At 36.4% G+C, this 127,700-nt stretch overlaps 2 protein-coding genes across 2 annotated transcripts; one reads left to right on the plus strand and one right to left on the minus strand.

The window, feature by feature from the left end:
- The first annotated feature begins 3,758 nt into the window (after window positions 1–3,758).
- On the plus strand, window positions 3,759–4,352 carry LOC149565884 (uncharacterized). Its single transcript, XM_089816398.1, has one exon. It carries the CDS (start codon window positions 3,759–3,761, stop codon window positions 4,350–4,352), a length of 594 nt encoding a protein of 197 aa, XP_089672524.1.
- Window positions 4,353–24,071: 19,719 nt separating this feature from the next.
- On the minus strand, window positions 24,072–121,681 carry HEME2 (Uroporphyrinogen decarboxylase). The gene is made up of 7 exons (XM_089819356.1): window positions 121,521–121,681; window positions 117,556–117,677; window positions 87,025–87,135; window positions 84,303–84,491; window positions 44,737–44,862; window positions 24,696–25,315; window positions 24,072–24,468 (listed from the first exon to the last, which is right to left on the minus strand). Exons 1-6 carry the CDS (start codon window positions 121,636–121,638, stop codon window positions 24,800–24,802), a joined length of 1,182 nt encoding a protein of 393 aa, XP_089675482.1. The 5' UTR covers window positions 121,639–121,681; the 3' UTR covers window positions 24,072–24,468; window positions 24,696–24,799.
- Window positions 121,682–127,700: the final 6,019 nt, after the last annotated feature.

Below are 127,700 nucleotides of genomic sequence, written 5' to 3' on the forward strand. Positions count from 1 at the left end.
ATATGGATCCAAGGTCACAACCTGAGGAGCTTGAGAATTTGACCCAAGTTGAGGAAATGCTAATTGCACCTATCAACCCCATACTTCAAGTTACACATGCAATAGGTGATCAATATAAATATAAAGGGCATACAATAATTTTCTCACAAAATATAGAACATGTTTCCAATATATTGCCACACACAATAGACAATTTGCCAATTATTATTGTTGAACGAAGAGATCAATGTGGAACAAACTATAACATTACTGTGAATAGGGATTGTGTCTACAAAGCACTCAAATACAAAGTATAGCATGATAAATTTTATTCAGATGTCCAAATTAATGAAAATGCTCTCAATGATCTACCTAGAAATGCAGATGAAAATATCTTTGCTAGATTAAAGACAGTCAATATGGAATTTGATTCAGATGCAAATGAGATTGTTTTTGTTGGTCCAATCATGGAGTCAGATGAAGGAAATATAATAGATCATACAACATCAATGACTTCAAGGCCACCTAATGCCCAAAAAGAAATGGAACTTAGTCGTGCATAGGTCAATAACCCTGATGTGAATCCAACATCATTGATAGATTGGCCGAGTATAGGTGTATCTCCCATTAATGAATATGTCACATTAGGATTACTTGATATGGCATTTCAACACTATTTCCTGATGGAAGCTATGATTGGTTAGAGCCACGGTTGTGGCAGGTTTATCTTTATGAATTTGTGAAACATTTGATGCGTTATAGGGATCGTCGTTTTGGAAAACATCCCAGATTTAGATATTTTGTGTTGAACATGATAATGAGACATCGTGCACAAAACTCATTGTCGATATTTGTGAAAAGAAGCTTTAAAGACATGCCCATTACCATCCATGAGTTGCAACAACATATGGAAAACACACCCCACTCCAATCTGGCAAATAAATTGATGTGGTTTGGGACATCATTAAGGGGAACATGGTCATATTGGACTAAATCTTGTGTAGAATTGATAGATTTGCTTCATCAAATTGGTACTCCTACAATATTTTTCACATTAAGTGCAGTAGATATGTATTGGCCTGATTTGCATGCACTTATGCCAGGAACAATGCCAACTGATCCACGAGAAGCTCAGAATTGGAGAAGACAAAATATTATTGACTATCCTCACATAGTCGAACGCTATATGCACTTAAGAAACTCAATGTTTAGAAAAGAGATTCTAGAAAAGGGAATGAATGTCAAGGACTTTTGGTGTAGATATGAATGGCAACATAGGGGGTCCTTGCACGTACATGGATCCATATGGATCGAAGGAGCAACTGATGTGGATAAAATTGACTAGTCAAATGAGGAGGAAAGAAGAAGTGCTTAAAGATATTTTCACTCCATTGTTCATGCATGGAACCCTAGAAATGATCCTCGTCAACGAAATATTCAGGCATGTTAATAAATATTTATATATATTCATGTAATGTGATATTAATTAGTGTACTTATTTTTTCTTACCTTGAATTGTAGGCATTGGTCAATTTTCAACAACATCCATGTCTTAAAAACACAAGACAACTTGCAGAGGTGGATTTGGACCGTGACTATGACGAAATATTAAACTGTGTGGAGTGACACACAATTTGTAAGGAGGGTGCATGCCTACAAAAAAAAAGGGAAAGATGGTTTGCAAGTAATTATTTCATCCAAATGAATATTTATTAAATATATATAAATAATTACGACAAAATGATAGGGCTTAATATAATATTTCTTACATGAAGTGTAGGTATAATGCTCCCTGGCCATTAAACCTAGGGGGATCAAAATTATATGAAGACATGGAAATGGGGGAAAAGAAATTTGAACCAATGAGAAATGATGATAGAGTCAATTCACATAATTGCCACATACTAGAATTATGGAGAGCAAATATAGATTGGAAACCTATTCTTTCCAAACATTCTATCATAAAATATATCGCCAAGTATGCAGCAAAAGTAGAGAAAAGCTCATAAACGTACCACCAAATGTTGATGCGCCTATCCAATATGGAAAATCTAGATGATTTAGCAGCACGAGCATATAGGAGGCTTCTAATTGAGACACTTGTAGAGAGAGACATTGGTGCTCAAGAAACTTGACATATGTTATTAGAGCTTCCATTGGTGGAGTGTAGTAGAAGATTTGTCAATCTAAATGTCTCACTTGAGATGTTCAAACCTGTAACTTTAAATAATGAAAATGAAAACGATGAAGAGAACAATGAAGAACAAACAAAATCTTTCATTGATGGTTATAAAAAAAGGCTATTATGTATGGAAGGTGTTAAATTAATTAATGCAACTAGATCATGGACATATAATCCTAAGAGAAAAAGAGACAACAAATGGGAGCCTAGGGAAAAATCTGCAATTGTTAGAGTATTTCCTAGGTTTGTATATATCCCTTCATGTGAGTCAGGTAAATGGATTGAGTTTTGTTTATCAGAATTACTTCTCTACAAGCCATACCATGATATTGAATGGGATAGTGGTCATGATGATGCCTCTATCATACAAAATTGGGAGACACTCAATTACAACCCTAGGCATGTTCAATGTACAATGTTTGCAAAAAATGTTGAAAACCCAAATGATTCTGAAACTGAAGACAATGAAGATGTTCATAGAAATACTGCAAAACATGAATGGGAGATTATATATAGGTTGCACCAAGGTCAAATTATACATTTCTCATAAATAAACATGTTGGGGAGAAGAGACGTTGATAGACAAACAAATTGTTCTATTGATTATGAAGGAGAAGAATACACTGCCAGAGCAATCAATTTCATAACTAACATGAAGAATCATGGGTGCCTTATCTACGATGAATTTCCATAATGCATAAACTACATGACCCTTGGTGAGAAACAAAAAAAGGTGGTCAACATAATCATGACACACTACCACAGAAATCAAAATACAGAACCATTGTTTATGATAATTCAAGGAACAGTAGGAACAGGAAAATCATATCTAATTGGTGTCATTAGTCAATCTCTTCAAAATGCGACAATGCCCTCCCATTCTCCACTTCTATTACTTGCACCAACAAGAGTTACAGCATTCAATATAGGAGCTTCTACAATTCATTCAAAATTGAGGATACCAATAAGAGTTTTTTCTTAGCTGGAAGGAGCAAGACTCACAAGTTTTCAAGAAGAAATGTCACATATAAAATATATTTTGATTGATGAAATGAGCTTCATTGGTCAAAACATGTTGGAAAATATAGATTCACGACTATGCCAAGCATCCCCACAATCTGCAAATATAAGCTTTGGAGTTAAAGATTCTATTTTTGTATCATGAATAGCTAACTCATGTGTGAAATATATTGTATTTCAATCAAATACATGAATTAATACATAGTTTTTAAAATAATTATTTTCCCCAATTGTATTTCAGCTGTATCTATAATATTGGTGGGAGATTTGGGCCAATTGCCTGCAATCAATGATAGAGCAGCATATGGTAGTAATAAGCATGCAAAATTGCTATGGAAAGAATTCAAGACTATTGTCACATTAGATAAGATATTCAGACAAGATGGGGAAGATATTGAACAACAAATATTTTGACAACTTTTGACAAATCTAAGAGATGCAAACCCACAAATTGATGATTGGAGGTTGCTAATGTCAAGGACCCCTATCAACATAGATGTTGCAACAAGTTTTGAATTTGATAATGATGTTCATTTGTTCTCAACAAATGAAAATGTTCGTGCTCATAATAATAAAAATGCTACATTCATTGAAGCATCCTGTTGCACATTATGTTGCATCAAAAGCAGGTACTATTAATACAATAGATGATTGTTCAAATGATGAGCTTGATCTAGAGTTGTTAATCTGTAAGGATTCAAGGGTCATGCTAACTTCAAATCTATGGATAGAGGCTGGTCTTGTAAATGGGGCTCTTGGATACATTCAAAAAATTGTCTACAAGCAAGGCAGTGCTCCACCTGAGCCTCCAACATATGTGATGGTTGAGTTTGATAGTTATTCAGGACTACCATTCAAAGATCGTAATCGAAAGATAATTCCAATACCACCAATACAGAAGGGTACAACACTTCAATTTCCATTGAGGTTGGCATGGGCATTAACTATTCACAAATCTCAGGGATTGACTCTTCCCAAAGCAACAATTGATATAGGACCAAGAGAAAGAGTAGGATTGACATTTGTGGCAGTTTCACATGCAAAATCTCTCCAGTGTTTGAGAATAATGTCTCCTTTCACATATGATCATTATGAGAAAATGAAAAAGGTTAGACAAATTTCCAAGCGCAACGATGAAGAAAATAGACTTAAGCGTCTTGAAGATAGTTGATGTGATATGTTATTCTTTAATGTTATGTCTGTAAAAGTCTTTTTGGACACATTAGTATTTTGTTTGTAACACTTCCTACTATATTCCATGTTTTAAAAATGTCTCTATCATATTGTGATAAATGACTAAAAAAAAATTCTTCATTTTAATTTATTCTATTTTGAGAAACCCTATCTTTTTTTATAATATTTTATTTTTATAGATCTTAATTAATTGTAGTGATGTATTAAGTATAATTATATCTTAACTAATTGTAAGATGATTTAAGTAATAATTGTATTGATTCATTCAATAATATCAGTTTATGCTTACAAATTATGTTTACTTTTTTGTCAATGTCTATCACAATTTTTGATGACAATATTATGGATAATTGTTCTTTATTTAAACTATTAAATTAAAAGATTCATTATATAATTTCAAACAAAAAATCAATGAATATAATATACTTATTCTAATTATCCTCAAATATTAATCTGATTTTGATTCATATTTTTAAAATTAGTGAACTTAACTTTATTTCTATTGACTTTATTTGGTCTATATTTAAGTATAAGTGCTAAATTTAAGTATAAGGTCACAACACCATAATTTCAGTAATATCAGTTTATGCTTACAAATTATATTTACTTTTTCCTCAATGTCTCTTAATATTTGATGACAATATTATGGATAATTGTTCTTTATTTACAATATTATGGATAATTGTTCTTTATTTACAATATTATGGATAATTGTTCTTTATGGATTTTTTTTCACCTATGTGAGTTTTATGAACAAAAAAATAAATAAATAAATTCCACTCTTCAAATGATGTTTAAAGGTACACTTATGATATTTGATCTTTCATTTTATATGCATAATCAACAACACTAATAATAATATTTATAAAATTGATGCTAAAATTGATATGTATATTATATATAAAATTTATGCTCTCATTGATATGTTAGATGCCATATTATCTATGCACAATCATCAAAATTAACAATAAAATGTATAAAAATATAAAATTCATAGTGACCCTTTAAAAATTTGGCATTTTTATTAAGTTGTTCAAAATTAATTAATAATTAAAATTATTTATTCTAATAATTAAATAAACTTAAGAAATGAAAATAATATTTTTAAAAACAAAAAATAATAATAAAATAAACAAATATAGTATACTTAAACAAATAGCATTATTAATTGTGCTTATTAATTGTGTGTCGCGTCTGCTACTAGCTTATATATATATATATATAAAAGCCGAGAGTTATCCTTCTCGAGGCGCCTATTTTCATAAATTGCCTGAGTGCAATAGGCGCCTCGAGAAGGATAACTCTTGGCTTTTCTATATATATAAATATATATATAAGCTAGTTTAATAGTCAAAGTCATTTTAATTAATAAAAGATAGACAAACATTATATATATATAATGTTTGTTTATTAATTTTAAAAAATTAGTAAAATTCAAATTTATAAATGATAGAATTTAAAATATATATAAAAATTGTATTTTCATAATAATTATTAGTTTACTCTTTAAAAAACTATTAAAATCAAACTAGTTCAATTACTAATTAATACAATTATTAATTATCTATATTACATTTTAATAACTATCTCACTTATTTACAAAAATTGTTAGTCAGTTAATATGTTGTCTATATTTTTAAAATCAAGAAAAAAATAAACTATAAGAAGAAATAAACTAAATAAAAGTTATAAAATTAAAAAGAGTTATTTATATGAATAATACACTTTTTATTTTTATTTTTTTTAAATAATTTATTTATACTAAACTTTTATTTCTCACTTAAATTCATTATCATAAAAATAATAAAACTTAAATTTAATTTTATATAATATTAAAAGTTTACAATATCTTAAAAGAGATTTATATATTTAATATAAAAAAATTCAATATAGATTTACATAAAAGAATCTTGTTTATAATATAAAATATTAAAAATAACTATTATATTAAAAACATTAAGGATAAGAAATGATTGTGGAGAAGCGATGAGCAGCGCTGGCTGCTGGCTAGGCTAGGGCTCTTTCCCTAGCCTATTATTGTTGTTTGATCTCTACTATTTTTTTCCTGTTCTGTTTGGATTGCCGGCTGCTCGACATAGTTTGTGTGGGTGTTTTTGGTAATCTTCTGCAGTCGATTTTGGATTGGAGTTTTTATTGTTTGCATGGCAGGGCGTGGGATTTCTTCTACATTGGTGAGAACAAATGGTTCTTCTCCAACTGTGCATGCAATGAAATCTGAATCATTTTATTCAGGGGAGAGCTCCAAGTTGAAAAAAGTTAATGGTTGTTTTCCACGTAGCCATGATCGCCCTGTTCTGGTTATTCCTCCAACAGCTGTAATGGAGGACATTGAATATTGGACAAAGCATGCTTTGATATGCAAATTTCTTGGCATCTGGATTTCCCTATCCACTCTTGAGGCATGGATCTGTCACTCATGGCAAGTGGAAGGCGATATGGAGATTATGTTGGCAGGGAATAGTTACTTTTTTGTTCTATTCTCTTGCATGTCTGATCGTGATTGTGTTTTTGAAGGAGGCCCTTATTTCTAAAACCATGTGAGGTTATTTGTCAAACCCTGGCATTCAAGATTTAATTCTACTGAGGATCTCCCTTCAACAGTGCCAGTTTGGGTTCGCTTGCCTTGCCTTCCCTTGGAATTTTGGTGTGAAGACATCCTCCAAAAAATTGCTACTTTTTTGGGGAAGCCGATTGCAATCGCACATCAATCCCTTGATAAAAAGGTTATTTCTTATGCTAGAATTTGTGCTGAAATTAATTTGAATAACCCATTACCAAATTCTTTGGAAATTTGTCTTGGGGCTTCTGCTTGGGTGTAGCAGTTAGATTATGAATCCCTCCCTTTTCGCTATCGGATTCGTCATGAGTATGGTCATTTACAGCATCAGTGCCCCCATAACTTGACCTCCAAAGGAGTGGATGGTTCTACAGCTGGAAATGGTGGTTTGGCAGATACTACAGGGAAAGGACAATCTCAGATGGCTAATACTACCAAGGGGATGAATCTGCAAGATCCTACAAGTAAGGGTAAGGCTCAAATGCAGGATAAGAATGGATTTACCCCTGCTCGCCCACGAGCTAAGGGGCGTGGTCAGAAGAGGCCTTTGAAAGAAAGATTATCTAATTAAGGTTTTAATCACTTTGAGGTGCTAGATAGTATGGTTCTAGAGGAGGGTATTCCTCCTCCTATCTCTTCTGAACCAGTTTTCCCAGATGAGGGATTTGTTCCTAATGATGCTTGTGGGGCATCCCAAGTTGTCGTATACCAAAATTGTGAGGTCCTTGTAGCTCCTATGACAGAGGCTCTGGTGACTCTTGCGGTGTTGGAGGATAATGATGTTGTTCTGGCTGACTTGGTTAAGGATGTGCTACCATCAAGTAAGGGCAAGGGATCTGCTCTCCCCTTGGGGTTGATGCCTAGACCCTTTAAGCGGGTTTCTTTTACTCCCCCTCTAAGAAGTGGGCGCAAAACAGACCAAGAGAAGATTAAACTCACAGGAGATATATTGATTGAGTTTGGTTCAATGAAACCTTTGGATGCTCATTTTCCCAATTCTACCCAATGATGATTATTCTCTAATGGAATGTTAGGGGGTTGAATAGCATCCCTAGACAAAAGGCTATTCATAACTTGGTGGTTGATCATAGTCCTGATGTTTTTTGTATCCAAGAGACTAAGCTCTCTGTGGAGTCTATGGTCCAACATGCCTCTAGTATTTGGTATCGTGGCAATGCCAGTGTGTTGGGGCAATAGATAGTGCTAGTTGTTTAGCTATATTTTGGGATCCATGAAAAATTTCTCCCCTTGGTTGGGTGTCTTCTTGCTCAACTCTCTCTATGGTAGCTTCTACTCTAGACTCAGGAGAGGTAATCATGGTTACTAATGTGTATGCACCTGTTGATCTTGTGGGAAAGGAGGAACTTTGGAGCCATATTCAATATGTTAGAAATTGTCACCCTTATGATCCTTCAGTGTTAGCAGGGGACTTCAATTCAGTTTTAAGTCTAGAGGAGAAGCAAGGTGGTTTGGCCAGACTGGGGCCTTCTTCTGCTCTTCTTCAGCAACACATATCTCTTTTGCATCTCTCTGATGTTAAGCCTTCTAATGGTCTATATACTTGGAATAATCAAAGGACTGGAGTTTTTGCTATCTCAGAATGTCTGGACAGATTTCTTGTTTCTTGCTTCTGGGTTAGTGGCACTCTTACTCTCTCTTCAAAAATCCTTGATTGGAGGGGTTCTAATCATTGGCCAATCAATTTTTTTGCTATTGGGGCTTGTGTTCCAAAGCATCCTCCTTTTAAGTTCTAGTTGATGTGGCTTTGTGACTCCTCTCTTCATGATTTTATTTTATGTTGGTGAAAAGATGGTGCTCCTACATATGGTATTGCAATGTACTCATTTTCTAAAAGGCTTCAATATGTTAAAAGGCAACTCAGGATATGGAATAGGCAATGCTTTGGGAACCTTGACTCTATGAAGAGGCTTGCTCAAGAAGATCTTGATGTCATCACAAGGGAGATTAGAGATCAAGGTTTCTCAAAGGATCTTGGAAGGGTTGAATCCCTTGCTTCTAGAGCTCTAGAAGAATGGGAACTTTGAGAGGAAATTTTTTGGAAGCAAAAGGCTAGAGTTGATTGGCTCCAGGAAGGTGATCGAAACACTGCCTTTTTTCATAAAACAATGCAATCTCGTCGGAATCAGAGCAATATCTCTTCTTTGGTTAATTCTCAAGGTATCCATCTAAATTCCTTGCCAACTTTGTTCCAAGAGGCTACTCAATACTTTTCTACCCTCTTCTCTAAGGACTGTCCTCCTGTTGATAATGAAGAAAATATTCTTTTGTCTTGTATTCCTTCCCTTATCACTTAGGAAATGAATGATTATTTCATGCATTCAATATCTTTGGAAGAGCTGGAGGAGGTGGTCTTTGGCATGCCTAAGGGAAAGGCTCCTGGTCCTGATGGCTTTCCAGTTGAGTTCTTTCAGGAATTTCGGGACATCATTAATCATGATTTTTTGGAGGTGGTTAAGGAATCCTATTCTAGCAAGCAGATGCTTCAAGCTTTGAATTCTACATTCTTGACTCTTATTCCTAAGAGAGAGGGTGCTAATCAATTGGAGTTTTTTAGACCAATTGCCTTATGTAATGTGGTTTACAAATTTATTACTAAGTTGATTGTTGAGAGAATTAAAAAGTGGCTTCCCATTATTATCTCAGAAGAACAAGGTGGTTTTGTTGTTGGAAGACAAATTTTGGATGGGGTGGTTATTGCTACTGAGGCTATTCACTCTATGGCTACTTCAAGGGAGAGAGCAATGTTTGTTAATCTGGATATGGCTAAGGCCTACGATAGAGTTAAATGGAGTTTCCTAAGGAGTATTCTTCTTTCTTTTGGATTTAGCTCTGACTGGGTGAGTTGGACTATGAGTTGTGTTACTTCTACCTCTTTTTCTGTTCTTATTAATGGTCAACCTTCTCAGCTATTTGGTGCCTCTAGAGGCCTCCACCAGGGTGACCCTCTCTCCCCATATCTATTCATCATCATGGCTAAAGGCTTGGGTAGATTCATTAAGTATCAGGTGTCCCAGAATTCTATTCAGGGGTGGCGATGGGGTAATGGCTTACCTTCTCTTTCCCATCTTCAATTTGTTGATGATTCTGCTCTTGCGGGTCTTACTAGGATCAAGGAAGCTGAAGTCTTTCGACATGCTTTGGAAATTTATTTGGCAGCTTCAAGCAAAAAAGTTAATGAGCACAAATCTTCCATTTACTTTTTTAACACTCATGGTTCTATTCAACATAGGATTGTTGGTATCCTATGGTTTTAGATTGGGTCACTTCCTTTGACTTATCTTGGCATTCCTATTGTTGTTTCTAGGAACCCACGTGTCTTTTGGAAAAAATTGATTAACAAACTTCAAGATAAGGTTAATCATTGGACTCATAGATGGCTTTCTACTGCTACCCGGGTTACTCTTCTTCAAGCTTTTATCCAAGCTCTTCCTACTTATAGAAGCATGGTTCAAGCTGCTCCTATTTACTTTCTCAAGGAGTTTGATGCTCTTTCTTGGCAATTCCTTTGGAGTGGTAATTTGCGTAGTACTAAATGGAGCTTGATTAGTTGGGCACCTGTTTGTAGGCCTAAAAAGGAGGGTGGTGTTGGTCTTCGATCTGCTCTCTTGAGTAGTCTAGCTTTGGTCCTAAACTTTATTAGTGATGGTGCTCTGGACAACATCAACTTTGGGCTCATATTATCACTCATAAATATTTTCATGGTGCTAACCCTTGCTCTATTTCTACACTTCCTCTTGAAGTTCATGGCTCAATGGTTTGACATACTTTGAAGATAGGTGCGGTGTTAGTCAAGAGTGGTCTATTCTGGATATGTAAAGGTGGTTCTCAGGCTTTGTTTTGGTTTGATGCTTGGGATGGATTCCTTGCCATTTTATCCATGTACCCTCATCTTAAGTTTCTTTGTGACTCTTTTCATGCCACTAGATAGGATAAAGTGGCTCATTACAAGACTCCTTTTCATTTGGGACCTGTTGTTGATTACAGATGGAAGCATTCTTTTGATTGGTCTCCTAGAGGTACAGACATGGATCATCAGGAGCTTTCATAGATTCTGGCCTCTAGAGAGTGTTCCTCTTTTCTAGGCCCTGATGTTTTGGCTTGGGGAGGCACCTTGTCTAGTAAATATCATGTCTTTGTTGGGTATCAGGAGATAACTAGACAATTATTTGGGGATGCTAAGGTCCCTTGGTGGAAGCAAGTTTGGAATAAATTTTCTTGGTCCAAGTGCAATTTTTTCATGTGGCTAGTGGCTCACAATCGCTATCTTACATGGGATAATCTTTGTAAACATGGATGTTAGGGCCCCTCTTATTGTGTTTTGTGTGGTAATGGGGAGGAGTTTGTCTCCCATCTGTTCTTCCATTGCTCATATTCTGTTCAGCTATGGCACCTTTGGTGGATTGCTTGGGGTTGCTCTTGTAGGCATGCTTCCTCTTTGCCTAAGTTTTGGGCCCGCTTGGGAAGTGCTCCCTCCAAGTCTTCTCCTCTCCATGCTACTTGGATTGTTGGCCCTTCATTCATGCTTTGGCATATCTGGTTGGAGAGGAATCGTCGAATATTCCATGATGTTTGGCTAGATATTTTGCATCTTTGGTGGAAGATCTCACATTCTCTTCAAGAAACTATTCATGTGAAGTATGAGCTAGATGGGGGTATGGATCCAGTTGATCTTTCTATATGCAATCGCCTTAATTTTCATCTTCAAGATGGGGCTGCAGCTCAAAGGTTTCCTTCTATGTCTAGGCAGCTTCAACATCAGAGGAAGGGTCAGGTAATTCAGGATAGGCAGTGGACTCCTCTTCCCTATGGAGTTCTGAAAATTAACACTAATGGTTCTTCCCGAGGGAATACAGGCCCTGTTGGTATTGGGGGAGTGGCTCGTTCTAGTTCTGGTGATGTTAAATTCTTTTTCTCAATTCATAAGGGTGATTTCACTAACAATCTCGTGGCAGCTTAGGCTATTTTATATGTTGTGGAACAATGTTGCTTGCGGGGATGGAGTAAGATTATCTGTGAGTTTGATTCCCAAGTGGTGGTGAACTTGCTTTCTTCACAGGAGCTTGAGGATGTTAGTTAGCAGCTGGCCACTATTGTTAATTAGATTATTCTCTTCTCTACCTCTTTTCAATTCATTAGGTTCACGTATATTCCTCGTGAATGGAACAGAGCTGCTGATTGTTTAGCCAAATGGGCTTCTAGTCATGATCCAAGTTGGAATATTATGGATAGGAGGCAACTTTCCTTTAAGATGGTGCAAGAATTTGATGATCTTGTTGCTCAGGATCGAGCTCCTTGTTGAGCTCTCCTTGTTGTATTCCTTTATGTCTTAATAAATTTTTACCCCTCTTTTTCAATAACATTAAAATTTAAAGCTATGTCAAAATTAAAAATGTTTTGTGTACTACTATATAATATAAAAAATCTCCAATTTTGTTAAAGAAGACATTATTACATTATGAATAAATTTATAGAGGTGTATTTAAAATTGAGAGCAGACAGATATAAAAAGAAGTGTCAGTAAGTACTATAAGTACTGTCAGCGGTACATGCAAAAGGGATGGCATTCGAGCAGGGCAGGAATGGCAACGGCTACCCAGCCAGTTATTTCGACTGGCTGGGTATGTCATTCGTCTTCCTTCTGTCTCTCCATCCTGACATTCTTGCCTCTTGACGTACCACAACAATCAATGCATGGACCCTGCGGTAGAGTAGACCCTGACTCAAACCACTTGAGATTGGCATTCATTGCACTTTGTAACTCTCTCCCTTTAGTATATTATGTCAATCTATTCTTCTTGTCTAAGGTTATTGCAACACCACTTTTTTTTTTCCTAATCATTTCTTGATTCTGTAGATGCAATGTAAACTTCTAATATAGTTGTGACTCTATATGAATGAGTTTTAAATATAATCTACAAAGCAAAAATATTCATAACTCTTGATCCTTTTCAATTAACTGATATATAAGACGATCAAATTATGATTCCAGTGATGGCTTGATTTGATTAGTGTTTATTTTGATACTTATTTCTCCAGCTTATGCAATGAATATGGTAAATTTGTGATCCTTAATGTAATCACTGACAAAATCAATCACTATAGTGATCTTCCCTAAGCACAAATTTTGTAGAAATTTTTTAATTCAAAACCCAATATGAAGTCAAGATTATAGTAAGAATTCACTATTATTATTCCTAATGAAGCTTTTTATTGGGTGCACTACATATCAGATCCACTTTATAAATTCTAGATTCTAAAATTGAGTGATACAACACTTGGTTTAGATAACGGATATTAAATTCTAGATTCAGATAAGTGCGTGCTTCTTGAAGTGTCTTGAAAAGAACAATGTAATTTTCCTACAAATGATAGAATAATCTATTGATAGAATGAGTAAATCAAGCCTTCATGTGAAGCATAGTTTGAAGTATTATATTATATTATCAAATACAATCACGAATTTTTATTATTAAACTTTATATAATTAATTAAAAAATTTCATTTAATTTTATATGTTCAACATTTAATATTTTGGTTAAGTTTTTCTATAAGAAATTAAAATAAATTTAAATTTTCATTATCACACATATTTATACACTTTTCTTTACGTGATTGTTAGTCATTTGGATATTATGGTTTGCCTATATTAAGATAAACCAAAAATTGTGAAGTTCTTCCTTTCTTTTAAAAAATTCAAATTCAACTTTCAAATACCTAGCTTCATCAACCTTTTTGTTTTCAATTGATTAAACACTCTTTTTTCACAAATTTGATGTTTTCTTATTGTATTTCAAGACAGTTTAACTATAACCATAAGTACAAGCAAGGAATCATTTGAAATTATTCCAATCTAGACATTAAAAAGTAATTAATATTAGCACATCTCAATTTTTCACACTAAAAGGGATACAAAATATGCATATGAGAGCTCTTCTATTTGTTTTAAATTTTGAGTTTACATTTATAAGGATTGACCAAGGAGAAACATGTGTCTATAGGGCCCATAGAATGCACCAATGCCATGGTATTATTTAGAAAGATCTTTGTAAATAACACTATAGAACTGACCCCATAGTCCAAAGTGAACTATATCTAGCAACTTGAAAAGTAGAATCTCACTATTATAGGAATGTAACCATAATTTAATCCTAGACATGTAAAAAAAAAATTGTAAAATACATATCTAACATAGATTCTAAGACATTTTACTGATTAAAATGATTGAAAAATACTTTACTACTCATACACAATCTAATTCCACTTATTGAAAGACACTTTGCTCCTCATACACAATCTAATTAAGTTTATAGGCTTTGTGTTGGAGCTTTGCTCCCAGAAATTGTATTATTGATGGAAATTTTTGAAGACTTGGTCCGTTTTTTATTTTCCAATTGATTTTTTGATGATTCATTGAAAATTTTCATAATTTCTAAAATTTCTAAAAATCCAACTTTATTCTTAGCAATCTCATTTTTAATTTGTAAAGAAGTTTCTAATTTTTGTTTTATATCTTTTTAGTAAATTTTTTATCATTGATTTATGTAAATGCAACCTTTAAATTCTTAGGATATGGTTACCCATTGTTCATCTCTCTGTTTTGGTTCTATTGAATTTATTGATTGAAACACTTTGATTTGAATTTATGTCAGCAAATTTATCATTGATCTTTTGGTTAGTTTTGGATTTTCTAATCTAAAATGTTGATTTCTATTGTGTTCAAAGGCTTTGTATTTTCCTTTTATTTTTTATTTTTTCACAATATAGACTTGGAGGGTCTTGAATGCAAAAGAAAAGAAGTTGCTTCCTCTCATGAGAAAATTGTTATCCATGTACTTGTTTTGGAATGTCATGTTCCTAATGATAAAAATTACAATTTCATGTTGATGTTTAAAACAATATTAACACTGATGGTTCTTCCTATGGGAATCCTGGTCCGGCTGGTATTAGCGGAGTGGCTCGTTGTAGTTCTGGAGATGTTAAATTTTTCTTCTCAGTTCATAAGGGTGATTATACTAACAATCTCATGGAAGCTCAGGCTATTTTATATGTTGTGGAACAGTGTTGCTTGTGGGGATGGAGTAAGATTATCTGTGAGTCTGATTCCCAAGTGGTGGTGAACATGCTTTCTTCGCAAGAGCTTGAGGATGTTAGTTGGCAGCTAGCCACTATTGTTAAGCAAATTCTTTTCTTCTCTTCGTCTTTTCAGTTCATTAGGTTCACGTATATTCCTCGTGAATGGAATAGAACTACTGATTGTTTAGCCAAATGGGCATCTAGTCATGATCCAGGTTGGAATATTAGGGATAGGAGGCAACTGTCCTTTGAGATGGTGCAAGAATTTGATAATCTTGTTGCTCAGGATCGAGCTCCTTGTTGAGCTCTCCTTGTTGTATTTCTTTCTGTCTTAATAAATTTTTATCCCTCTTTTTGCTAAAACAATATTAATTTTTGTGCTAATCTTATCCCATATCAATATAAAAGAGAAAGGATACTTATTTTTTCACATCTTTTAATAAAGCTTTCAAGGTATTAAATTTTAATTTTTTAGTTAGATTTTAATTAAATTTTAATTTTTTAGTTAGATTTATTATTTTTAAAATTGTATTTAATTTTCTAATTAATCATATTTAGTTAAATAGTTAATTTTTTAACATTTCAATTGCATACTTTTAATTGGAGAGTAATTTCTCTTTAGATTTGATACAATTGAGAATAGTCATCTTGCACCAAATCAAAATCAATAGAAGTAAAATATGTAGTTTCAATCTTCAAAAAAAAATTTCTATGTTATAATTTATGTGATTATTGTTTGTCTAATAAAAATGAGGAAGGGTAAACAATATTATAAATTACTTCTAGCAAAGACACCATAAAATGTTAGCATTAAAATATTTTCTTTAGACAAATAATAACAATAGATATAAACTACATCTCAATTAATTCAATCTAAAAGTTATTATTATTATTTTTAAATGTAATAATAATATTAATATAAATCTAAATTTATTTATTTATATTTTTAATAAATTTTAAATTATTTAACAAATACTTATTATTATGTTTAGTAGGATGTGTTTTTGAATTTTATTCTAAGTACTTATGTATAAATTTTAGAATTTAGAGTAGTATTATTTATGACAATTAAAATTATTTTTGTTGTGAAATGAATAGTATTTAAAATGCAACATTTGATATGTGAACATAAATAATTCTAATTTTAAGATTATAGAAGCAAATCACTTCTATCAATCTTGGTTAAAAGAAGAGTTCCTGAATTTATTTATTATAAAAGATTGATGACTCATATTTTAATTTTTCAATTTTTAGAAATTTTAATTAAGAATTATAAAATCCCTTCCTCTTTATAGTAGTAGTAATTCTCTTCTTTTCCATTCATATGAACATGACTCCTATTCCCGAATTGCACGTACATACTCCTAATTCTAAAACATTTTTAATCAACTAAAGTACACCCTTTTATCACATTAATCATCAATCTTAACAACCAAATACTCACTTATCAAGTCCTTGTTCTCTTTATGATTTAATCTAGGTAGACTCATGTGTATGGGTTATACTGGAAGGACTTAGAATAAGATAACAAAGTTACACAATGGCATTGATTGGAATTACATAATAAATGAAAGGGCAAAATTTTACTTATTCTAATGATTTTGATTGTATGCTAATTCCTTGAACATGCTGAAATTGATACGTAGATTAGTGTGTTTCATGATTAATTAGAAATAAAGAGTTAATCGTTAATGTACAGTCACATATATACACGCAGTTATCATTGCATCGTAAATGTTCTATTAGTTGTACATGCATTTATTTCTTTGGTTTGTGCATCCATATTTTATATGGATAAGTTGTTTGGGTTACTGTCCATTCTCAAAATCTGCCATTGTATTTCTTGTTACATTTACAATATATTTTCAGCACTATGTTAAATTCTCTTATATTTTGCTTTTGTGTGGTATTTTGTCTTGTATGTACTTGAATAGTTACCCTTGAATAGAATGTGATGGGATTTTCATAATTCTTTGGTAATACCATTTCTCCAGCTTCTATAGAATACAAATTCGCTCAATAATATAATTCAACTTTTATGGTGAGTTGTGGGTGAATACTCTAGAAACCTTGGCATTACATGAAGCATGTTTTCCAATGAGACAGTCATCAACATAATGTTCTGTACATTTGATTTTTTCTCAAGAAATTTTGCCAAACATAACATATGCATTACTTGTTTGGTGTAGGCATTTCGTCAAACAATTTATCTGCATTTCTTCTTTCCTAGATGTTGATGATTGAACCTTAAAACTAGTTGTGATAAAAGTTCTTTTAGATGGATTTTGCTGAGTAAAGTCCTAATTTAATTTTTAATAATATTTATTTCACTGATTGATAATAATGATTAATTAGTGTTTAGTTAAATTTGTGTACATAAATGAAGATTATTCTTAGTATCATATTTTTATTGATTTGAACTTATTATTTTCAATTAGAAGGTTTCCATTTATGTAATAATGAGATATTCCTTTAACAAATTCATAAAGTCTTATTAAGGTTTTCTTTTTTTATTAGATTATTAACAAAAACAATCATGATTTCATTGCATAACATGAAGACCAACAAAAAGTAGTGAAGGAAAATCTTAGATTACAACCAAACAAGATAAAACTCTATGGCAATGAAGGGAAACCTAAGATTGCAATCAAACAAGACACAAACTATACTAAAATTATAGGTCCCACCATTTTAAACATATATATCCAAGTTACAAGAATAATAAAATAAGTTGGCTATACTTAACCATATTAAACTTATAAGAATCAATAAACGTAGCTAAGAAACTATGATTAAGTTCATAATGTAAGAGCCACTAAGGTACACAAAACTAAGGACATCTAACTATTGTTGATTGGAACAACAATAAGACTCTAATTTTCATTTGCATTACCTTATATACTTCTTACTTGATGTGATTTCTAATTGAAACATCACAACAAATATTTGAACAGATTTAAATGATAGATTTAATATTTTCCAAATGGAAATAGGTTTCGGGGTTGCTTCATCCTAGAAATTGATCTCTTCAATGTCTCTTTTTTAAAAATCTATAGGATGGAGTTCTACCTTAAATATGTTAATTCCCTCTCTTTCTTGTGCCACTAGAGCCCTTACTAATATATTTTCAATTGAATAATGAGATTCTTATACAAGATTTCTTGTGTATTCATACTTTTTATTGTTCGTAATCATTTTATCAACAACTCGTGATATTCATTTGTATAGTTTGAAAGTTATAAATTGGATCACTATCATTAAATACTTGTCAAATATAGCTATTTTCTAGAACATTTTTTTTATTGAACAAAGTTGAATTACATTAAATGATAGCAATCCAATAGAGTAGACTGTAGATTTAAATAATAAAAGATGCAATGAGATATAGAAGTCTCTGAATCATCTTCCTAACTAGCTTACAACATATACACCATTCTCAATTCTTACATCTAGAATCTCGAGAGCTTACTTGATTCCCTTTTGCTTTGGCATAATATGTCTTCAGTTGAAAGCACAAAAAGTCAATTGTAACGTAATGTCATAGTAAAATTGTAACATTTCTACTTCCTCATGCATAATATAGTTAGAAAACTAAACATCTACTTTTCCAAATAAGTAGCAAAATAGCATATCTCATAGAATCAATAACAACATTTTATGTGAAAGAAATTAAATCACTTAACAAAATTAAGCGCTAGATTTGGGCAAAATTAAAGGGTTATGGGGTTATGGGGAAATGAAGTGGAGGGCATTATTTGATCAAGTCCCATTTTGGTGGTGCTTTGATTAGAAGGAAGTTTAAATTTGATAAATTATATTTTAAGATAATTTATTAGCACAAATGAATATAAGTATTTTTAGTAGAAAAAATAATTGTGGTCAAATACATTATCTAGCTCAATATATTATAATTAGGTCACAAATTTTCAACTCAAAATATATGTTAACAATGACTTTAACAATAATTTATTAAAAAGAATTATTCAAGTATGATGTTGTCACAACTTTTACTCATGTAAACAATTTTAAAAAGTTCTAGTAATACTAGCTTGTAGATCTATTTAAGTGTAATTTTCTTTTAAAATTTTATATTTAAAATATCTTTCTTATATTTTGTAATCCTCAACACAAAATATAAGAATAATTCTACTAAAATATTAAAATATATGACAAACTATCAAAGAATTTTCATATAATAATAAAATTAGAATTAATTTAAAAATTGCATTTATCAAAATAAGAAAAAACTATATAATATACTAATGTCTCAAGTTATGAATTAAAAAATGCATATGTTAAATAAAATTTTACTTTTTTAAAGAACAACTTCCTAATTGACCTCAGTTTTTATATCTTATGAACATCTAAATTATAATTTTATTTTATTAACAATAAATATTAGTTTTTTGATTTTCTAATTTCTTTCCACACAATACCACAAATGACTTTTTTTATTTGGAACATTCAACCCCTTAAAATACATTTGACCTTATTTTCTAGTTTCTTTCCATGCAATTCCACCAAATTTTTAAAGTTATATTGAAATTAGTGAGAGGAACCATAGTGAGGAATTTGAACTCCACATTAGTCATTCTTCCCACAACATCTCCCATTAAGGGTGCATAGTTTGACTTACCACATCATGTGCCTTTATTAAAATAAATAATAATAATAATAGCAATATAATACCTTGTAATATAAACCAAACATTTATCCATAACACAATTGCACTTTGATTATCAATTATATCCTCAATTCCAACTTGAGTCACATGTTCCTCATACACTTGACTCCTACAACCATTGGTCAACGAAAATATTAAAAAACTTTAAACTAAGGAGAATATTTAAATGCAAGTATTCTTATGTTTTTTTAAAAAAATTAACAAGTTTAACAGAGATAATGGTCCTCTAAATTGTATATTGAAAATAAACTTAAGATTTATAGTGTTATAATTTAAAATGGAGTTGTACTTATAGAGATATTTTAGGAAAAATAAGATGAACATACATGTGAATTTTATTTAGGGAAAACATTAGATTAAATTATTATTTTTTGTCAATGTTTGAATCTCACCTCACTTTCATCCACTCAAATTATGACCTAAAAAATGGGGTTTCTATTTTAAAAGAAAATATTCTAATTAGTTTTGTAGCCCAAAAAAAATCATGAGACCTCATCTACTTAAAAAATAGACCTTTAATCTCCCTAACAGTTTATTAAAATCTTTTCATACCAAATAGAAGCTCCTACTTTTTAGGTCTTTAGATCTCAGGGTTAGACATAGCTCCACTAACTTAAAACAATATTTATTTTTAAAAATTTTAGTTTTTAAATATAATTTAAAGGAATGTTATGGATTTTACTTTTAAATTTATAATGATATGGATTTTAGACAAAAAATAATTAATTCAAGGCATGTGGTATATGGATCCTAAAAAGCCATCTTTGTAATACAATTATGACACATGAATTTAAAATCTCTTAGTTAATCTTCAAATTTAAAATTAATAAAACTGCACTTCCCTAAATTTAGGAGCTAGAATTTTTAAGCCTGGACTAGTATATTTTTAATGAAGCCCCCCTCCATGGGACCCAACCTTAGAAGCTCAAGAATATACGTCTTAAAAAATAATTATTGATTGGTATTTAGTGCTTGTATTTTGGATAGGAAAATATAGTTAGGAAATATATTAGAAGGTGAGGAAAAATATTTGAATAATATAACAGATAGGTCATGCTAAAAGGGTTCCAAACATTTAATTTTAACTCAATGTAAAAGGACAAATAATTTAAGTCTTATGACACGTGTAAATCATTAACCCCATACATTGGATATGTATAATACATTTGTTGGTGGTCATTGTTGATGTTTGTTTGATATTTATCACGATGTTATAGAAGTCATCGTGTTTATTGGGTTTGACTCATCCTATCTCCACCCATAACATTGCAAACTAAAGCAGAAATATTATAGGGATGTGAAAAACCCAAATTGAAATCAATAGAAAGAAAATGCTCTTGAATCCAAACTAAATAAAGAAAATGAATTTGTTATAATAGATTATAGAATATAGCAAGAATGCAACCTATATTTCATGTTATTTCCAAGGCTTGAACTTCAAAAGCCACTTTTTACTAGCACTCTCTTATATCACCTTCACTGTGAATTTAATTAAGATTATAGAAAGAGTTCAATTTCACATAATGCTAAATATTCACAAAATTCCACATCTAGTAGATTAATATTGATTTTGATTCAAATTATTTGCAAGTATTTTACTTGGTTATTTTGGATCTACAATCTATTATTCATTATCAAAATAACAAAAAAGCTAAAAGAGGCTAAACAAATTTTAACTCAAAGTAAAACTCAAATTTAAAATTGTCTCTGTTGGAATTCTCTCTATAATGCATATAGAACTAGTGCTCTTGAAAGAGAGGTCACAAATTCAAATCCCATTGCAGGGTAGGGTATGTACGCCTCATTTGTAGTGCAATTAAGTACCTCCCAAAAAGGAGGTAATCCCATATCATTGTCACCATATGTCAACCCAAAAACTATAGCTGGTGTGGTGGACTATAAAAAACCCCTTTCCTTTCCTCTTCCTTATCTGGATCTTGAAGTTTTAAAACATTTTCAAAATATAAGAAGAAATATTAAATTGAAAAAAGAAAAATATTATTTAAATTGAATTGCATATTTATTTTCCTTTAGATTACAATCCACAATTCACCATTTAGTGAATTGTACAAAATCCAATGATGATGAAATTTTTACAACTCTCTTGTAATGATGAATCATGACATATAATTATGAATATGAAAATCTAGAAACACAATACAGACCCCGGTAATCTAATGTCTCAAAAAAACCCATGATTAAAAAACGCAATACTCACATTATTAACAACTGGTGTAGGTTATTCAGCAGGGGAAGTAGAGGAAGATCCAGCTTGGAGATTAAGTTCTCCTAGACTATTTTTGTTGGCCTCAGCAAAACCATGGATGCTAGGAATCATGTTGCTGACAGAGCTACCCACTTGCCACGCCTAATTAACACTCTCCAAGTTGGGATCAAGTTCCAAGGAGGCAAAAATTGTTATTTTCCCACTACTACTCTCATACGCAACACTTTATAAATTCTAGATTCTAAAATTGAGTGATACGACACTTGGTTTAGATAACGGATATTAAATTCTAGATTCAAATAAGGAAGTGCTTGTTGAAGTGTCTTGAAAAGAACAATGTAATTTTCCTACAAATGATAGAATAATCTATTGATAGAATGAGTAAATCAAGCCTTCATGTGAAACATAGTTTGAAGTATTATATTATATTATCAAATACAATCATGATTTTTTTAATTAAATTTTATATAATTAATTAAAAGTTTTCATTTAATTTTATATGTTCAACATTTAATATTTTGGTTAAGTTTTTCTATAAGAAATTAAAATAAATTTAAATTTTCATTATTTATTTAATAGAGAAGTAAAAAAAAGTATTATTTATCTTTATTATATTATAACAACGAATGGATAAAGATAAAAAGAATGGATTGAAATAGAAGTAAACAATGAATAAGTGAACTATTTTGGTTAGTTGTAGCGTTGGTTCTTGTTATGATAATTTTTTGTTTTTTTAACAAATAAAAGTGAACCAATAAAAAGCTTCATTAAGAATAATAATAGTGAATTCTTACTATAATCTTGACTTCATATTGGGTTTTGAATTTAAAAAAATTTACAAAATTTGTGCTTAAGGAAGATCACTATAGTGATTGATTTTGTCAGTGATTACATTAAGGATCACAAATTTACCATATTCATTGCATAAGCTGGAGAAATAAGTATCAAAAGAAACACTAATCAAATCAAGCCATCACTGGAATCATAATTTGATCGTCTTATATATCAGTTAATTGAAAAGGATCAAGAGTTATGAATATTTTTACTTTGTAGATTATATTTAAAACTCATTCATATAGAGTCACAACTATATTAGAACTTTACATTGCATCTACACAATCAAGAAATGATCACGAGAAAAACAAAAGTGGTGTTGCAATAACCTTAAACAAGAAAAATAGATTGACATAATATACTAAAAGGAGAGAGTTACAAAATGCAATGAATGCCAGTCTCAAGTGGTTTGAGTCAGACTGTACTCTGCCGCGGGGTCCATGCGTTGATAGTTGTAGAAAAAAAAAGTGGCGTTGCAATAACCTTAGACAAGAAGAATAGTTTGACATAATATACTAAAGGGAGAGAGTTACAAAATGCAATGAATGCCAGTCTCAAGTGGTTTGCGTCAGACTGTACTCTGCCGCAGGGTCCGTGCGTTGATAGTTGTGATACGTCAAGAAGCAGGAATGTCAGGATGGAGAGAGGGAAGGAAGACGGATGGCATACCCAGCCAGTCGAAATAACTGGCCGGGCAGGAACGGCCCCCGTAGCCGGTGCCAATTAAACAGAAGCCCCAATGTACCCCCATACTACGAACACGTCCCATCATTCTCAATTGTCATTGTTCTGAAAACTACGGGGAGCATAGGTGATTTGTTCTTTAAGAGGGATTTTGAACACAAATTTATTATATTATCATAAACAACCCCTCCTGAGAATGTGTCCCAAAATGGTTAACAATTTTCACCATGAGTTCTGAATATAGAAAGTTCATTTTTAGAGGCAACTGCTGGAGGAATTTTTATGGAATATTGGATGCGTAAATGTTCCCTCTTCAACTAGATTGTCCAAATTTAAGTCCACTCCCAAATTATCAAAAGCTTTCACAAAAACATGTGACTTTCATTAGTGAAAAAGATTTTACTCGATGTCTATTTAGTCATTTTCAGCACAAAATATATATAGAAAATTCATTTGTTCCTTAGCTTGGCTCAACTTCTGCCAAAACTGGAATGCTTTCTAATGACTTGTGAATGCAAATCGACTACTTTGTTAGCATCATTATACAGTAAATGTCCAAAGAGATGTAGAAATATGCTATTCTTCGGTCACGAGATTAAAACATGGTGAATGCGATTTTTATCAAGACCTTAACATATTACAAAATTAGTCTACCCATATCATGAGTAGCAAACTTTAACCAACTCTGAGATAACAAAATTACAAGCATTGGACTACTCGTGCATGTCAGGTTTCTACATTACCGATCGAAAATAAAAGCTAAAGTGGGTGCAGTATAAAGCCCTGGTCCTCTGGAACTGTAAGGTGAAAGGAAGAAAATGTTTATAAAATCCATCACTAGAGAAATCCTGAGTTATGATGAAGATTGGAATGACACTGCTGTCAATGCCACCGAACATCAATGTCAATTGTAGCTTTGAATTGTGCGGTAACCCGGCCACTTTCTTCTTTCTCCAATCCCCACAGTATTGGGCCTCTGCTTAAAAAGAAAGCTGAAACGACCACCAGAATTGTACAATAATCACATAGTCTATTAGATTAGCAAAGAGTAATAGAAACTGGTACAAAATCAAAGAAATATGATGAAGTTGCCTTCTTAAAGTTTACCTATACAAATGCTTTATTTCCAAAACTTTATTTCTCTACAGTGCAATGTTTTTTTCCCCAATTAATGTTCTCAAAAAAAGCACTAATGGCACGATGATTTTGCAAAAAATACCTGTGCGAAAGGATTTGGATTGTCTTGTCTTAGGCATAGAATGGAATTGGATGAAAATAGCATGAAATATTATTGATTTTGATAAGATATGATTCTTCCAATGGCTAATATGTTATTTCTTTCGCTACTTCAAAAAAATGTGCAACATTCTCCTCTGGGGTGCCAACTAATACGCCGTGTCCCAGATTAAGGATATGTTTGTTTCTGCCAGCTTTGGCCACTGTGTCATAAATTCGTTTTCTTATAAAATCTTTTGATCCAAAAAGTGCACCAGGATCCACATTTCCTTGAACTGCAACATTTTCTCCCAATCTTTTCCTAGCTTCTGCCATATCAACCTTCCAATCTAGACTAATAACATCGACACCAGATAAGTAAAGCCTTTCCAGTAATCCTCCAGATCCACTGGCATACAGAATTAAAGGCAAGCTTGGGTGGGTTCTTTTCACAGAATCCACAATGTGTTTCAAGTAAGGAAGACTGAATTCTTCAAAATCCACTGGACTAAGCTCTGTTGCCCAGGAATCAAAAATCTGAACTACTTGAGCTCCACTGTCAGCTTGATATTGAATATATTTTACCATAGATTCTGCAAATATTTTCAGCAATGCATGGAGAACCTGCATGTGAAAGGTACAGCATATCAATTTTTAACAAAACAATGTTATTAGGAAACAATGTCGGTTTTATAGTTGGAGTTCCAACAAAAATATAATTTTATGTACATCGGCGTCATATCAAAGCAAGACATAGTGGCATTCTTAATTGAACTTCATGGTGTAGTAGTTATGTCACAGAAGTTTACTCAGTTTGACAATTTACTACACAACATACATTCAGTCAAGGCAGATATTACAAAACCCTTTGTATGTATATATTAATACAATGCTCTAGAAACTAGTGTTGGAAGCTCAAACTGGGTTTGCAAAGTTAGGTTGGAAGATTTGAAACCCCACCCAAAAAATAAAGTCTGATAGCATAGGATTCCAATTTAGCACCAAATAATTTTTTGATCGATGCAAGGCATATTTCAATCAAGAGATTATAATTAAACTTGCTAGTATATTAAGTAAATAAATGCTTGCTCAACCAGTACAACACAACAGAAAATAAGATGTCCCAAATATCAATCTATGAAAACACATATCAAGCAACCTGCATGTAAATGCATGAGAAAACTCACCAAGTAAAATGAATGTTAATTCTTCTGTAGATAGAGACTTTAATTAAACGAAATGCTGATAAAATGAACCTTGAGTAATAAAGCAATTTGACTCAACCATGATAGTAGAAAATTGCATGATCTTTAATTCTTAGGAAGAACAAGGTACCAGGGACAAAAACAGGCTAGGTTTTTCCAATTAACACTTAATTACTTCAGGATATTACAACATTCAACAGTGGAATATTCACCTGTTTCTCATGGTAAATGGGACTCGATTATTGGAAAAACTGGAAATGAAATTTTATAAACTGCAATGTGTCCAAAAATGTCTGAAATATTCAAATCAGTCATTTAGAGTAGAAAGGATATTCAAGAAATGTAATATTATATATATAATCTTCAATACAAAAGATAGGCATGACTAGCGTGTTTACTGAAGCGTCACTCACATTACAAATGAAGTAACCAAACCAAATGAAAATGAAATAAAACATTACCAGAATGGGTTCAGGTCCAGGCTCAGATTTGGGTTTGCAGGTTTGCTTCAGGGAGTCAGCCAAAAAGATTGAGGTTGAGTTCATTTTGAATTCATTACCCAAGCTACTATTATATTGTGGATGCTTCTACAGTTAAATTATAAAATAAACATATCCATATTTTAATCCCTTTATATTTAAATTTCTGTTTGCCATAAAACATTTAAATGTCAAGTTCATTGTTTGTTAAAATTTAAAAAGACGTTTCTACATTTACAGGGCTGAAATGTGTTAATAAAGTGTCTTAAGACTACCGTAAACACTTTGTACTTCCCCGAGGGCCCAGCTATACTAATTTAGTAATTGCTAAGTCATGAGTGGACAGAGTCGAACAATAATAACAATTGTGTGACACTGTAAGCAAACAAGCAGAGCATTCTCAAAAGATTTATAGTGTTTTAATGTTTCAGCATACTAGCATAGTATATGATTGACAACCTTTCTTGAATTAACAGGAAATGACCTTCACCCCTGCCATTCCTTAGAGTCAACTAGAGATGATTCTGGCCAATTGAACTGAAAAAATAAAAAATAACCCACCTTCCTGGTTTGCCCAACCATACCCAGTCCACGTCCACATGTGCCATTTGGCTTCAAAGGTGAGCAAAATTAAAAAGGACCGTGGCCAAAAACAAGCTAGGTCCTCAATATGGCTGAATCCATGAACCAAACCTGCAAACCCATATCTGAGCCTGGACCTGAGGCCATACTGGTAATGTTGTATTTTGTTTCCATTTGGTTTGGTCATTTCATTTAAAATTTGAGTTGTTGATTTTTAGAATCGCTGCAAATGTATTAACATTTCCTCTTCGGTATGTGTTTTCCAAGAGCAACGATCTCTCTTATATTGTGGAAAACACATGGAGAGAAGGGACATGTCTATTCATTATTATTTAATTAATATAACAATTGATTATTTAACTATATATATAAATAATAACAATTGATTACATATATATATATATATAACAATTGATTATATCTCTCTTATATTGTGGAAAACAAATAGAGAGAAGGGACATGTCTATTCATTATTATTCAATTAATATAACAATTGATTATTTAACTATATATATAAATAATAACAATTGATTATATATATATATATATATATATAAATAATAACAATTGATTATTGTATATATATAATCAATTGTTATTATTTATATATATATATATATATATATATATATATATATAATCAATTGTTATTATTTATATATATAGTTAAATAATCAATTGTTATATTAATTGAATAATAATGAATAGACATGTCCCTTCTCTCTATGTGTTTTCCACAATATAAGAGAGATAATCTTTAGTTTCGTCTCATGGGTTTTTAACTTTTTATCCAACTTAAGCTACCAAACATTAACACTCCCTTTTACCTAGGGAGGATAAACACGGGATAGATATCACACCATTGGTAATATTAAGAATGGCATTTGATATCATGAGTATTGGCTTCCAAAATATCAATCTATGATATTCCCCAAATACTCTAAGTAATGCCCTGCAAAATATCAACACATGATATTCACCAAGCACTCAATAAGGTAATAGCCTGCAAAATATCAACATATGATATTCACCAAATACCTATCATATATCTATACAAACAACTCATAAACGGTAAGTGAATGACATCCAACACTTAGTTGTTGATTTACAAGATATAATTTATCATGATTTAAGTTATTGTAAGATCGTCACTTTCCAATAACTTCTACAAATACAAGTGACAATCATTTGGAAGTCATCGCTTCCTCATGATGTACACAGAGGGTACGCCCATTAAAATCATACGATCACACATATGGACTTTCGAACTCCCTTTGAATATCAATCATCTAAGCTCTACATCCAATGATACTTTTGATGGAGCGTTAAACGTCCTCTAAATCTGATACCAATCCTCCTTTTCCTACAAGAGCATCCTCAAAAAAGAGCAAGGCAAATAGCTCTTATAATACATATCGAAATAAAAAATAAGAAAGAGACTAATATAATATTCAAGGATAATAAATAGTTATTTGTAGATCAACATCCTTGATGCAAGTTGCTCCAATGAAGGTTTATATGAATCAAGTATGAAAATGTCTTCATATAAGCATTTGTCAAACAATGGGAATGGAACATTAATTTTATTCCCACCCCCCACAAGTTGCTCCAATGAAGGTTTATACGAATCAAGTATGAAAATGACTTCATATAAGTATTTGTCAAACAATGGGAACAGAACATCAATTTTATTTCCGCCCCGCCACCCAATGTAGAGTTTCCACTCTTAAAATTTCACTGTAATGTCTCTAGTAAGGTGGTTACTTGATTTTCCTTAAAAATTCCCAACAAATATCTGGATTGTATGTGTGAATGTCATTTTATAAATTCTCTTTGCAATATAAGTAACTCAGTTTGCATGTCCACTTGTGAAGAGTTTCCAATTTTACTTATAATCTCTTTGCTTCTACTGCTCCCAGATTTTTTGACAAATAATTAATATATTTATATTGTATATATCTATCAATATGTTTATATTGAATGATATACATATTAATATGTTTATATTCATGTTTCATCTTTTTCCAATTGAGTATAGAGAGAAGTCATTCCATAATTATTCATCTTGCTTCCTCGTTAAATAATCAAATTTACTATCTTTATATACTTATATATTGTTTTTATTAGAAATATTCGCGAGTCTAGCCAGATTCTCCTTCACGTAATCGGTCTCATACCCTCATATCGACCATAATTGTTCTATTAGTCGATCATCTGAACCTCTGATGCAATGTCTCCAGATGATAATTCTTTGTTTCTAAGTCAATCACCTAATCTCCTTTTGCAAGTTCTCCCAAGAATTATTCTCGTTGGTTAAGGAAAAATATTATCAATTCGTCTCATTTTCTTTGTCCTTGCGATTATCTCATCCATACTGATTAAACCATTCCACCTCCCGATCAATGGTCATGCACGTCTCGGTTCTTTACATCTACATGTATTTCTAGATATGGTCCCGAAACTAGAGCTTATTGGGGCTGAATTTCTCCACCGCGGACTTCCCCTTGAGAGTTTGTTCACCATAGGGAAGAAAATAAAGAAAAGGTGTCATTTTTCCTCGATCCATACCCTTTTCGCAGGTATCATTCGGAAGTACTGATATTGTCATTTGTTAACACCAAGGAGTCCCCATTGTGAGGCCCGATGCTATCCAGCTTGGGATAAGATTCCAAAGGGGGGTTGTTGCAATAGGGAAAGGAGAGGTCATGGGATAGAAAGCCGTCAGAATTTTCCTTGAATTCAGTTTCATCTCGAGCCGGGAAGAACATCTGAGTTGTAGGGATGTTTCAGGCTCCACGCCAGCACTATAGACGTTGAACCCTCGCTTTCTTTGAACCCAGTCTGCTTCCATCCTAAGCTTAGCTTTTCATTTACAACTCCTTTGCTCTAAGTCCAACGCAGCTTGCTCCATGGATTTAGATATTTGCATAGATGGGCATTATTTACAATGTGGGCTGCAACAAGAAATTTCTCTCCTCAGCCTATCCATTTGGCCCTCTTGCCTATCATATACAATTGCTGACCCCATGGGAGGTTTTTTAATTCCTTCATCTTATATTTGCAGCCTGGCACTCTGATACCATGTTGATTTTCAGAATCGCTGTAAGTGTATTAAAGTTTCCTGGGCGGTATATGTGTGTATGTTTTCCAAGAGCAGCGATCTCTCTTATAATGCGGAAAACACATGGAGAAACATGTCCCTTCATGGAACATCTCTATTCATTATTATTTAATTAATATAACAATTGATTATTTAACTATATATATATCTTCAGTTTAGTCTCTTGAATTTATTCAACTGACACTAACAAAAATTAACACGAGTGAATGCCCTATTCATGCCTTTCTTTTCTATTGAAGATAATATATATAATGTTACATTCCTCACATGTTCTTTCTAGTTCCACTCACTTATATTTCAGTCACTTTTGGATATACTGAAGTTTGTAAAGTTTCATTTCCAATTTTTCCAATAATTAAGTCTCCTTTTATCATGAGAAACAGGTGAATTTTCCACTGTTCACTCTTGTAAAATCCTTAAGTGTTAGTAGAAAAAAAAAACTAGCCTGTTTTTGTCCATGGTAATTCTTTTGTAGATAAAGAATTCAATTAAACAGACATGCTGATAAAATGACCCAGTGAGAAATAAATCAATTTGACTCAACCATGACAGTAGAAAATTGCACAATCTTTAAATCTTAGGAAGAACAAGGTACCATGGACAAAGACAAGCTAGGTTTTCTCCAATTAACACTAAATTACTTCAGGATGTTACAAGAGTGAACAGTGGAAAATTCACCTGTTTCTCATGGTAGAATGGAACTCAATTACTGAAAAAATTAGAAATGAAATTTTTATAAACAACAATATTTCCAAAAGTGACTGAAATAAGTCAATGTACATATATAACTAACTTCAACAGAAAAGAAAGGTATGAATAGGGCAATTACTGAAGCATCACTCACATTACAAATGAAGTGACCAGACCAAATGAAAATAAAATACAACATTACCAGTTTGGGCTCAGGCCGAGGCTCGGATTTGGTTTTGCAGGGTTCACGGATTCAGCCAAAAAAATTGAGGTTGAGTTCATTTTGAATTTATTATCCAGATTCCAAACTACTATTAAATTGTGGAAGCATCTACAATTAACTTACTTATTAAATAAACAAATCCATATTTTAATCCTTTTAATTTTAAATTTATTTGTACAATTGAACGTTTAAAAGTTGAGTTCATTGTTTGTTAAAAACAAAAAAGACATTTCTACATTTACAGGGCTGAAATGTTTCAATAAAGTGTCTTGATACTACTGTAAACACTTTGTACTTCCCTGAGGGCCCAGCTATACTAATTTAGTAATTGCAAAATCATGAGCGAACAGAGTCAAACAATCATAACAATTGTGGGACACTGTAAGAAAACAAACAGGACATTCTCAAAACTTTGGTTGTTTTAAATTTTAATGTTTTAGCATAGTAGCATAGTATATGATGGACAACCTTTCTTGAATTAACAGGAAATGACCTTCCCCCCTGCCATTCCTTAGACCCAACTGGAGATGATGCTGGCTAGTTGAACAGGGAAAATTTAAAAATAACCCACCTTGCTGGTTTTCCCAGCCATTCCCAGTCCACACTCACATCCAGGGCCTGGGTATGAACCAGTGACAATGCCAAAAAATGTAAATCAGTTAATTCAAAATTTTACAAAAAATACAAAGAAATAGTAAAAAAGAATATCATTCTATGAGATATGATAAATGAGATATCTAGCTGCAACCTGCGGCAGAAAGAGTAGCTCTGTAGGAAAAATCCAGTCTTCACAGTCACCAATGCAGTGTCTAACAGAGCTGTTAAAGAATTGATTATGGCGGGAAAGATCTATTTTAAAATTCCTAGAGATAATAGATTAGTATCGAGCATTGGCTAGTATCAAGCACTTTTGGATTAAACTGTGTAATTTTTTCCCTCATCAAAATTACTCTGTTTAATCCAGAAATGCTTGAGACTGATAGCAGACTCACTCAATTCACTAAGATGATTTTACTACAAAAGCTTTATCTTCTAATAATCATTTAATATTATTTTAATAACCCTGTTAAGCCTTACTGCACCAAAACAAAACAAACAAACATAATGCATATCAAACTAAAAAAAATACCTAAACCGTGAATTTGCCATTCTTCAAAAGCTTTACTTTGAAAACAAACCATACACTAAGCCACAACCCTCATAAGGTTATGCTACTCAAGATCCATACACTCCCAACCTACCTGGGCAACCGTCCATTCTAAATTTTGTCTCACTGGATTCCTACCTATCTTCAAGATGTGGTCTCCTTTAAAATGCAAATTCTCCACCATTGTCAACATCCAAAGAATCTTCAACATGGTGACAAAGTATCTTTAACATCTGAACCATCAACATTACCACTTCCTAGTGCCTACTCATCTTTAGCACGTGCAAACTTTCCAGGGCATCTACAGTTCCAATGTTCGTACTCGATGATTGCCAAATCCAGATATTCTCTAGATGGACGTGTGGACCACGAATTTATAACAGCATTAACTTCTAAAATACAACCCAACATTCAGTGAGGACTAACATTAGGCACAAAAGAAGCGATGGTAGCCATCATTCTAAGAATGTCACCAAAACTTGAACTTTGAGGAAAACCTTCAATAATACAACTTGAAACATATAGCCCCGAGTAGATAAGATAAGATAAATTTATTAATGTCTAACAAAAGACCAACAAGAGGATCCAAGGGACTGCCAAAACAAAGCAGAAAGATAGCCCTAAACAGTAGCACCAAATAGTGTCCAGGGAAATAAAATAGAACAAAAGTAAGAGGAAACTAGCAAACCAAACCAAACAAATCAACTAGTTGCTCCAAGCAACTCGCAAAAGTTCAGAACCGACAAACAAGCCTTGGGGCAAGAAGGGACCCCAAGTCGTCTGTAAGGGCCTCTAGAAGAGTTGTAAGTGTAGGATTTGCAAGGTTCCACAACCTTGGGAGATTGAAAAGGGAGATCAAGTGGCCACTTGATACCTTACGTGGGAGAGACTACCATAAAGAATGAGGTGATGAGTTGTCTGAGTGCGGTCTAAGGCAAAACAACTGCTGCAAAGTGAGGTCCCAAAGCTTTGTGCCTCCTAAGGATAAAGCATGAGGCACCTTTGATCCATGTATCTGAAAAAGGATGGGAGAGTTTGAGTCTCCCTCAACAAATAGTAGAATCTCCCTCTAATCTCGTAGTAGATGGTGTTGTAGAATCTCCCTCTAATCTCCTAGTACATGGATTTAGTAGAAAGGTGCCGGCAACAAGGAAAACAAATCGTATGGTCTGCAAAGGAAACAAAGAGGAAGGGCTTAATAAAAACTACAGTTGTATGGAGTGAAGGTTCTAGAATCAAGAATACAATTATTGACAACAAGGACTGGCAACTGATGAAATTCATGGTACCAAGTTCGAGGATTGCGATCAAAAACAAGCTTGGAGATATGGAAAGTCTAAGGGAGGGATGGTATAATTTAAATAAACTTGATGAGCGACGATTGCAGACACAATGGGCCACGAAAGTTATACAAAACAAGCATAAGGCATGGCACGACAAGCACTTGAAGTTGAACAAATTTCAATCAGGACAACTAGTGCTGAAGTATAATGGGCGCAATGAGATCAGACCAGGGAAATTTAAAATAAAGTGGGTCGAGTCATATAAAATCCGCTAAGTGAGCAATAACAAAGCAATAAAATTATGGACGCTTGATGGGAAGGAAGTAGCCGATGTAGTGAATGGGTCGAAGCTAGAAGTCTATCATGAAAGAAATAATGCACCTCCGTGGACGAGCAACTACGAGACAGTCTAAAAATAATAAATATTGGTGTATATATGTAAAATAAAGTGTAAAATAAAATATTAATTTTTTTAGAAGCTAAAGAAAAGAGATAAATATTAATGTGTAATGAGGAAATATGGACTTCAAGCATACGGTCTTGAGAACTTTTAAAGCATAGAAGGCATATAAGCTCACCGTATGGACAATTAAGATTGTGAAGAGGTATTGTAGGACCAACTAAGAACATGGATAGGAGAACAGCACTGTATGACACTTGGAGCAAGTTGACAACAAGAGAAGACACACTGGAGTACATTGCAAAAGATACCCTGATACTGTACGGCCTTCTATACAACAAAAAGACAAGTAAAAGGAGAGGCTTAGCTATATGGCCGTGTGTAGGGAAGAGGCTTAAATGTATGGCCGTACGGCAAAAGGAAGTACGGTTATCATCAATAAATGGCTAAATGTGTATGAAAGCAATCATTGCCAGCAAAGGGAAAAGGACTGTACAGCCTTGGAGATCCTGAAAAGTAACCGTCGTATGGCCATGTGTGGAGGAGAATAGAAGGGGGTACGGTCACTACAAAACAAAGTCGTACAGCCTAGCAAGAGGTAAATTACTGAAATAATCATTGTACGATACATGAGAGTAGTATCTAGAGGAAAGTCAATTATGTACAGCGAGCAAGAAGGAAAGGAATGAAACACCGTACCAGCTAGTGAATTGGGTCATATGGCCTTGCAATCGATGCCCAACAAAGAGTATTTTGAACAATAAACACTTGGAAGACATCGTATAGCCGTACGGGCATACTTAGAGGGAGAAAGTACAGAGAAACACAAAAAATATACCATACGGTCAGGGAATCACCGTACAATAGCAGGGAAGGAAGTATTGTATGACAAGTTGAAAGCAAAGACAATTGTCATACGGCTATAGGTGACGTAGTAATTGGTCACCGTACGACATTCATAAAGAAGGAATTGGTCACCATACAGACAATAGTAGAACATCAAGAGTGATTCCGTATGGTCGTATGAAGATAGAGATTAGAAGCATGCAAGCCAAGTCCATCATACGGCTCATACAGGAGTTATAGGTGGTTGTACAGCCACTACTATAGGTAAGGCAGAACACTTAGCAAATGAGACAATACCGTACGGCCTTCGAAATGAGAAAAGGGTATAGGCAAGGTATGGAGAAATTATAAAACATCATTGCACGGTCGTATGACATAAGTTGATACAAGGGTCGACAAAAAAGAAGGGTGATAGGAGGTTCTAAAAAAAAAAGACAAATCAAAACAGTTGACAATGGAAAACGTATGGTACCGGAGGGACAGACATAAACAGGTAATGAAGAAAACATAAGCGGTTGGCAAAAAGAATATGGGATAGGAAGAAAATCACAAAAATGGTGTGTTCCATGGACTTTTGTGTGAGTTTGAGGGTGTTAATTTGGTCTTGGCAACGGGGGCGTTGCCCCTTGACCCCGCCCTATATCGCGACAAGGATCGTGCCTGGGGCTTTGCCCCAGGACCCTACGGGGGCACTACCCCTCGACCCCGCTGGGGGCGATGCCCCCTAGACCCCCAGTCAATTCAATTATCAGTCATGGGAATTGTGACCAGTTGATGAGACTGGGAGCAGCTACAAGCATGGAGTGTTTGTATGCCAGAGGTGGAGAGGGCACTGGAGCAAGCCTTTCGAGAGGGGTGCTACGCTTTGAGGTACTTGGAGTAGGTGTTGGACGTGAGGCTGTCTTGGTGGATGCATAGAGAGCTCAGGAGGAGCTGATCATCCAGTTGGAGGCAGTAGAGCGACACTTGGCTCAGCGTACCACGAGTTGGAAGTAGAGTCAAAAGCAGAGAAGGCAACACAGGTAGCTATCAAGGTCAGATTGGCTAAGGAGATAGTATTGTGTTAGCAGAGGTTACAGATGCAACATGTTTTAGAGACCAGATTGGTGTAGGCACAAGAGGAATGTGAATGTGATGTGACGGAAAAAGATCTATTCCATTTTGTTAATTTGTCTTGGTAATTTTGTAATTGTCGTCTGGAGACAACTTTACTTTTTGGGGGGGATGATGTTGTCAGTAAAATCTATATTGTAACCGACGAGTAGAAGTGTATCTGAAAGGGCACGTGACGGTTGCGTCACCCCTTCGGGAAAGTATATGTACATCGTTCGGAAGGGACTTTGGATCATCATCATTTGTAATCATTATCATCATTGTAATTAGATTGTAAGCATTGAGTGCATATATGAATAAAGTATCTGTTTTGTGTTATAACTTACTATACTACATGCGTTAAGTATCCTTTTACCTTGTACGGTAAACAGATGGGGTAGGGAAGAATAAACAGATGGGGTAGGGAAGAATGAAGTGTCTTTGTGTCCACCATCTCTATATCACAAAGCTGGCAGATCTTGTCATTCCTAGCTAACTAATGATTGATCTAAATGTGAAGCCTATGAGAGCCCACTCCGAATTAACCAAGAGAAAAATACAAAGCGCATGTGAACAACCATGAGACAGGTATGAGGGGCAAACAATGATCCCAACCTATAACTCGAGAAAGTGCTTTGCATAGAAAGTCATTATCAAGAAAAGCTCCCCAAGCGGACTTGCCCACGTAGTGAGAATATATTGTCTGCAAATGTCTATCCTAATATGCATGTTCATCTCTTGTCGGGGTGGCATAAGATGAGAGGGGGCATCCAAGGAATACTGGAAAAGGGGAAGGCAATCAATATCAATCCCAACTGAACCCAAAAGAGCCAAGCCTTGAGCGAACCAACATTGAGCCTCCCAAGTGGGATTAGAGCATGCAATAGCCTCCACAGAATAGTAGGAAATGTATGAATATCTGTAACATCTGTCAGAGGAGACTACAAAGCACCGTAGGCGATGTAAGAACCAAACCAAGTCAAAGATAGTACCAAGTTTGAAAGGATGGGCCCCAAACTTAGCAGGGACACTATTGTGTTGAGTAGGTTGTCTAAATCCGATGATGCGCTAGAAGAAAAGAGTCTAGACCCACTCCATAGAGGACTAGTCCGATTTCAATAAAGACAACCCCCAAATGACAAACCCATAGAGCATTGTTGGTCTAATCAAAGTGTCCAAAAGAGTCAGCCTTGGACATGGTGTTCTAGAAGTGATGCCTAAAACACCACTTCTCAACAAGGGCCAAAGAGCCATAACCCTTATTAATACAAGGTTGAAGTGTCGGTCTCATGCCCAAGCGAGGAAAAGAGAACCTGACCCTTGGATGTGTAGGAAGAAGAAATCTCAACCTCCATGTCGTGAAAAAAGAAATGAAGGTGAGAGGTCTTGAGACAATTCAAGACTGTTACCTTGGCCTTATACAAGTTCACCGTCAACTGCAGTGAGTCATCAAAAGAACCAAGGCCGTCAAGGAGTCTTTGTAAACCATCTGAAGATAAGACCGAGAGGAGCACATCGTCTACAAAAGCAAAATAGAATCGACCTAGTGTAAGGAATTACCATCCCCTGAGAACTTTAGCTCATCAATGTGGAGGCCAAACAATGTAGGAGACAAAGGGCAACCTTGCTTAACGTCAATGGTGCTTCGAATAAAGTCTGACATCCCCTAAGGGGTCATGATGACATCCCCTAAGGGGTCATGATGCAACCAACCACAGTCTCGTTGAGTCTCATGATGTTAGTCGAGAGATTCTATAAGATACCAATGTCACATAATCTTTCGAAGAGGGTTGTCCTAGGAACTGAATCAAACGCTTTGCAAAAATCCACAAAAGCAACAATGTATCTTCACAAATGGATGACACACTTCCTCAATAATAGCCCTGAGAGTCAAGATGTAGTCTATGGTCTGAAAATCCAAAAGCCAGATTTCCCTATAGCTCAAATATGTCTTTGATCCAGATCCTAGGAAAGAATAGCATGTAAAATTGTAGCATATAGCTTAGAGAAAGTGAGCCCAACCATGATGGTCCTATAATTGTTGGGATTTGAATCTAGCCTAGCCTTACAAATCGAATGGATGATACGTTGTAACCAAGATGGGGGCAACCTCATACAAGCCACCCTATTGAAGAATTTTGTGAGGAACAAGCCCAAAACCATGATGTCATTCTTGAAGAGTTCTGCCTAAAAGCTTTCCTCATCAGTACCCCTACTACTATTCATGGACCTAACCATCTCACTGATGTTGGTGAAGGTGAAAAGTGCAAGTGGTGAGGCGTGACAATGAAGGAAGGTTGGCCAAGGATATCATAAAGGGTGGAGGGGTGGGAGACCAATGAGTTGTGATCCAAGGTGGGGGCAGACCCACAAAAAAGGTGTGTCATAAGGCCTTGGGGGACTAAAGGAGTTATGCCCGAAGAGACCAACTACAATACGAGATGAAAGTACACTTGTAGTGGAGTAAGGGGTCGTAGGGGTATTTCAACAACACGTAGGCATTCATAAAGTGTGGTGGAAGGACTTGCAATCATCGTCATACCATTGGTTGATAGAGAAAGAGATCTTAGTGTGGAGATCCAACAACTGGTGCGGTGGGGGAATGAGAGGAGGGAAGCCTCTCATATAGATGGAAAAAGGCGGCCAAAATAGGTGGCAGCACTCTCAAGGGTGGAGATAAGATAAATTAGGAATCCGAAGGAAGAAGCACCCTAAGGTGTGTGGTGAAGAGGTCCTAGTCTCCACTATCAAAACTAAGGGAGATGCAGGGAGTAGGGGGCAGAGAAAGGGAGGGGGGTTGCGGTAGTGGGAAGGGGAAGGAAGAAGCCCCCTAAGGTGCATGGTGAAGAGGTCTTGGTGTCCATGTCAAAACTAAGGGAGATGAGAGGTGTAGGGGGCAAAGAAAGGGAGGGGCGTTGCGGGAGTGGGAAGGGGCGGATAGGGGAAGGGACGGATAGGGATGGGGAGGCTTGAATGGTAAGGATGAGGAGGGCATGGTCGGTGAGAGGAAGGTAGGTGATGGTAAAATGTTTGACTAGAGAAATGAGAGAGGAACAAGAGAGGGTTTAGTCCACCACGCTTGTACCCCCACAGTAATGCCAAGTGAACAAATTGGAGCAAGGGAGGCAAAGAACATCATTTGGGATCACCAAGACCGAAGACTTGCACAACTATAGAAAATGATGGTAGTGCCTCATAAGAGGGCCCAAAGAATCCTCAGAAGGCCTGTAAAGACCAAGGGGGTCGGATCCAACATAGAGGAACAAATCAAATCTAACACCCGATCGTGGAGGGAAATCTGCAAGCCCTAGTTTGTGCATTGAAGTTACCAACAATAATGATGTCCCCCAATATAGAGGACCTAGTAATGTTGTTATATAAGTTTGTGAATGGGTCCCTCTCTGACCCATTGTGTATTGCATTGAGAGAGGATGTCAATGGAGAAACACACAACGATGAATAAATCTTTGAGGCGTGAAGCCACCTAGAAAACATGGACCAACATAAATCTAGTATAACTATCGGAGTGAACCACAAAAGTCACACTATGTAATATCCCAACCCTCAGAACTGTAGAAAATTTAGAACTAGTGACATTGTTACGAATAGTTTGCATGCAACCTCGAAGATGAAAGTTTTGATGTCCCTGAGATACTCTAGCTGGGACTGTTATTAAACCGATGATATATTGACCAAAACAATTGATACACAGATGGTCCAAGATAATTATACCATTGGCAGCCAAGAATGACAATGCTATTTCATTGATATATATATATATATATATATATATATATATATATATATATATATATATATATATATATATATATATATTTCTAATACAAGAACTGGCAGATACAATCAACTGAAATGTGAGCTTAAATGAAATACTTCTTTGACTACCACAAATTACAGTCCTAATATGCCGGAATAAAATACAATAGAGGGCACCTGGAATGATGTATGCAGACCTGAAATGAGCTAGGACTGCAGTTTGAGACTGATCCTTGTTACCTATATTGACCCAACCCGTCGATACCTCTTTAGACCAATGCTATCTTGCATGCTAACCCTAATACCTGCTTACCACAGTGGATGTTGTCTATGTGGAGGAATAAACTTACTTGACTCTTGGAGGATAGACGTATGCACTATTGCCGCGATATAGCCTGATACTACCTTGCAGATTCACACAAGCCTCTCTCCCTGTTGCATTCAGCTCCTACTTGTCCCATCGAACTTGCTATTGCTGCTTCAACACTGCCAGTGAATGCTACGCAATGTATTACAGAACTCGTTTAATGCAGGGATCTCCAACTCCAACACATTTATGAGGGGACTATCCACTCTATTGTCCAACCTTCTCCCACTCTCACGTGAAGTTCCACCATTCCCTCCTTGGCTGTGAGTAACTACTCTTACTGGTGTCGTCCAAGCATGGACTGTCTGTTGAGGTGCTATTATATAACCGACTCTCTTCTGCTATACTCATTCATGAATCCATGTTCCTGTCGTGTTGATACCATACAAAGTGTCGATATTATCTGAGCCACTTAACACCTGTAGATGGGCTTCCGCAAGGTGCTCTTTCTATTCCCTTAGCTATGGATTTTTACTAACTTCTATTTCTACCATCAAAACACAAAATGCCAGTACTAACCTGTACGTACCATCTCCTTGAAATGACTTCAAACACCTATACTTTCTCTCATGCCATTGAACTTCCACTCCTCGTAAAACTTCAATGCATCAACTTGGAATCATAGTTCTGAAGCGCAAATGTGAGATACTAGGTTTGCATCTAGTCTCATTGTTTTCCTTAAGGGGTTCCGTCCTTAGGAAATATCTAGTCACATTTAAGCAACTCTTAGGATTTTAGAAAAATAACATATATTCGTGGTGTCAATCCCAATGTAGCTCCATGCTTTTATAACCACGATATGAGGGAAGATACAAACAACTAGGCAATGTGGGATTAAATGCCAATTTCGTCTTTTAGTCACTTAAGTTACTTTACAACTTTATAACATTAAAATATTTAAATAAATCACTTAAGTCACTTGAACTTTAATATCTCTTAAAATACTTGTCTGATTGCCATGCCGTCTAAAATAGGAGTCTCTCCTCATAATTCCCCATGTGACCAAATACACTTTCTAAAAATAGAAAGGGTCCATCTCTATTACCCCTAACTTACTATACATAGTAAGTACGGCAAATGGAGTCCAAATGATATCGAACAAAGGCCAAATCCATGAATCGTTGAATGTTGGAGATGAATCGATCTTCAAAAGACCCTCTAACCATCCTCATTAGCCTACAAGGATCCAATATTAGGCTAATCCTTGAAATTCTGATGCTAGCAACCAATGGGGACATTGCACACTATGAAGCCAACTATTGACCAAGCAAGCCACCCACACTCCCTCGGAACCCCTGACACCCCCAAAATTCCAAACCTCATCCCTTTAAACCGATAACCAATGAAACCCAGTGATGTCAGGGAGTGGTCAAGCGAGGCTCTAATGGATCTCGGTGACAAGAAGATCAATTGAGCCAACTACATCACAAAGCAAACCCGATATGGACAAAAAGATCCAATTGTTGTTCAAGTAGTTCACATTCAAGGAACCAACACAACATTCCTTCATGCCCATCCACACCTATGATCGTCATTTATAAGCGACTCCTGGATGGTTTTCCAATCATAGAGGAAAGGAATCTCTAATCATTGCCTTCAGGTTCATGATAACTGCCCATTTTTCATTGTGTTTCATTGTTGCCACAAGTTCCCAGGATTGCTTCATTTCTATCATCTGTGATGACAAAAGAAAAGAGTAGCCCATCATGAGTGATTAGAAGAGGAAGGCCACAAACGTTCAAGTTTAGTTCATGAACCCTCCTAGTGCGCTCCTTGGCTAATTTGGCATGAACCATTTCCTTAACACCAAACAAAGGTGTGGCATTGTTACTATTGCTACATACTAAGGCACAAGATTATAGTTATTTCTCGATTTAGCATTTGAGTGCCTCTTGCAAGGAAACTAGTTCGGATTACTTAGTTTGGAGTTCCAAAAGGTTTGAGCCTATAGCTAAAACTTGTTCAAAATTTGAAAGTCACTTATTGAGTTTGACACTCTCGGTAGAGACACATTTGAGGCTGCTAGAAACCAATTGCAAATATTTTTTGGGAGAGAATTGTGTCCACCTCTTATTTCTATACCCTTTCTGCAAGTTCTCGCAACACAACACATCCAAGGTTAACTTACACTAATAAGTAAGCCTAGGAGAAGATGGTTAATCCAAATGATCATCCTCAGGACCCTCCATGGCAGCTTAATAAAGACCAAGAGGAAAACCTAGCAAAACACAAGGAAGCTGACAACAGCATGCAACAAGAAGACCACCCAACACTAAGCACAGCAAGCAAGGAAGGCAACATCACAAAAGCCACCAAAAATTGTAGGACCCATAGCCAAGCAGTTTGACAAAGGAAGACGGAGGCCGCAAGTGAAAATGGCCACCAAAAGCTAGGCAATTGATCTCTATGATAACATAGTGGAGACTCCAAAGACCTAGCTTGAGTCTTCCAAGCAAGGAGGAAAGCAAAGGTAGTTTAGTACTACCAATGAAGTGTCGGGCAATGTGAGTCCAAAGTGTTGAGAGACGAAGCAACAATAGGAATAACTTGTGAACAAGGAGAAACCAGTGAACAAGGATCCTGTACTAACCCCAACAGGTTATAACTTCTAACACAAAAAACAAAATTATACTTTAGTTGTTTGACATTTCATCAAACACTTTGCAAGCAAGCTCTGATACCACTTTAATGACCTTGCTCAAATCTGACCTTAAAATGCTGATTGAAGGCTCAAAGAATCCTGAAATTCTGAAAATTGGATCAGACTTGTAGCAAAAACGAACCAGCAGCTATAAATCTTTCCTCCACCACAATTAAGCCTTGTAAAGATGTCCTGCAATCAATCCATGACTGAAAATGAATAGTCCTCAGAAAATGGCTTCCTATAATTTCGGGTCTGCTGAAAGAAGCCTCCTAAAATTTCGGATCTGCTAAAAATGGCTTCCTATAATTTCGGACCTGCTAAAAACGGCCTCCTATAATTTCCGCCCTACTAAAAATGCCTTCTGAAATGTTGAAATGCTGAAAATGGCCTTAGGCCCAATGATGCCCTAGCTGAAGTCACTGTAGTATCACCTCCAAATGTGCAACCCTTCAGAAGATATTCCACTTCCTCAGTTATGCAAATCTAAGGGAGACTCCGTTCCCAAAGACCAATAGACTATCTGAAGACCAACTTGGCTCTACAATAGATTATGTGACTGAATCACAATCTGATGTCAAGAGAGAAATACAAACTGGATGATCAAATGCAAGACTCATAGGGCCTATATATTCATTTTTCAGTAGCTTCCTCTAGAAGTCACTCAAACATTCTAGAAGCATCCAAATATTCTTATGAAATAAAGTGCATTTTTATAAAATGTTACTTTATAATAAAAAGTGCATCTCAACATCAAATTATAAAAATGGGCCCAAATAAAGTAACTTTACTTTATAACAAACGTAAGCCCAAACACTAATCAACTGTAAGGACAAAATACTGCCAAATAGTCGCTGGTCGACTCTCTCCACATCTTCACTAGCCTACGAGAGCCTGTGATAGACTGATCCGACATGCTAAACGATGTCAGCCAAAATGGGGACATGACAGATCCTACAGATGAACCACGACAACAATGCCAAGCAACACCACAAAAGATTGAGAACACTTGACACAAACAACGTGCAACAAGCTACACAACAAAGTTCATGCGAAAGCACTGCGGACAAAAGTAAGCTAGGGTGAGAACAAACAAAATTGCAATAATGATTGCAAAGGCATATAAAATCAATCAGTTATAAACACTCATGAAGACGATCATCACCAAAGAGATGAATGGCCTATCACAGCAAGCAATGACTACCAGACAACCTAAAAATAGTAAATTAGTCATTTTGTTGGCAAAATATTTTGAACCGTTAGACAAGGACCAGTATTCTAAGCAAAGATGCCCCAATTATGCTCTTTATGACTTGAATCCAACTGAGGTCATATAGAGTTTATCAAATATACAAAGAATATCATTAGGACATTTCAGAATATCATGTAAGCAGAAAAAAATCATTGCATACCACATGAAAATCAACTCACTAGTCTGTGAGAATATAGAAGCTAATAATAGGAATGATCAAAAAGACAAGAAAAAACCAATGCAATAATAATTTTGATGTTGAAACTTGGAAATTAACCACCTAAAATCTTAAGAGGCTAGCAATAAAATTGATTGGATAGCATAAAAGAAACATATTTAAGTTACTTCAGTAACTCCATCATGAGTAAAACTCAAAAAGGTATAACTGTTGAGCGAATAAATTTTTGTTCGCTATCAAGAGCCTGACATTAAAAGTTCTTTGACAAAACCCTTTCCAGCAGTGGCAACCCCAAAATTTTAAGCAAAACGACTTGCTATTTTTCCTAGGAATTTGAGTTGCAGAGTAACGAAATGCAAGTGATGTACAAAGACTGATTGTACTGACAATAATGTATAAATGGTTTATAGCTCTGTAGGTTCCTCTGTATTTGCACACCATTGGAATGTTCTGTATTTGTGCCTTAAGGAATATTCACATGGTATAATCAATATCAACACATAAAATTAGTGAGATAGATGCACATCATGAATTTAATTAATAACTGAGATATTTCCCCTGATGCCGAATCAGAAAGAAGCAAACCAAAGATTTTATCTTATTAAAATCTGTTTTCAACACTCACAAACTATGTAAAAAAATAGGAGCATCCATTAGTCAGTGAAGAAGAGTTGTATGAAATTAGTGCGCTTATGCATACTTGTAGATGCCATTTCACTTTTTCTAATAGCGTCCAAAATTAGAATGAAAAATAAAGTATACCTTGGGTGTTTGAAATGCCATTTGCTTTATTTTTGCAAAATTTTTAGAAGAGCCACCTTCTATGACATATGAAGCCAGTGTAAATGGAGCTCCTACAAATCCAAGAACTGCAGCTTCATTTTTTACCTGGAGATGCCATGAAAAGCCATCTTTACAAATCACATAGCTCAAATTATTTTGATGCTATAACAAAGCCAAAACAATGATGAGTTTACTGCACAGTTAATCATTAGCATAAAGAGAAGAGAATGTGCTTTAAAGTTTAAACAACGACCTGCACATCCAGCTGATTTAAAAGAGTTCATAAATTGAACTCTTGCATTAATATGGACAGATATGCAAAAAATTGTTAAAATATAATACAAATAGGTTTATGAATTCAAACATATAAACAACATCCCTCTGATACACGAATTGTTAAATTGAACTCTTGAATTAATATGGGTAAATACAAAAAAAATGTTAAAATGTTAAAAGTCAAAATTATGCATGAATGGAAAATTGGAAATGCAACCTATTCAGCATCATATTTAACATGATATTCTCACATAAAGAATTTAGACTCTTTTCAATGAAATTTAATATGTATGTAGCGACTCCTTTGAATGTTGCCATGACATCTCTCCTTCACTCTTTGGGAAGACTCATTGCCATCAATAGCTCCTGATTCTCTTGTGATGGTCATAAATTTCAGAACAACCTCTTCAATTCGTTTGTTTCTTATTTTATTGTTCTTTCCTGTGGATTGTTAGGATGTCATTGAAGAATAATGTCACAACAACAATGTTTTCTTTAGCCAGAAAGGATACGCAGATAATTAGGTGTCCTTTGATATGCGACTGTGCTTGTACTGCTAGGCTACAACTTCTTGTTTGCATTTATAGAAAAATATCTGCATTATATTGCTTGCACAACATCCCATGGGTGCTGACCTTTTTAATTTGACTCTAAGATAGATTTTGCCAGCAGCATTAAATGATCTTGGGTCAAGATATGGATCTCATTATAGCTTTGTTTTCCATTGTTATCTCTTTTCTATTTTCTGTTCTAAAGTTCACAAAGAGATATAAGTTTTCAGTAAAATTTTGAAGATAACCAATTATTCGTGCATGAAATTATTATAGAAGATCAAAGACGATCAGCTATGGATCGGAGTTGATCCAACTAGATCATAATACTTTTCTTAATGATACAAAATCTATTTAAAGGACACAATGATTGCCAAGAGGAACACAACAGTAAACCAACCAATTTCTATAACTACGTGAACCCTATACTACACCAATGCCTATAACTACCCAAAGCCAACAATAACATACTACAAACAATTAATAGATTATTGAATAACCAATATCACCAAAACATAATAATAGACATTAGTACATTGACATCATCCCTCCCAAAAGAAAAAAGTTGCCTTATTGACAACAACTAATATTAAAGAAGACTCATGACATTATTGTAGATGAAGACTTGTAAATGAACATTGAAGTGTACCTTGCAAACTCAAACCATAAGAGTATTTGGCAAATGAAATAAGTGGAGATTTGGGGGCAATGCTTCCAATGGGGTTCGTTGGTTCCCAAAATTGCAGATTGGAAATCCAAGAGCTTGCCACTTCTCCGATAGGATCTCTCAATCAGTTCAGGCCAACGAACGATAATCGTCTTGATTAATGTGCACTTTAGGCTCCGCTACACCCAAGCGGGTAGACCTTCACCTTAAACGTTGACTGCCTAGTTCAAGGCTTTTCTATAGCAAATTTAAGCTTTGGGAGTTCTCCAGCTGACAAGGCCCTCAAAATTGATTAAAATGAAACTAAATGCTGAGTGTTTGAATTGAATGAATTGTATAAGGTTTTAACAATGGATTTGAGGTTTGTAAGAAGGAAGGCATAGATTTTCTGACTTCAAATACGAATCCAATACTTCAATGATAAAAAGACTAGTGTTTTAACTTATTTGGGCAACAGAGTCAACTACAATGAAGATTAGAATGTACAACTTCATAATGTTCTATGCACATAAACTATGAACAGTTCAATAATCAAGACGCAACGAATCAAATATATATATATATATACGCAATTCTAAACTAGTCCATATTAGCGACAAGGTCAAATCTACCAAGCTTGGAGGGTTGGCAAACCACACGCTGAGAGAAATAGGCCAATCAAGGTAGTCATGCCCAGTATTAGCGACAAACAAAATCTACTTAACAAAAAACAACTCTTGAGGGGTTCTCGCTTCTTTTTAGAGGAGGATCTAACTATGAGACAGCAAGAAGAAAGAAGGATGGAAATGGAAAAAATCAGAACAGTTAGAAATGAAGGCAAAAGAGCTTGGATGTTCAAGGGAAAAGCAATTATTGCTCATTTTGGCCACCGCCCCAATGAAGGGCAGCAAGAAGGCAACAAAGGTGCGACAGGTGCAACAGGTGCGACAACAAACACTTTAGCATGCAGGGATACAACAAGATCAACAATCACGCTTAGTGACAATAACTCAACTCCGAGTCTTCCACATCAAAACAAATAGCAATCAAGCTCAACCCAGGCGTCCTTAAGTTTAGTTTGTTGGAATTGCAGAGGTTATCTGTGGAAACGTGGGCCTGGGTTAGGACCTATTGCAGAAGACAAAGACATCATTTGTCTCATAGAGACACATGAGCATGAGGGATGTAAGACCCCATTGTTTGAAGGCTACTGGAAGCTGGCAGTGTGGAATGAGGCAGCAGGAACTGGTAAAGGTCATGGAGGTATAATGGTTCTAGTAAAGGAAAGAGAAGGTCGTGCCATTCAGTTGGAAAAGACTGATTCTAATAAACAATTTATATGGCTCAAAATCATGGAAAATAACACTCTTCTCAGGGTTGCAACTTGCTACTTTGCTCCACAAGTATCTTAAACTTATAAAAGGTGTGGCTTACATCACAATGACCCCTATGCTGCGTTAAAGAAAGACGTCATTGTTCTTTCGCAGTGTGGGGATGTTCTTCTTGTTGGACATTTCAATGCTAGGGCAGCAAATTGGCAAGCAAGTATTTTCAGCTCCAAAGTAAATGATAACCCTATTTGACTCACAGAAGAGAGAAATCATCAATGGGAAAGAATATCCGAGGATGCTAAAGGCTGCAATCATTTTGGGGAAGAATTAATCACTCTATGTGGCACATTTGATCTAATAATCTGTAATGGTTTGGCTAGATGGGCTAAGTCGGGCAATTTCACTTGCAACACATACAACGGGGCAAGTATGGTAGATTATGTAATTTGTTCACAGAATTTGTATGAGAATATTGAAGAAGTTGAAATTGGAGAGCACATTTGGGATCTCAAATCAGATCGTAGACTGCTGTACATAAATTTGTATTGGGCAAAGGATAGGCGGATAGGGGCAAAAAACCAAGGCCCTCAACATCCCCCTTCTTAGGGCAGAATTTTGTTGACTTCAAAAAACAGTAACACTTTCAGAGCTACTCTTGAAGAACTTTGTATGGGACACCCTATGTATAAGCATGTTGTTAATAGTCATGATTTATCAAATCTGATTCATGAGGCTCTTTCAAACTGCAAGAGAGCAAAAAATTGAAAATCTAAAACTAATTATTTTCCAGCCAATGCATGGTTTGACAAGGAATGCAAGAGGGCTAGGAGAAACCTAAGGGAGTCAAATAAAACTAACCTTGACATCAAGGCCTACAAACAGATCCTAAAGAAGAAGAAAACCGATTTTATGTTCACAAGGAGAGAGGAGCTAATTTTCTTGGGCAAAAATAACCCCAAACTTTTTTGGAAAGAACTCCAACCAAGGAAAAAGCAAACTGAAAATAATATTACTGCCACCCAATGGTTTGAATATGCTAAGAAACTTTATGAACAAGAGGGTGGAGTGGGACAGCCACCTTTGGTCAACGATACTACAAATCTTTTCACCGTGCAAGAGATAGAGACAGGGATTAAGAAGTTGGATGGAGGTAAAGCAAAAGACCTTGTTGAGCTTCAAGCAAAATATCTGCAGTGGGGTATGAAAACTCTTGCACCGCACATCACTGAAATCTTCAACAAAATCTGCCAAGAAGGGTTTCCGAAAGATTGGACAATCAGCCTTGCAATACCACTTTTTAAGAGTGGTGATGTTAACAACCCCTCCAACTACAGGACTATAATGATCAATCCCCTCTTTGCTAAACCTTTTGGCAGCATGATAGAAACTAGGATCAGCAAATGGACAAAAGAAAACCATAAACGTGTTAAAGGGCAAGCTAGTTTTAGGCCAAAGCACTCATCAATGGATCACTGTGTCACTCTGAGACACATTATTGAAAAAGAGTGGGAGAAAAAGGAAGAGGTTTTTTGTTGCTTTGTTGACTTTAAAAAGGCTTTTGACATTGTCCCTAGAGACAAGCTTTGGCTCAAGATGGAAGAATTGGGGATTCCTATGCATCTCAGAGCTACTGTTCATACGATGTACGAAGAGGTAAAAGTCAAAATCAGAACTTCAGATGGCATTTCAGAATGTTTTAGGAGCGATATCGGGGTCAAACAAGGTTGTCTTTTATCTCCTACTTTGTTTGGTTTATCTATTGACAAACTGGAAGAGTGGTTAAACATGCAAAAGGGTAAAGGCATTCAACTAGGTGAATTTGTTATAAAGCTGCTCCTATATGCAGACAATCTCATTTTGATTGCCAAATCTGCCTGTGATTTGCAAGATCATCTATCTTCTCTTGAGAGCTTTTGCAGAATGGTGGGGATGCAGGTCAATATCAGCAAAACTAAGGTTATGATTTTCTCTAATAATAAAAAACAGCAGCAACATGAGTTTTATTACAATGGAAGTGTTCTTGAAGAATTTGTGGAGTATAAATACCTTGGCATCGATTTCAACAAAAAACTAAGCTGGTCTAGTTGCAGGCATATAAGGACATTAGGTGGGTGGAAGGCTTTTTATGCTCTTTAGAATAGGTGCCATGAAGGGGAGTTGTGGGATTGGAAAACTATTCAAACCTTGTTCGATCTTCTCGTGCTACCGGTTGTTCTTTATGGGTGTGAATTATGGGCCAGCAACACTGCTATAGCACAATGGAAACAAATCAAAGAAATCCAAAAGCGTTTGATCACAAGCAAGTTTAAAATCAAAAGCACTATTCCATATGATATCATGCTAAGTGAACTGGGGGCTGCTCCTATCAAGGCACTTGCTATGGTTCGCCTTTTAAGCTATCTAAAAAGAATCAGAAAAATGGAAGAGGATAGATAGCCTAAAGTTGTCTTTATTGATACACAATGTAAGCGAAAAAGGACATGAATGCAACAAAACATCAAATGGATGAGTAAATGGAATATTCAATTCAATATGTGCCCCACAAATAATAAAGAAAGAAAGGTCTTTGTTATGGAGAAATTCTACAAGAGAAATTGGGGAAGAGAGATCGGGAGGAAGAAAATATATTATATAAATGAGTTCAACCCCACTTGTGATCAACTCCAAAAAGCGTACATAGGAGCCAACATTTCTTCGAGGGCTAAAATTCTTATTGCTCAGCTGAGAACCAACTCTCACCAACTTCGTTGTGAGAACGGGCATTGGAAGAGGCCAAAGGAGGCTTGGGAAGAGAGAATTTGTAGATTTTGCAATTCTAGGAAAGTGGTGACTTGACAACACTTTATTTTAAAATGTGAGGCCTACAAGGACAGCAGAGATAAATTTGTGGATACTATATGTGACAGTTCTTGGCATAACCTATTCAACGAAGAGTACATTGAGTAATTGGGTGGGCTCATCATCATCCTACACAAAAAACAAACGGAGCTACTTAAGTCTACTCAAGTTGTCTTGCTGTCCCATACGCTATTTTTAGCCTCGCGGATGTTAAAATTTTATCTATCTATCTATCTATCGTGCTTTAACTCCTAAGGTCGAGGAGACAAACAAGACACAGACTCGGAAACAATTAAATATTTCACAATATCTACAATGATCGAGTTTAAAATGTCATAGATGACCTCGTCCACTTGTCCACTTAACTGACATAAATTGCTTACAGTAATTTAAAAATTATTATAAAGAACCAATCCATTGCAATTTAATTCTCCATGCCATTTAAATAATCAAAAAAGAAACAAGCTTTTATAATTCATTGAAATATAACATTAAAATATATTACAAAGTCATATTCCGCTCTTTATTCCTCCGTACAAATAAATATATCAATATCAAATAATGTCTTATATCGAATGTGTCTTTTTTCGAATATATCTTGTTTTGTAATGGATAGTTTTACATATTTTTATCTTTCTATTTGAAGGATGCGACTTTTCATTTTAAAAACTTACATCCCTTCCAAAAATAAATTACTCTTGCCTTAATCAGAATTGGCCACACTTGTTTTAATGAATCTTCTTTTACCATTATTTATCGCACCTTTTCCCTTAAGATAATATTATTACATCTTTAATATTTCTTTAGCGATAACTTCAACTCAATGTGAAAACAATGAGCTCGATAAAAAACTTCATTCATATTCAATATATGCTAACGTTTATGTTATGGAGCCCCGAAATAATATCATTCATGGTTATAGCGTTGTTGCGAATACTGGAATTGACATCTCCAATGTTTAAATTTTTCCTTTCGTGGGCATTGTGCAAGGAGTTTGCGATTTGCTTAAATTTCCTGGGATGTAAATAGAAGATTGTATTGTTGCCGTTTGTACTCATTAACTGGGCATTGTATATAGGATCAAATATTTGGCTCAAGCGTTCCGGTTCATCATTATGTGCAGTGTTGCGGATGTTCATTAAGCGATTCAGTACTTAAGGCACTTTTGTTGTGAATGGTATTTGTGCCCAGGTGTAATCTACTCCTGGAAATTATGTTCATCGGACCTTTTACTCGGGGATGGGTTATTGCCCTTCTGGTCTTGCTTTATCTCTGTCGAACATTTGCCTTCCTCACTTTCTTCACATGCGCTCGGTGCATATTTGGTTCCAACAGTTAATGTCATATGTTCTTTCACATATTTTCACAGATGCAAATCTTCTGCAAATGAATTGATAATCGAGCTGCACACATTTAAACGTGATTCATTTCTAATTCTCCCTCTTCAATCTTTATCAGGTTCACTCCCCATGTTTTCTATTCAAATGTCTTTCAATATTAAATCGATTCCAGAAATTGGTGAGAGGAGAACTCAGATGTCTGTGCATGTGGCTATTGATTCTTAACGAAAAGAACAAACATAGATAAATCAAAGAAGAAATGGATTCTTATGATCGATGTTATCAATTTCATCTGAAGTCCCAATCTCGTATGATTCTTTCCGGGTGCATATAAGCAGCTTCGGACCCTTGCACATATCAGGATATAGATATTTTTTATTTAAGCTCGTAAGTAAAATATGCATCAATAATTTCATCGTCTGATCGTAGTTTTTCTGCCGTAGTGGTGAATATCTAATATAAAGGTGATTGTGAATCCCAATGGTATGCATTTGGACCTGAGTACTATTTGCAGGATATAGAAGGTTCAAACTCTGATAAGCCCATCCAGAAGGTTGACGTTGGCTTCTAAGGGACTCACAGGGTAATAATAATCGCTGACAGGCATTCAAGAACTCCACACAACTGTGATCTGTATGCTCCCGTCCATTCTAGTTTTACAATATCCCTCATCATCCACAATGTTAATATGTTCATTCACCTCTGAAATTAATCTTTCGATGGATAAAGATATCTGTCACTGTCTTTTGAAAGAAAATAGCATATCCGCCCAAAAACTTTCTCTAATGATAAGCTTTTATGATTATGATATCCATCTACCAGGTTCTTTCTCACTTCAAAATTCTGAAGTTTCTCTTCTCTAGTCAGTTAATTTGATCTCCTTTCAATCATATTCATAACAGTGTTTCATTGGTTGGAACCATTTAATAAAGAACAACCCCAAATGCATAAACATCCACCTTAGGAGAGACTTCTCCAAATCGAGCATATTCTGGGGACAATATCCAGATGTTCCAACTAGACGTGTAGGTAATATCGATGATGCACCTCTAACTTCAGGTTCAAGTGATGAACATGTGTAAGAACCTTCAGTTCAAGTAAGAACTCCTTTGTGACCTGCTTATCCATTTTCCTTATGATTGCCTTCTCTCCTTCAAGTTCTGCATAGCAAGCAGCAGCAAAACCACCTCCACTTGTACCTAAACGATGATAACTTCCAATTAGATTTTGCAATCTTCAGAACTACTCCTTCCTTTTCATTCTCTCAAGGGCATAAATGTAATGTCCCTTTCTCCGCGCTAGGCCGTTTTGGCGCCTTGTTGGTCTATCTTTCCATACGGATACACTAACGGCATTAATCTAGAGGATGCCAGCCAGTCACAGGAATTTATTTGGTTTCGTAGGGGAAATATTTAAGTTGAGGAGTTTTTCTATAGTTAAGTCACTTTATTTTATAAAGTGGATTTATAAAGTTACTTTATGACTTAAAGTCATTTTTATAACAAAAGCAACTTAAGTGACTAAAAGATGAAAATGGATTTAATCCCACATTGCCCAACTGTTTGTACTTCCCCTCGTATCGAGGTTATAAAAGCAATGAGCTTCCTTGGGATTGACACAATGAGAAATAATATTATCAAAACGTCATTGGTTGCTTAAATGTGACTGGTTGCTCTTGAGGACGAAATCCCTTGAGGCAGTGGAGAAGTTGGACATAGCCCCAGCATCTCATTGAAGATTTCACCCATGACCAAACATAGAGCTTGAATGGTGGTTCATCATAGTTGTGGAACAACACTCAGAAGTAAGTGATCTATCGAGTTTATATAGGGAGAGATTTTCTGATATTAACTGAAGGTTGCAAGGTAAACCAGCAATGGTGTGAGTTGGAGGACGTTACTGGTATCAACACAACAGTTCTATTGGTCTCGCGGATATTCAAACATAACAGTCTATTGATGCCCAATTTTGCTGAGAATAATGCCGAGGAAGAGGTAGCCCAACCTACGGCAGCAAGCTTACTTCTGGATAATGTTATGGCTATGTACGATGAATGGGATCTGTTCCCTGATCCGATTAAGCAAAATTTGACCTTTATTCAATACATGAATCCAAAAAGGGAGTCAAAGAGGACACAACAGAACAGGAGGCCTAGGGCACGGAATAGGGACTTGAAGCATGCCATGAACAAGTTATCTCTCTCCAATTTTGATGGCAGCAATAAGACGTCTGCTAGGGATTGGATTCACAAGTTAGACACATCCCTGACACTCAAACCCATGTCGGAAACAAAAGCTATTAGATTTGCCACAATGCATTTAGAGGGAGCAGAATATGATTGGTGGGATCATGGACTAGTCACCCAAAAGCATGGGCTCATTACATCTTACAAGACTTTCAGCTCTAAGTTGATCACTCGTTTTGACAAGGACATTGAGGTCTACTATAGGGATTTGGCATAGTTGTGATAGGGCGGATCTTTAGATGACTTCATTGACAAGTTTCAGCGGATGTCGGTTATGGTTCCAGATATGACAAAACATCGTAAGGTAATGTTGTTCACAAAGGGCTTACAGAATAGATTTAGAGGTTTGGTCAAGGTCCTTAAACAAGACACCTTGGATGATGCTATTAAGATCACACATGATCTGGACTCACCTTCTTCGATACGACAACCTCATAAGAAACCTTATAAGGGGTCTACTTCGATCCAGAAGAACAAGAATCAGTATAAGACCTCCCCCTCAAGTTGGACTTTGAGACACAGAATGAATTGAGGAAATAGAAAGGACAATTAAGGAACTCTTAGACATGGGACATATCAGACCCAACTCCAACCCTTTTGCTTCTTCGGTAGTTTTGGTGAAGAAGAATGATGGTACTCTTCGCATGTATATTGGTTATCGTGCTCTCAACAAGAGGACCATTAAGAATAAGTACCCTATTCCTCGCATTGATGAGTTATTAGATGAACTACATGGGGCAGTCTATTTCTCGAAGATAGATCTTCGATCTACATACCATCAAATGCATGTTCGTGAGGATGTCCATAAGACAGCTTTCGGATGCCACTACAGACACTATGAGTTTTTGGTTATGCCATTTGAGCTCACTAATGCGCCGACCACTTTTCAATCATGTATGAACCATATTTTTAAAAGCAGTTGCGCAAGAGCGTGTTTGTATTCTTTTGATGATATCCTAGTTTTTAGCCAGACTTGGGAGGAGCATTTACAGCACCTAGATGAGGTACTTAGCATTATGGAGGAGCATTCATTGTTTGTGAAGGAATCAAAGTGTGAGTTCGGATTGACTGAGATTCTTTACCTTGGACACGTGATTGGTGTAGATGGGGTAAGGGTACACGAGGAAAAGATACAAGCAATCCTAGATTGGCCACCTCCGAGGAATGTATTAGATTTGAGAGGCTTCCTCGGTCTTTGCTCATATTATAGGAGGTTCACTAAAGGCTTCTCTCAGATAGCAGCTCCCCTCACTGATCTCACACAAAAAGGGACATTCAAGTGGACAGATGATGCAGAGGTAGTCTTTGATAAACTCAAAAAAGTGATGAGCACATGCCTGATTCAGGCACTTCCCGACTTGTCTCGCCCTTTTATCTTAGAGTGCGATGCTTCAAGGAACAGAATTGGCGCAATTCTGATCCAGAATAGGCATTCGATAGCTTATGAGAACTGGAAATGCAAGGACAGTGAGAGATTGTACTCCACCTATGACAAGGAAATGCTAGCCATTATGCACACTTTAACCAAGTTTAGATAGTACTTGGTGGGTGGCAAATTCATGGTTAAGACAAACCACAGCAGCCTGTGATATTTCTTAGAACAGAATGATCTGAATGAAAGACAACAAAAGTGGGTCAGCAAGATTCAGGCCTATGATTTTGATATCGAGTATGTGAAGGGTAAGAACAATATAGTTGTTGATGCTCTTTCTAGGAGGCCTTCAGTAGTAGAGTGTTGTGTCATTTCAGAGATATCAACAAATTGGAAGTCTCAGTTATTGGTTGAGTATTCTATGAATACTCAAGCTTGTCAGATCATGGATGAGCAACTCCAAGACAGCAGGTACAAGGTAATTGATGATATAATTTTTTATAAGGATGGGATCTACCTCGTGCCCAAGTCTAAGCTCAAGGTAAGAATTATGAATGCCCTTCAAGGCGCACCATTAACCGAACACCTAGGTTTTTTCAAAACCTATCGATAGGTCAAAGAAAGGTTTTCGTGGAAGGGCCTCAAGGACGATGTCCTCCAGCATGTCAAAAAATGTCAGACTTGTCAACAAAACAAGTCAGAGCACGAGTTTCCAACCAAATTATTACAGCCTCTCCCTATTCCAGCACAGAAATGGGAGGGTATCTCCATGGACTTTATTACAGGATTGCTGAAAGTTCAAGGCAGAGATTCCATATTTGTGGTTGTGGACAAATTGACTAAGTTTGCTCATTTCAATGCTATAGCAGCAGAGAGTTTTTTGTCTACATGATCCACCACGAACCATTGTGAACAATAGGGATAGCAAGTTTCTCAACATTTTTTGACAAGAATTATTCAGATTGGCAGGTACGGAATTGACACCCAGCACGAGTTACCACCCACAAACGAACGGGCAGACTGAGATAGTAAATAATGGGTGGAAGGTTATCTCTGGAACTATGTAGTGGGGCGACAAAGAGCTTGAGTTAAATGGTTATATTTAGGGGAGTACTACTACAACTCCTACCACATGTCCATCCAGATGACACCATTTCGAGCTCTCTATAGTAGTGAGCCACTATCATTCGTAGATCTAGCCTTACAAGACAACAGAGCACCGCTAGCTGGAGATTGGATATAGGACCAGTAGGGCATTCTTAGATCTCTTCAGGAGAACATCCTATAGGCTCAGAATCAGCAGAAGATGTATGTTGATCGCCACCGGACAGAGCGGAGTTTTAAGCTAGGTGACATGGTTTATCTTTGGTTCCAACTTTACAAGCAGAGCTCCTTGAAGAAGAGTGGATCTAAAAAGCTTCAGCCTAGATTTTATGGTCCCTATCACATTTCCAGGAGGGTTAGTGAGGTTGCTTATGAGCTGGAATTGCCAGATGACAGCAGAATCCATAATGTTTTTCACGTGCCTTGCCTCAAGAAGGCGATTGGTCAGCATGTAGTGCCTTCCGTTGGATTGCCCCCACTTGATGTGGAAGGGAAATTGGTTTTGGTTCCCACCGAGGGATTGAGATCAGAGAGAGAAAGTTGCGTAACAGATCCATCAAGGAGTATTTAGTTCATTGGAAAGATATGCCATATGAAGATGCCACTTGGGAGGACGAATCAATCCTGCAGCATCCGACATTGAGATTGCTTGAGGGCAACCAATCCCAGGAAGGGAGGATTGTAATGTCCCCTTCTCTATGCTAGGCCTTTCTGGCGCCTCGTTGGTCTATCTTTCCATCCAGATAGGCTAACGGCATTAATCTAGAGGATGCCAGCCAGTCACAAAAATTTATTTGGTTTCACTGGGGAAATATTTAAGCTAATGAACTTTTCTATAGTTAAGTCACTTTATTTTATAAAGTGGATTTATAAAGTTACTTTATGACTTAAAGTCATTTTTTTAACAAAAGCAACTTAAGTGACTAAAAGATGAAAATGGCTTTAATCCCACATTGCCTAATTGTTTGTACTTCCCCTCATATCGAGGTTATAAAAGCAATGAGCTTCCTTGGGATTGACACAATGAGAAATAATATTATCAAAACGCCACTAGTTGCTTAAATGTGACTAGTTGTTGTTGAGGACGAAACCCCTTGAGGCAGTGGAGAAGTTGACGTAGCCCCAACATCTCATTGAAGATTTCACCTATTACCAAACGTGGAGCTTGAATGGTGGTTCATCGTAGCTGTTAAAATGCTGAGGTAAAACTGTTTGTCATCACTTCTAACCATAAATTAAGTTAGATTGGTTCATGCTATTGCTGTCCAAGTTTGGTTTCTTACAATAAACAACATCAATTTATCATATTTGCTCATTCTTCAAGATCAAAAATGGAGACTAGAATGTTGGGCTCCATCAGTGGCTTTTGTTGGGAACATATGTCCCCTATGGACATTATGAGACTCTAGCTACCTCTAGAGGAGCAGACCGAGCATCCATGCTTAACATGATGCAAGGTGAAATTGGGTGGCCTACGACCCCCCAAAAAATGAACATTGATTCTTTCCTCTATCAAACACATAGTTTTGATCATGTAACACTTTGAACCTCACTACATTAGATACATCATGCTCATAGACAACATTTATTGCTTTATTAACACACTCTAACATTTGTTCAGCCTTCAAGAAGTCATCAAGTGCACCGTGATTTTTGCTAGGTGGAAGAGCTTTATGGTCATGCATGTGATCAGCTATACAAACATATAGATAAAGGTTTTAAATATCTCCTTGCACACAATCTGCTACATTTCCACACTCCAGATGCTTTTCTTTACAATATGGTAAAGATATCTCACATTTTGGAACTATAGTTTCTCTTTCATCAAGAGTTTGATTAGATATGACAATTGGAAAATTTTCTGAACTATCTCCAATGCACTCCCCATTATGCCTGGCTGATTCCATCTCGTCTTTCACATATTTTTTGTACTCTCCGCTCATAGTATGAATTGAAACATGTTTCACAATTTGAACATATGTTTCACAATCTGCTGCTTCCCAAAACTGCAAATTGGAAATCCAAGAGCCTACCTGCCACTTCTTCAATAGGATTCTGCAATCAGTTCTGGCCAACGAACGAGAATCACCTTGATTCCCTTGCATTTCAGGCTCCGCTACACTTAAGTGGATAGACCCTCTCAAACTTGATCACTTGATTCAAAGCTTTTCTATAGCGAATTTAAGCTTTGGAGAGATCTTCGGTTGGTAAAGTCCTTGAACTCAATTAATAAAGAGTAATGTGATAGTTTGAAATGAATGTTTTGTATAAGGTTTTTAACAATGGATTTGAGGTTTGTAAGAATGAAGTTATAGATTTTCTAACTTCAAATATAAATCCAATACTTCAATGATAAAAAGACCAATGTTTTAGCTTAACCGAGCAGCAAAGTCAACTACAATGAAGATTATAACGTACAACTTTATAATGTTCTATGCACATAAATTATAAATAGTTTAAAGATCAAGATGCGACGGATCAAATATATATATGCAATTCTAAACTAGTCCAAATTGCACTTTAACTCCGAAGGTCAGGGAGACAGACTGGGCACAAATTCGGAAACAATTAAATATTTCACAATATCTATGATGATCGAGTTTAAAATGCCATAGATGACCTCGTCCACTTATCTGATATAAATTGTTTACAGAATTAAAAAATGATTATAAAGGATGAATCAACTGAAGTTTAAATCTCCATGCCTTCAATAAAAATAAACAAAGGGCCTTTTATTTATCATTAAAATATAAAATTAGAATTTTATATTACAAAACCATATTTGAGCTCCTTATTCCTTCGTACAAAAATTTATCTCTTTTATTAAAAAAATTCCCAGTATCTATTTCCTTTTGATCGGACATTCCCTTATTTATATGTGAGTGGAAAGGCATGAGACCATTCTCAAACAACATATGGATTCAAAACAAATAATCAATCAATAAGATAATACAAATTAAGACTTGTTATTATTTGATAAAATTATTAAGTTCAGTTTATATTGGACCATATTATTATCCAGCTTTAACTTTGTAAACTTTTACAAATATTATCCCTGAAACTTTAGTCTACTATTCTTGACCTCAATATTGTCATGTTCCTTAGATGTACGCAGTGGTCGTTGTCTCCATGTTTTATTCTATGCGAGTCTTGTTACTGTTATCTTCATACACTTGACATGGCTCCCGCGATGAGAAATCCTGTCACACAAACTTGCTTTGAATCATGCTACTATACTGTTGTTTTCATCTGCTGTATAGGGTTTGGTATTCGATGGTGGTTATATAAACATGTATCTCATTTACTCCCATCATTTCTTGTTAATTTTTGTTGCTATCTTATTCTGAAGTAATGTTTGTTTGCCGTGGATGAACAGGTGGCTCCTGATTTTTATGTGAATCCTTCAATTCCTCATGACCAACAATTGTTTTACAATCAGAGTTTGGTTATCAGGTTCCATGTATGTTCCACGATTCATGGTTTGCAACTGAATCATCAAATTGAGTGACATTTTGACGCTTCCTGTGTCATTTGCTTCTTGAAGGCTATTGTCTCTTGTAGCATGCCACAATTTGCTGTCTCTGTAATTTGTCTTTTTCTTCCACAAGATGAGTTGCCATTCAACCGGTCTGTGTATACATATTTTTGTTTGATTTGGATATCACCATGTTGTTTCATGTTGAGAGGTATCTGTAAGTTTCTTGGCTTCATTGAGACCATACTTGACACATCCTAGAGTTCTCCTGATACAATATGTCATTTGTAATAGTCGGATCTTTCATATTCACACTGCTAAATGAGACAAGACGGGATTTCTAGATTAATTATGCATATGGTTTTGACTCGTGAGTCTTCCAGTACATTCAGATATATCTATTGTTTCATCAAAAATATATTCTGTTATTTCAAATTGAAACTCCTTTCACAAACGGTGAATATAGAAACATATAATTTCCCTATTTTCAATTGGCCAAATGCCCGTGTAACCTGATTGAATCTTTAAAAGTGCATGCTCCAAGTCCATACGCATATTTCATTACTCTGTCATCCATACCACATTCTTGATGCTCAACATATTTCGCTGTTTACTTATTCAAAATGTTACAGTTCTGCCCCAGACCTTGGCTAGCTGCATTGGAAGTATCGTTTCTGTATATATGGTTTTTTCTCCGTTGTATTGCTTCAGGACAAGCTATCTATGAACCGGATGCCTTCAAAGTTTAAGAAACTGTGCTTAATGCTTCCAGACATATATCTTTATTGCTGCAATAATTTGTCATGAGTCTCAACCATTGATGTCTTTCTCATTCAGGTTTTACTTTCAATAGATTTACACAGCCCTTTTGTTTTTGACATTGCTGTTATTTCAATGAAAATTTATTGATGCACATGCTCATATACAAGCAATACTGATTATATACAAAAATTGTTGGTTTGGCTGAGAGTTTACTAACACCATAAATAAGTAGTCTTCCCTCGTTCCTTATGCTTAGTTATAATACAAGAATTGCATCTCTCCTAGTTCTCCTTTTGATATTGAAGCTGACACTTATGATCTGGCTCACACTTTTGACATTAATAGCAATATTTAATCATGAATTTCTAACATTCTCTTGATCAGTATATTGTTTGAACATAAGTAGTGGGTAAGATCTTAAAAAAATTCTCTTTGCCATGGTGCCTAGCGCTCTAAAGTTTGCCAAAATTTAGAGTTTCATCAGGGTCAAGGGGTGACACCCATTGCAAGAGTTTAAAGGGAGCACCCATGCGGGGCCCTCAAGGCGGTGCCCCTCATAGGGTTGAAGGGTGAGCCCATGCTACAACCCAACATTAAGACCTTCAAAACCACACAAATCATCATGGTGCACATCATTTTCATGATTTTTTGAGAGGCCAATTCAATGTTGGATTTAAATTTGGCAAAGCCATAAATTTTAGATTTTAGAGTCTTTAGCCAATGTATGATGCTATCAAGTCATACAATATAGGAAAAATGTCTTCTTAAGTCCCATACAATGTTAGAAAGTCATATAATTGGTGAATGTTGCTGAGTGATGAAGTGAATGGTGATGGTGACAAGCTATTGTACAATAAGAGTGGAAACTATATGGAAGAGATGAAACTTGATGTGTGTTTGTCATGTCCCCTTCTCAATTTTAGCTACATGCAGCAGGATTAATCTATCTCTACATCCGGATAGATTAATATCATTTTCACAGGATGTCCTCCAGTCACAATGAGAAATATTTTAATTTAATTTATTCCAGGACTTTATTTATTAAGCAGAGCTAAGTCACTTAATGTTTAAAAGTTAATTATTTTTATAACAGCTCCAAGTGACTACAGGACGAAAATGCCAATTAATCCCACATTCTTTGTACTGGGTACCTTCCTTCACTCCGAGGATATATAAGCACGTGCTTGCATTGGGATTAGCATAGAGGAAAAGTTATGAACTACATTATTTTGAGTTCTGGTTGCTTTAATGTGACTGGTTGAGATTTGAGGACGAAACCCCTCAAATCTGGGAGCACACAGAGGGGAGTTGGACGAAACCCCAATCCCTCCTATTTTTCGGTTTGCATTGGTGTGGGTAGTAGTCAGCAATGGCGTGTGAATACGATTTACACTTGAGTGCAGTCGGGATTAAGCTCAGTCCAGACGTTTGGGAGAAGGGCGTATTTTCACAGAAGTAAAACATTAATGGTGGTCGGGTTCTGGTTCCGTGTTACCTTCTTCATGCGTCACGTTTTTTTTTTCTGGTAGCAGGGAGAACGTTACCAACATTAGAGTCGCCAAGGTATTAGCTTGGAATATTCAACGGGAGTGCAGTCTGGCTTGTCGGGTTATCAGGTCGCGAGCAGAATCTACAGCTATAAGCAGGGTTGGAGTCAGGTTTTACCTCAATGGCAGTCGGCGTCAAGGAATGAATAACGCTGGACGTAATACATAGTTTGTTCACGGCCAGCGGTTCATAATGGTTAAGGAGATCATGGTTAAGTCATGGATTTGCAGCGCCACTATTATCCAGGAAGAGGAGCATTGGCTCTATTACTGAGTAGATGTGAAGTTATCGATGCTGAGACTGTAGTTGCGAATCGGCCAGCACTTAACAACGACCAGCTTGGCACACAGTAGTGTTAGCTTTCAAAGCTGTTGCATTCGCAAGGAAGTTTGTACCAGATCTTCACGTAACAGTAACTATTTTCTCCTGTGGAAGGTCAGTAAATGAATATCAAACAATTATTCGACAAAATGCTCATCTCTGTAGATTCATATCTTATATGAGTCTTTAATTTATTTATTTGTTTTTTTTTAAATTCCTTGAAAGTTATAGTAATTTCAGGAGGTACTGCGGAAGTTGTGAACTGTTGTTATAATTACCTCCTTATATTTTAATTCAGCATTGCTCAATTTCAATTCAGAACGCCATAGAGTTATTAGAATAGTGTGGGTAATAGCCTGGTATATTACAGTGGTATCAAAGCCACAGACCCTGCCAACTTGTGGAAAATTTATTTTGTAGGTTCCTGAATGAGAAAAAAACAGTATACATTCCGTCATCTTCAACCGGAAAAGACAGAATCTTCAAAACACCTGGAAGTGGAAGATAGTTATTCAGTTGATGAGGATATAAGCTTTGGGCCAGAAGTACAGGTTGAACAAACTACTAGAGTTGAACAGGTTTTGGAACAAGCACCAATGGCACGAAATGATGAAGCAATGGATAGGGAAGTAATGGAAACCATGCGGGCTATTAGAGAAGGACAGAATAACATTACCGCAGTGTTACAGCAGCTCACAGGTGCCATGCAGCAGTTAGCTCCTGTAAATAGGAGAGAACCCAGCCACCACAGTGGGGGTGGTAGTATAGCAGGAACACCCCGAGCAGTAAGAACTTCTACTCAGAATACAGATAGACCCTTGATGCCTGTTTTTATGGGAAATAACGCAGAAGAAGAAGTGGCTCAACCCGCAACTCCAGTTTTGTTACCTGATAATATTATAGCTGTGTTTGATGAGTGGGATTTACTTCCGGATCCAGTCAAACAAAATTTGACCTTTAATCAATATATGAACCAAAAGAAGGAAGCTGAGAGACCACAACATGACAGGAGACCCAGGATGCAAAACAGGGATCTTAAACATGCTATGAATAAATTAACACTTCCCATTTTTGATGGCAGCAATAAAACTACAGCCAAGGCCTAGATTCATAAATTGGACACATACCTAACACTCAAGCCCATGATTGAAACAGAAGCTATTAGATTCGCCACTATGCATTTCGAAGGGGCAGCCTATGATTGGTGGCACCATGGACTTGTTACACAGGATGACAGACTCATCACTTCATATGAGGTCTTCAGCTCAAAGCTAATTACCCGTTTTGACAGGAAAGATATCGAGGTTTACTATCGGGATTTGGCCCAATTACGGCAGAGCGGGACTTTGGATCACTTTATAGATGAGTTTCAGCGGATATCAGTGATGGTACCAGATATGTCCGAGCAACGCAAGGTGATGTTATTTACTGAAGGATTACAAGACAGATTTAGAGGTTTAGTCAAAGTCCTAAAACCAAGCACCTTGGATGACGCCATTAAGATTGCTCATGATTTGGACACACCTACCTCAATGTCACCGCCTCCTAAGAAATCCTATAAAGGATCCACTTGTTTTAAGGGGAATAAAAAACAGCAAAAGGCCAACACACCCAGATGGGATTTTGAGACACGCAATGAATTGAGGAGGAAGAAATTATGTTTCACTTGCAGGGAGCCTTGGACCCCTAATCACAGATGCTTGGGTAAAGGCAAAATTCACTACGTTGAGATCCATTTTGAGGAGGAGAAAGAGGTGGAGGAGTCACAAGAAGAGGATAACAGTGAGGACAGCGAGGAGGAGAAGGAAGTTTAGGGGCAGTCTGGTAAGGACAAGAAGAAACAACCCCCTACTGAGCAACCTCCAGTGCTAGCTACCCTTTCGAGTGATCCAACATGCCATCCTTTCAGAGTGAAAGGGGTTGTTAGAGGACAGCGTATTATTTGCCTTTTGGATACAGGAGCCTCACATAATTTTATCAGCTCTCAGATGGTATCTAGGAGGGGTTTACAGACAATGGCCATACCCGAATTTGATGTCAAAGTAGCAGGTGGTGAAGTTTTGAGGTGCACAGAGAAGGTAGCCGGACTTCAGATTCAGTTTGATGGTTATCTTCTAGAGTCTAATTTTTATGTGGTTGATCTGGACGGGTTAGATGCTATTTTGGGAAGACAATGGTTGAGTACTCTCCGTCGTTACACATTTGATCATGAGACTATGCAGCTGGAGTTTTTACAGGACAATAAATTGGTGATCCTTAGAGCTATATCTGATAGTGATCCCAAGGTAATTTCAGCTCATAGGATGGAGGCTATATTGAGACACGATGATATAGAATGGGTTACTCAGTGTTTTATCTCGTCCAAGGAGATGCAGGGTGAGGGACAGCGATATCATTGTGACATCCAGACTGTTATAGACAAGCATAGGAGGGTGTTTGAAGATATTCCTCGTGGGATTCCTCCGGATAGGGGATTTGAGCATATTATTGAGCTTGAGGAGGGAGCAAAACCGGTTATTACTACGCCTTATCGTCATCCTAGGCATTACAAGGAGGAAATAGAGAAAACAATAAAGGAACTTTTAGATATGGGGCATATCAGGCCTAGCTCTAGTCCTTTCGCATCTTCGGTAGTGCTGGTTAAGAAGAAAGATGGGACCCTTCGCATGTGCATAGATTACCGCGCGCTGAACAAGAGGACTATCAAGAACAGGTACCCGATTCCTCGCATTGATGAGTTGTTGGACGAGCTTCATGGGGCAATTTACTTCTCCAAGATAGATCTTCGCTCAGGGTACCATCAGATACGGGTTCGGAAAGAAGATGTGCATAAGACGGCCTTCAGATGCCATTACGGACATTACGAGTTCTTGGTGATGCCATTTGGGCTCACTAATGCACCAACCACCTTTCAGTCTTGCATGAACCATATTTTTAAGGAGCAACTAAGGAAGTGTGTGTTGGTATTTTTTGATGACATTGATTTACAGCAGAACTTGGGAGGAACACTTACAACATCTAGATGGGGTACTTGGTCTCTTAGAGGAGAACTTTCTATTTGCAAAAGAATCTAAGTGCGAATTTGGGTTGACTGAGATTCTTTACTTGGGGCATGTGATTGGAGCTGATGGAGTTAAGGTGCACCAGGAGAAGATCCAGGCGATCTTGGATTGGCCACCACCGAAGGATGTATCAGAGTTACGTGGTTTCCTTGGCCTATGTTCCTATTATCGGCGGTTTGCCAAGGGGTTTTCACAGGTAGCTGCACCCCTCACCGATTTGACACGGAAAGGGGCTTTTTCCTGGACAGAGGACGCCATGGTAGCATTTGAGAAGTTGAAACAGGTGATGAGTTCATGCCCAGTGCTAGCACTTCCAGATTTCTCTAAGCCCTTTGTTTTAGAATGTGATGCATCAGGAAGTGGAATAGGGGCTGTTTTGATGCAGGATCGTCACCCTATTGCGTATGAGAGCAGAAAACTGCGGGGCAGCGAGGTACTATACTCCACATATGACAAGGAGATGCTGGCCATAATGCATGCATTAGCAAAATTCAGGCAGTACTTAGTAGGAAGTAAATTTATAGTTAAAACTGATCACAATAGTTTACGTTACTTCCTAGAACAAAAGGAATTGAATGAAAGACAGCAGAAATGGGTCAGCAAGATACAAGCATATGATTTTGACATTGAATATGTCAAGGGAAAAAATAACATTGTTGCTGATGCTCTTTCCCGTAGACCCCCAGTGCTGGACTGTTATGTCACTTCTGAAATTTCAGTGAATTGGAGATCACAGCTACTAGTGTAGTACTCCAAAAATGTGCACGCATGTCAGATTATGGATGGCATACTACAAGATGAGCGGTATAAGGTGCTGAATGATATAATATATTATAAAGACAGAATATTCTTGGTCCCAGAATCTAGACTGAAGAAGAACATTATGCATGCCATACATGATGCGCCATCAGCAGGTCATCCAGGCTACTTTAAAACTTATAGGCAGATTAGGGAGAGATTCTCTTGGAAGGGGCTTAAGGGAGATGTATTACAATATGTCAGAGAATGCCAGATCTGCCAGCAGAATAAGCCTGAACAAGGTTTTCCAGGAGGATTGTTGCAGCCACTCCCTATTCCCAATCAGAGGTGGGAAAGCATTTCCATGGATTTCATTACAGGGCTGCCTAGAGTCCAGGGCCGGGATTGCATTTTTGTGGTGGTAGACAGGTTGACTAAATACGCACATTTCTTCGCGATTTCTTCAGATTGGTCAGCCTCTCAGGTTGCAGAGTTGTTTTTTCGGGAGGTCTTTCGTCTCCATGGACTACCTAAGACCATTGTGAGTGACAGGGACAGCAGGTTCCTCGGCACTTTTTGGCAGGAGATTTTTAGGTTGTCTGGTACTGAGTTGACTCCCAGTACTAGTTACCACCCGCAGACGGATGGTCAGACGGAGATAGTTAATAAGTGGGTAGAAGGGTATTTGAGAAATTACACTGCAGGTCAACAGAGGGCTTGGATCAAATGGCTATATTTAGGGGAGTACTACTATAACACCACTTATCATATGTCTATTCGGATGACTCCTTTTCGTGCTCTCTACGGCTACGAGCCTTTCTCTTTTATTGATTTGGCCTTAACGGACAGTAGAGCACCATTAGCCAGAGATTGGATTGAGGAATAGCAGGACATTCTCCGAGCTCTTAGGGATAATATTCAGCAAGCACAGAATCAGCAGAAGATATACGCTGACCGACATCGCACAGAGCGGAGTTTTGAGGTTGGGGATAGAGTTTTTCTTCGGCTGCAACCTTACAGACAGAGCTCATTGAAGAAAAACGGGGCCGAGAAACTTAAGCCTAGGTATTATGGTCCCTTTTGTATCACCAGGAGAATAGGGGAGGTTGCATATGAGTTAGAGTTACCTGGTGACAGCCAGATACACAATGTCTTTCATGTCTCGTGCCTCAAGAAGGCAGTGGGCCAGCAGATTGTGACTTCAGAGAGTTTACCCCCACTTGATGAAGAGGGTAAACTGGTTTTGGTGCCAGAGGAGGTAATTGAATCCAAGGAGAAGAAGCTGCGCAACCGAACTGTCAAGGAATATCTGATCAAGTGGAAAGATCTGCCTTACGAGGATGCTACTTGGGAAGGCGAGTCTATTCTGCAGCACCCAGCGCTGAGATTGCTTGAGGGCAAGCAATCCTGGGAAGGGAGGACTGTCATGTCCCCTTCTCGATTTTAGCTACAGGCAGCAGGATTAATCTATCTCTACATCCAGATAGATTAATATCATTTTCACAGGATGTCCTCCAGTCACAATGAGAAATATTTTAATTTAATTTATTCCAGGACTTTATTTATTAAGCAGAGCTAAGTCACTTAATGTTTAAAAGTTAATTATTTTTATAACAGCTCCAAGTGACTACAGGACGAAAATGCCAATTAATCCCACATTCTTTGTACTGGGTACCTTCCTTCACTCCGAGGATATATAAGCACGTGCTTGCATTGGGATTAGCATAGAGGAAAAGTTATGAACTACATTATTTTGAATTCTAGTTGCTTTAATGTGACTGGTTGAGATTTGAGGACGAAACCCCTCAAATCTGGGAGCACACAGAGGGGAGTTGGACGAAACCCCAATCCCTCCTATTTTTCGGTTTACATTGGTGTGGGCAGTAGTCGGCAATGGCGTGTGAATACGATTTACACTTGAGTGCAGTCGGGATTAAGCTCAGTCCAGACGTTTGGGAGAAGGGCGTATTTTCACGGAAGTAAAACATTAATGGTGGTCGGATTCTGGTTCCGTGTTACCTTCTTCATGCGTCACATTTTTTTTTTCTGGTAGCAGGGAGAATGTTACCAACATTAGAGTTGCCAAGGTATTAGCTTGGAATATTCAGCGGGAGTGCAATCTGGCTTGTCGGGTTATCAGGTCGCGAGAAAAATCTACAGCTATAAGCAGGGTTGGAGTCGGGTTTTACCTCAATAGCAGTCGGCGTCAAGGAATGAATAACGCTGGACGTAATACATAGTTTGTTCACGGCCAGCGGTTCATAATGGTTAAGGAGATCACGGTTAAGTCATGGATTTGCAGCGCCACTATTATCCAGGAAGAGGAGCATTGGCTCTATTACTGAGTAGATGTGAAGTTATCGATGCTGAGACTATAGTTGCGAATCGGCCAGTACTTAACAACGACCAGCTTGGCACACAGTAGTGTTAGCTTTCAAAGCTGTTGCATTCGCAAGGAAGTTTGTACCAGATCTTCACGTAACAGTAACTATTTTCTCCTGTGGAAGGTCAGTAAATGAATATCAGACAATTATTCGACAAAATGCTCATCTCTGTAGATTCATATCTTATATGAGTCTTTAATTTATTTATTTGTTTTTTTTTTAATTCCTTGAAAGTTATAGTAATTTCAGGAGGTACTGTGGAAGTTGTGAACTGTTGTTATAATAACCTCCTTATATTTTAATTCAGCATTGCTCAATTTCAATTCAGAACGTCATAGAGTTATTAGAACAGTGTGGGTAATAGCCTGGTATATTACAGTGTTATGATGACAATCATCAAAGAATATATGACATATAAGTGCATTTTGTATAACAAAGTTCGTCATTTGATGCACCATAATGATTATTATAGTTTGAAGTCATACAAAATATAGTTTCCCTAGCAATTGTGAATGAAGTATGCTATGAGGGTGTTGTGCAAGATGATAGCAACATGCGAAACAAGAACACCATGGAAAATGAAACCACTGTCATATGTTGTCAAAGGGAGAGTAATATACAACAAGAAAGTTGTACAATGTGCAAGAGAAATGGTCATATGATGCACAAGGAGTGTTGTCGTACGTTGCACAAGGTGAGTGGGCATACAATGAGTTAAGCAAGTTGTATGGTTTTAATAAGTCATTGCCTAAGTGAAGTTTTGTATATACAAGCCATATAATATATGCATGTTGGAAGAAGCTTGTATGATGTGTGACGTGCGTTGTAGTCATACTATATAAGATAACCATCATATTGTAAAAAAATTGTCATCCAATGTCATGACTGGATGCCTTTGACTATGGTGTCAAATGTGATACGTGAATAAAAATTTTGGCAACGTGACATGATCTAACCATTTAATATAGACGAGCTAAGTAATCAGGCATTTTACATAATTGGGCCTTGTAATTGGACTTTTTATGTCATTGAGTCTTTCATTATTTTCTCCTTCAATTGCCAAATAATATTTTCACCCCTCTTTCTTTATTTTCTAATTCTCTTGTTTTATCTGTAATTGTTCTAAGTTGATTCGACTTGACTAATATTTGCATACCTCACGTTAAATATGTTCTTCTCACTACCTCAAGCATACAATCCATTATTTTGCATGCTTTCATCAATTACTCTATAGCGAGAGTTGTAGCTTTGAGAAAATTTTAAGTCAATGGAAATATAGGTCGATCGGGGTTCAGTGCCTTGTTAATTGAAACCAATTTTATCGCGGCCTACAACTATAGAGTGGGTCCCCACCCACTGAAAGGTCGAGCTAGATGAAAGGGGTAGTTCCTCCATCACCTCACCCTTCAAGAGAGTCCAGAATTGTTTAGGGCAACGGCCCATAGAATTGTAGGGTGCAAGTTTCTTGCCGAAAACGTAAGCCGAGGGGCTCCCCGGGACGCATCAGGTCTGCGTGTCGGTTGCTCCATTTGCAATAAAATAGCCCATGAAAAAAATTCATTTCATCCTCTAAACACGATTGCAACTCCAAATTCCCTTTGTCATTTGGTTCCATTGAACCTTGACACTATATCCATTCTTCTCTAAAGCTTGAACGTAACAAATCCAAGGTAGTTGTTTCCTCAATACCCACTTGATTCTTTAAATCAGTTACATACTTCCACCCTTTGTTTTCATTGGAAATCATTTTCTCTTTCCAATTATGAATAGATTTAGTTGCTACCAGTAAACCACCAAACAATGCATCATACTATTTTTTCCTTAGTCAAATGACCACAAAAATCAACAACAATGATTGGGTTCCAATAATTATCTTTTGTCCTACTAAACCTATGAGTACCATAATGGTTGACCTACACCCAATAATTGAAAAGTTGGGAGCCAAATGGTCAACTTGCCATGACTTCTCCAAGTGTCTTCTAGAAGTAAATTCAAACCAAACTAACCATAAAAGATTATACTAGTTAGATTCCTTCCAAGGATCTCCATATTCACCACTATTGGTTTATCTGTCATGTTAACAATCAATAGTATTGGATCAATCATTTAGTTGCCCCATGTCGTAGGTAAATATTGTGTAGCCGACAGGTCCCTTCGGGAAGGTTCTTGTTATGTAGTCGACGGATCCCTTCGGGAAGGTTCTTGTTATGTAACCAACGGACCCCTTCAGGAAGGTTCTTGTATGTAGCCAACAGACCTCTTCGGGAAGGTTCTTCGAAAAGTATTTATACACCCTTCGGGATCATTGTAAATCATCATCTCAGCATCAAAAGCATAATGTAATGCCCTTGGCATATGTGAATAATACAAGGAGTTCTGCTGTTCTTATCCATTATCTGTATGCATTAATTCATTTACCCAGTACGGTAAACATTTGGTGCCGTTGCCTGATGGACCTGGTACGCAGGCAGACAGATGAAGACTAATGTCGAATCAGTTGAACAGGAATAAGAATAAGCTGAAGGAAAAGGACAAAATACGCACCGCGCAGGAAAACTTAGTTTTGGCACAGAAGGCCAAACGCAGACAAAGGTTTCAGCAAATTACTGACGGACATCGTAGCATGGAAGAATTGTTAGAGGAGACTCGACAACGGGTGGAATTGTTGGAAGAAGCAAGGGAGGAGTTTTTGAACTTGCATACGCCGAGGGAAGAGCATACTGTCATTGTCAATTATATCAGTATTGTTGCAAGAGAGTAATCTCAAACTTGAGATAGAAATTATATCACTGCATAATGAAACTGTAGATCACCAACCACGAGAGTTAGAAGATTATACTGAAGATGAAAATTCTAGGATCAATATTTTCGGCTATTCGTGGCATCCATTCCAGCAATAATTTAGAAAGGCAACCTACTATGATAGGTTAACAACACTACATAATCACTTGGATCCCTTGATCTAAATTCCAAGTGCATAGATATAAACTTTAGTGGTGGAGATAGATTAAATTTGAGAAAGAGACCATTTGAGGATCATTACATTAGTACTTATTAGTACAAAAGGTTGCTTCAAAGAACTAAGATATATCTTGGCATACAATATTCAATGCCTGCTTAACATTTATATCTAATAAAATGATTGTGCACAAGCTATATTAAAAGAGGTTTGTTGTAGTCAAATCATACGAAATTAAACAAATCCAGGCAAGCCCACCAAGGGACTTTACAGTGGTATCAGAGCATGATCCTGACATCCTGGAGGGTTAAAAGTCGTACAAAATTATTCATGCAGCAGAGAAAAAGGATAATTCAAACATAAAAGCGTTTGAACTTTTTACAATTACATTTGAAGAACATAAATTGGATTAATATGCATTGTAATATGCAGCTCATATAGACATAATACAGATTGGATGGGGAAATAAAGAGAGTTAAGAGAATAAAATATATATGAACACAATGATCAGATTTAAGAGGACATCCAGAGAACATGAAGTTAAACAGATAACAATCAAGTTATACGCTAGCCACTCTATTCTTATAGAAGAAAACAACAAACCAGTAATAATTGGATTAAGAGACAAGTCAGCAGTCCAAGTCAGAGAAGAACATGCGTACATAGAAAGCAAACTGATTTGTAAATATATTACTTAAAGGGTTGGCATCAAGATATATTACTGCAGTAAATATATAGTGAAGACATTTTATTTCAATCTAGTAAGAGAAACATTCTCCGATCCAATTAAGTGACCAACATATATCATCTAGTGTGATAAGAATCAATTGATCAAGCAAAGGACTCCTCATTTACATCAAATTGAAAATAAAGATTAAAGCAAAGACATTCTAAATTGGATATTATAATTCCTAGTATGGAATTAAGGCAAAGTGTTAACCTCTCTTAAGGACTCCACAAGATATTCTATAAATGAATATTTTTAAGGAAGAAGGGCAAGGAATCAAGTATTCTCTGAAGAACTAGTATATAATTAAACAGATGCATATGCAAGGCTGGATATACCTATGTGGTTATCCATAAGGCTTAGGATGAGTAATACCTCTCCTAAGAAGGATGGATACACCTAGACTAGGTATCCATAAGGCCTAGGATGATTAAAAAAACTCTCTCCTAGGAAGGATGGATATATCAAGATTGATTATCCAAAAGGTCTTAACGAGAGGAAGTAATGTGAGAATATGGTGCTTAGTGGAGAGTTGTTCTATTAATTAGAGCCCCAGGAGCTAAGCATCTGATCACAACCTCTTCTTAAGAAAGGGCTTAACTTGGGAATTAGGGTCTTATATTTTAATATCTTACAAGATTGAGTAATACTTGTATCATGATTTTGAAGTACTAACATATAATGTAGGTCTATTTGTCAAGGAGTTAGTCACCACCAACGCCGGTAGCATGAAAAGTGTAATTAGAAGAAGGAATCTACCAAGTCTTTTAACATGTGTATTCTTTTTGTCTTCATGCATTATTGTGTATACTTTGCGCTTGCATCGTGTCTTCATACATTAATGTAAATATATATTTATTGTGCAAGCTTTTTGTTTCTATATGTCCTAGTATTTGTTACTTAGTGAGAGACAAGAATTAGGGACATTCTCAATGAGTGTCAAAAGTAAGGACATTCTTAAGGGGTATCGAGCATCATGAACATTCTTAGCAAGTGTTATAGACATTATGTCAAGATTGGATAAAGGGCATTCTCACTGAGTGTTGAAGTTAAGATGACATTCTAATGAATGTTGTAATTCTTAGACAAGAATTAAGACAAGACTTCACATCTTTGAAGACTTACTCATTCTAGAAAGAAAGCGACACTTAACAAGAGGAGAATCACATATGTTCCACTACATCAAAAGACAAGTTCCTTCTTTAACATCATTTTTAGTAATTTAAATCTAATCTTGTAATATTTAAAGTTATATTTATAACTATCTAATCTCAAAATTGAAACTATTGTTGTAGGACTATGATCAAATCACAAGGAGAAACTATTGAATTGCTTGAGGACAAGCAATTTTGGGAAGGGCGGACTGTAATGTCCTCATTTCTAAGATGGATTTTATCATTTTAATAAAGATTAGAAAACATTAATAAATAAAATATAATTATAACTGTAATAATTATAATGTTGATTAAAATAATAATAATAATACCCTATAATATATTATCATCCAAATTATTATTATGATGATGAAAGAAAACATTGTTAATAATATTATATAATCTAATGTAATGTCCCATCTACGAAAAGAGATAATAAATAACCATATCAGAATATTAATATAAATAATAACTATATAAAATTAAATATGAAATTGCATAAATTATAACCAAATGTAATATATATTATAACTAGATAAGTTTTAGATGTAAACTTACTTATTAAAACATATCTATTAAATTCTAAGGATGTGACCATTCAAGAATAGATCATGAAAGAGATATATAATGGGTGTGCATAGTGAATGGGAAGGGGACTATCACGGACCTGGAGAAGAAGAGTTTATTCAGAGGGAAATCAGAGATTTAATAATAATACTCAATAGTGAAATCGGTGAACTATCTACTAGAAATAAATGATTGAAGAGAACATTATAGTCACCATGGAATATGTCATTCTTTCTATAATCTGCAGACTCACGAATACGAGGACTATTTAGATGCAAAGGAGAAACCATAGTATGTACAGATCCAATTAACCCAACGGGGAGGTTATGAAAAACATAAGAAGGAGAAACAGACAAGAAGGTAGGAAGAATAATCAGCAAGAGCATAGGGGAATTAAGAAAGGAGGAGGTAAAGGGCACTGATAAAGATTTAGGGATTCACACAATCAGCGCTCAGAAATCATAAGGTGCTTGTCCACTTAAAACAGCCAAGATTATCTAGTATGGTAGCGACTCAGGGAAGGAAAAGAAACTACAGAGATATATATAATATAAACAAGTCACTACATAGCCATGCAGGGAAGAAAATCAATTTCAAGCACCGAACAGCAAGAAGATAAAAAATCAGGATTATCGTACCAATGGCAATTAAGTATCAAATGGAGGAGTATATTTCATTGACCCTATGAAAATAGATTAGATATTTACATCATATCAAAGTGATAAGCTTATGATCGTCTAAGTTACCAGTTATGGTTAGTAAAGGTACCAGTATCAATCATTTCATATCAGTTATAAATCCATACCAAGTATCAATATTCTATAGTCACTAATCGTTGAATATCACTAAAGAATTTCAAATAGAAATATCCAGTGTTGGCTTACAAGAGCTGTCTTATAATAAATAATTACAAACATTACAGATGAAAGATCACATTGTAATCAAATCAATATAATAATTTGGGGGCAAATGTTTTAAAGGATATAATAATAGAAACAATATCATCGCTGGAAGAGCATACTGTCATTGCCAGTTATATCAATATTGTTGCAAGAGAGTAATCTCAAACCTGAGATAGAAATTATATCACTGCAGAATGAAACTGTAGAACACCAACCATGAGAGTTAGAAGATTATACTGAAGACGAAAATTCTAGTATCAATATTTTTGGCTATTCATGGCATCCATTCCAGCAATAATTCAGAAAGGCAAGCTACTATGATAGGTTCACAACACTACATAATCACTTGGATCCCTTGATCTAAATTCCAAGTGCATATATATAATCTTTAGTGGTGGAGATAGATTAAATTTGAGAGAGAGGCCATTTGAGGATCATTACATCAGTACTTATTACTACAAAAGTTTGCTTCAAAAAACTAAGATATATCTTGGCATTCAATATTCAATGCTTGCTTAACATGTATATCTAATAAAATGATTGTGCACAAGCTATATTAAAAGAGGTTTGTTGTAGTCAAATCATAAGAAATTAAACAAATTCAGGCAACCCCACCAAGGGACATTACAGATACAATGATAGTGGAGGTAAGAGCATGCGATGATACTGTCATATCAACAGCGACTTCCATGATAGATGAGTCATCCAGTGAGGTACTTGGCAGCACTACCTTATATGTTTAGGTGTGCGTCGTTGATAGCACACATGTTGTTGATTATGAGATGAGTGATGTAGAGACATCGTCATGTTATAGTACATATCAGCTCCGTGTTGAGGTTCACTTTGTAGACAATCTTATATTCAACATGGATGCAACATTGTCTTATGACAATCCACTTTTTGAGGTTGATGTTGATGACTCACCTAAGTTGAACCGGGCACAGTTTACATCATCTAGAAACATAGTTCAGTTTCCAATAATGCCAGTTGGTGATGCTCCTGTATCTACAAATTATGATGACGATGTGGGTGTTGTTGATACAGTTGAGATGAGTGCATTTGTTGAAAGCAACAGGGAACCCATGTTGTACCAGGTTCTCCTATAGTTACATCTTTTGTAGTTGGTGGTGAAGTTGAGCTCAGTATTCGGGATCTTTCTAGCACATCGGGATTTCAAGCAAGGTTCGTAGCGGACTTTTGAGATGTGTACACAATGTCGACTACTTGTGGTTTTGCAATTTGACTCTCATGAGCATGATCCTTTTCAAGTGGACAATTCAATTGTGAATGTGTCAAATAGTGTGTTTGCTAGCTCACTTTCCGCAATATCCCTATGAGATGTTCACTCATGCGACATCTACAATCAAGTTTGATTCAGTATGGCACGATCAGTCAATTTTATTGCTGATGATATTATAGGAGTTAGCGATGACAGGGATGTGTGCTTCTTCATATGGGATCCAAGTGGAGGTTTGTAATATCCCCCAATAGCAAAATCTAATATATATATATATAGTTGATCATTGAATGCATAAGATAAGATGACTAAGTAAATAAATATTACTTAATCGATGTTTATATCAAACAAAAAAAAAAAAATCATATAGATCAAACAACATTTAATATAATCAAAACAAATATATCTATTCATATATATCATCGATATCTTAGGAATATATTCAATATCAATTATAAACAAAAACATTTAGGAATGATATAATAAAAAGCAAATAATGAATAATAATAATCTAAATAGTATGGACCAAAAGTCGTGACCTAGGTTAGAGACCATTGAACGTCACTTGGTAAACACTCATATAAGAGTAAGGGCGGCTAAGGAAGGAAAGGCATCAAAGAAGGGACCATAATTCAGAGGATAATAAATAGTGCCACATAGGTTCCTACAAGTCCAGATTTTTGCACAGGAGGAGAGCTTTCAGACGGAAAGGATATGTCACTTAAGGTAGAGAAATGGGACGAATATTAAACTCGAAACACACCAACTTGCCAACGTGGATGGGACTACAAACCAAACAAATAAACATCTATTCCACTAAACGATAAGGAGGCATTCAAAAATAGAGCATTAGAGATTAATAACGAACAAAGGCTGCATAATATACCAACATGGACGACAAATAGGATGAAAAATACAAAATGATTAGTGTGTGATAATAAACAATCTCTCATGCCTTGCAGAATACGTGTGAACAAAAGATGATAACGATAATGAAAGTGAAGTTGGAACCACTAAAACACACAACTATGTATTAAACAATCATTATAAATAGAAAACATAGCAGCATGGACTATGACTCACACACAACAAAGTAAGGAAGTAAGTCGATAACCGAGGGAATGTAAGGTAATAAATCATCGAAGGTTAAAAATGAGATTAGAAAACGGAAATATGCACATGACCAATCAGTTTATACAACACAGTGAATCAAGGACAGAGATATCAGTAAGATGCTTCCCATAGGAGAAGGGCACTAAAGTTTCATAGCCATATATAAAGTAACAAATGGAAACAAACCAAAGATATTGCATCATGACATAGTGGATTGAGGCAAAACAACTAAGGTGGAAAAAATATACCTTAAAAACAGAGTCTTCGTTGAAAATAAAGGACCTATGACACTAGAATAGCCAGTGCTAAGAAGAGACTTAAACATACACATAATCAAAGGCATAGATTCTAAAAAGGAAGGAACTAGAAGTAATATAAATTTGAACAATAAGAGATCTGAGAAAGGAAAAGTTACGTGTGATAAAGACATTCACAATTACATTGGAATAAGAAATAAGAACTTATGAAGGACACGTTACTCATATTGAGAATTCCAAGACTAGAGGTCATTCATTTGGAATGTCAAGTTTCTTCGTGGGAGAAACCCAAAGATTAGCGGGCATTCTCTATGAATGTCAAGATTCCTAAATTGGAATCCAGAGGGAGATTCATTGAGAATCTCTAGAGACAATATATATTGTAGTGGTCAAACATATGCATATGTCAAAGATAAGAGACTTGGCTAGAGGTGGGATCTCTACCAAGTAGTGTTACCAAAGATCCCAAAGAGGCCTAAGGAAGATGTTCTTTATATGATAATTATCTAATCGAGATATAATTCTCACCACAGGGTTAGGTGGTTTGAGAAAGATCTCTTCCAAAGGATTAGGAAGGGTAGTATGGGTAGTATTAGATTAATATTTACTTAATCCAATATTTTTAATGTGTTTCACATATAATTTTTCTATATTTACTAACAAATGGTTGTAGGTTACAACATTCAAATTTAGTCCGGAAGAGGGGACATCACAAGGTTGGAGTTTAGTGTGTTGTCGGATTGCTTGACAAGCAATCTTGGGGAGGGAGGACTATAATGTCCCTATTTTTGGCAAGTTCCTACAATTGATTGAGTCAGTACATCATAGCGACCCCAATGAGCTGACTGTGTGATTTGAGGGTCTCAATGGTGGATTTACTATTTTTAGTAAGTCCAATTCAAGCAGTTGCCATATTTGGCATTGCAAATGGTAGTGCGGCAGTTGGTCATCACTTGTAGTGGATGGAAATCTTTATTGCGCAAGTTCATATTTATTAATTAATTATTAAGTTTACATTATAATAAGGCACTTTAATATATTTAAATGTTATAAAATGATGTTGTGTTGAGGAAGCTTCCTAAATGGAGTTACGTTTGGGAAACTTGTGCTACTTAGAGATTATAAATATGAGCCCATTTGATGAGAAAAGCATCCGATTAAGTATTTTCTTTTGTTGATTTGGTGAGATTTTTCCTATGGTCAATTTTATGCCCTTGCTAAAGTATAAGGGTTTGAAGCTAAGAGGTATTTTGAATCACTGCTGAGGTATAGTGATTTAATTTTGAATTTGGTTGAATCTCCTTACTGTATTTGTCTGTAGTTGTGAGAGAACATTGTAGCTAAGAAATCTAACTACTCTTAGTAAGCCATTGGCATGCTTTTGTTGAAAACCATGTATGAATCCAAATTGCTCACATTAACTGTAGTCAGTGTACAAATGTCTATTATTATGTTTCAATAATATTGGTTATCCGACTACGTATTAATTATTCGAATTATGTGGTCAGCAGCCTTGTGTAGTTATTATTAGAATATTAGAATATAGTCATCTTAGTTAGTCTTTAGTTTATGAAGTAGTTTCTATTTCCCTCTTTAGTTCACAATTGTTTCTTCTAGAAAGAAACAATTATTGAGGAGGCCAGACATAGATCGGAGAAGGTTTACTGTTGCTTTGTTGATTTTCACAAAGTTTTTGATTCTATTCCTAGGGTGGCTCTGTTTGAGAGACTTCAAGAAGCTGGTATTTCTGAGATGTTGCGTATCGCTATTATGAGACTTTATGAGACTGTAATTGGCAGATTTAGGACTCCTGAGGGATTCTCAAATCCGATCCATACCACTATTGGGGTTAAGCAGGGATGTCCTCTTTCCCCTACTTTGTTCGGGTTATATATTGATGAGCTTGAGGACTTCCTCCTGAAGTCTTCGCTCCCCAGGGACGATTGTTATCTTCATCAAGTTCTGATATCCATCCTCCTTTTTGCGGATGATGTGGTTCTCCTTGCTTCCTCTTCAGACAAATTACAGAGACTTCTTGACGGCTTGGCTTCCTTTTGTGATCAGCGATAGCTTGTGGTTAACCTGGGTAAGACTCGGGTCATGATCTTTAATTGTTTAAAGACTTCTCATCTTCACTTCATTTTTCAGGGTTAGGAGATTGAGATCACTTCATCCTACACTTCTCTGGGGGTTATGTTTTCTAGTCCACATTTCAGTATGAGACCAGCTATTCAGCCCAGAGTCAATAAGGGTATGGATTCTCTTGCTTTGCTTGAGACACAGTGTTTCAGACATCACTTCTAGGATACCTCATCCAAGTTATCTCTCTTGGACTCTCTTGTGCGGCCGACTGTTCTTTATGGGTCTGTGGTTTGGGGCCCTTCTCTTCATAGCTCTGATTCGGCCTCAATAGAGCAGGTTCAAACTTTGTTCTTAAGGTGCATCATCAGATGTCACAAGTTCACTCCTCATAATGTCATTTTTGTTGAGTTCGGTGTTCATCCTTTCAGTCTCACAGCCATTTTTTATTTGGTTTGGTTCCTCCATCACCTTCGTGGTTTTGTGGATAATGCTGGTGACCATGATCGATACTCCTATTTAGCATAGTGTTCATCTATTTCCATTGCGAGAGTTGAGTCTAGGTGTCGCACACGCTATTGGTATCCACAAGCTTCTTCTTTGCTGGGTTCAATTGGGATTGACATTGATCGTCTCCCCCCTTTTCAGTTTTCATTGGATGCCCCATCTCATCTTCTCCCCTCTCGACAGGAGTTGAATGAGCATGTTCGACTTGACATCTACAGACGATACATTGCCACTACTTGGGTTAACCCTTCTGGCAGGTTAGCCCACGAATGTCCTTTTATGTGGAGCACTTTTTGGATATTTCTGATGGGATTATTGTCCGTCCTAGCTATCTTTCCCAGAGGTGGTCTCATGCCCTACGCATCTCATTAGGTTCTTTCAGAGTTGGCTCTCACCATCTTCGGGCTCAAATTGATCACCATATTGATAGAGAGAAGCGGATCTATAAGCTTTGCACTTTGGGGGAGGTGGAAACTGAGACTCATTTCCTTTTTTGATGCCCTATACATTACGAGATCAAAGGGAGATTTTTTTGTCTATTCCAGGAGTGCTTCTCTCTCTATGACTTTTTCAGCTACTATGATCAGCGATGTCTTACACTTCATCTTTGTGAGGCCACGGTACTCCGTGATAGCACAATCCAGTCACTGCTTCCACACCGGCACTCGTCTACTCAGCTCATTACTACCTTCTTTACACCATTATCTCCTTTGCGTGGTGTGAAAAGGCCTTCTAGCTCTACTAGATCTTTCAAGCCTTCCAGATGTGTCAGATCCCGTTCCGGTTATTTGCACCAGCGACACTCCTCCGCGAATGGCCAGAGACAATACAGTGCCTCTACACATCGGCATGAGTATCATTCTGTGACTGATTTCTTTTCGCCTAAGAAAGACTCCTAGTCTCTCTTAACGTTCTCTCTGTCTCTTTTCTATGGATGTTGTTGTTTTTGTCATTTATTTTTAGACACCTTTGTGTGTCCCTGCTGGTGTCAGCCTTACTTTTGTAATCTTGCAGTCCCATAAACCTTTTTTTGGTCTTTTGCTGGACATTGATATCATTATCTTATCTTATCTTATCTAGAAACAACGTCTTTGTAAATCTCTATAAGGAGCTTTCATCTCCTTTATTAATACAACTACAACAACATCAATTTACCATAAGAGTCATAAGTGTTGGGTCCAAATTGTCTCTGACCTTGGCTGGCCGACTATCACTAGTCTTCTTCTGTAATATTTTCATGTGTGAATAATGATACATTTTACTCCTATATCCGGTATGCATTGTCATCTCTATTATTAATTCATGTATTTATTTTATCAAATAGAGTAGTAATCATTGTAGAACACAAGTTCAGTACAAAGAGGGGGGTGAGTTAGTAGTGAATAAACCTAAGAATTAATTTCAAACTTAATCAAAATCTTCAACTAAATCGATTTGTACTTTAGTGCATTAAATCAAAGCAATATGAAAACACCATCAAATCAAGAGACAAAAACTTAATGCACAAGAATGTGATGTGGAAACCCAATGGAGAAAACCGCAATAATAATAGCTGCTAGGTCCTAATCCAACCTCGCGAAACTTTATTTCAGTTACAACTTTAAGGGCTCCAACCCTAAGGAGCAACAAACCTTCTTAGGGAAACAACTCCTCCACAATTTGAGAACCGACTCAAACAATATGAGCACCAACCCAATGTCAATTCACAAATGATTTGAGAAACAAATTACAATAAGTCTGAAGTCATCTTACCTCAACAATAATTCTGCGACTTCAGTTACAATCAATCTGAAATTCTGATATGGAAAACTGATTATATAATATAAACAACTTTCCAGAACAAAGAACCCAACTTGAAATATTTACGGTATTCTTGCAAATTGAATCAGACACTTATAGAAGAGAATTTTCCTCTAGCAAAATTAGAGAATATTACCACTATTTCTTAGATGAACCGAATAACAATCTGTCCAACTTATTCTGAAAGATTTTGTTATAAAGTCTGAAATAATGTATCCTCTGTAACCATGTGTTTAAAACTGTAAAATATATACTTGACTTCTGACCTTAGTGGATAATATCAATACAGAACCAAAGTATACCTCAACTGTATTTTGACTTTTCTTTCTGTAGCACAACAATGATCACAATTTTCTTATCACTGCCATCACCACTTTATTAACAACATTATTTTGTCCACATTACCCTTCAACAGATATAAATATATACTGTGAATATTATAATTTATTTCAGACTTCGCTAATTCTCTTTCACTCAGTCATCTGTCTCATTTTTTTCTTCAAGTGAAACAATAAGGATGCCTCAATACATAAACAAAGATTAAAGGAAGTCTGAACACTGTTATAACGATTTTGTTAACCGTTGGACAACTGACTTAACCATTGCTTGTCTTCATTTCTTAACTACAACTCCCGTAACAAATGACAAGAGGTGAATACTTATGTAAATGTTCCCTTTTGTCTTTTATTGAATAAGATTATTGGTGGCTCTTTCTAATTGATTGGCACAGCACTCAACCTGATAACATATTGATGACCCCGATATCCAATTACAGTGGCTAAATGCTGGCGTGTCTTAGAAAAGAAAAATTAAACACGACTTACTAATCTAGTGTTGGTGTCCACATCAATGACAACAACAACACGCAAACTGTTAGGATTAGAGAGACGGAAATAACAATTACATGCAAATATAACCAATATCACAAAGGAATAAAGCACACATAAGTGAACAGAAGACACAAAGATTGAATGTGGATCACCCAATCCCTGTGCTACGTCCACCAAACAAGTCCAATATTATTATCCAGTGAACCTGATTACAATCTACAATCCCTTGCAACTCAATACCGCCACAAGATGCTACTAAATCATCATACATCATAAAATCCCCAACCATAAGCCATTTTATACAAGATTTAAGTCTCTTACAAAATTAGACTAGAATATGTCATCCAATAGAAAAATAACTCCCAATGCCTTTAATAATAATAATAGAGTCATTTTTGGCTTTCGAACATTATAGAAAGAAAGCATAAGAGAATTCAAGATTCCATAATCCATGTTGAACAGAAAGAGAGCCTCTCTTAAAAGATGGGTCAAAAGAAGATGTTATTATGATACCACTTACTATAATATTATAAACAAAATTATTATAATGTCATGAATGGATCTCTCATTTCAAAAAAATCCAATATGATGTCATAAATGTTTGTCTCCACTCTCATACTCTCTTCAGTCACTTTGAAGATGATGATAACATCACCATGATTAGGTGATGATCTTTTGCAGGTTTCTTGTACTACCTTTACTTCATATTCTATATTAAAATTTTAAAGATGATTCTAAGCTTCGAGACCCAATACCTTGACATGTTTCCCACACGCTAACTATGATCAAGGTAGAAGAGAATATGTTTCCAAACATCATCAGGATGAAGTAGGTATCATGATATAAAGGACTACAACCTAAGTCTCCTTATAGAAATAACCCTTAATGTGACAATTAAAACCATAATCTCCACTAAAAAGCCCCACTTTGTGAACCTGAATTAATGTATTAAGAGTATTTACACAGGGAAGGTTCTACTACATATCTGCACAAATATATGACAAATGTCCCCACTAAAATATTCAAATAAATAAGCCAGCTGCTTTTGGTCTGTTTTTTGTTATTTTCATCGAATAAGCAATAACCTTGACTCTCTACCAGCGTGACATATAGTAAGATGAATACATAACCATTAGTGACACCGTTGTTACCAAGAAGCTAGGCTCATAAGTCTTTAGCAGTCACTGTTGCAATACCATGGTTATTAATACAGGCACTTCAACTCAGCAGAAAATATCAGTAATTCAACTTGTAAAGCACCTTCTATTTTAATTCTTTGTGATCTTATTCAGATCACAGAGTTAAACATATTCAAGCAAGAACAACTAAATAAAATAGCAGTTCCAAGCAATAGACAAGGTTTTCATTTTTGTTTATGTGCAAGAGAGAAGAAGAAGCATCAAATGGATAAGAATTGTACCTGTGCTCGCAAGATTGAGAGTGTTTCGCCAACATATGGCACAGATTCTTGTGGAACAAACTCCCTCACCTCAGCCACATCACCTAATGTCCTGATTGGATTGAAAATAACTGGACCTTTTCCTTTAATAATGTCAAAAGGAATATTCATTCCTGACAATGGTGTAAGAATGTCCGAGAACAAAATAACCTGTGTCAAACGGGTCAGAGAAAATCATAAAGCTCTGGAATGGACACCAAGCCACAGAAACTAACCAAGTATGATGAATAGATTTTCATAGATTTTGTTAAGCAAAACATTAATGAGAACAAAATACAGACATGCACAAAAGCAATAACCAAGGATTCGAAGTGTATATTGGTTACACACTATGAAATACTTCTGTTTGCATCTAAACAGAGGTAAGGGAACACTATCTTACCTTGTAAAGATAATCTAAGAGTTAAGAAAAAAATTGGAATGCATCCCTTTCTCCATAAATTGCTTCAGTCCAAGCGACATGGACCAGGCACAAATTACTAATTTTATCCCTGCTTTAGAAGGATCATTACAATAGATGTTAGGAGAGGTTCTTGGATAAGAACATTACTTCCTCCTCAGGTCCAGACTGCCCATTTTACAATGTGTGCCACTGGAAACAGTATTGACCTTCTATGGTGACTGATGAGGATGGTCCCCTTTTGTGCAGATTAAGAAGGATATTAGCTCATTTGCGATGATTGATGAATATGTTGGCTCTTTGTCTACAGCAGACTGGTACAGTTTCTTTGACAACCAGACCTGTTTTCTTAAACCAGCTGTTTCTTTAGCAAGCTGCCTTCCCCTTACAAGATTATTACTTCAGTTTTTGCATTATTTGGCACTGTCTTTCCTGGCTTGTCTAGTGCAAACCTGTTTTGCATTAACCGTCTCTAGTTAGTTATTGTAGTCGCTTTAACTTTTTCTTTTTAGCATAACAGGTTGCTGGTGTATTTTGACGTATTTTAAAGTCACTTTAACTTACTCTGCTCATTTTTGTACATCAAAGTAAATTCTTTCTTTCAAAAGCTCGTAACTGCAGTTTGTATTGTGTTATAAGATAAAGAATTTGAATACCTTGAACCTGCCTGCTTTTGATCATGGCTCAGGAACTCATCCAAAAGACTTCACTTTACATTACTCTCCCTGCTATTTATTCTCCTTAGGTTTGACTGATTTAGCTCCACCCTTCTTGTTGCATTAGCATTTCTTCAGCCATTGTATTGACCTTCTATGGTGACTGATAAGGATGGTCCCCTTTTGTGCAGATTAAGGAGGATATTAGCTCATTTGTGATGATTGATGAATATGTTGGCTCTTGGTCTACAGCAGACTGGTACAGTTTCTTTAACACCCAGACCTGTTTTCTTAAACCAGCTGTTTCTTTAGCAAGTTGCCTTCCCCTTACAAGATTATTACTTCAGTTTTTGCATTATTTGACACTGTCTTTCCTGGCTTGTCTAGTGCAAACCTGTTTTGCATTAACCGTCTCTAATTAGTTATTGTAGTCGCTTTAACTTTTTCTTTTTAGCATAACAGGTTGCTGGTGTATTTTGACGTATTTTCAAGTCACTTTAACTTATTCTGCTCTTTTTTGTACATCAATGTAAATTCTTTCTTTCAAAAGCTCTTAACTGCAGTTTGTATTGTGTTATAAGATAAAGAATTTGAATACCTTGAACCTGCCTGCTTTTGATCATGGCTCGGGAACTCATCCAAAAGACTTCACTTTACGTTACTCTCCCTGCTATTTATTCTCCTTAGGTTTGACTGATTTAGCTCCACCCTTCTTGTTGCATTAGCATTTCTTCAGCCCTTGGGGTTTATTTATTTCTTTACCCAGTTATTTATCTAAAGTAATTGAACATTATTTTAGTCAAAATGACCTAATTTGTGTACATAAATATCTTTTTTTTTCAGTCACACTCTAGAGTCTAAAACAAAACTGTTCTGGAATTTATTATTTTGATGTTATTGACACTTGAGTAATGATTTTTCAGAGTATCAAGTTACTCCAACTCAAACAGGAAGTTTAGCTCTGCATTCTACAAAAAATGTTCCTCTTATCTTTTATAGTATTCTGAGAATTGTTAACTTGTCTTGTAGTGGAATTCCCCACCTTTCTGTTTGCTCACAAGTTTAATTTTGTTATTAGAATAGAATGACAACATTTTCCAAGATAGCTGCTTCTAAATCATCAATAAATTGTATTCAAAATATTCAATTGGCATTTAATCTGAATTTTTCACTAATATCTGAAACAGCCAATTTCTCATAATAAATGACGTGGTTCCAAGTGCATATTTAGCAATTATAATTATTCTATAGGAAAAAGTGTATCAACTGGTGGTCTGTCACTTTATGAATTACAAAGAAAGTTTGCAATTCTAGTTGGTGATAGCTCCATTCCGACACCATGCACTTACAAGATACTTTTTTGCGAGAGCTTAAAAGATTCATTTCCTGGAAAATTTCCATCCAATTTATGCCTCAAGTAGATTTAACAATACAGCTTCAATGAGTAAGAGATGGTTTTAGTAAAGTTAAAAATGGCAAGAGATATTGGACAGCATAAACATAAATATGCATTGCCAGATCTCAATAATCATCAAGATGTAACATAACACAGAATGACAAAGAGGACTAGGATTCTATATATCTCCTTAATGTTGCAACCTTGTCATAGATCAGACATAACACTTACTCCATCTGGTTTGAAAGATTTCCAAGGTTGCAAAGAGATTCTGACTGCAAGCTCAACATTTTCTGACCTCTCACGAAACATAGGATACTTCTCGCATAATTCTCGATAACTCTGTTCACAGCACAAAGAGAAGTCGTGATATTAAATAATAAATTCTAAGGGACAGTCAGTTTTGAAAGATTAAAACAGAGAAATTAAAATGTGCTTAGTTCATAAATCTATTTAAATAGAAAGAACTGAAAAAGAGAAATATATAACTCTAATGAAAAGAGTAACTTATTTTTTGCCAGGTTTCAGGTTGTTACTTCCTTTGTCCCCAGGTAACACTTATTCTCAAAGGAATTTCTCCTATACATTCTAGACATAATTTAAAAACTTAGATCCATGGATAGATTAATATCATCATAAGTTGCCAAATAATTAAATTCAATGCCAAATGAACCTGCAGATCTGCCTATATATTGATATTACAAAGATTTGCTCTTTTATCCATTTTCACCATCTCAGTCAAATTAACCTATCCCATTTCATAGCAAATTTTCTTTTAAATCCTCCTACCTTATACAACATGCACTAAAAGTGCATACCATGTACTCCTTAGTTTTCCCAATTGCATTACTGTTGCTCAACTCCCAACTCATCCATCCTTACTTTACCACTAAACTATGTGTGCTGCTACAACATTGTACTCATCAACACATTAGTAATTAAATATTCCAAAAAATGAATGCACTTTCAGAATTTGAACAGCATTCATGATAAGTTTCCTCAAGCTCAAAGATAACTGTAACCACAGTAGATCTAGTTCAAACAATGTTCTTCAGGCAATTTGTAGCATTGATGAAACATTCCAAGTGGACAGTAAATGCAGCAGCAGGAATGGAGCAAACAAAGAACTTTTCAGAAACAGCTAATCAGCACTCCACCAACATTAAATTCAAGAAAACCTTTTATCATTTTGCATGAACTAAGGCAAAAAAAACCCAACCTACATCAATGCTCACCATTCTTATAGGCATTACTTATGTTTGATTCAAACCCGAAATCAAGATGAGATTTCAATACCCTACAAGTAACTGAATCAGTGTTACCCCGGTGCGAGGGTGCGGAGGGACATTGGGACAAGTTTTGGGTGCGGGAAAAAAAGGGCCTCAATTTGGGGACGGTGGGGGGACAATGGGGGTTCGGCGGCGGGGGCGGGGGGGGGACTGGGGGGGAGTGGAGGGAGGGGTACTTCAATATATTATATAACATTAACATACCAAATATAGTTGAATACAGTGAATAGAGAAAATTGAAATGTGATTCACAAACCATAAGTTCAAACTTCAAACTTCATAACCATTACCAATGACCATTTAACAAATTAACTTAGTTCAAGATGCAAGATTCAAAATTCATTTAACAAATTAACTTAGTTCAAGATGCAAGATTCAAAATTCATTGTTCAAATATGATTCTATGAATATCATATATCATAAAGATGCTCATGATGACAATGAGCCTAATAGCATGAAACACTGAACAATGAAAAAATAATAATGTATCATAGCCATATCAAAGTGAGTACAATCAACAAAATGACAAAATGTCAATAATGAGAATGAAATCATCTCAAGTGCTCTCTAATCATCCCCTGTACCGAAGTCCTCATTACTGGAACTACTGGACTCCTCGTGGGTAAGATCCTGATCCTCTAAAGGAACACCAACTAGCCCTACATTGGCTTTTGCTACATCGTCATCCTCATCAATCTGAGTTGGATCCTCTGGCTCCACATCCCATCGTGCTACAGTGCTCTCCTTGTACTCACGTGTCTTGCAATCTTTGAGCCACAAGTAACCATGTACAACAACCAACTTCTCCACTCTCTTAGAGGTAAGTCTATTCCTCTTAACAGAGTGAATGAAGCTATAGGTGGACCAGTTCCTCTCTGCAGCTAAGGAACTAGAGACCTGAGATAACAAAGTTGAAAGTTACAACTTACAAGTTACAAACAAATGTTCATACAATTTGTAACAAATGATAAATGGTAAATCAATGATTATTGAATCAATGAATCATAAATTAAAATAAAGGGCTGGAATTACTATTAGTAATTAGTATTACAAACCTAAAAAAGCAGTTGAATGGCTAGTGAGGTGATCTTTAACTTCTGTGACCCATGACATTTCCACCACAAAATGGGATTCATTTGTGCCATGGTTTTGAGATCCACCTTTGCAATATCCAAGTATCCTACAAGTTACAAGTTTTAAAGTTTACAACATAATATTAAAATAACTTAAATAAAGTTATAACTTATAATTAACAATTAATTATTAAAAGAAGTTATAATTATAAAGAGTTTAGAGCACTGAATCAAGATTTAAGGATTACCTGAAAGACTAGCAAATTCGGACCACTCAGTGCGAATCTCACTAGCAATCTCAATATCATACATTCTGGAAATGCATCAAAAGAACCCATTCTTCACCTCATCATCCTGAAGTGGTGTGACTCTACCAAGCCTAGGTATGTACCACTTCGGGTTCAATGCATAGGCAGCCATGTGTAAAGAAGTGTTCAACTTCTCCCACCTGCGGTGAATGATAGGCTCAATGTGCTCCGTATAGAATGCTAGAGTGGGGTCTCTCTCACGCACAGCAGCCCTCATCTGCCCAAGCATGGAATCAATGCACTCATAAACCTCTCCAAGGCTAGGTGAATCTGCATCTCCATATCTGATCACCTGAAACACTGAAGTAATGGTGGAGACTATGTATTTTGCGTCACTCCAAAATTGATCACTCTTCACTGTCCCCTTTACCCTCTTCCCCTACTCTATTATGGACTCAGGCCATCGATTTCCATTCTTGTGTCATAACCATGAGTTGCAATGGATCTTGCAACTCAATCATTCTCTCCAAGAGAATATAATATGATGCGTACTCGGTCTCAACTAGTTTTAGGAATTGCTTCTTTGCGAAGCTCCTAAAAAGCGCATGTGATGTATGGTGATTGCAAATAAACATCTGCACCTCTCTCCCATCATTAACCACCTTTCTAATCCACTCTATTTTCCCCACGTCTTTGAGTGCATTGTTCATGGCATGCACACAACATGGAGTCCACCAAATATGCCTATAGGCTGCCTCAACAAGCCTCCTTATAGCTTTGCACACGTGTTGCATCTATCACAACTTGAACCACATTTTGTGGCCCAACCTCCTCAATGGCTTCCCTAAGCACATGAATCTGAAAATCAGCATCTTTACGATGCCCTGAACAATCAACTGCCTTAAAGAAGCATGGGCCCTCTGTGCATGTAACCATAATGTTGATGAGTGGACGATGACTAATGTCCATCCACCCATCCATGATAATGCTACAGCCTGAATCCATCCAACATGCTTTCATCTGCTCCATCAAGATCCCAACCTTGTCATGGGCTCTATCCAACACTGTGGTCTTCAGCTTGTGGTCACCTGGTGGCACATATGATGGCTCTCCCTCGTTCACTACCATGGACATCATCCTCACAAAATAGGGAGATCGAGCCACATGTGTAGAGATGCCATTGGCAAAAAAGAAATCACCAACAGCATCATCTAACTGGTCCCTTGCGTGCATGTTAAATAAATCAGCAATGGGGTTACTACCACTACGACTTGTAGTCGCTTTCCGTTTCCCCCTACTTGTAACATCAGGTTCTTCTACAACTACAAAATCAACTGAATTTAATATTCTAATTATCTGATCAGATATATCTAACTAATACTGAAGTTAATCTAAATTCTAAATCTATTTTAATTACTGAATTTCAAATTTATTCTAATGTTTGAGAAAACTGAAATTTAACCCTAATCTAAATTATTGTAAAGAAAAACTGCACCTAACATTCTAAAAAGAATCAATTTATGATACATCTATTTACAAGGAAAGAATCCTTCCGTTATATACATATATTGCATAAAAGAAATAAAGAAACTTAAATAAAACAAAATATGTACTAATTTACTTGAGAGACTTTTCCAATTAATTGACCAAGCTTTGACTTTGGTGAGAGGAGAAGCATTAACGTAGGCTTAACGTCCCAACCGCAGACCTTTTTACTTATCCCCACAAGTTTTAATTAAATAGAACGGCCATCCCTACCTTGAGGTCAGGCTTGGGACGTTCATCGATTCAGTCATCGGAGTACTCAGGTGGGTTGAGGTCCCAACAGCTATTCGATTGAATAGCTGAAGTATCAAGACAACAACGCAATCATTTTGTTGTGGCATGTTTGCCCTTTTATCGCCCTGGCCAAGGATTTCAGAGGTGGGTTTTTATAACCCGATCTCCACCGCTTAGCTTGACAATTAATTTTCAAAGTGGATTTACATGAGCTAATCAGATTATTTTGAATATTATCAATTATTGGTATCTTTCTTGTTTTTCTTGTGTCAGATTCATCTACACCTCACACCATCAACAGATCTTTCGATCGATGATTCCTCAATGTCTGAATCCGTTACATCTTATACTTAATCATAAGATTATGATTCTGCATTCTCAGAATTTCCTTGGTACTCAGACTTGATTATTATTACTAGTTTTGGTTGATTGAGACAGAACAGTTCATAACACAATTCTACAGATTTATGACACGGGCTGATATTGGTATAGTTTTATAATCAAAAGCATTGTTGAATGAAGTGGTAATATCAGACAAAATAAGATAAGATCAAAAGTCTTATTACTTCCCTTATTGATACTATCATAAGCATCAGCTACTTTTATTGCTAAACATTGTATACAAGCTCTGTTGGTTAATATGATGAGCACAAGTGTAACTCAAGACTCAATCTGTGCACACAACTCCTTCACTTTGTTTCAACCCGACTCAGAAAAGAAGACAGAAAAAGATGGAAAAACGTGAGCAAAGAATTAAAATCGTTTTTAGTACACCCTTACTTGTCTACAATATACTATGCGCCCTGCCTGGTGAGTTCTTCAATATACGCTGAATTTTGTCACCCAGATATGTGCAAGAATGGCTTCACGCATGCTCAGATGAATGGTTTCGTGGTTAAGCAGAATGAGATTGCAGGCGAGGAATGTTTGAGCAGAAAGGTTGATGGATCTTTGAGGGAAATCTTGAAACGGATATCTCACGGCAAAAAGACTTTCAAGGATAGCAAACTCGGGTTACTGGATGACAAATCTCTGAGACCATGGCGGAAAACATGAACAGACGGGAATGTTGATACCTCCATACGGAAACAACAAAGGCAGTATATAAAAGATATTGATCGGCTTTACAACTTCTGTTGTTACAAGACTATAATGCGATTTGAAATTCCATCGATTGGAAATATGAATCGTTGGAGCAAAGGTGGAAAAAGTTTTATTAATATAATTTAATGTTATATTATTATTTTGGTTAAATTATAATTAAGTATATACAAGGTGACATTATTGTATTATAGATCCTAATATAATAGTGCCACTTTGCAAATATTTAATTGTGATTTTAATCAAAGTAATGATATAATATTAAATGATATTACTATTTAACAAATAGAGGTAAGAATTTTTTATTTAATTTTAAAAATCTTATATTATTTTTAGCTCATGTAACTTTCCACTTTGAAATTTGTTGTCAAGTTTTAACAATCTTGCCATGGCGACTTTTGATCAAACCTAATATTCTTGATAACTAGGTCATATGATCATCCCATTTCCGTATGACCTCATTTCGTAATGCTTCCCCTCCTTCTCGAGTCTTTATCCTGCAATCTTCAAAACAATCGTTCTCGCCAAAAACATCAATTTCACAATTCATAATTTGTTAAATAATATCATTAGGAATTTCATCATAAATAATAACTGATTGAACAACGGCTAAAAACTATTTTCATGAACACAACGGCTAGAAACTATATTCACTTCACATGAACACAACGGCTAAAAACTATATATTCATTTAGTACTTTAAATCGATGCAACGCCTTAAGATAACTGCTTCAATTTCACATGAACATGAATAAATAAAACAATGGCTATAACTACCATGATGGAACAATGACTAGCTTCTCTTGAACATGAAAATTTATTCTGGTTCAACAGCTATTTTAACTAAAGAGAAATTAGGGCAAAAATTGGGATGTAACACTACTGCTATCTCCTGTCGAACTGTGTAGGTGAGGAAAATGGTGTAGGTGACATAGTCCTTGCTCTCTGATGCAAGATACGAGTAGATGTATCTTGCTGCCCCTGTAACTGCTGTATATTTTGTACCTGTTGCCTAGCAGACAAAGATCTAGGCACTGGAACATCACTATCATCAGAAATGCTCCATAGTTTGTTCACTTCAATTATGTATTTGACATTCTCAAGATTTAACAAAAATATGCATGGGTTCACGCCATAGCCACTCCAAAAAAGGTGTGAATTAACTCTAGTAATGCTACCAAACCATTCTGCGCCACATATATTGCACTTCCATTTACGTGTGCCACCATCTAAAGGTATAGGACGTGTAACTTTCATAGCAAATTGTTTTAGAGGGGACTTTGGATCATAAGGACCCCTTGCATACTTTGTCAAAATCTCTGAAGGGCAATCAATAGAAGGCACCCCTAGTGCAACATAAGGAGGCTCTTTCTCAGGCTTAGATTGACCACCTACATCAGCCCCATGATCACTTCCTTCGGGCTCAGGCTCAGGCTCATAATCAGATGCACTTGGCTCATTAATTTCCATGTCTTTTGCACTTTGGCCAGATCTAGATGCCATTTATAAAACTGCATTTCACAAAATGAAAATAAAATTATAAAAATGATCATAATACATTTCAGCCCAAGTAAAAATAAGTTAAAACTTAAAACTTAAAACTTTACTATTTAATTTTAGCATTTACTATTTAAATCTTTAAAATATTAAAAAAGGAAGCTAAGTAGTAAATACTAAAAGTAAAACAAAATAGTAAATGCGTTTCAGCATATGCCATATTGCCATATTTTTATTTTAAGAACAATTAAAAATTAATATAGATAATAAAAATCATAGAACTATCAACTATCAACAAGATTGAAGAATGAAACATTCAAAAATTTAAGTTGAAACTTGTAAGTAAAACTAAATACTAAATTTAAAAATTATAAATTGATTTCTAAAACCAAAAAAAGTAAAATAAAAAAGCCCTACCTTGAACTTGCTCCTCTTGCTCCTCTTGATCTTGCAATCCCTTGCAAAACCACCCACTAAGCTCTCACAAGCTCCTCCAAACTCTTTTTCTCACTTAGCTCCTTGCTGCTCCAAAACAATGAAATGAAATGGTGAAATGAAAATGAGGTCTATTGGTCTTATTAAACCTTCAAATAGACCACATGGGACCCACACCCAATTAGGGTTAGCATGCCTAAAAAACAAAAAAAAAAATGCAAAAACACTTTTTTTAATACTTTTTTGGGCCTCTTGTCGGAGCAACCTGTGAGCACCTGGGAAGCACCGCGCAAGCACCCGCACACCCACACACCTGAGCACCGCGTCCCACCCAAGTGCTTGACCGGTGCAGCGGGGTTGCTGTGGTGAAAAAACTCCCGGCAGGGGTACTCGGGTGCATGACGCACCCGCACCAAGTGCGTCGGGGTTTTGACCCGAGTGCGCGCACCTGGGTAACGCTGAACTAAATGGATGAAGACTCTAAAACCATCATTGAGGCATAAAACAAAGGAGGGTAGTCACCATACAAATTATGTTTTGGATTCACAATAACAACTTTTTTCTTAAGATTTTGTTTTGTTTCATTTCACTGTACCAAGTTTTCAATCACAATGCTCAGTAAGTATGAGTCTACGACTCCTTGCTCTGAATATAAAAGGCAAATATTACCATAGAAAAATGGTGTGCCAAACGAATATCTACAAAAATCATTATTCAGTTTGCGAAGAAGGGTAAAGACAAAAATGCTACAAGTCTCTGATGAGCCAAGAATTGAAGACTTCCAAGATTAGAAAAACAGAAGACAAAAAATAGCAGTTAATTTTTTAGGAAGATGATCACATTGGGAGCCCATCTGACCAATACATCTCATGGAAGCAAATATGGCTTATTGCAAGGGCTATATCAGATAATAATTTGTACTTCTATTAACAAGCATCATGAGAGAGTTGAATGTGATAAAGTTCAAAGTTTTAATCCAGCTAATTTATGGTGAATTACCGTCCTAAGTCACCACATTACACTACCTGATCAAAAGATTTTTAAGAAATAGTTAAACTAGTGGTTGTAGGCGTAGAAGCTTTCTGGTAGTTGTTCAATAGCCAATAAGGATGGTCACTGATCGACAAACAAGGAGTATGGTTGTTACAGCACCAGAGAGCTCATGTCATACATTTAGATTCTTAATCACTAAAAAGGATAGATCTTGGTCCAACACTAACATTAGCCCTAGATATTTTCCAATCAAAATTTCCATCTTTGAGGCAATGTTAGATTTGCCTTTAAAACTGTGAGTTTTCTTCTTAATCCTATGAATATCTTAATAGATGCTCTGCTTTAGGTAAAACAACTGGCAGAAATAAACCACTATCCAAATACTCTATCTCAAGAATTTTGTAGATTTATGGGAATACTAATTTATATTAGTTTAATACTATTATAAAGTATCTGCATCAGTGCATACAAGAGTGGGCAGATAGAACGTGTTTATTTTGTAATATGGGAGCAGTAGAGACGGAGCAGCACTTTGTCAAGGATTGCCTGGCATACAGTCTCCTTTTGAAAAACCCATATGATACGAGGCACCTGAGTCAAGAATCCATTCCACTGAAGAAATTGAACCAGCCATAAGTGCTTGCCCTTTTCACTTTGAAGTAGGTGGAGTTGAATCCTTGGAAGCATTTGGCACATTGATTTTGTTCTTCCTTAGTAAGTTTTCCAACTCATCGATTCTCTTAGTCTTGCAATGATGCTCATCATGATTTGGTTTCTTGCAATATGCACAAAACAGTTTGTCCTCCTTATCATTGTTTCCCTTCTTGTTGGAAGAAGAATTGCCTTGCTGTGAGGAGGAAGATTGTTGTGTTTTTTATTGTGATTTTTGCTTCCACTACTTCTTCTTGCTGTTGGTAGAACTTTTGCCTTGTTGATTTGATTGGTTCTCATTGCTGGCCACCAATGCTTTGGTCTTTGATGACTTGAGAACTCCTATATCTATCAACTTGGATTGTTCCAACATCAACATTTTTGCAAATGCATCAAATGTAGGCTTAGTGAAAGCACTTCCCGTGGTCAACCTATGAGTGTTGTAACTCGACACAAAAGATGCATACTCTGAAGGTAGCCTCTTCAAAATGTGATGAATCAATCTATCATCCTTCATGAGATTACCACAATCTTTAAGTAGTGCTCTCAATTCATTGGCTTTATTGATATAATCTTGAATTGTGTCAAAAATTTTAGGATCCAAGAGAAGTAGATCATCCTCAATCTAGTATCCCTTTTCCTCATCCACCTTACCACACAACCCTTCAAGTTTGTCCAAGCAGCCTTGGCTTCCTTGAAACTAGAAATGCGGAAGAAGAGATCTCTATGAACACAACTCCTAATGATTCCTAAAGCTTGGTTGTCTTTAATTTTCCAATCAACTAGTGTTGTAGCATCAGTGGGTTTTGTAATTGTACCATCAACATACAAATTTAAACCTTTTTTCATTAATCTACTCCATACAATATCTTTCCATGTAGTATAATTGTGTGAAGTTAGAAGTGGAGCTTTAGGTGAACCCATGATGCAGAAAATGAAAAAGAGCACAAAAGAGAGACACAAGAACACAAGAGACACCCCCCCTATTCACTCAATCAAAAAGACCCCCACAAAAATGATGTTTTTGGCATTTTATATGTAGTGCGTGTACAATAGGCCACTTGTCAAAATGTACAAAGTGGACTTCTGATTTTGCTATTTACAACTGCCTTTTGAGGCTCAAAGCTATCACTAAGCATTGTAGCTCAGATGTACAACAATTGTGAAAGGTAATCAAAGCAATACAATGCAGAAAAGGACCTAATTTTGAAAGTGATATTTTTGTCTACACAAGCCTATAATCTAATTGTAGATTTGGAAAGTAAACGAAAAATTAAGCACTTTCAAAAAAAATGGAGCATTGAAAATGTGTCCAAATGAGCCCGTACGGAGCGTTTGAAGTTGCAAATGCAGGATTCGACAGGTACAGTCGCCAAAAGATGCAATTTCTAACAAATCCGTGCACCAAAACCAAAAAAGAACAGCACCACAGAAAAAGTTCAGGAAATTCTACCCAAAATTTTAAAAAATCGCACCTGATTTGGAGTCCGGATGACTAAGGTATGGCCTCCCAAAGTCGGATTGTCAAATCAAAACTGCATCTGGAGAGGGGTTTGGGCAAAAAAACACTAGGTTAAATTTGACGGTCAAGCGGTTGTCACAACAGTTGAATTTTGCCTGGAAATGACGGTCTGACGGCCATCAAATTTAGCATAGTAAAATGCTGATGTCAGTGAAAAAAATCCCAATTGCTGACATGGCAAGTGGCTTCAGGATGACGTCAACATTGTATGGAATAGTGCATCTGTACAGAAAAATGACGTGCCTGGCTAACTAGGATGTACGGTGGATGTCGCATGGCGGCTAACTGGGCAGCTACAAATCCAAGACATACATGTGGCAGTCTGTTGAAGGTCAACATGTGCCCAGCTGTAGCAATATGTGTCATGCGGAGGGACAGGGTTCGGTCATCAACATGGCCGAGAGCTTGCAGATGTCGCGTGGTGGCATTGGAACCTGCAACGTGGGCGGAAAGGTCCTTGAATCTATTGTCGTCACGTGTCGACTAATGCAGATGTCCATAGTGCCGCGTGGATGGGCTGAATAAAGTCACCGGACGGGGAGTTCGTTGCCGCCGCCGGCCAAAATATATAAAGCACAAGCCGGCGAATGGATTAATCCCACATTCGTTATGCAAATGTGTTTGCAGACGTTTAAAAAGAAAGGGCCACAACGGTTAAACAAACAAGGAAGCCATCGGTGAAATGAAATTGTTGCCAAGTTGATGTGTGATGCCGGTTGTGATTGCAAGGTTTGCCAGAATATTCGCTAGAAATATTGATAAAGCCCGCTGATGGAATGTTAAATTGTCAAGGTTTATGTTTAAGGAATATTTCGAGAATATTCTTTGTGAGGGCCAAGGTTTCACCACCTAGTTCCTACAGGCCGAATAGGCCTAAAAAAGATTCTGAAAATGGCAAAATAATGCAAAGCAAATTAAAATGACAGATCTCAAAATCAAATGAACAAATTGATAATGACCATACCAAATTTGCAAATCGAGCCTTTGGGTGCCGGTTCGCAAAAAAAAAATTCCTCAAATTCGACTATAGCCTAAGCATATTTATAGTCAAATTTCACCGAATCGATGTTCCAAACGCAATGGCACGGTCCGTTTTAGCTCTTGACGCTCCCAATGACTGCAATACTCCGGATCTGGGTCGAGGTCCTCTGAGAGGTGAAGCAAGAAAATGGTCTCGAACGGCTATGTGAAGAGAAATTCCCTCAGCTCTGATACCATGTAAGAATTTGTTTTAGTGCAAATTCACCCAAAATCAAGGAACTCAAGCACAAGCACAAGAATAGACCAGAAGAGTATGATCAGAATAACAATATGATATTCAATATTGATTCACAAGTACATTAGGAGTGCCTGAATATAAAGGCCTCTAGACTGACTAAGAGTCAACACACTAATAAGTCTTACAACGAAGCACATGTCCACCAGGAGTGGATTATCCTCCATTAAGCACAGGAGTTAGGGCAATGATGAGAGGATAAGCCTACGAAGGTGTAGCACGTAAAATTATGTTGTAGACACCATGTGCTAAAATAAAAGTGCTAATAACTGTGTTGCCAACATAACAACTCAGTTAATTATGCAAACTCCAGTGTTGTAGACACCATGTGCTGAATTAGAGTTGCTTACTCCAGTGTTGTCAACATGACAACTCATATGAGTACACAAACTCCTAAGTGTCTCACCTAAGAAATAATAAAATAATGCATTGACCTAAGTAAACTTAAGTAAGTGTAAATAGTTAATATTTATTTACACCAACAAAGTAAAAGATGGGAAAAAATATCATACCATTGGAAAGTACTCCTTGAGAGTGTTCCAGTGATAGGATATTTAAATGCAAATAAATAATAAGGAAAATATACTAAACAAATAGAATACATATTTTAATGCTAACTTGTTCTATTTTTCAAGATATTCTCAATTACAGCTGACTTGCATTATGCTTCAACATAAATATACAAGACTCTGCCATTTTCATTATTATTGATTGGAAAATTCCTAGTGTAAGCCTGCATTCATCGAAGGAAGAGTTGTTATCTAGAAATTAGTGCCTGTGGGGAGTACATAGTTGGCACGAACTACAGCCTCAATATATGAAATCAGCAACTTTGTCATCATCAATATACAACACAATTAAAATCTGATTTGAAGAGACAAGTTGCAGATATTATTAATGAGGATCTTGACCAGCAAATGGAATTAAAACAGGATTAGCTCTAATTCTACAAGGTTATTCATATTGACTAGGAAAGACTGCTTTTCTGATGGCATAAGGATCTTGAACACCAAAGTGAATCAAGGCAAGCAAAGACTTTATATACCAGAACGATTTAATTGTACTAATCTTGATCTTTAACAGATGCAATAAATTGGGCCTAGGGGCCTAGCTCAATTGGCAAGAGCTTCCTATGGTAAAGCAAAAGTGTAATGTCCTCAGCTCAAAGCAAGACAATTAAAAGCAGTTGCCTGTCCTTTCCTTGGATTACCCAAAAGGAAGAGGGCATAGAGCATCATTGGGTAAGAAATGAAGTCCTTGGCTTGCTCTAAATTCTAATTTTAAGTTGAGTGCAGGTCTTTTGAAGTCACTTAAGTGAACTTAACTTACTTCTAAGTGAACTTAAAGTAATTATAAATTAGGCACATCTTTTTACGCAACTTAAGTGATGCCTATCCAAGGGACTTAACCCCTCTTTTATGTACTTAAATGACTTAGTAAAACATATGACAAAAAGTCAAGGTGGGCCCCAGCTTCAAAAAGTTTCACTGGTGCACACTTCAGGTTTTTACTTTGGACTGTTGGATTAAGAGGTGGAATATCAAGGGTGGAGATTGATTCATCTTTTTAGAAGGTATTGAGCAACACCTCAAGGGGCTCATTTAGAGTTCATTGTGTGATAAAGATTTCTGCTTATTGCTGCTGCAACTTGGCTTGAGGATTCAAACCCTTGAGTTCCCTGATTTCAGTGAGACATATGGGCTCTCCCTAGTCAGAAGGGCGCGTTTTAGCAGAAGAATTACAGTTTGTGAAACCCTAGCACATTGCTAAATCTGGGCTGCAAGTGTTCATCTGGTTTAGAGGCCAAATTAAAGACAATATTAGTGTTGGAGACTCTGGTCTGGGAACATTCGCTACTGCAAATCATCTATTTCTGAGTTTTTGTGGATGGTTGTTAGAGAGTATCAATTCCCAACTTAATGCTAGTCAATTTGGGAGCTTATCACCATTTTTGAAAGGTCAGCTAGTCCTAGAAAGTATTCTGACCCAAATCTGGAATATTTGGTATGTTATCTGCATCATATTGTTTGATGGAAATGACTAATTCATAGGTTTGAAAACTCTGGGCACAAGTAAGGGTTTTGATTCAATTCTCCTAAGTTCAGGAATAATCTAAAATCCAAATTTTATTTAGCTGAAAAAATCAGATTTGAAATATTGACCAGAATTTGGGTTTGTCATGAAGATATTTATATGCAAATAAATTTCCAGACTTATGCCCTAGTTTGTAATAGTTTTTGTTATCAGATTTACCCTGGTTTGCATAAATCATTGTTTCCTTTTTAGTATCCCAGACTTGGCAGTCTATTGGGTTTTGTTGCATGCAAAGAAAAGGTGGTCACAGTCTGCAGAAAATTAAAGGAACAATGGCAGGTCCAGATCAGCCCCCATCATCAAATGAAGAAGCAAAACGGATGTTTTCAGACATTATTAGACTATTGAATGATAACAATTTGTATTTGAATCAATTAGCTCATAACACAGAAAATGGTACAACATTGGTGCATAAAGAAGAAGGTGAAGGAAGCAAAATTGCAGACAGTAAGGCGCATTCTACAGGCAGATCCTCACAGAAAAGACCATTTATGCCCACTTTTATATAAGAAGATGAACAAGCACAAGTAGAACCGGTGGAGGAAAATGAGGGTGCTGAAATATTAGCTAAATATCAAGCCCTAGAACCAGATTTCCAGTCAGCCATCTCTTTCAACGATTACTTGGAAGTCACCAAACGCACAAGGCCAAGACATATTCAGAACAATCAAGGAAAACAAAACTATGGGTTGCAGAAAAAGTTGGGAAGTTTGTCTATACCTAATTTTGATGGATCAACTAGATGTACAGTGAGAATTGGGTTCAAAAATTGGACACCAACTTTGCCTTGAACCAAATGTAGGAGAGTGATGCCATAAAATTTGCTACACTCCACCTTGAAGGGTCTGCACATGAATGGTGGCATCACAGTTTAGTAACACAAGCACATGGTGCCATAGTCTCTTATGACCAGTTTTGCACTACACTGATGGAGATATTTGACCGAAAGGATTAGGAGACATATTCTAAAGAGTTGGCTCAATTGACACAGGTTCCATATATTTCATTATTTCAGCAATTGTCAGCCATGGTTACCGATGTGTCAGAAAGGGGATTGGTTTTTTGGTTAATGGAGGGTTTGGATGAGCCTCTTAAAGGTTGAGACTAATCTTTTGACCCCACATCCTTGCATGATGCTATTAAGCGTGTGAGGAATATGGAGTTTACCCACACCACAAGCCAGGTTTCCCAACAAGTTTCCACAAAGATCCTCACCACAAAATTGGCCATAGAAAAAGGACAAGAAACCTGAATATACCAAACCAGCAAGAGAGATATCTAAACCACCCAGTCAGACAGCACGTGATACAATGGAAAAGATGAGATGGACGAGTCTTTGTTTAGACTGTCATGAGCCTTGGACACCTGGACATAGGTGTAAGACTGGGGGCAAAGCCCATTGCATCGAGGTCTTTGAGGAGCCTAGTGATACTGAGTTAGAGGAGACACGATTTCAGGATGCCCAACAGGAGCAAACAGATAGAGATTCAGACACAGATAAGCATCAGGATGATTTGACACAGATGAAGGGTGCAAAAGGAAATCTCTCTACCACTCCTCATTATAGTGCTTTCAGAGTTAAGGGTGTTGTGCGGGACAGCAAGTTGTTGTATTGATTGATGGTGGGGCTATCCAAAACTTCATTGATGCATCCAATGTAAAGAAGCGGGATTTGAAAGTTGGTGAGCATGAAGCTTTCCTTGTGAGGACAGCAAATGGCACATTGCGTTGTGCAACTCTTGTTCCACAGTTTAGCATGGCATTGCATAGTTACACCCTTATAAATGACTTTTATGTGATTGACATCGAGGAGCGCAATGTTGTTTTGGGTGTTCCGTGGTTGTGTACTATCAGTCCTCGTCTGACAGACTTTAAGCCTATGCAATTGAGTAAAAGGGTGTTATTGCGGGGCTTATGTTCAGATGTACCTAGAGTTGTTTCAGCTAGGAGAATGGAGAGAATTTTACGACATACAGAGGATGAGTGGGAAGTGCAGTGTTTTATTACAGGTAAATCCATGGAAACGGGACAGCAAGGATATCATGTTGACATACAAGGCTTGTTAGACAAGCATAGCTTGGTGTTTTCTGATTTGCCCCATGGTTTACCTCCAAATCATGGTTTTGAGCATGTCATTGAGCTTGTGGTTAGCAAGCCCATTGCCACAGATCCTTACCAACATCTGAAACAATTCAAGGATGAGATTGAAAGAACTATTCAGGAGTTGTTGGATGCAAGACATATACGACCCAATTCTAGCCCATTTGCTTCTTAGATTATTTTGGTGAAGGATGGAACTATGAGGATGTGCATTGATTATCGAGCACTTAATAAGAAGACCATCAAGAATATGTATCCTATTCCACGTATTGATGAGTTGTTGGATGAGCTACATGGAGCAATCTATTTTTCCAAAATTGATCTTACATCAGGATACCACTATATGCGAGTTCGAGAGCAGAATGTGCACAAAACTACTTTCAGGTGCCACTATGGAAATTTTCAGTACTTAGTGATGCCCTTTGGATTATCTAATGCTCCAAGCACTTTTCAATCTTGTATGAACCATGTGTTCAACAAGCAATTGCAGAAATTTGTGTTGGTGTTCTTTGATGACATCTTAGTGTATAGCAAGGTGTGGAAGGACCATCTTCGTCGCCTTGATGAGGTATTGAATATTTTGGGAACTAATTCCCTTTTTGCAAAAGCATCTAAGTGTGTGTGTGGTATGACTGAGCTATTATCTATAGAATATGTCATCGGGAATGGTGGAGTGAAGCCCCATAGGGGAAAGATTCAAGATATACTTGATTGGCCACCACTAAATGTATCTAAATTGAAGGGCTTCATTGGTTATGCACATACTATAGAAGGTTTGTGAAGGGATTTTCTTCGTTAGCCGCTCCTTTGACAGATTTAACCAAGAAGGATGACTTTGTTTGGACAGATGAGTCTCAAGGGATCATGGATCATCTTAAGAAGGTAATGAGTACTTATCCTGATTTGGCTTTACCAAATTTTTCTAAGCCTTTTGTACTTGAATGTGATGCATCTGGTATTGGTATTGGGGTTCATTTGATGAGAGACAAGCATCCCATTGCTTATGAGAGCAGAAAATTAAATGAAGTGGAAAGGAGGTTTTGTATCTATCATAAGGAGATGATGGCAATCATGCACACACTTGAGAAGTTTCACCAATATCTTGTGGGCAGCAAATTCACAGTGAGGACTAACCATAACAACCTCAAGTATTTCATGGAACATAAAGGAATGAACGAAAGATAGCACCCTTAGGTAAACAAGTTGCAAAGGTATGATTTTGATATTGAATCTGTTAGAGGGAAAACTAATGTTGTTGCCGATGCATTATCTAGAAATCCTAAATTTTGTTCACTTTCAGAAATTTCAGCCAATTGGAAGGATGACATATTAGAAAAATATGTCAAAAATCAGCATACTTGTGACGTTTTAGATGGTAAAATAGATAATGAAAGGTATAAGGTGCTGCAAGACATCATCTATTACAAGGAATGAATCTATCTAGTACCAAAAAGTGAATTCAAATACACTGCTTGTTGTTCACAACAATCAACTAGCTAGTCACCTGGTTATTTGAAGACATACCAATGTATTCGTGAAAAATTCTCATGGAAAGGAAGGAAAGATGACGTTCTTAAACATGTGCGAGGATATCTTGAATGCCAATTAAACAAGGCTGAAACTTCTTTTCCATCAAAGTTGTCACAAACTTACAACCACTTCCAACTCTAAATCAGAAATGGGAGCAAATATCATTGGATTTTATTAGTGGGATACCTAAGGTGAATGATAAGGATTTTATTTTTGTGGACGGACATACAAAGTATGCTCGCATTATGCCTATGCTTTTCGAATTCAAAGAGCCAAAAGTTGATGGCTTGTTTTTTGAGCAAGTTTTCAGATTACATGGAGTGCCAAAGAGGATTGTAAGTGATAGAGACCGCATATTCATCAGTACTTTTTGGCAAGAATTGGTGACGTTAACCGTAATGGAACTTTACCATAGTACTAGTTACCATCCTCCAATGGATGGTCAAACTGAAATTGTAAACAAGTGACTTGAAAGCTACTTGAGGAAATACGTTTCCGGGAAGCAAAAAGCATGGGAAAAATGGTTGCATTTGGCAGATTTCTGTTACAATACTACATATCATTTGAGCATTGGCATGACACCTTTTGAAGCTTTGTATGGTTGTGAAGCTTCTATATTTGTGGATTTGGTCTTTTCTGATTCTAGAGTTCCAAAATCTCTTGAGTGGAATAAAGAAAATCAACATATCCTCAAAACGCTCAAGCAGAATATACAGATTGCACAGGAACAACAAAAGAAATATGCAGAACATCATCGAGTTGAGAGGTCTTTTGCGGTGGGATACTTGGTATTTGTGTGTTTTCAACCTTATAGACAATCCTCATTGAAGATAAGTGGGGTCAAAAAATTTTAACCCAGATTTTATGGACCTTTCAGGGTAATTAATGTTGTCGGCAAAGTCTAAACACAGCTAACGGGATTAGTTAGTGTCTGAAAGATTGCCTGACGGTTGAGTCACCCCTTCGGAAGATATATGTACATCGTCCGAATTGAATCATCATTGTACTTGTGATTGTATACTCTACTTATATGAATAAAGTACTATCTTGTTATGTGTTATATTCTAGTCTCTTAATGCAATAACTATCCATTTACCCTGTACGGTAAACATTTGGCGCCATTGCCGGGGATCGAACTCGGGTCACCCACGTGACAGGTAGGAATACTCACCACTATACTACAACACAACCCTTCTTACTTTACTTTGTGGTCATTCCATTGAAAAGGAAAGGTTACAATGCCATCCTCGGAAGGAATTAGCTAGTAGAAGCAAACGTGAAACATGACTAGAAAAGGAACACTCTTTCCATGGAAAGAGGTCATAGGTTTGTAATTGACCTACACACCCAGATGGTGGGAGAAGATGTGGTGTCGTCAAACTCCAAAGCTGAAGAGGGAGACGATGAAGGAAAGAATAGGATGGAACCCAACAAAGAAGGAATCCTAAAACTAGAAGGAGGATTCGATGATGACAACTTGGACTCAGTGAATGGCCTACTCCATTGGCAAATGGAGGACTATGAACTCTTCTCGAGTTTTCACATGTTAGGGGTGGAAGAAGGAAATAATGAAGATGGAAAAAACGAATTTCCGTCAAAGTACAGAGAGGTCAAGGAAGGAGAGGCACTGATCGATGAAACTCCTGCACATACATTCAACAAAGAAAAACCTATTAATTATGAAGAACGCTCGGTGAGGACAATGAACTTAGGAGATGAACCCAACAAAAAGAACATATTTGTGGGAGATGACTGGAATCCAGTACTAAAAGCAGTAACATTTAAGATATTCATGGAGCATAAGGATGTCTTCGCGTGGACATACAAAGACCTAAAGGGGGTACCGCCAGAATTGAGTGTCCACTGCATCCCACTTATACAAGGAGTAGTATCCATATGGAAGCGACCATACCACATGAATAAAAACTATGCCGCACAGGTCATGGACAAAATTAACCAAATGCTTGATATAGGCATTGTTTTTCGAGTACAGCCAAGTGAGTGGGTGTCTCCAACTGTGATATCACTAAAAAAGGATGCCACTCAAATAAGAATATGCGTGGATTTTTGTTGTCTAAACATAGTAACAATTAACGACCCATTCCCAATACCATTTACAGACAATATTTTGGAGGAAGTTGTCGGGCACGAAATATAGTAATTCATGGATGGATTTTTTGGCTACAATCAGATATCCATTGCTAAGGAAGATAAGCTCAAAACAACCTTTGTGGTGGAAGATGGAGTCTACATCTACAATCAGATGTCATTCGGTCTTTGCAACACCCCAACAACGTTTCAAAGAATCATCTTGCAAATCTTCGACAAGATGTCAATAGGAAACTTCAAAGCTTTCTTGGACGATTGGTCAATTTTCAGCGCAAAGGACAAGCAACTGACCGCACTCACGAAGTGTATGGAAAGATGCAAACGAGCACGACTAGCACTAAATCCTAAGAAGTGCAAATTCATGGTACCCTAGGGAAAACTATTGGGACACATTGTGTGCAAGGCAAGCTTAAAGACAGACCTAGATAAGGTCCGAGTGATTCTGGAAATGCCACCATCAATAGATTTGCCGAGGTAAAATCATTTATAGGACACATAGGGTACTACCAGAGGTTTATTAAAAACTTTGCCAAAATATCTTACCCTCTCGACAAACTAACTTGCAAAGGAGAACCCTACAAATGGGAAACAAAACAAGATGAAGCCTTCTAGGGGTTGAAAACACGAGTAGCCACAGCACCTATTCTGGCTTACCCCAACTAGGCCAAGGAGTTCCACGTACATGTTGATGCATCAAATTTTGCCATCGAAGCAACACAAGCACAGACAGGTGATCATGGATTAGACCACCCGATTTACTTTGCAAGTAGACTCTTGTCGAAAGCAAAAAAGAACTCCAACACGATTGAGAGGGAAGCTCTCCAAATGGTATATGTTGTACAGAAGTTTAGGCACTACTTACTAGCAACCCTATTTGTGGTTTATGTAGACCATCAGGCTTTTCTATATTTGGTGAATAAACCAATCATACATGACGGATAAGTAGATGGTTACTTCTATAGGAATTCACATTTAAGATTATAGTACAACCCGAGAAAAGCCATGTGAGCACAGACCACCTCTCCAAACTCAGGTTAGGGGAACCACCTGAGGGAGTCAATGATGACTTTTCGGACGCATAGTTGTTTCAGATCGTCGTACTTCCATCATGTTACACAAGTATTGGAGAGTATCTTTCAACTGGTCAATTAGCTAGGGAAATGTAACCAAACGAAAGACGAAAACTCGTACTAAGAAGCCGAACATTCCAATTGATCAATGGGCTACTATACAAGATGGGACCTGACCAAATCCTCTGGCAATGTGTTCTCGAGGATGAAATACCGAGAGTATTGAGGGAAGCACATGAAGGGTCCGCAGGCAGACATATGGGGCTGGACACAATTGCACACAAGATACTTCTCACAGGATGGTGGCCTACCGTGCACAATGATGCCAAGGAGTGGGTCATTGGATGTGACACATGCCAAAGAGTCCGAAAATCATTGAAAGGGGATTTTATGCCCTTAAACCCCTCACATGCACAAGAACTGTTCAAACAGTAGGGATTGGACTTTGTTGGACCCCTAAAGGTAAGCAAAGCCCGCAGAGGTCGATACATCATTGTAGCAACGTAGTACCTCACAAAGTGGGTAGAGGCACGGGCCCTACCAAACAACTCTGCACTCAGTACGACTAGATTCATCTATGAACAAATCATTACAAGGTATGGCATACCAATTCAACTAATAAGTAACCACAAAGGGCACTTTGTCAACCATGTCATCAAACTACTTACGACGGAATTTAAAATCTACCATTCACTTTCAAGCACGTACTATCCAAGAGCGAATAGACAGGCAAAATCAACAAACAAAATCTTGGTTTCAGTGATCTATAAATCGTGCGGCGTTGAAGGTGAGGATTGGGAAGAGAAGTTGCCATCAGCATTATGGGCTTACCGTACCTCCTACAAAGTCACAATGGGACACACCCCATTTTAGTTAATGTATGATTGGGAGGTCGTAGTACCAACAGAGTTTATGGTACTGAGCTTATGGATAGCAATTGAAAACAAGTTGGGTGTAGTGTCCTCACTTTAGCAATTCACCAAGTGTGTGTGCGTTAGCCTCGTTCTACATGGTCCCCAGGGCTAACTAAGGGTTTAAAGGGATCCTAGAGTGTTTTGGCCTAGTCATCTCCAGTTTGGGCCAAAACAGAGTCTAATAGCTAATATATTGTTATGCCTGAAGTATTATTAAAGTAACATTTAATTTAGTTGTAAAATATTGAAGTGTTACTTTAATATTAAATTTTATGGGAATGTGTGCAAATCAAAAGGGGCGCCTAAAGGGATACATAAGTGAATATTTTAATATGTTTTATATTGCGCATCTTTTATCCCACATTGCTCATGAGAATTGAATCGACCCTTCGAGAAAGAATAAAAGAAAGTGTTAGTGGCTTCATTCGGAGGTTGAATATGAGAAGAAAATTGATGTGTGAGTTGCAGATCTGTTCTTGGCATTAGAGGACGTCTATCCTCTCTTGTGACATTCTAGACGTCATTTCCTTGGGGTTTGGCCTTTGGAATTCATTGCTATCAGCATCATTAATAGGCAGATTGGGCGTATTTCTAGCAACAAGCAGATTGGGTGTTTGCTCATATCATTCCCGCTTCTTGTCCAATGCTTATGCCATTCTGAAGGGATGATTTTATGGGGATCTTGGACTGATTGAAGACAGATTATATTGTAGCAGCACTATAGTGTGCCACTATTCACGTTACTATAACGCAACACTATTCACGTTACTGTAGCGTGACACTATTCACATCACTGTAGCATGGCACTATTCATGTTACTATAGCCGCAAGATGGGAAGTCATTACTAGAACATTATGTTATAATGCTGGAGTAATTAGTGAGTTGAAAAGTCTGCTATGTATTCGATTTTATTAGTTTGAAAAATAATATTATTTCAGCAGTAGTTCAATCTTCAGTTTGCATATTATTATAAATTCCTTCTTGTTCATATTATGTGATTTCAAATCTATGCAAAGACATAAAAACAAATAAACATTTTACTCCGGAGCCATAAAGGGGTTTAAACATTTAACGGAGAAATAAAGGGTTGGATGCAAATTATTTGACTAAATTCCTATCACCAGTTGGTTTAGTTTTTGGGCATTTCTAGTGTGCACATTACAGTGGTATCAAAGCCTTTAAGTCCTGCCATCCTGTGGAGGCCTTACAGGGAATTTGGAATAGATAGAGGGAAAAGTGTTTGACAAAATGTAAAAACACTAAAGTCGGAGATAAAACAGGTTAAGAATGTATGTTTGAGCATGCGAAAAAGGCCATTAACTTCTGCCATACCAAAGCAAGACAACAAAGATTCGAACTCACAGAGCAAGCAGTCTAGTTCATCTGTGCAGGTGGACATAGAATCCAATCTTACAGACACAAAGGAGATATTCTTTGAACAAGACGGCAGTATGCATGACTGAGATGACAGGAATATAGGACTAGGCAAAGGTAGTCCAGATCAAGATGAGGTAATGTTCAGATGATTACTAGGTACGTTAGAGCAGGGGCAGAGTATGCAACAGGAGCAAAATAGGCGAATGGATATGATGCTGCAGCTTATGGCTAGATAAATGGGCATCAATATTAATCTAGGCGATGCAAACAACGGAAACAATGATAATAATGGAGGCCGAGGCAACAACAATGGTCCTAAGAATAATATCAATGGTAATAATGATGGATAAGGCAACAATGGGAATGAGGCTGATAACTTTAGACACATTGCACGCCTAGCTCAAACAGCGAGCTCAAGGCCTCTCCTACCCACATTCCCACCCACAGATTCGATTGAACAAGTGAATGAACCACAAAGTACCAAGTTACAGGTTCAGTTCAAGAGGGACTGGGAGGCTGGCGGACCAGAGTTTCAGGCGGATATTTCCCTCAAAGATTATATAGACTTGAGGATGAGACATATGCCTAGAGCAAGAGGGAGGAATCAAAACTTTGAGCTGAAAAAGAAAGTTGGAAAACTTTCTTTACCTTATTATGATGCTTCGAGGAAGATAACTGCACGATCTTGGGTACATAAGGTAGATACATACTTGCAACTGAATCCTATGCCTGAGGAGGAGGCTATCAAGTATGCGGCTATTCATTTGGAGGGTCCAGCGCATGAGTGGTGGCATCATGGCATGGTAACCTTGAGGCATAATCAAATCACATCTGATGAAGAGTTCACTAAGAAGCTCATAGAGATTTGATACCAAAGATCCCGAGTTACAGTTTAAGGAGTTGGCACAGCTCAAGAAATGGGGGTCAGTTGAGACCTATATCAGTGAATTTTTGAGGTTAGTTGTGTGGGTCACAAATATTTCAGAGAGGAGATTGGTAGTGTTGTTTATGGACGGACTCTCAGATCCCTTGAGGGGTTGGGTCAAGGGGCATGACTTCGCTACATTACAGGAGGCCACTAAGAAGGCTCGTGACTTAGCGCCTTCTTCTTTTAAGAGTAGATTTCAGCCTAAGGATTCACATACGAAGAAGGATGAGGATAAGGACAAAAAAACCTTTTTACTGGATGTACAGCCAAAAGGGGATAATAGGAAGTTGGATAATGACACCCTAAATGAGTTGAGGAGGAACTTGTGTTTTCATTGTAGAGAGCCTTGGAACTTATCTCATAAGTGCCCTCTCAAGGCTAAGGCAAATCAAATGGAGTATTTTTCAACAGAGGAGTCATAGTCAAAGGGGGAGGATCCGCACTCCGATTCGGATGAGAGTAGCACTCCAAAGGAGAACATCATTACTAAGGATGATACGAAGGAAGTGAAGTGATCGACCCGGTAAATGGTTCAAAGGTAAAAATTTACCATCAGAGGAATGAAGGCCGCAGAAATGATGATACCCGAATGAATGATTTGGATCAAATGTGAATAATTAATAATAACAGTAAGTAAATAATAATAACAATAAACAGAGAAGACAGCTAAGAGAGTGCATGTCATAATTCCAAGTGTCTACATTCATATAGTTGAAGAGTCCAATTGTGAAAGTGTGACAATACCGTACAAACTAGGTAGAAGAAAAGAGCATCACCGTATGGCCCTGAAGCCAACATCGTATAGCTCCACCACACAAACTATGGCCTAGGCAAGGAAAAACATCGTACAGACTCCAGACCCCGCACACCGTACAACTAAGTGGGAGGAAAATATTGTCGTACGGCTCGTAATAGTCAGCAAGCCGAACACATAAAGCACTATACGGTTTAGACATGAAACTGTAAGGTAGCGCCAAGGAATGCAGAGACCATAGGGCATTATAGAGCTCCAAAAGAGAAATTGTATGTCCGTGCGACATTACCATACGAGGATTAAGAGTTAAAGCTACTTATTCAATGTATGGTGACAATCAAAATAGGAGTTGTTTAGCAGATAAGGATTTGGGATTTCAGGATTTTGGATTCAAACATGTGAGATGTACAAGCTGGTGGATTTTGAAGAGTTATGTGTGCCTAGGATTTGAACCTATGACTGGCGATTTGCAATGAAGCCTGAACTGCTGCTTTGGTTTGTGCTTGAGATTCGAACCCGTGGTCTGTTGAAATTGGTAGATTTTTGAAGGATTATGAGAAGATTTTGATTGTGGTTGGGATTCGAACCTGGCACCTATATGACTTCATGAGATTGGAGAAGCTTTTTGGCTAGGATTCAAACCTGGCCCCTGTGCATAGTGGTGAGATTGGAAAGGTTTATGAGGAGTTGTGTGGATTGTGGAGATTGGAAAGGATCCTAAAAGTGCATAAGGGGGATTCAAATCTTTGATTTGTGAGGTGGTGAATTTGATTTTATGAAGGGTGGAGGAATGGTCGAGGGTTCCAGTTGCAGGAGTCCATAGATGTACGAAAAGGGAGGAGCCAAGCTGTACGGAATGAAATATCCATGCATCCAAGAAGCTTGGACGCAACTTGTTGCCCGGGCAAGGTAAGGGATTAGGTTGGACCATACGGCCTTGCAAGAGGACACCGTGCAATGCAGCCATCCGGACTGTCAATGTGAATTCGTCCAAGTACAAGTATAGTTGTCGTACCAACAGAGCTTTCGGAGGAGTTGTACGATGGAGTTGTTTCAAAAGAGAACCAAAACCACCTAATCATCTCTTGCACACAAAAAGACAAACTAGAAGATAGTTATGGAGTCAGCCGAGAAGAGAGCCTGGAAGAAAAAGTTGGAAGAAGATTCAACTACCAGTAAGAGGATGAATCAAAATGTGAAGACATTGCCTTCAAGCATCCGTGTTGCAGGAGGCACAAGCACGAGCAAAAAGAAGGGCAAACAACCAACATAGGCAACTGCTGCAACAGTGTAGCTCACACCCCAAAATATACCTTTTGAAGGCCTGAATGAGTTAGAGTGTAGGAAATGGTGGTAGGATACCCTCGATAATCACACAGTAAAGAATAAAATAAGAAAGGCATAGGTAGAATGGCCAATCTGAATGTCAATTTCCTGCATTCATGAGTATGAGGGCTTTCTATGCACCATGATCGACACTTATGATAGGTTTTCTTGAACCAACTCATTTTGCTACCTAGGGCGAGATTTGGTAATATCCTTCAAAGCACCAGACTTCACTAGGGTATTCGGCATACCCGGCCAAGCACATGGAGGTAGGAAGATTGATGGCAAACTGAAAAAATTAAGTTGAAAGGTGAAGGTGCGCCTGATAGAACTTGTGTGCGGTGAGCTATCTCAAGCAGAAAAAGAAGCATTGATGGACACTTTGAAAGGCATAGGACTAAAAAAGTCTAACATTCAAGACCTCGTTAAGAGTAGGCTCATGAGATGGAGCCACACGTCCAATATCTCCTTCCCGCAAGTAGCAGTGATGAATGGGATCATGAACGGAAGCATATTGGGCCGCATTATTGGCAGAATGCATCTACGAGTTCATGCCACTATAGCACATGACATTTTACATGCCCCACTATGCCATTGGATTATTCCTTGATGCAACAACACGAATGATTCCCCTTGACATGTTGGAGGTCAATCCTAGCCCACTCGCTCCAGGCGAGCCACCCATCATACAATGGAAACATTTAGATGCACTAGGTGGGCAGAAAGCCATGGTCAGGTAGAAGCAACCCAGACAAGAGTTGGATGCAAGCTCGGAACATGGGAATGCAAATGGTTGTTGGCAAGAGATGTCATTCAATGCTAGTGAGACGGACAAAGAGGAAGAGGGTATGGAGGATAACGAAGAGATAGAAGTCATTAACGCGACTCCATTGCTATTCCCACAACCTGCCCTCTCAGCTACATCACATTTGGCCCCTGTAGGTATGCATATTCCTGATTTTGGACAGTTCAGACAACTCCTGTCATAGTAGCAACAACTTTGCCAGTACCCGCATGGATCCCAGTCATTCCAAAGGCAGTGGCTACATTACAGACAGAGTCTCCCCCATCACCAGCTACAGTCGTACCGGAGGAGGTGATGGACATACCAACACAGGAGGTCCCTGAGAGTTCAAGGCCACCGCAGGTTCGACTAGAGGTAGTTGATTCAGATGTTGTAGTCACTATAGATATTGCATTATTGGCTACTAATGCAGGTAGGACGAGTACAGCGCAGGACTTGAGTGCGTACTTGAGTTGAAGGTTTGGCATCAGACCAACAACGTCGTTATCTAGTATTCTCTTGCCTATGAGAGAAGTATCACAGGAGATGGATCTGATAGCCCAAAAGGAGAGTCACCCCACTAGTACAGTTGAGCTACCACCTCCACCCCCGACAGACAACTCTACTCAAAGGATGTTAGAGGCAATGGAGACAGCAATGGGCAGACAGGAGCAGCCCACATCAATTCCCTCAACAGCCATGGGGGAGGATGTAGAAGCATACTTGGCTGACATGGTGACTTGAGGTCACCAAGTAGTGATTTTTGCACAAACACGGGCACTGGAGATAGTGGTGCAGGAGTTGGAGCAAGTTCTATCTTTCATGCGAGTTAGATGCCCATCTACCTTTATAGTATGCTTCAAGGCACAAGGGTGGCCTAGCACAGAGACTCCGAAGATGAGACAGGAGTGGACTACTAGAGAGCCAATGGTAGAGAGGTGAGTGGAGAACTTGACGTGGGAGATAGTACAGGCGTATAGGGATGCATAATATGCTCTACGAATGAGTCAGGCAGATCAGGTAGCAACAGAGAGGGCTCAAGAGGAGATAGCTTCCAGATTAGTGCCAGTAGAAGCCAGTTTGGCTACGCACCAGTCAGCTTGGCAACATTCTTATCTCAGTTGGAGGAAGCTAAGCAAGCCAACAGTCAGCTGCAGATGGAGTTGGATGCAAAAGAGGTGGAGCTCCGAAACATAGCAAAGATGATGAAGAGAACTTTAGAGATTCAAATACAGGCTAAGGTGGATCTTAACACCCAGACCCAAAAGGTGCACGAGTTACGTGCAAAGTTGAAGGCTACTACACCCGCACCACTAGGGACGCACCCTTCTTCTTAGTCTTATTTTGATGTACTTAGTTGTCTCTATTTTGTCGTCCGGAGACAACTTTTCTTTTGGGGGGATGATGTTGTTGGCAAAGTCTAAACACAGCCAACGGGATTAGTTAGTGTCCGAAAGGTCACGTGACTATTGAGTCACCCCTTCAGGAGATATATATACATCATCTGAATTGAACTATGGATCATCGTTGTACTTGTGACTGTATACTCTGCTTATATGAATAAAGTACTATCTTGTTATGTATTATATTCTAGTCTCTTAATGCAATAACTATCCATTTACCCTATACAATAAACAATTAAGAGGATTGGAAAAGTAGCATATGAGTTGGAGTTGCCATCCACCAGCAAGATTCACAATGTCTTCCATGTGTCATACCTCAAAAAGGCACTTGGACAGCAAGTGACACCTTCAACTGAGTTACCCCCAATGGATGAAGAGGGGAAATTGATACTTATACCAGAAACAATTTTACAAGGCAGAAAAGGCTGAGGAACAAAGTAATTTTTTAATATCTTATCAAATCAAAAAACTTGCATATGGAGGGTGCAACATGGGAAGGAGAGGAGATACTCAAACATCCTAGTCTTCAAATGCTTGAGGATAAGCATTCTTTGGGTGGGGAGGACTGTAATGTCCCCAGCTCTGAACAAGACAATTAACAGCAGTTGGCTGTCATTTCCTTGGATTACCCAAGAGGAAGAGAATGTTTACAGAGCATCATTGGGTAAAAAAATCAAGTCCTCGGCTTGTTCTAAATACTACTTTTAAGTGAGATCATGTCTTTTAATGCAACTTCAGTGAACTTAAGTTATTATAAGTTAGGCATGTCTTTTAGGCAACTTAAGTGATGCCTAGCCAAGGGCTTAAGTTATCCCCACTTTTATGTACGAGTGACTAAATAAAACATATGACAAAAAATCAAGGCAGGTCCCAGCTTCAAAAAGTTTCATTGGTGCACACTAAAGGTTTTTATTTTGGAGCATTGGATTAAGAGGTGGAATATTAAAGGTGGAGATCGATTCATCTTTCTAGAAGGTGTTGTAAAACACCCTAAGGGGCTCATTTAGAACTCATATGATGAAGATTTTTGCTTACTGCTTCAACTTGGCTCAAGGATTCAAACCCTTGTGTATCCCTGATTTCAGCATGGGCTTTCCCTAGTTGGAAGGGTCTGTTTCAATGGAAGAGCTAGAATTTGTGAATATCTAGCACATTGCTATTTAGAGGCCAAATTAAAGACAATATTAGCGTTGGACACTCAAATCTAGTAACATTCACTATTGCAAATCATCTATTTCTGAGTTTTCTGTGGACGACTGTTAAAGAGCATCAATTCCAGATTTAATGCTAGTCAATTTGAGAGCCTATCACCACTTTTAGAAGGTCAGCTAGGGCTAGAAAACATTATGACCCAAATCTAAAATATTTTTGTACGTTATCTACATCATATTGTTTGATGGAAATGTCTAAATCATGGTTTTGAAAATTCTGAGCAGAAGTAACAGTTTTGATTGGATTCTCCTAAGTTCAAGAATAACCTAAAATTCATATTTTGTTTAGCTGCAAAAAGCAGATATGAAATATTGACCCAAAATCTGGGTTTGTCATGAAGATATTTATATGCAAATGAATTTCAAGATTTATGCCCTATTTTGCAAAGTTTTTGTTATCAGATTTTCCCTAGTTTGCATAAATCATTGTTTCCTTTTTAGTATCCTATTTGGGGATATTACAATGAGGTCACGAGGTCTAATCTCCACTCAGCCCACATGGTACTGGAGCACGTGTCGCACCAGCATCACCAGTCACTGTTAAAAAGTCTACACAGCACATTGCAGTTAATAGAAGGTGCTATAACCAATTCCTGCAGTCCTAAAAAAAAAGCTGGAAGGAATCTGAATGACAGGCATCTTGTAAGCTCTCAATTAAATTTTGTAACTGCTGAAATTATGAATATATTCTATGATGCTCGCAGAGGTGGATTATATATCCTGCATCAGGTGGCAACTTTAAGGCCAGCGAATATTTGTCCATCGGAGAAGTTACTTCAGCAGTTCATGGGAACCACCAAGACATATACAATGTTCCAGAGGCCACTTTTGGGTCATTAAGACATGATTCATTATTAAGGCAGGGATTGATATGGCAAGTCAGATGAAGTCCCAACTTGGTAAGCCTAAGTTTTAATAGGAAAGTAAAATAATTCAAGAGGTTAGGCTAGGATGTAGTCCCTCCCCATTAAAATTTTCAAAATAGCATGTGACTTTAATGGCATTTTTCACACAATAGCATACTATTTTTTTTCCTTTTTTCCAAGTCCTGACATATATTTCATGAATGTTCTTGATTATAAATTTATAAAGGAAAAATGCATCTATTACCAATATTTAGAGCAAATGCATGTACATTCAAAATAAATATCTTAGAAATTCCATTTGCCTGATAGTACCTTTAAATAAGAATAGGAAGCCTTGTTTATTTATGTCTACATATTTTACAACACGTGAGGAAATGAACAATTAGAACATCTATTAAAACATAGGAATGAAAAAGATGGATATAACCTGCCTTCATATATCTTCCAGCTTGTCTCATAAGCCAAACAGGAGGCCTCTCAACTGTCTCTCCCCGAACAGCGCGGAGGAGGAGCGGTTCAACTGTGCTACTAAGGTTTGTTTCTGCAATAGACTCTGTGTGATGCCAGAAAGAAAATAATATGAGGAATAACAGAAAAGCAAATTAAGCTGACCCAAAAGACTTCGATAAATAATGCAAAGTACAAAAGTTATTACAATATTGCAAATGACACAGATAGAACAGCATTCAATTATCTTACGCTTCTAATTATTAGTTCTTTACTTCTTTCTAAACTGGTTAACAGTAATACAGTTGAAAATGGACCCTTATCCCTACCCAAAAAAAAAATTGTAAATTGGAATAACCTTCGTAAAGAAAACATTAATAAAAACAAGACAAACCCAATTAACCATTGCAAGCTGGACACAAAAATAAGGAAACATTATAACAGAATAATCCAAACAGAAGCAGAAGGTCTAAAAAGAGCATCTCAGAAGTGAATATTTGAGGTATATCTCAAAAGAAAATCTTTGTAAAATCTTCAATGTACATGATTTGGGGCAACCATAAAAGTTCAGTTTTTCCATACACTAATTCTTCAGTAGGGAGTTGATTGCAACTAGCCTTTAACAAATGCTAAGGAGATACCGTTTCTTTGTTCCATAATTTACCATTTGACAGCATATTAAGAAAAAAGTGTGCATAATTGTTAGAAATAGGCAATACTAAGAGGGAGGGATGAATCAGTGTTCCACAAACTTTTGCCCAACTATGCATTTCATTAACAATCTTTAAACTTGCATATATGATCAAACTAAAAAATAAACATACCCATAACACCATTATTTGTTAACTAGGGAAACACTGCCCAAGGGAAAACCCCAGTGGGGATGGTGCACACAAAATGATCCACTAATCAAAAATATCTTGTGAAAGATATTGACCCTATTAGGAGTATATTACATTCATATAGTGTATCTGTCCTTGTTAGAGGACTAGGCCTTGTTAGAAGCCTCAACCCTGTTAAAAGTTGGTATTACAATATAAAAGTATGCTAGATGAGCCCACTGCTCAATCAAGCAATTATAACTTTACAATGCTATCAAAAAGAGATAGACACAAAAACCTTTACACGGTACTGATATCTTCAATATCTGATCTGTCCTTTAGGTGCCTTCTTCAAAACTGATCATACATCCATACTGTACTGTACTATCATCAAGTTCGCATCAATATTGTTCATAGAAAGTGTGCATTCAAACATTATATCACAATACAATGCCACACTTATTACAAACAAAAAGTTCTTCTTTTATATCAAATTATTTTATCCTGTCAGCCTTGCTGCTTGATACATTGCTAAATCTTTTGAATTAACTTTTGCCATGTGTGAGTTAACATCTAGGATGTCATCCCAACATTGTTGAGTTATTGTTTTGGTAAACCAAAATGCCTTTACTCTGCCCTTACCTCTGTTCTGTCTGTTCAGTCCTATACCTGGTAAATCTGCCATTACTCTGTCTGTACAACTCCAAAAATTTAGCATTGTTGCCCATGTGTTCTTCAATATCCGTACTATTTTCACCTAAGAGCGCACATGCTCAAGTGCCTCCACTGAAGTGCGCTGAACAAAATAGTCTACCTTCTCACTGTTTTCTTGAGCAACACTTAGACAATTTTTTAAGTCCAAGTATCCAAAACTTCATAACATTTTTGCCTTCTTCATGGTAGATGTATGTTGCCATAAATGACAACCCTATATCATCCTCTTAGCCAAATTGCCAACAATATTATGATTACTTCTCCTGTCAGACTAAAGTGATTTAGCTAAGATGTGAATCAGGGGCATGTAATATAGCCGTAACATTTTATCAAAGTTGAAGTTTATGTTTGCCAATAACTTAACACAGTGTTTGTTTAAGATTAAGTAAAACAAACAATACATTCAACCAAAACTATTCAATCTTCAAACTTCTTAGATGATAAAAACTATTGTGAGTGTCATCTTGACCTGAGCAATAAACTTAATCTATGTAAAATTTGACACTTAAATAGATATTAAGATTGATCAATGCACAAAGCACTTATACACTGGTCTCAACATTCTGATTATTATCAGGCACTGAATACTTCTACCAGAGATTAAGGCATCTACAAAATCCAGAGACAACTAAAACTGTCAGGATCAGGATTAATACTGGCTAATTTGAATCTACCAAGAAAATTTCATCATGCAAAGAAAATAAGAATTGCCAAATCATTTGAGATCTCAGAGACGGATTAACAAAATTAAATTATTATTTGGCAACTAACAGTAAAAAGGCTTTCATTTCTTTTGGTAAGAGATGCCTCCAAAAGAGATGAAAGTTTCCTTTTGACTATCAAAGGTGACCTCGATAGGGCTATCTAAAGGTGCCTTAAAAATGGATGACTAGCTCGTAGAGAGTGGACGAAAGGCAAGAGGAATGGTAGAGTGCATTCTTCCCCTCCATAATGCATGTGAACCCAGCATTCTCACAGAATGCTGTTTTCTAAAATTACCCAGCATTCTCGCAGAATGCTGTTTTTTAAAATTACATACACTGCTGTAATGCATGTTCCTTTCTGTGAACTGGATTACACTTATCGATTGTGCTAAAAGAGTATGAGAAGAAACTATCGAAGCAAGATACCACTTGCTGCTGTGATGAGGTAGGCTGATAAGGGCAGAACTACAATGGATTTTGTAAGGCTAATTTACAAAATTAACATATCTATACTTATATTCAACAAAGCCAATGATGCAGCATTTGACCCAGGGATCAACTGTAAAATATATTTGCGGTATCCTCCCTGTATTCAATCCTTTTTGTTCAGAGGCTGTCATGTGATGGCAGTGTGATGTCTTGTTTCTGTAGGATTACAATCCTAGTTTAAAACCAACTAGATGCCAAAAAAAAAATTATAAATAAATATATCGCGCATCTGCAAGCTTGCAATGTATCAAAATTTCAAATGAATACCCATCTGTGACCCAAGTTAACACATCTAAAGTATGCCATTTATATCAGAGGAAATCCTATAATCTCACCTTACATTTGTCCGGCAATACAAAAAAAATTGCTCTTATTAACGGAGCAATTAAGCCGGTCCATGCAAAACTTAGATATAATTTTATAAATTGCCTGTATAGCCCTTACCACGAGAAAAACCCCTTCCCTCCTCGTCCACCCGCCAATTTTCAAAGATAAAGTCAATTTAATGAAGGAATTAAGCCAAAACACCGTGTGAATTGACTCCAAAATCACTCTAGCAACAAGCTCAAAAAGGTTAATTTTCCATATGCAATGTGAACCAATTAAGCTAAACCTTATCTTATATCAATGCAACATCCCAAAAAATTATGTAAAATGATCAGTTTAGTGAATCCATGTATCCAAAACCCACGCCAGATTAATGTGAATAAACGTTTCTACAACTCGTACCACAAAACCATTTCGCCTGATACAGCAAAATTTCAGCGAAGCGGAATCAAAGATATTTGTTTTAAAACTAATATGCCGCTAGTCCCGACTATATATCGACTAATGCACTCTGGAAACTCTAATAGACTCACTGAGATTTGAAATATCAGATCTCCAAGTTCACTCCTGAGAACGCAACAATATAGCAAATTTATGAAATCTATCGACTCACCACTATCAATAATACGGCAATTTTCCGATATGTATCTACTCAATACTATCGTTTTATCTCCACTATAATATAATTATAATTTAGACGGGTCAAAAGAATTATTCAGCATTAATTCACGCCGCCACTCACTTCCAGCTTCCAAAAGTCACTGGTTCAAACGCCAGTAGAATCAAAATTAACAAGACAGCAAACATGTAACACAAAACAACGCGCCGCGTGTTCAATTCACGGCATCTCCCGCATTACTAGAAGAAGCAAAATTGGATAATATAAAAATGTACCTGTCAGTGTACAGCGTACCCTGTTGCGAATTTTAGGGTTTGAAGAAGAAACAGAAAGCTTCTGTGGAGAAGCCAAGTAAGAGCACGATGGCCATGGCTGATGAATTGCAACAGACATCGGTTCTACAGCAATACAGAAGTTGCTTCCGCTGTTTTTCGACAGATGGGCCTATCCGAACCTGTCACTTTAAACGCAAGTTCAGAAAAAATTGAATATATTGTTAGCTAACAAAATATTATGTGCCAATCATGGGTTGACATTCTTGCCTTGTTGGCGGAGGTGCCTCCTCCATTAGAAACTAAACTAGGGAGCATGAATTCTAAGTGGGTCATCTAATCTTCCTCTTTGGTTAATGATATATAATGGGAATAGGAAGAGAAAATTATAATATATCTTATATTCTTGTTCTTGTTTGGTTGTCTAAATCGGAATTATGAATTAAAAGACATATTCTAATTTTGCTCTCAATTAGAACACATGTCTATACTAAAAAAAATTTAAATATTAGAATGGGTCATTCCTATTCTCTTTCCAAATTTTTCAAATTATATAATTAGTCAAGTCTGTGCGCATATGCTTTACCCATATTAGAGTTTGCTTGTAGTTCGTTGTTTATTGTTTAACAAATTGCATTGAGTTTTTGGTGAAAAGCTTTTTCTTGTTTTCGAGTGAGTTTGTGAGTGAAAAGCTTCTTATTTATGAGTGTGTGGCTTCTTCTAGCATTGATTTCAAATTCAGAATTTGTTGGATTTGATATTTTGGATTTGTTATTTTGGACTCATTTGGTTCACCTAGAATTTGATTGGGAATATGTTTATTCTATATTTGGTGATACAAAACTAGAATTGGAATAAGATTAAGTTATATTTATGATTCATAATCATATTTTTCTAAATTTAATTTAATTTAAACTTATTTTATTTATGGTTTATAAGAGCATTATACTAAATTGCATAACTTAAACAATAGCATACAAAATATCTCCTTGACAATTCAATCAAACCTAATTGATGCTCCAAATGTAATGCCTACACCTAGCTTAGTTTTATCTTTCTTGTAGGCTTCGAGGAGTAAGCCTAAGTCTAGGGGAAGTGGGTGTAATGCCTACCTCTAGTTGATTTTTCTTCTCGTATTGTCAGATTCTTTTGGGCCTATTTTCTGATTGTGTTTTATGATTATCAGTACCTAGTTACCGGATTAGATTAAATGTATTTCATACTCAATTGATTTATGTGATGAGTTATTTAGTTATTTTAGTTATTTCAATTATTTCAAGATTATTTCGATGAGGATATATATGTTCATTTAGTGATTTTTAGTTATTTCATGATGTTTGTTAGATGAATGATTTATATGCAGTTTCTATGGTTACTTACCCCATACTTGCATGTGTATGGTGTACGTGTATGTTTTCTTTATGTTTGACATTTCTGATGTGATTGAAGGAGGGAGTCGTAGTCACCTGCTAGTCGGTATCTACACGGTGTGCCACTCCCTTCCATTGTCTAGTTAGTTTAGAATATGAGTATGTACATGCATGAATTTTATGCAGATTGCAGGTACCGAGTATCCACTTCCCTGAATTGTTAGGATGAGCGCACCCTATCACAGTATCTCAATGGTATAAGTGGAGAGATAATTCTTCAGTCTGAATCCTAAACCCTGAGCCAATTGTCTTAGAAAGTAGGACAAGTATTTGAGTTAGTTTCACCTTTCTGAATTCGTCAAGTGACATGAATTCATGATTTTGACCTTGGAGTTTGTTTTGGAATTTTGTACTTTATGATGGGTTTTTGTATTTGGTTTGTGGGTCTGTGATGATTTTCTATTATAATTAAATCAAATTAAAAGATAATTTAATGATTTAATTTAATGGAAATTTTATAAAGAAATTTGATATTTAATTATATTTAATTAATTAAGAAATTACTTAAATAAAGGAATTAAATTTAAAGATTTTATTAAAGTTATAATTTAGGCATATTTATATTTATTTAATTTTATTATTATTATTTAGGAGTTTTATTTTTAATAATAAACTCTAAATAATATTATAAGTTGAATTAATAAATATATTAGTAACTAGAGAGAGAAAACATAAATTTAATAAAGTTTATTTTAATTAAATTGCATAAAGGTTGTGCATGAAAATTAAAATATAATAAAAGATAAAGATGAATTGGGGATTCATAAATGGATCTGTTGAAATCGAGATATGGGTTTTGAAATGAAAACCAAGTTTATTTTATCGATTTTCACAGTTTGACCCAGATTTGTATACCAAGTTTATTTTACAAATTTATCATATATATATATATATATATATATATATATATATATATATATATATATATATATATATATATATATATATATATATATATATATATGGACTGTGATTTGTATTTAGAAGAGGGGTTGTTGTTCCTAAAATAAAATTAATTTTTAAAAAAAAAAATTAATGTGTTTTGGGAGGCAGGAGCCACCACCCACCTACCCCCGTATCTTCCCCCTACCTGGCATGTGGCCTACTGTCACAACAGCTCACGCTACTACGACGGCGTTGAGGGTTGTTGTTGCAGGAGTCACGCATAACGTGAAAAGCCCCTTGGGCTATAAACAAACTTTTTAAAAGTTTTAAATTATAATTTTAAAATGTTTTCTTTTTAATTTTATAAATTAATTAATATAATTTATGTATTATTATCAATTATTAGTAATGTTTGTTAGGTTATTAAATTATAGTTATTATCGTTAATAAATAATATTGATGTTATTTTATTAATGTTTAAAATGAGTATTATTTTAATAATTTAATAATATATTATTTAATATTAATAATATTTGTGTAAATTTTGATGATTAATATTAGATTTTAATTGATGTATAATTGAAGATTTGCATAAATGGATTTACTTTTAACATTTATCTATATGTTATATTGATAATTATAATAATTCAATTAGAAAACTGATGACATTTAATAAAACTTGGATTTTGCTTAGTTGAATCAGTTATAAATGGTAATGATTTATATTACTAGGGGCATTTTCTTATTCGAAAAACTTAGTAATTAACATACTTTGAAAAAATGAAAACTGTAATGTGTATGTTTATTGAATCCTGTATTTTGGTAATGAATTGAACTATGAAACAATGTTTAAACAACTTTGTATGAATTGTTGAATCGTTTTGGATTCTAGTGAACTCAGAAACCTTAATGAATCTGGCAACTAGAGAAATGGAAACTGAAACTTTGATTGAGATCGAAAACATTATGAACTGTAATATTTGGAAGTGAAAATGAAAGCTTGAAACCATAGTGAAAATTAAACCTTTGTGTTTTAAAAAGCTAATGTATTGAGAAAGTTACATTGTGTCTACTATATGCGATGTGTGGTTTACTGGTATTGAGGTTTCGAATGTTGACTTGGCTTTGACCAAATCAGGATGTTTACCAGAGGCTTGGAAGTTTTGTTCTATGATGATGTTATGGATTGTTTTGTGCACAATCTTTTATACCTAACCATGGTGATGTGTCATGTGTGTGCTATGATGAGTTTGATCAGATATTTTGATGTGATTTCTTGTTCTTGTGTAAAACTGAGGTGGATGATGTGTCCTTTTTTTATAACTTTTGAGTCTTCAATCAATTATCCTTAATTGCTTCCCACTTGCTTGTATAGGACTGAGGTGATTAAATGATTTATTTTTTGCGATGTCAAGTTATGACATGGATTTGGTTTATGTGTACTTGATTTTGGATCAATCCTGTTAGGATGATCATATTGGCAAAATCTGTGATTATGATCAGTAACATTTTAGTACATTTTAGTACATTTCAGTTGCTTGTTTAAGAAATGATGTGTTGTTTATGGTCATTTGTGATCTTTTTCTTTTGTTGAGCTTAGGGTAGGTTATATGTATGTCATGTTGGGAAGTGGCTTGCAATGGAGGTCGAGGCTATAAATAGGCTAGCGAGTAACCCATTGTAGGTTATTTTAATAAGTGATAACATTTCATTAAATGGGTTTAAAATGAATGAATAAGATATTGGTACTATTGAAAGTCACTAGGGGGTCTGGAGTATTAAAAGACTACCAAGGTAACCTTAAAGTTGACTTGTTAGTATGCATTGTTCGTACGAAAGAATATTGATGCTACATAGAGACACTAGGGGATTCGAAGTCCATAGTGGCTACCAAGGTAACCTTAGAGCGGCTCATACAATGACACTTGCCCACTTGCATACTAGATTTTTTGCATGTCTTTGTTGCCTCTAAGATTAGTTGATACTTGCGCATTGGTACCCTTTGAGATAGTTTGTTTTCAAGTGATTCCTTGAACCTAGATGTTGGTTTTGACTTTTGGTTTATTATCATGTTTGGGACTTGAGACTATCTCCTCGGTGTGGTGGGAGTGGGCCATTTAGGTTCCATAAGGTCAGTGGTAGTGCTTTTTACTTTTACCATTGAGATTTGATAGTTCAATGTCGTGGTTGGAGTTCCCTATTCTATATATCCTTTCATTATGTTCTTGTGTACTATGATGGATGGTTGTACTCTATTGTATTGTATTGTATTTTATTTCATGGATCTTAAGAGATGATGTAATCTATTTTATGATGTATATTCTTTCAGCCTTTCATACCCTATGACCTGTATAGTGGATGATTGTGCATTCTAATTATTGTCAAGTGGCATTCAGGATAATTGTATATTATTTAAATGAATTTGTACTTGTAGTTATTTTTTAATGTGGATGTGTTATATATTGATTTTAGTATTAATTAAACTTAAAATTGATTCAACGTCATGGGACCCTTAAGGATTGTAATTTTTTTTATGGTATGTGCTTATGTGTATGTTATTGTTTCCACTATATTTATATCTATTGTCATTAAGTTATTATCTCTTTTTTTTAAATAATGTTTGACAAACTTAGTGAAACTTTAGTTAATTTCTTTTGGGTTCCTTGGTGGGGCATTACATCTGGTATCAGAGCCTAAGTTTCTACATTGGGAGCTGTGGGTATATTGGAATGCCACTAGTGGATAACTAGTTAACTGAAACAAAACTTGAACTGTTATATGTATCTATTACAAATTTGAACACTTGAACTAGTTGAACTGAAATGAAACTTAAATTGTTATATGTATCTATTACAAACTTCAACACTTGAACTTCAAACTGAAATGAAACTTAAATAGTGTTATGTATCTTTTACAACTTGAACACTTGAAAACTTCAGACTTGATTTCTTGAAACATAGAAAAAGGCAAAACTTGTATAACTCTTGAGTTGGATTTCAAACATGTTTCCTTATGATTGTGCTTTAAGGTGGTATGCCTTTGTTGAATTTGTAAACATTGTTGTTTTTCTTGATTGGGTGTTTTTCAATGGAGTCTTATCCTCCTACAGGGGGAAAGGGTCCAATGGGACCCGCACAGTGAGTGCTTTGGTTTTAGAGATGTTGATCTTTTGTTTGGAGTGTTTTAGGGGATCTATTTCAGTATTTGTTAAAAATATGAATGTTGGATCAGTATGGTTTTTGGTTTACTATTAAACTAGAATCATATTGCTCTAAGTGACTAAAAGTGTATACATAGTTAACTTATTTGTATTAGTTTTGTAAATGAACTTTTTGTTTGATATTATAGATAATACTCTTTGACTTTTAGTTACCCTAGTCATTGTAGTAGGCTTCCAGGGCTAAGCCTAAGCCTAAGGGAAGTGGATGTGAAGCCTACCCCTAGCTTAGTTTTATCTTTCTTGTAGGCTTCCAAGAGTAAGCCTAAGTCTAGGGGAAGTGGATGTAATACCTACCCCTAGTTGACTTTTCTTGTCGTATTGTTGGATTCTTTTGGGCCTATTTTTTGATAGTGTTTTATGATTATCGGTACTTAGTTACTGGATTAGATTAGTTACCCAATTAGATTAAATGAATTTCATACTCAATTGATTTATGTGATGAGTTATTTAGTTATTTCAATTATTTCAGGATTATTTCGATGTGGATATATATGTTCATTTAGTGACTTTCAGTTATTTCATGATGTTAGTTAGATAAATGATTTATATGCAGTTTCTATGGTTACTTACCCCATACTTTCATGTGTATGGTGTATGTGTATGTTTTCTTTATGTTTGACCTTTTTGATGTGGTTGAGGGAGGGATTT

This window comes from Cupressus sempervirens, chromosome 3 (genome assembly GCF_028749045.1).
Source record: "Cupressus sempervirens isolate cs-2001-9-10 chromosome 3, ASM2874904v1, whole genome shotgun sequence".
NCBI classification, from domain to species: Eukaryota; Viridiplantae; Streptophyta; class Pinopsida; order Cupressales; family Cupressaceae; genus Cupressus; species Cupressus sempervirens.

Bases quoted from the DNA above. Each gene is read 5' to 3' on its own strand.
- LOC149565884 (XM_089816398.1), top strand. From the start codon at position 3,759: ATGCTACATTCATTGAAGCATCCTGTTGCACATTATGTTGCATCAAAA.
- HEME2 (XM_089819356.1), bottom strand. From the start codon at position 121,638: ATGTCTGTTGCAATTCATCAGCCATGGCCATCGTGCTCTTACTTGGCT. The intron at 87,136-117,555 runs GCAGGTTATATC...TGCTGTGAACAG, and splicing joins AAGCTGGAAGATATATGAAG to AGTTATCGAGAATTATGCGA. The intron at 44,863-84,302 runs GTACAATTCTTA...TGGCATCTCCAG, and splicing joins TCTCAATCTTGCGAGCACAG to GTAAAAAATGAAGCTGCAGT.